This window comes from Medicago truncatula, chromosome 4 (genome assembly GCF_003473485.1).
Source record: "Medicago truncatula cultivar Jemalong A17 chromosome 4, MtrunA17r5.0-ANR, whole genome shotgun sequence".
NCBI classification, from domain to species: Eukaryota; Viridiplantae; Streptophyta; class Magnoliopsida; order Fabales; family Fabaceae; genus Medicago; species Medicago truncatula.
The window spans coordinates 33820744-33935464 of record NC_053045.1 but is presented as its reverse complement, the minus strand read 5'-3'; the positions used below and the strand labels follow the sequence as shown (position 1 = coordinate 33935464).

Below are 114721 nucleotides of genomic sequence, written 5' to 3'. Positions count from 1 at the left end.
AGTTTAGTGCACTTCAAACTATTATTTTAAACAAAAAATTGGGAAATATCAAGTTTGTTATTTTGTTTTTATGAAATTATATCTTTCCCAATACAATATATGTTGAAGGAGTTGGTTTTGTAACCAAAAAAAGACTAATGTAACCATAAAATAAATTGAAGGTGTTGGTTGATTAGAAATTTATTTCTCATTGTAAGATAATAAATATATTTTCTAACTATAAAATAATTTCTTAAATTTTGATTTCATGACATAGTGGAAATTAATTAAGGTTGTAGTTATCAATGGAATCAATGAAATGAGAGATGGAAGAGATGCAATGATAGTATCATTTTCATGTACGGATGAAAGAGCAAGGATGAAGCTTAGAAAAATTAAGGAAGAGAAGAGGAATCAATGAAATAAAACTCAAGCATCATTATATTTTTTAATACAAAAAGTAACTTATACTATTTCATTCATCAAAAATAGTAGTAATACAAGATAAAATTAAATCAAAGACTATGAGCGACATAATTTGCTTGACTACATATGAAGCTTATCTTAAAATTTGGATAGTGTTATAACAAAACTGTACAAGTACCTATAATGTTGCCAAATTCATATTGGTTATTAGTTCTATCAAAAATGATTTCTATCACTAGCTTACACTCTAGCTCAAATTATGCACTTTTGTCAAACCTGATTGACCAAGTCAAGAAATAGCATCTCTTAATCCCAACGCTTCTCCTTCTGATGGAGGAGGAGTACCTTCATACCACTTTGTTAATACTTTAATAAAATGATCTAAAAAAATGCATGAGACACATACCAATTTCAAAGCACCTTTAGTCACCAAATAGTGCTACATCAATATTACACTTGACACAATACTAACTATTAAATAAAAATAATAATTTTGGTGCCCCTAAAAAATGGTGCTATGGGCGGTGGTCCCTTTCGCTCATGCTCAAAGCCACCCCTAAGTGTACTTTTGTACAAGGGGTAAATTTGTTTGGGGAGTTTCTTTTCCCACCTTTCAAGCTTCTCGCAAGTCCTACAACATTTTAGATTATATAATCTGAAAGGTGTAAAAATGTTCAAAAACCCTCCATAAACCCTCCATTTTTTGGATATTAAAATCTAAAATAGGGTGCGTGAGAAACTTAGAAGGTGAGAAAAGAACTTCCATTTGTTAAATACTAGTGCCAGCCCAATGATAAACGAGGCCTACAACAAATTGTGTGAAGAGATTTTCTTTTCCCACTCTCCGCACATCTCCCGCGCCCTCCAAAATTCTCTCAGTACCTTCGTTTCTCGTTCGGATTATATAATCAAAATGAAGACCACAACCCAAGGAACAATACATAAGCCCTTCAACAACTTCATCCTTGTCTTCACTCATCTTCAATTTTATGTGACTCAAACGCCTTATTATTCACGTCATTAATTTTCTTTAGCAAATGTAATATAACTTCTTTTGCTCGGATGTTCATTTCTCCATCAAACCAAACAAAATGGCTACGCTTTTTTTCCCTGCGACTTAAATCATAATGCATATTTTAGAGAAATGTTTTTTTTTTAAGAAACTAAATTAGCCCACCCAAATTGATACCGATGAGAATCGAACCTGGAACCTCGAGTAGGAACACACTTCTAGGTTCCAAGTCAATAACATCGGACCAACCCAATTGACCCTTTTTAGAGAAATGTTTGAATCAACGAGGAAGAAGAAATGAGAGATGAAAAAAGGTGTGACGGCTTGAACTTGAGTAATGCGACATGTTGGATATTTCGAAAGGGAGAATCGAAGTGAGGCAAACACGATTAGGTCGGACCACGTGATGAATATTATTGATCGAGGAAGAATGGCGACGGATTTGGGAGGAATCGGTTTGAGGATTTTGTAAGAAGGGTTCTTCATTTTTAGAGACATTTGTTGTTCAGGTTTCTAAAATAGTTATAATAGTTAATATTCATTTAAATATTAATAGATTTTGAATAATTAATATAAATTAGATGGAAATTAATAAAATTACATGGAAATGGTTATTCAAAATCACTTATCAATGTTGTATATTTTACAATGCAGTTAATCTATCTATACAAACTAAATGGAAAATGACTTAGTATTGCAACACAATACCATCTTCTTTCCTTCTCCTACCCTTACTACTAACCACCAAAATTATTACAGTAAGCATTTAAAACTCACAATCTATAAAATAGATAATGACATATATGTCTTACATCTATCATGTCACTAGCTCTAACTAAAACAAGAAATAAAAGGTTCTTGATAGCCTTTAATTTTCTAACCAATAGGTCATTTTCCTGATCACCAATATAGTCTCAAATATTTCCATTATGTGGTATACCATGTGCAGCTGCCACCTACCATATACATCAGAAAAGAAGTAAAAAAGAAGCTACTTAAAATTGTGTTTGAGTTAAGAGATGCATTTGCTTCTTTCTGCTTGATGCATATGATGATGTATGAAGTAATGCATTTTAGGTGGGAGCCTCATGATTAAGTATCACATTGTACATTTTTATCTACTTAATGTTGGACTCCTAAGTACACAATTCCTTTCTCAAAACACAGCTCAAAGGTTTCAAAATGTTTTTGATCTGCATTTTAGGCTTTTGGGGTCTCATCATGATTTAAAGATGTACCAGAACCCTAGCTTTTTTTAGCTGATCAATTAAGATATCAACCATATATTTAATTAGTTCAGTAAGGACGTTATTTCATGATACAATGAACTTCTGAGTGGTAAAATATACTTGATGTAAGTGTAATAAGTTCCTTCCTTCAAAACCAAAATCCAGATATAAATTCAGGTTTAAATTCATAATATGCTTGTTTAACAATTAACAGTAATGCATGACTCTAGTACCAGTAATTAGATTGAGATTTATTGTTACATTGGGAAAATCAAACCATGACCTATAATATTATGCTTTTAGGTTGCAGCTAATTGAAAGCTAGGTGGAATCTTACCCAAAAGGACAAATTAAAGAGAGTGAAGTTGAAACTGATACAACTACAACAACCAGATATGATATCATATAGTATTGATTTATGAAGATATGGTGGTTCATGTGCTAGTATTTCTTGTCAGAAACCTGCATATCATGAGTCATGACAATGATGACATCAATTCATTATCCATATATGTGAGATTCTTCCAAGGAAAATCAAGTTCAATGTAAAAATTGATTCACATGATTGTCTCATGATGCATAGCATATATATAAAGGAATGGTCCAAATTTCAAATCGAAAGGAAAAAGGTTGCAGTACTCATATATATACTAGCAAGATATATGAGGAAACTAAGTACATTGAGATATTGGGAATCTACCATGACTTCAGCAATGGAATTGTTATTTTGTCCCATTTTCAGATTCATTCTTCCTCAAATCAATCTATAAGTAGATGCAACTCACCTTGTAATATGAACAACAATCTTCAATTATTTAATTATTTATTTGAAGCTAGTAATTAATATTGATATCATGCTAGACTAGTACATGTATAAATATAATGTAATTAAGTCAATTAAGCTAATAATCTCAAAATGTCATGGGAAAACTGTATGAAGTACAAGATATGACTCTATTCTCTCTCAATCTCTTAATAATTCCTGATTAATTTTAGATCTTTGAAAAAAATAAAAGAGGAAAGAAAGGACCTTAAAACTTAAAAGAGTTCATGTGAATCTTAAAAAATCAAGACATCATGAACAACCCTATAGTTTCTTAACTATTATCATCTCACCACAAAGAAATAGAAAGGGCTAGAAAAAAATAAAAATCCCCATTTGACATATAAATTTAATGCAAATATCATAAAAAAGAAGCACTGCAAGAATCAGATTTAGTTGTTCTGGAATTAATGCATTGCACCGTGCAACAAACATTCAATTTCTTCATCTACTAGAAGCTGCCACTCCAATTTCTTCATCTACTTTACAAACTTTTCAATTTCACTCACATAATATTTTCTGATTTCTTGCAGTGAATAAATAAATAATCATAAAATCTTAATTATATCCTTGTTAAAAGCTAAAGAAACATAATCAACTTTTTTAAGAGCAATAAAGGCTGAAGAAAAATAATGAATCGATATTACTCATCTTCTGGTATATATTTCCCACACAGGGAAAGAATTATCAAGAAAAATCTATAAAAAGATAGGGCATAGAATTAAACAAAAACAGAAAACAAAAAAGAAGGGTATATGCATGCAGCCAACAACTAGGTGAAACTGCCACCATGATCTGATCTTTAACCTACAAAGGAGGCCAGTTAAGATCATGCTGGCAGCTTCAACTTGGTATGGTGCATGATGGAAAACAATAACTAAAAAGAAATTAAGCTTCTGAAGATGAGATTTGAATATTAAGTGATGCTAGCTGCTTCTACTAGTTGGCTAGGGTTTGGAATTTGGATGAAGAAGAGATTAACAAGAGAAGCTATTATATATAGCAGAGTTGAGGAAAAGAAAACACTATGGAAAAAAAAAATGAGTTAATAATTTCTTTTTGGTTTATTTCTCTTCAAATTTCTCCTCCTCTTTTTTTTTTTTACTTTTAATATTTTTATTAACTTTTAATACTTGTTTTCTATAAGTGATGGAATATTAAGCCAGTGTATAAAGCCATGAGATAAATTATTAAAAAGAAAACAAATCAAAAGTAGTAAAGTGGTCCCTATATTGAGATGTAAATTGAATATTGTCACGCCAACACCATAACCATGCAGTTTAGAGACAAGGATAGCAAGGATTTTTCTATATATATTACAAAGACCATTAATAGCTTTTGAGATAGATACAAAGGAAGTGGGGAACCTTTTTTTTTTCATTATGTCTCTTTATGTGTAGTTTTCAAAAATATTTTAAATTTTAGGGTTAATATATGTTTATCTTTGCAATATTAGTGATTTTCGGTTTACTTCTTGTAAAAAAAATTGTTTGGATATCAAATCTTTAATTTGAAGATTCTTTGATTTTGAACCTTCATGGCATCAAATTACAAATTTTAAGGTACTTTGTATAGTCCTTCTGCCGTATAATCTATTTTGTATAGTCAAAACTCAAGGTCCAAAACCAAATAATCTTTAAATTACAGGGTTGGAATCTAAACAAATTTTTTTACGTAAGAGTAAACTGAAAATCGCTAATATTACATAGATAAACATGTATTAACCCTAAATTTTATTTAAGACAGGTTAACCTATAAAAATTATGGTAACTCTATCACTAATGCAATTTTGACTGTATTAGTGCCATTTTTACGCATTTTCCACTTTTTAGATCTGCAAGTTAATTGCAATAAGCAAAAATAAATATATGATATATAAGAGAAACAATAGCCTATTTTCTCTCCCTCCCTCAAAACAAACCAACTCTTAGAAATGATTTTAATGTGCTCTAAAATATATATGATATGATATATATGAGCCAAATTTAAAGGAAAAGAGTGCATGTGTAAACGAGGGGACCGTTTGCATGGCTACAGAGGAAGTGCATTACTTCATACATCATCAAGCATCAAGAAGAAAGAAGAAAAAGCATCTCTTAACTCAACAACAATTTTTAAGTAGCTTTTTTTTTTACTCTTGCGAATTTTCCATTTGTCGAATACTTGCTTCTGATGTATAAGGTAGGTGCCAGTTGCACATGTATACCACATAATGGAAATATTTGATGCTATTGGTGATTAGGAAAATGACTTATTAGTTAGAAAATTAAATGCTATATGGAACCCTTTTTACTTGTTTTAGTTAGAGCTAGTGACATGATAGATGTAAAGCATGTATGTCACTATCTATTTTATAGATTGTGTTTTAAATGCTTACTATAATTATTTTAGTGGGTAGTAGTAATGGTTGGAGAAAGAAGATGGTATTGCAGTTTGTACTAAGTCATTTTTCATTTGGCTTGTATAGACTAACTGTATGATAAAATATATCACATTGATTCTCACAAATTTGTGAAATAATTGAATATGTTGGGCTACTACTAGATAGATGAACATGGATTAGGATTAAGTAATTTTAATGTGGAAAAGTCACGATGACTTTATATTTATCTCTCTTATACTATTCTGATTCTCGTCTTGTTCATTATTTCTTTTTCGTTTTTTTCTCTCTCATAAAACACACAATTATATTAAAGTTACTATGACTTTTCCACCTTAATTAAGCCATTGAATCCCAATGCAAGAAAGTGATGAAATAAAACCATACATTTGATCTCTCCATGGTATTGTTAAAAAAAAAAAACAATTTTTATGTTGTTTTTCTTTTTGAAACTTGACATTCAGTTTAAGGATCGATTAATTCGGAAGACCAATATCATCATATCTTATTCAACTGAAATATGATATTCGGTTTAAGATCAATTAATTCATGAGATCAATTTCATCATGTATAAACTTATCTATGGAAGATTTGAAGGTGAGACCGAAATATACATTCCTAAATCTCAAGCTTTGCTCCACGAATCTAATCCCTAAGACCTAGTTGTAAGAATAATTTTAATTAATTTAAAATTATGATAACTCATGTGAAAGAAGGAGTATACATTTACAATGATACATAGTTCATATTTATAGAACATAAGTTTTGAAACTTACAAGCGTATTAAGGATCTAACGTAATGCATCATCAAACATAAGAAATAAGATCATGTCTCCAATTATTGACTCATGAAAAGACTTAGGAAGTAAACATCCACCAAAATATTCATAAACGATATGATGCGCTAAAATCTTACTATAAAAAATAAAAATAAAAAAATCAGTGGTGGGAAAAATAGTCCAATATTTTGTGTGTTTGAATTGCCTCGTTTAAAAGAAAATCTTTGAATTTAGTTTGAAAAAGCTTTTCGAAAACTATATAGTCTACAAGAATGCTTTGAACAAAAACGAAGGAAAAATAGAAATTTCTTTTGACGTTAGGAAAAAAAAAGAGAGTATTGGTAAAACTCTAACGTCATGAGAGTTGTATTACCCAGTCAGTAATCAGTATTATACATTTGTGACACACTTAAGATCTTAGTAAATTCAAAACTGATTCGTTGAGCATGATTTTTTTGCTCCAAATACCTAATACATGAATTATTGGGTTAATGCATTGTCGTTGCTATAACATTTTCTTGAAGAAAAATCATGATCTCGTATGTGTGTTTAATGACGCTAACCAAAACACATTCTCGACTTCCATCACGCACTACTGAAATTCCATTTTGAAGATCACACAAATAACATGCATGTTTAATGTAAGAGTAGTGATACATAGATCATCTTAGGTGGCATGTACCACTTGTACATCCACACATAATTGTGACATGTATTCATGTAGTCCCCACATACACAAAAAACTCACTTTTATTGTTTCACACACACTCTCACATAGGATGGTACAACGTGTGTATAGAAAAAAAGATGTTCATGAAACATTATCCTCATGTAATGTATCAAACTATGCGTAACATGCGCAGGTAAAGAGCGACAACAAATCATATATCAAACTATGTACAATTAGCAAGGTACATTGTCTTCAATTGAATTAAACTAGGTGCTCTGTAACCAATTAGTTCTTCATCTTTTCTCAATTTCTAAACCAAACGGTCTAATAGTTAATGCTAGCTAAAAAAAATCTAATAAGATTTTTTTTCAATTAATAAATAAGATCAATTTAAAAACCAATAATTAGTCTAATAATTAATGTTAGCTAAAAACAATCAAATAATTAATAAGGATTCTTTAGTTGTTACAATATACTATCGAATAAGTAGTATCCAAGAGCACTTACATGGGATAACACTGATCTCTTCTAACTTAATCAAGGTCTCGGTTGAATACGGTTTTTTTTTTGTTGGTAGGGACAATGCATAATATATGCAAGGTCCGGGGTTCAAACTCCGGTCACTATACAAAAAAAAAAAAAAAAAAAAAAAAAAAAAAACGTATTCAATTGGGAAGGCTAATCTTTGAGTCTTAATAGAGTCAAATAGACAAAAAAAAATCCTAAGTTAGAACCCCAAGACTTTGATTAAGTTAGAAGAGATGATTGCTATTCCATGTAAGTGCTCTTGGGTACGTACTACTTATTTGATGGTATATTGTAACAACTAAAGAATTTTTTTTTTGTGGTGGTCGGAATTTGAACTTCGGACCTTGCATATACTATGTATTATCCCTACCAACTGAGTTAAACTCACGAGAACTTCCAATTGAATACGTTTGATTTGCAACAAAAAGTACTAACGAATAAGTATTATTCAGGATTTGATTTGGATTAAGCTTTTTATACGAGTGCTTTAAAATGTGGGGGTGCCGGCTGTAATTTGTGTCAAATATGTGTTGCAATGGGGACTAAAGGTGAGAAGCCAAATCGTTAACAAGAGAATATTTATATTTATAAAAAAAGGGAATCGTATTTACAAATGGTTTTTCGATGATTATTAGCTTTTGTAATTCTATATTACAACAAACACTTTTTCCATTATTTTTTTTAGAGAATACTTTTTTCCATTATTTAAAAATTTATAAAGGAATGACACTTTTTCAAAAGAAATTCATGTGATTGCAATATGTCGAGTTCCATTCCATCATTTTCATCGTTTTTTTTATGTAAATTGGATATTTTCGTGCATGCAAGTGATTCCTTAAGTCTTTTAGGATCTAAATGGACAGCAAACTCTTCCTTAAACTTAATTTGTTGCAACGTATCGTGTATATTATTGAGATTGAGACGAAATGTTAAAATGTTTCTTCAAGATCAAGTAAGGGATATACCATTGAATTGATTAAATATGTGTAGGGTGTGTAGGTGTAATTCAGCATCATGGGAAAAAGTCACATAAATCATGTACAAAAGCCTTTTGATTCTTTTGAGAAAGGAGAAGTGAATTAATTAGAAGCTAAATATATGTAGGCCGGTTGTAACAAATATTTTAAATGTTTGCATGTATAGTTTAATGGTTAAACAAACGGTTAATCAAGTTGATAAATGTTGCATCATGCAATTTTATAATCAAAGTCATTGATAGGCTTCTAGCTAGGTACAGGACCTAATCAGTTTATAGTTATACAAATGCATGGATCGTATTCTAATTTGTTCACCACCTATTGGTCCACTGCATATATAAAACATATTCCTACTTGTCAATGTTTCAATGAGCAATTCACCTAACCTAACTTTTGGCCAGCATGCATATTAATGCACTGATGATGAAATCACTAATAAACATCGAACATATGAGTTGTCGAATTGAAGTTAATTCAGTGGTTTATCTATTGATTTTTTTTTCCTTTAAATGATTATTCTAAGGAATGAACTTTACTATCCTTCTGTCTTGATTGTTTTTAACAATTCTAAAAAGTGTTAAGATTGATGATTGATCGTACCTGAACAGAAGATGACTATCGGTGTATTTTGTACGGTGGTTGAGTGGTGGTTGAATGCCTTAGTTGTTGACTAGAACGGCAGAGGGTGTGTACCTGCAGACACTCCGACGCTCAAGCCAGTATGAGATCAGAATGGGGGTTTAGAAACGGAGTAGATTCTAACCTTAAGGACTGTTGAGAGTCCCTTTTATATAAATGTGGATGTTTGCAGAACAGTTGTAAGGCACACGTAAGGCTCGGCGGTTACGAATTCGTGGAAATTGTAACTGTCGAGGAGTGATTCACGGGAGCCATAATGGTGACCGTTATAGTTTAGTTTGAACAGGTCTCGGTTGCTCAAGCACCCCCCCTCTCAGGGAAGGGTGTGTTGCAAATAATTTATCAAATGCTGGATTTGGCTTTATTTTGTATTCGGCCTAAATAAATAGGCCTAAAACTGTTTGCTCAGTCCATAACAATGATTGATGTATAGAACTAATTAACTGGTAAAATAAATATATGTAAAAAAAAAATTGAAAGCAAATAACATACGAGTAAAATATGTTTGTATTGATTTATGTGTATAGTTGTATTGTGAATTCGAACTCTTTGTCAAAACCAACAAGAATAAAGATGTAGAGCAAATAGCAATGGCAATCAGTAACCATATAATTCAAGCAAACAACAAGCAATGATGTGTAAAGTAAATTCGCAATCAAATCAAAGAGTAAAGGAATAAACAAACCAAAATTTTATTGCTCAGTTAGGCCTAAAAATGGCCTACATCTGAAGAAGGGAGCAGCCATTTCACTATTCACGACTCTTTACATGAGGTATAAAGAAGTTACAAGAAATTAGCTTTAAAAGCTCTCCATGAACAAGGGAGCAGCCATTTCACTATTCACGACTTTTTACATGAGGTATAAAGAAGTTACAAGAAATTAGCTTTAAAAGCTCTCCATGAACAAACGCTAACCTTTATACCTTTTCCCAACTCTCAACCCAAAAGAAGATCTAAAGAGAAATCAAAAGAGAGAGATTAGATCTTCTCTTTAATGAGATTTCACTACCCAAAGTATTTAGAAAGTGTTTTTTAACCCAAGAATCTTAACCAAAAACACTCAACGTTTAACCTTTAAAAGTTGCATCTTTTGATATCACAAGATTACACAACAAATGAAAGAAAAAAATGTTTGAATATGGTTCAAAAAATTAGACACCCGCCTCGCGGTCCTGAGCACCTCGCGCCCTAAGTCCATGCAAAGTTGTCCACGTTGCGGCCATATATGTTTGCCTTGCGGACAAGGTAATAAGGAAAGGCTCGAAAATTTCCAATTCATACCCGCCTTGCGGCCTTTGTTGGGTGTCTTGTGGATGGGGCAATAGCTGACTGATCATTCAAAGTTTCAAACCATTATTTTAATGAGATTTTTTTTTGTCAAGTAGCATAGTGACTAGAAATTTTCCTTTTCAAGGCGAATAAGTGAGGATGTCCGGCGTTCGAACCACGACCCCTGCATATATTATGCAATGTCCTTGCCAATTGAGTTAAGCTCATGGAAACATTTTAATGAGATTTTAAGTCACACACAACATATTGAATAATATTTTCGGAAAAAATATATATTTCATTTGTACTTCTATTAAGTTCTTCACCTAGCACACTAACCGATAAGCATCACCATTGTAAACCTTGTTAATAATAAAAGGGCCTTAGCAATTTGGTGACCATTTTTCAAATTTAAGATATTTTTAATTTTGATAAGTAAAATGGTTTTCCAAACTTAAGTCATCTTCTACGAATATTTTCAACTTGACTCATTTATTGTAGACTTTATCCATTTTTTATTTGGACATTTCGATTTCGGTCAAGATCATTAGTGGATATTCATCCCCGTAAAAAAATTCAATTGGTATTCATCTAAACATAGCATATTAATTTAGGTTGACTACTCTTAATGAGGTTAATCTCTCTAATGGCAAAACAACATAATGCCCATATGTCAACCGATATAGTAAATCAAATTGCAGTAGATCTAAAATTCTTTACGGCCTACAATACCTCATGTAGTGTTTCACGTCATTTTCTAGGTTTATCCTCAAGGTTTTCTTTATCAAAGTTGTGATGTTTCTGTTAATTGCTTCTACCTGTCCATTAGCATGGGCATAATATGGGAATGAGTGGATCAACTTAATCCCAAATTGTTGTACAAAGGCCACCGTTTTGTCCACAATGAAATAGGGTTGCCATGAGCATGGGCAGGGGAGGCGGCCAGGGCTCATTTTTTTTAGGTACACCAAAATTATTATTTTTACTTATTAGTTAGTACGATGCACATATATTTCTTTTTACCTTTTTTTGATTAATTTTGTTAAAAATATATTTGTAGAAAACTTTGATTATGAATGAATCTTCTGCAACAAAGAATGCAAAAAGGAAGATATTCAAATAATTAGAATGACGCAACTTTATTGATTCGTCCAGGACTTCAAAAATCTTAGGATCGGCCCTAAGTGAACATAGTGCCCTAAATAGCTGGTATGATTTTCTGAGTGACATGACAAAATAATAATTTTTAATTGAATGTAAGTATAAAACTAATTTTCTCGGTTCATATCTTTTATTTTTATTTTTGAGCAATTATATAGTATACAAATGTATTATTAGCATTTAGCATAGATGACAGGATGAGGATCTATTTCATTTTGTCCTAGTAAATAATTAAGGTACGATGTTAGATTGTTGTGCCAAAATTGTAATTGTTGCCTATAATGGAAAAACTACTGTTAACAGTAACACTCAGCATGATGGTCCACCATGTACAAGAGCCCCACGCTTTGCTTTGCAACAAAACAGCTAGGCTGGCTCAAACCCAGAGGCCAGAAGTGGTCCACTTGTGAGAAAAGAAGCATGCTTGGTTTGGTTAATTAGAGGGTCACAATCTCTAGTTACACTTTTGTAGTAAAATCTGTTGAGCAAGTCAGAAGAGAGAAAAATAGAGACAAGAGAAGGAAAAGGAATAGGCACCATCACAACCCTATGTTAAGAAAACATTGATTTTATTGCACCATCTAAAGCCAAAAAGATTTTTCCATTCTTCAGTTACATTATACATGTAAGTGATTTTTTTAATGTAAAGGAGAGATTCTGGTCCCTGTTAAGGATATATCAGATATTGGGAGGAGGAGAGAAATAAGTAGAAGTATCATGTGAGTAGAGTGGTCCAAAGTTGCAGCTACTAAATGCACTCTAGTGTAAAGATGCCAAGACGACATATCAACTTCCAAATTCCATTAGCAGCTAGGAGATTAAGTATCTGCATTTAAATAATTAAGAGTACAAGCTGTCTGAAGATTGTGTCATTCTACAATGCTGTCTCCAATAAAAATCTCTAATTAATTGTTAATAGTTAGATTAGATGAAAAGGACACCAACTTTTTCTTTTGGTAAAAGATTAAAGAAGTGTCATTATGACATATACCAAATGCTGCATGTGAAAGCAAGTAAAAAATTAGATAGGTTGAAATATAGAGCTTGATGGGTCATAATTATTTCATAACAATTAATATTAGACTTGCTCCAATCTAGGAGTCTGAAGCAAGGTAAAACAAATTCATTTGAAATGCTCTCAGCATTTCAAAAATCAACCTGTGATAAGTGCATCCTTCCTTTCCTGCCAATGAAATAATAGTAGTATGTCTAATCCAAATTTTGTACTAAATTTTAAAACTATACAAGGTCTGTCAAAAATATTTACAGCTGATTCTTCGACACGAGAAGGCAAACATTGCATATTTGCATCTGATGCGCGTCAAAATATTTCAACAAAATTGAGCATAAATCATGCATCCGAGAAAACAATCATGCATACTTATCAAATTTATTTCTAGAAGAAGGAAAGGATATACTGCTTGACTGTACAATTGTGAAAAAGAAAAGGATATACTGCTTTGAACCAGCTTACAATTCAAGTCAATAAATTAATCAGTCCCACTTGCAGAATGTTTGTACTACATAAATAATTGTCTCAATACTTGCAACCTGAAAAGAGACCTAGCAACAACAATTAATAATTGTCTCAACACTTACAACCTGAAAAGAGACCTAGCTACAAATAAAGATCTCAATCAGATGATATTAGAGCCGCATGGATCTAAGTCTTAAAACTTTTACAAAAAATACAACACAACTCACTGAAGACTAAAACCTAGAAAGAAGAATTATTCTTGTGTAAGATGCAACACACTATAAAGAATGAAAAACTTTTATTCTGATAAATATAATCCACCGGGACAGGGACACTCCAATAATAGCTTGCCTAAATCTCACTAACATTTTGAACTTGTATGCGACTTGTGTGTCCAAGCAGCATTTCATGGATTTCTTCAGCGGTAAGTCGTTCATTTGGATTTTCTTCGACGCACCTATGAAACAAATCAACAAGGAACTTCAATGTATCTGTCTCAGCATCTGATTTTTCCAGCTCTTCACCAGATTGAATCATTGTGGGTTCATTCATTGAGCTCAATGCCTCCAGCTCATCAGTTAGTTGTGGTCGTTTACCCATCTGTATCAATCATTAGTAGAAATATTAAGTAAAACAGGGGTTGCAATGAACGAGCATGCCCATAGAGTTCAAAAAACAACATCCATCTAGAAGAAAATACAACCATACCTGCAGACTATCATGGACGTGTGAATCAGGTACTCCAAAATATGGAATTTGCAAAGTTAGCATCTCCAGAAGTAAACATCCAAATGACCAAATATCAGCTTCCTGTTGCAAAATAACGTAAATTAAGATCAAAGATAAATACTATGTCTGTTGACGGCAAAACGAATCATTTTCATGATACAACTATGCTTATTTGAGGACAAGAACAAGAGACAGATCAAATTAGTCCTTTTCTAGACATATAATAAAATCAATGCCAATAAGCAACATGAGCACTTACGCTTCTAACCAAAAAAATAAAAAAGGAACAGAATTTATATTGGTTAGGTATATATGACAAAATGACAATGGGCGCAATAAAATTCCTTCAATGTCACAATAAAACAATCTTTGGCCTGTTTACAATTCAAACTGTTGTTCTTTTCAACATCAGAATTCAGGTAATTATATAAAATTCCTAATATTAACTAATATTTCAGACCAAAAACCAAAACAACACTTGATGCCATGTAAAATGATCAAATAAATGGCTGATAAGTTGAAGGATCTTACCAATCCATAATTGTTTTTCTTGTACATAGTTCGCATGACCTCTGGAGCCATCCACCGAGGTGTTCCCACACACAAAGAAGGAGGAGGTGTTCCTACATGAGCAATACAGCATGCATGTAGAGGTGATCTTAGTGGCACTGCACTATCAAAATCACAGAGCTTCACAGTGGGAGTTCCATCATCTCTCTTCCTATCGCAATCGAACAGAATGTTTTCACTTTTTATGTCACGGTGAATTATGTGCTTTGAATGCAGCTCCAATAAAGCGCATGAGACATCTTTGGCAATATACAACGCCAACTCCACAGGAACATGCTTTTCACCAGCTTCCGACAACTTTTCTAGATAGGTCTATAAGAAAATGTAGTATTGATTTAATAAAACAACCAAAAATACCTTAGCAATAACATAGAAATGATATAGAAAATCTTACTCTTAAGGAGCCCCCTTTCACATATTCCATAAAAATTGCAGATCTCAACACTCGATGCTTCGGATTACCATCAGCTGAGATAGTCCATATGCACGATATTTGGTGTCCATATATTTCCACTATACAGGGGTGTTTAAAAGCACCAAGAATTCTGATTTCTCCCAAAGAATTATATTCAAAGTTTTTTATTTTGTCTGCTGAATTTTCCTGTACTTCCAAAGTACGCACCTACAACACCATAAAAAATATTGTATAAAATTGCATTAAATTGCAGGATATCCAAAAAATCAGAAAATCCGGAATAACAATCAAAATAAAATAAAACATTAAGGGAACCATGTTACTATCATTCATGGATGGATAATTAAATACCTTCACAGCAGCCTCGACTGATCCATATTTGCACCGAACTAATGTAGTTAAAGCTTTTTTCTCAAGTTCATCACAATTAGAGAGAGATGGAAAGGAATTATCAGGACTGGGAAGAATGCTAGTTGAAAGAGGAATTTGGGTTCGACGAAGAGGAATGTACCTGGAAATACCAAGACATCAGACCCTGAATAATCCCATATAATACTACAAAAATAGATGAGTTTAAAAAGCTTTCCGGGCAGCGAAAAAAATCTCATGCAATTATTGTTTCAGATAAAAATTAAAAGAAAACAGGAGATATAAACGAAAAATATCATTTTTACTCATTTAGTTGAAGAGAGAAAATAGAGAAAAGAGTGGGAAAACTGTCAAGACATAGATAAAACATTATCTCCATTGCAAGAAAGAAAACTGGGTAGGGAGAAATTTTCTGATGAAATGAAAATATATTCATCCACACATTCATAGCATGGCCATGGACTCATTTTCTTTCCTCTCATTCCATCTAGCCAAACAAGAGGAGTGAAGCTTTCACACTTCTTTCTTTCAATTTTCTGTTCATCCAATGAAATATATAAATTCATCCGTTCTTCAATTCCTTTTTCTTCTAAACACTTTCTTTCAAACTATTTTTTCTATCAAACCATTTTTCCTCCCCGTCCAAACAAAGCATTATTGTTACTGACGAAATTTAACTTAACACCAAGAATTCTTTTGAACATCTTAGATGCACTGACAGTTTGGAGACAACAACACAGTATTTAAAGTCACTAAGATCTTTTTAACTTTAAATGAGGTTAGATTTCAAAATACTTTTGACTAATTGGAGCCAGATTTGCCGTTATTGGTTTAGCATAAGCAATATTCTTTACATGCTACAATATGATATGAGATCCAATATTCAAAAACAAACCCGGGTTCTAAATTTCGAAACGAATTTTGATTACTTATAAATAATAGGAGCAAAACTAATAACAATCTATATTTGAACAGGAAATCGAGCATAATTAAAGGGAACTTCATCAACTACAAAATCAGTATCCAATAATTAAGCAATACTCTTTGTATACTACAATATGATATCAGATCCAATATTCAAAACCGAATCCAAGTGCTAAACCACCAAATGATTGTTGATTAATAATAAGGGAAACAGAACTAATAACGAAATCTATATTTCAACACATCAACATATAAAATAAATATTAAATATGAAAGCAATATTGTATAATATAACCAATTCAAATGATAGAAATGTTATAGAATGTAGCAAGCCAAGCTGCTTATTTATAATAAGAAAGGGACTAGCACATCCACTTTTACTCAGCGGCAGTAAATACCTGCAGAAATATTCGGTGTCTTTCTCTTCTCTAATATCATAAGGTCGGCAAGCATCAACAAGCATTCGAACCCATGTATCACTCCTCTTTATCAAAATGATATTCCAGGCATGTGGTGAAAAATCCAGGTAACCCCTAACTAGCTCGCAAGGTACAGGTGGCTCCATGTGATCACATAAATACTGTAAACAAAATAACTTGGATTAGATCCTTGCAATAAGAGGTAAGAAAAGAAAAAGTTACACTAAGATATGTATATAAACAAAATGGTATGATGAATATAACAACACTTCTCACCTTAAAAAGAAGAGCTCTGTGCCTACAGACCCCGTACTGAACAGAGCCAATTGGAACAATGATTGAATTTCGCCTTTTTTTTATAGAATCAAGAGATTTTTCAGAGATCATAGAAAGATTGATATCTTCTATGGCATTGACAACTGGTTCAGTTGCAGCATTTATACTCGTGCTGCTTCCGGTCGAACATGTACAGACAAAAGGCTTACTATAGTTTGAGCCAGAAACAGATTTGCGTGCCCTTTCTATAATAGCACCTCTATCACTTCCGCCAAAATGATCAGATACAAAGAGTGCAAGCAGTGATGCTGTCTGCAAGTTATATACTTCATCCTGGCTCCCAGATTTGTTTAAACCATTTAACTGCTTCAAATTAGAGACCAGTCCCTGAGCAGATAGCAGAATGGCATCCAATTCTTCATCCCTTTGTCTGAAACACAACAAAATAATCCAATCCAATCGTATTATATAAAAATGAATCGCAAAAAAGATACCAATATATATTACTATGACTACTACTGTTACTAATTTACTTGTACCCCCAAAAAGAATCACAAATATATACTAGTAGTAGTAGTAGTAGTAGTAGCAGTAGGAATAATGTACCTGTCTAAGAGGATGACTTCACGAGAAGCAAGACACTGATTTTGCTCGTAATTCTCAAGAGGCATAAACGGACGATCACGCCCCGCATCATAAAAGCCATCTGATAGATGGTCCTCAGTGCCACAAAATGAAATTTTACTGTACTTGGAAGACAATAATGAGCCATCACCAATCGGTTTTCTAGACTTGCAGGGTTTAGGATTATCAAGATCCCGATCTGAATGCCTCTTTGTTTTAAAACTACACTTCGAAAAATCTGAACAAGATGCTCCATCCTGTTCACTTTGCCCATTGTCTAAGGAGCATGAGGATGCATCTCGTTCATCTTTACTTTCTGCAGTGCAGCAATCTTCTTGAGAAAACTGCTTTTCAATGATTACCTCATCATTGTCGATATTATCAATTAAATTGTTCTGAGCTGCTTCTTCCGAGAATATTTTTTTATGATTGTCATCCAGGCTTCCATTGTCTGAGACAGTTTCTGTGCAGTTTTCAGAGACAAGAGTATCCAGATTTTCTGGTTCAGAAATTCTGTGGATCTTCTTGCTTAACAGCTGATCATGATCTACACCTTTCCACTTCCTGCTGTTATTCAACCGCTCTTGACGAGCTTTCTGCTCTTGACGAGTTTTATGCTGTTTACTGTGTCGCCGCTTCCACCGTTTACCTGACGACTTCCAGGCTGCAAAACATCTACTGTTAGATGAGGAGTTTGTTAATACGCTTGAAGAGATGGTATCAGGTCCTGCAAAAGAATGCATAGAAAAGTGAAACTCCAATTTAAACACGTGAATTTAATCATCCACAATTCAGAAGGGAAGAGCGTACACAAAAAAGGAGGGGGGGCAAATATGGAAAGGCGCCTCACCATGAGAAAAGGTTTCCTCACTTTCCAGCAAATTGGTTTCATAGACATCCATTTCAACAGAAGAACTGCTATAACTATCTTTGCATCCATCACCATCATTTCCTTCCATATTACAGCATATCCATGAAGGAATTTGAAAAATGCTGGGCAGCTTGTTGTGCTAAATGTAAAAACAAATATGTTAAAAACAACTTTACCATATGAAAATCATAGGAAATTTTCAAAAAATCCTGATCAATAAATTACAGTTAGAACCTAATAACACACAGAAGAGAAGTTACGTAGAATAGAGATATATGTGCACTACTGCAAGCAACCAAAATCATAATAGTTTGACCTACTCACACAGGCAAGCTACATCTACTAAATCAATACCTTGGATGCACAGAGGCACCTCCAATGCGGTCCCTCCATGAGAAACACTGTCAGATGTCACCAAATTAAATACATATTAAACGTACATTCAGGTAAAGGAAACAGAATATAGGTTGCACATCAGATTCTAGCAAACAAAATCAGCCATTTGGGAATGCACTCTTAAGGACTTTATGGATCCTTGAGGTATTTGATCAGACGAGTATCAAGCCTTTGTCTTTTCTGGTGAGCTTCGTGCACTCAAATCCCAAATTGGTTGCGGTCTGTTTGGTCTACTCTTGATTTGTTTCCGTTCCTATTTGTATATATAGAAAAGAATGTGTTCTCATCTCATTAGCATGTTCAACTACTTAACCAACAAAACACTTGTTGAATCAATTTACGGATCTCTCAACCATTGCTATCGTGAACTCAGTCTATCATTTGCAATCAGCTACAACCCTGTGATCTATGTCTGTTTGGTCTACTATTGATTTGTTTCCTATCCTATTTGTATATATATAGAAAAGGATGTGTTCTCATGTCATTAGCATGTTCAACTACTTAACCAGCAAAGCACTCTTGTTGGATCAATTTACGGATCTCTCAACCATTGCTACCGTGAACTCAAGTCTATCATTTGCAATCAGCTACAACCCTGTGATCTATGTCTGTTTGGTCTACAATTGATTTGTTTCCTATCCTATTTGTATATATATAGAAAAGGATGTGTTCTCATGTCATTAGCATGTTCAACTACTAAACCAGCAAAGCACTCTTGTTGGATCAATTTACTGATCTCTCAACCATTGCTGTCCTGAGCTCAGTTTATATAGCAATCAGCTCAACCATATTGCCTTCTCTTTGCCTGTGTGGGTAGGCATGATCAACCCAAGAATCTGGCTTTTGTCATATTTTTTTAATGTTTGATTAGTTCACCCTTTTAATTTGATATTTTCCCCTACAACACAGATTTTACAGGCATCAATTTCCTTTAATGTTGCTATATAAACAGCTTATGAACTTAATTCATCTAGGATTCTCTGTGTTTATGGGATTCTCTATACCACAGTACTTCAAGAAATACATAGCACTTAATGGCTATGGTCCTTGGCACACCAAATCTAGATTGGTGTGCAGTTTCTCATTCTTTCGCTCTTAATATTATTCTTCTATAAATGGTTATTGAACTTAATCAAGTTATATTTTCCCGTTTTACATTTCAACAACGTTGTAAATGTCTCTCTCTCTCACAACAGAAGCATTAGTTGCTGGCTTGATGGTGTTGTTATAGGATGACACGTTGCACAAGAAAGGCAGAAAGTTTCATAAAGGGGAGGAAGATTGATACAAAAGGAGAGAACCAAGAAAGAAGAAGCAGCAAAAAGATCCTTGTAAACCAGCAGCAAACGGACATTAGATCTAGGGGATAAAGTGCCACGTCATTACAAGAACAAGGGTGGTGAGTGTTCATTTCAAGTGGAATTGCACTTTAGTCCTCTCTTTATTACTCCCTCCGTCCCAAATTGTATGTCACTTTAGAAAAAATATTTGTCCCAAATTGTATGTCACTTTAGAATACCAATGAAACATCAATGTTACTTTTCCTATTATATCCTTAACTATTTATTACTCTTTCTTTTTTCAATTCTTTCATTTATCTTTCACATATCATTTATTAAGGATAATTTTGTAAAACAACTCATAATATTTCTTTCCCACACAATATTAATTACATTTCTTAATATGTGTGAAATGCCCAAAACGTCGTACAATTTGGGACAGAGGGAGTAATTTTTAAACAACCTGAACTGATGGGCATTAATGTTATTGAATTTTTTCTGTAAAACTTTCAGTTTCTCTCTCTTCTCTCCCAAGTCCTACTCCTACACCATACTCTAGTCCACTCTAATCCCCCTCCCTCTTCACAACGATTTTGTAAAAGGGTACAGGGTTTTAATATATATTCTTCATCCCATGATAGAAGCGGGAATATGTAAGCAAAACCAGTATATGTATCTGTATATATAGGCATAAAAACCCACACACAGAGCAAAGTCAGAAGCAGCAAAAGCACCATCTAAGAACGCAGATACTTAAAAAACCTATTTTTGCAGAATTAGCACAATTTTACAAATCAAAGCAAGGTACCTGAAGACTTAAATTCTGAAGTCTATGCATTGAGCTAAGTTCAAGTGATCCTAACGAAGTCAGCCTATTATTTGACAGGTCCAAATTCTCCAACCTTGATAGTGAGGTCAAAGCCGGCGGTAACTCTACCAACTTATTATTCGCAACTTTCATTGATATCAATGCTTTCAAAGAACTAATCTCTGGGGGCAATGTCTTCATTTTATTGAATGAAAGATCAAGATATTCCAGATTCGTTAAGCATCCAATTTCCGGAGGAAGATATCTACAGTCAAAAACAGAAGACAATCACAATGTAAGACACTACCAACATGCTACTTCTCCATGATAAACACATTTTTACAACAATATTTATAACATCAATAACAAACATTAACTGGTAAACTAAAACCCTTCAAAAAAAAGTGAGACAAGTTAAACATAACATCAAGGTGACAAATGCAAGGTTCATTCTCTTCAAAAACACATTATTTGCAACAAAATTTAAGACACTACTCACAGGCTAATTCTCCTCAAAAAACAAATTTTTTGCAACAAAATTTAAGACACTACACACAACCTAATTCTCCATAAAAAACACATTTTTTGCAACAATACTTACAACATCAATAACAATTGTTAACTTGTAAACTAAATCCCTCAAAAAAAAGTGAAAGCAACAAACACAGTTTAGTTGAAACAAGTTAAAAGCATAACATCATAAGAGGTAAAAAACACAAACCTTATACAAAAACAGAGAACAATGTAAGACACTACACACTAACTACCTTCCAAAAAAACAGTGAACAATCAAAATGTAAGACACTACACAAAAACTAATCCTCCATAAAAAACACATTTTTCCCAACAAATTAACAACATCAATAACAATTATTAACTTGTAACCTAAAACCCTCCAAAAAAAAACACAAACCTTATATTGAAATGACAAATACAAAGCTTGGTCAAGCACGTGAGAGCAGCAATCTCAGTCAAAATAGGAAAAGCAGAAGGTCTAGAAGGACCCTTAGAAAGCTCAAGTTCTTTCAAACCCTTCAATTTATGCAACGGCAACCCACCAATTCCCGGCGAAGATACCTTCATCTGCAACCTCTCTAACCTCGTCATGTTCCCAAACTCCGGCGCAAATAAGTTAATCTCATTTCCAAAGAATTTCAGCGTTTTCAACCGCATTAAACCACCAACCGACTTCGGAATCAAACTGTAAACGTTCTTGTACATATACAAACTCTCCACTGCATCGTCTGAAGAATTCTCCGGTACCGGAAGTTCCAGATTTTTTCCCGATACGTCGAGGGTTACACCTTCTTCGATTCCGGTAGGGTTTGGGGAATTGTCGATCGGAGTTGTGGGGTTTTCGGGAATAGCGGGGGTTTCCGGTGGGGTTTCGTCGGAGGGGAGAATTTCCATGGCTCCGGCGATAGGATTCCGATGAAAGTTTGATAGATTGAAGAGAATTGGGGAAGTAAGGGGAAAAGAGAAACCCTAGAATTTAGAGGTTGGAGGAGTGAGGGGGGTTTAGAAAGACGAAAATAGCCCTGGATTTGGCCGTTATTTACTACACTAGAGTTAAGGTTTTGCAAACAGAAACTTGCGTGTTCTTTACACCTGTTATCTTAACTAGGTTTTGCTTTTTATAAATAATAAACTTTTGATTTAAATTTTGATTTGGTCATAAAGTATCTCTCCAATTAAGAAGAAGAAGAATAATAATAATAATAATATAATAGATAATTTTTAATCTTTTTTTTGTTGAAGATAATTTTTAATCCTTAAAGGTGGTCATAACTATCATTCTCTTTACCCAAGAGCGCTTAGATGAGATGGAACGGGTCTCTTCTAGTTTAATCAATGTACTGAAACTCTTACAGAGATTTGCCGCCCATTTGGGTGCCACAATGCTTGAAGGATTAGTCTCCACAATTGCGCGCGAAGCATAGTTTTGAAAACCGGCTCGAACCGGTCGGTCGGACCGATCCAACCGTGAACCGGTGGGGTATCTGGTTCGGTCTGCACAATGGATCGGATATGCAGTTAAACCGGTGTGAACCAGTGGAAACTGGCCAAACCCGAAAAAAACCGATGAACCGACGGATTTGTGAAAACCGGCCGAGTCAACGCCCTGCCTTTGACCGCGCTTCCATTATTTTTTTTTAAATTTCGAAAATTGACATTAGTGAGAACTGAGAGTTGATGAACACATGACCATTAACAAGGCAAGGGAATTTAACCAATTCACCACCGGTAGTTTTGTGTTTTATTCTACTTATTATTTATCATAAGGTCAATTATCCCTATAAATATCTGCATTTTTGCTTTTAGTCCCTATAAAAATAAATCACACTTTTTAGTTCCTATAAAAATTTTCGTTAGTGTTTTTAGTCCCTGTTAAATTAAAATTTGTTTAATTATGCTTAAAATTTTAAATTTTTTAATGATTTTTTACATACTTGTTTAAAACATTATAAAAGGTTCCGCCACAATAAATTAGCTCAAAATTTTATTTTTAGGTCCAAATTTTCTTTAGTTTTATCTTGAATTTTTGGCGTATTAAAAAAATTATATTTAATTCGTTACATGTTAAAAAATTCTAATTTTTTATAAAAGAGATTATTATAATTTTCTTAACATGTCTGTTAAAAATCATTTAAAAATATAAAAAGTTTAAGTATAATTAAACAAATTTCAATTTAATAGGGACCAACGCATACTTTTAGTCCTTGTAAAATTAAAATTTGCTTAATTGTGCTTAAGCTTTTAAATTTGTAACATATTTTTCACATACTTACTTAGAATATTATACAAAGTTCCTCCGCAAAAAAAGTAACTAAAAATTTTATTATTAGGTCCAAATTTTCATTAATATAATCTTGAAAATTTGGCTTTTAGAAAAATTCATATTTAATTCATTACATGTTAAAAAACTAAAAAAAATTATAAAAAAGTATCTTACAATGTTATGAACATATATGTAAAAAATCTTTCAAAATGGACTGTTTATGTTTCTTAGATTACTTCTATGCACGGTGGCGATGGTTGTACATCAAGTATGATAGTGTGGAATGGTGAGCTTTTGGGGTGAAAGTTTATTGTTTTTAGCCATGAATTAGATGGAATGGTGAAAAATTTGGGCAAATTGTATAAATTATCGAATGAATCTTAGATTTTGGAGATTTATTTCTTTTGTTTAGCCTGGATTTGGTTTTGAACTTATGTGTACAACCTAGATTCAGCAACCATGCAATTGTATGAACGTTGAAAGATGGTTGCAGATGAGAGAACAGAGAGAGAGAGAGAGAGAGAGAGAGAGAGAAGGATTGAGACAGAGTCAAAGGAAATAATTGAGTGTTTGGCGGTGCATGATAAGGATTATATCCAATGGTTGGTCAGAACTTGCGTACCGTGTGAGGTATAACTCACTCACACAACCTGGATCTGGTTTTGAACATATATGTACAACCTGAATTCAGCAACCATGCAATTGTATGAACGTTGAAAGATGGTTACAGATGAGAGAATCGAGAGAGAGAGAGAGAGAGAGAGAGAAGGATTGAGACAGAGTCAAAGGAAATAATTGAGTGTTTAAAGGTGCATGATAAGGATTATATCCAATGGTTGGTCATAACATGTGTACCGTGCGAGATATAACTTACTCACGCACCCTAGACTCCCCCTTGTTACGGAGGCCAAACCCAATTCAAGCCAAAGTGGCTTTTGTTACGGATACATACCTAACCTAAACCAAAAGTGATTTTTTTGTTGGAGTATCATTGATGGAGCCATAATTGTTTTGTTGGAGTGTCATTGATGGAGCTATAATTGATTTGCTCTTTAGCTTTGGTGGCCTATCTACAAACACATGGGCAATACCCATGTAACCTAACACCAATAAAAAGCAGCCACATGTACTCCATTGTATTTGAAATACTCATTATTTAATTTTATTTTATAGATTATTACCATATAGTATTTGAAATACTTATTATTTAATTTTATTTTATAGATTATTACCATATATTTTTGTTATTTTGCATATTGACCTATGCATTAATTAACCATCTATATATACATTTGAGAATCTTTAAAATGAACAATACACGTGACATATCATAATCAAATGTAAAGGAGAAGTTACATGTGGCAATGTAAGGTTGAATCATACAAATCATAATCCAATCACACCATTTAAGACAAATTTTTATGAGTAAGAACAACCCCGACATAACTAGTACAAGTCTTTTTCCCTTTATCTAAACCATTCCTACGAACAGTGATCTATTTAATTAACGTACATTTAGGCGTTTCTTTACGAAACACTTTTTCTTGATTCACTTTTACATTAAGCTTACGAGAGGATAAATTATGACTAATGCTATGAAAACGTGAACAAAGAAAAGGCAAACTCTCATATGCAATTTGCCTTTCAACCCAAACTTTGTTTCTAATCTTAGTAGACAAGTCAAAATCTACTAAAACTATAGTAAAATGTCCAAAATATCTATCAAAGGAACCTTTACATGTAATAACATTCATAACTTATTAGAGTTCCAAATCTATTAGCAATCCCAAAGAGAATTTTCGAATGTTAGTATTCTTGAGAAGCTAAGGCAAATCTGCACGTGCCCTTGGTGCGTCGAATCTTATGATCGTGACAGTTTTTTTGTATAATGAAATATGTGTGGGAGTTATTCCCTAAAAATGAAGAACTACAAAAATGTTGTATTTATTGTTCTCGCGGTGTCAACTTTATCACTTACTATCATCTCATATTTTGTTATGAATGTGCTTACAAAAGTTCGACGACGAATACTCATGATTTGTCTTTCTACTAGATTTTCATCGTTTCTTAGATTTGCCTTGCAGTATTATTATTTTATTAAACACTCATGATTTTCCTTTCTACTGGGGATCCATTGTTACTCAGATTTGCCCTACAGTATTATCTTTAACATATAATCTAAGACTACTCTGCTCACCGGTTAGGATAATCAACTACCCGGATATACTTCACAATTATTATTATAAACATTTTTATTTATCATAGATTGCCTAGAAGTATTATATAACTCTTGTAAATAACTTTGTAATTTTTTATGTAAGATTGCACTTACAATTCTATTATCATAATATCATATTAAGGATGCATAAGTACCTTACCAACTTTTCATAATTAGCTTTAAGTCTTCCCATAGATTTTCTAATAATTGGATAGCAAAAGTTCATATAATTTAGCCATAACCACACATAAGAGGACGTCATAGACAAATATTGGTATCATTGTTACACGATCCATATGAATATCGCTACCAGCCAGAGTGCGCAATTTAGTTACACTCATTATTATGTCATAGGACTCACAATTTATACATACATACCATGAAAACACTCACTCGTAAACTACTTCATAGCAATAAGAGTAAATATGTAATCAATTGTTGAAAGGTTGCTTTAAAGTTACAAAGCAATTAAAATTATTATTTTTATGGAATTTTATTTCTATTGCCTATATACTCAAATTTTCTTAAAGTTGAATAATGTTGAAAGTAAATACATCAAACACCTAGAATGCATTTAATTTCATAAAATAAAAATAGACATAATCATATGAGAACATAACCTTACCCAAACATGCAATTAATTCAAGAATCCTAAGATATCCTAGAGAAGTTTTGAGTTTGGGATAAGAACATGGTTTTAAAAACCGGACTGGATCAACCGGTTGACCCGATCGAACCATAAACCGATGGGGTAACCGATCCGATCTGGTTATTGGATCGGTCATGTTAATGAACCGGTGAGAACCGGCAGAAATCGGTTAAAACCGGCGACCCAGGGGTTTCTCCCAACCGATCGGTTCAATGTTTGAACTCTAATTTTTTCTTGAAAAAAATAGTAGATCTGGATTTGAGGAAAAATGAAGGAACTAAAAAGAAGAAGTAAGAAACAAAGAACAAAAATTTAGATAGATTGAACATCTTATCACCCTTCAATTTTTTTATTGCATGTTGTACAAAAAAAAAAGTACTTAATCCATATACATAATTATATTTAGGTTTAATTACTCTTTTGGTTCCTTAACTTATTTTTTGGTTTCGTTTTGTTTCTTTAACTATTAAAAGTTTCATTTCGGTCCCATAACTTATTTTTGGGTTTTCTTTTGGTCCCTTAACTATTAAAAGTTTCGTTTTGGTCCCTTAACTTATTTTTTGGTTTCGTTTTGGTCCCTTAACTTATTTTTTTTGTTTCATTTTGGTTCCTTAACTCTAATACATTCATCCTAACATAAAGGACCAAAGTGGTTGACGGAGGAAGAGTTAAGGGACCAAAACGAAACTAAAAAGTAAGTTAAAGGACCAAAAAGAAACTTTTAATAGTTAAGGGACCAAAATGAAACCAAAAAGTAAGTTAAGGGACCAAAACGAAACTTTTAATAGTTAAGGGACCAAAACGAAACCAAAAAATAAGTTAAGGGACCAAAAGAGTAATTAAGCCTTATATTTATCTTATGTTGTTTTATTTTATTTAGTAGTACTATGACACTTGAATATTTTACAAACCGGAACATCAGATTCAATAATAAAGATAAATCATAGAACAAGTTTTTCATAGATATCGAGTCGTACTATCGAGTCAACCAGTTTAATACGGTTCAGTCATACGGTTCGACTAGTGATCCAATGGTTCGACCAATGATTTAGTGATTCCGTACCTTGACCGAGTCGATTCCGGTCCAATTTTTAAAACTATGGATAAGACTATGTTACCTCAAGAGATCTAGACCCAAATCTTGAATTTTCCTCTTTTTCCAATTTGAAACCATAGCCTCAATTCCAACAGAATCACTTCTTCATTATTTAATTATTCTTCTCAATACACATGGGTTCTTATACCATATGCATGCAATATAAATAAAAGATTTGTAGGTTTTGCAAAGAAGTGTTTGGTAAATAGAAAAACTATGATAGGTTTTAAAGTTTATTTCCTCTCCTCTTGTATATCTTTTGTGTCATTTAGCCCTCTCTCCTTCTCATTATTCTTTCTCGTTCTCCCCCTCGGTCCCTCTCTTTTTCTTTCACGTTTTTTTTTTTCTTTTCTTCTTTCCCTATTTTACAAATACCTATTTCCCTTCTCTCTCTCTCTCTCTCTCTCTCTCTCTCTCTCTCTCTCTCTCTCTCTCTCTCTCTCTCTCTCTCTCTCTCTCTCTCTCTCTCTCTCTCTCTCTCTCTCTCTCTCTCTCTCTCTCTCTCTCTCTCTCTCTCTCTCTCCTCTCTCTCTCTCTCTCTCTCTCTCTCTCTCTCTCTCTCTCTCTCTCTCTCTCTCTCTCTCTCTCTCTCTCTCTCTCTCTCTCTCTCTCTCTCTCTCTCTCTCTCTCTCTCTCTCTCTCTCTCTCTCTCTCTCTCTCTCTCTCTCTCTCTCTCTCTCTCTCTCTCGTTTACTATCTCGTCTCTATTTCCTTTTCTTTTCCTTTCCCCAAATACGAGTTATAAAGGGGAATTGGATGATGGTTTTTACACAAATTTTACCTAAACCCCATTATTGGAATAATTTTAATTAAAGTTGCGTTTCAAATAATTGCGTATTCGAATAAAAATAATTAAATTTAATGTGAATTCAACTAATTAAAATTGCGTAATGAATAAATAAATTCGAAAAGTAAATAAATAAGATAATTATTGTTCCATTCAAAACAAAATGTATTATGCATATTCAACTATATATGTTATCACATTACATTGCATTACATTACATTCCGGAATGTAACTTCCAACTGCAACAATTATCTTACCACTGAATGAGGCAAATTCAAACTTGCTAAGCAGCATGACTCCAGCATTCGGTAAGCGTCTTGAACGCTCGTATTCAAGTGCTTGAATACGAGCGTTCAAGACGCTTATCGAATGCTGGAGTCATGCCGATTAACAAGTTTGAATTGCCCAATCCAGAGTAGGATAATTGTTGCAGTTGGGATGTGCATTCCAACTCCAACAATTGTCTTACCTTCGAATGGGGTAAAGTCAAACTTGTCAAACAACAAGACTCAAGCATTTCGCCCCGCATTCATGTTTTTCCTTTGAAAAGAATAATTTTTTGTTAGACTTGCTTTAGATGATGATATTCAAGTGCCAACGAAATGAGGTTTATTTCTTGACACTTAATACCTTCATCTAAACCAGCATAATAAGAATTTAATATTTTCAAAGGAAAAACATGAATGCTTGGCGAAATGCTTGAGTCATGGCCGTTTGACAAGTTTGAATTACCCCATTTTAGAGGTAAGACAATTGTTGCAGTTGGAATGCACCTTACCCTAACTAATGACGATCTTCTGGCGGAATCAAGTTGTTGATGATATCTTCAGTTGATCTCAGCAACGTTACCCGCATATCGATCCACCAGAACATGTTGTGCTCCCAAAACATGTTCGTCACGTTTTCGTCGTTCGTTAATTCCACCCAAGTGAATGATACTCTCCCCTCGTCGAGCGTTGGACGTTTATACCGAATGTGTTCCACCCTCCTTGTGTCTCCGGGGTTGACTCCTTGGTTGAATTCAGCCAGTTCATCATTAAGACCTCTTAACGTTACACCAAAACATCGAACCTTCAACCTCTGAGGTTCTCCGCCGTTGAATTGTGCATGAACGTTGATCCACCCGACCATTGTTTCAAATCTACATAATTAGAAATTAAAAATAATCAATGAAAAACTCATTCAAACACTTGTAGTGAAAATTTGACATAAACTCTACAAATCCTAAACAAACCCTAAAAAATTTATAAAATTCGAAAAAAAACATAAATTTAAGCAATATAACTTCATTATAACATGTATTCATAATATATATTAATAGCATTTCAGATCTACAACATAACTATATTAAAAACAAAAATTCAAAATTTAATAATTAAACAAAAACTAAAATTATAAACATATAAACACATATACTAACTAAAATGTATGACAATAGCATAAGTGATAACTTACTTGTGATTGAAAGAAATTTTGGATGATTTGGTAGAGTTTTTTTAGAGAGAGTGAGTGAAAATTTGAGAGAAAGATGGTGAATATATCACGAACACAACGCATAGCTTAACGACATTAACTGCCGCTGAGGTAAAAACGTCATTTACTTGTGTCAATAGCAATTCTATGTCAGAAAAGCAATTTTCTAAAACGAAAACAATTGAATGGGCCGAAATCGCTATGGCCCATTTTTGCAGTCCTTAAAATCAAAAGAGAAATCACAATCACAGCTGAAGCGTCGTGGAATTGAAAAACCCTAAAAAAGAGAAGAACAAGGTTTTACGATCGGAGAAGAAGGTAGCGATCATGTTTCCAGGAATGTTCATGCGAAAACCAGACAAGGCCGTGGCACTGAAGCAGCTCAAATCTCATGTCGCCATGTTTGGAACATGGGTTCTTGTTATTCGTATTACCCCTTACATTCTTCATTTTCTCAACCGCGAGAACGAGGAACTCAAGCTTGAGCTTTAGATTCTCGTATTCATGGTAATCTATCATCTAACTACGATTTAAAGTTTTGATTTTTGTTGAATTATTTTGTTTGGTTGAATATTCTATGCGGTTTAAAACTTGTCAATAAAATTTAAGCTGTTAACCAAATATGTACTGCTTAACTTGATTGTATCACTATCTATGATTATATGAAGCATGGACACAGGACATGACAACGACCATACCGATCAAATTTTGAACCTGAAGAAATGAATTTATTGATGCAATCACATTTGTCGGTCTTGGACAACACCAGATACGCGTTGGCGTCGGTGCTACATATGTTACTAGCAGTAGTGTTTTGCGGGTCATTTGTGTTTGGGTTTTGATATTGGTATTTGTGTAGAAGGTATTAGGTGGTAAGAGTTAACATAGCAGTGTGTTTGTTTTGCTGAGTTGATGGAAAATTATATTAGCCATTGGAAATTCACATCGTCTGTGGAAGTTTCTTGGTTGTAGCCTTTTTTTTACATCAAAATTGGTCAAATTTGCTAGATTGATAAGTATTTATAAGAACTTGTGGAGACTTCCCTTTAAAACCTAGCTATCAAGCCACTAAAATATTCCGCTGAGCGTCTCATACTACTTGATGTGGGATTTTAGGCAACTCATAACATCCAAATGCCTATCAGGTTTTAGTATAGATTGTACTTGCTCCATGGAGCTTGCCGTCTTTTCTTTGTGATGTACATAATTTATGACAAACCTTGCACCTACCTTTGCCAGACTACCTTGTTGGAAAGGAAGAATCTGAACCCATTCCCATTCCTGTAGGCTTAGTCATTGATTGAGTCCAAAATCAAGGCAGTAGCCGTCCTGTCTCAGTGCTGGTCTATCGATGACGTTGGACACTGGGCACTGTTGCCATCCTTATAGAGGTAGAGTTTGGAAACTGAGGTAAGACTTTCCCTCAAAATAGAGTGTTACTCCCTAATTTCCCCCCGATACTGAATGGCATCCAGTGTTGTCGATGGTGGAATATGGTGGAAGGCCAAAAATCCACCATACAAACACACCATTGTGGCCTATGGTGCATTCCTTCACAAATTTCCTACAGCGGTTGTCTAAAAATCCGCCGGCCATGGTGGCTCCATTTAACTACACTGATGACTCCAAATATATTGAGAAGGTTGATAGTATCCCTATCTTATGCTTTTTGGGGTAACTTTATTTTCAGTGACAAATGTTAGTTAATTAGTTGTTACGTAAATGTTAGTAAGGGGAGTTGAACTTGCAACCCTTATTTCTCCAACTCTTATGTTCCTCCCCCAAAACTCCAAATCATTTCCGGGGTAACCATTGAAGATCTCTCTGGCTTGTTCTTTTAGCCACCTTTTGTCTCATGAGTTCACCCTGGTTAATGAGTTTTATTGTCTGCTGCTTCCACAACTTGTATTAGAGACCTTGGGTCAGTTCATTGCACTCGCTGTTTAAAGCCGTTTATTGGATTACCCATTCCGATTGTCATTGGCATGGTCCACACACTCATATGTGAAGTTTCAAAAGTTTCCCCTTGACCCACACAGTGCATTTCAGTTTTGTTTTTGCATCTCTGTTGGTCTTATTCTGCTCATTAGTGCCCTCAATTCATGTTTTGCATCAATATGACTATTTGTTGCAAGAATTTCATGGCTCTAGTTTGGTTTTGTTTTTTATCTCAGTTATGATTTGGCATTTGTTTTCATAGTTGCAGGCTGGCCTCAACTTTACCCCAAGTGCAGTCTAGAGCCCCAGTTTTTGTGCTATTTAGGTCCGACTCCTTTGTTTTGCCCTACATGCAATCTGGCCCAAACATTTGTGTCGATTACCATTTGGGTGTCTCAGATGTGGTTTAGCCTCAATATTTGTTCCAAATCCGCATGCTTTGCTGGTTTTCTATATGTTATTATGTTATTTGATTTTTTATTCTCTGTGAAAGATTACACTCATAACAAGCTTAAAGCTTAGGAAGCTTTGACTTGAGGTGGGGTATTAGATGATACAAAAATATTTTGATCTTATCTTAGAGTATGTTGAGTATCTTAGGGTTCTAGTATATTAAAGTAAATGAGGGTTGGTTCTTTGTCTTTCTTTTGTCATCAATTTATAAAACTACAATCATAGTTCAAGGTCTTTATCCCCTTCTCTTCTCTTTATTTAAATCCATAAAATTTCAACACTTGTAACTAATATTTAGTACTATATTTGTAGTCTCAATGTTGTAAATTGTAATACAGTATTTTCTATTTTGTCCTCACTTTTCTGTATACTCCATCATTCCTGCCAATTAGACCTTGTTTACCTCCAACCTGTGGCTAACAAAAAATGTCATGTTTTTTATTTTTAACCGGTTTTGTAAACTTATGTCACTTATTCTTTGATAGTTTCTATATATTCTTACACTTTTTTTTCCTCTTATTGTTGCAGTGTTCTTGAGGATATGTGCATGGGTCATGGAGAGATTTCATCTAATAATGCTTTTATGTAACCCTGAAAGTTGTGATGATAGTACCGTTTATATGTTGTTTCATTGACAAGCTTATGAGATTTTTTTTACTATGTTTGGTTCAGTTTGTTGTTGTACAATGATAAGCTGATAACCCCAATTGCGAAACATAGATGATTGTTTACTTCTTTATTTTTGTTTTTTTGTGATGAGTGCAAAGACCTACAAAATGGAAGTTTTAAAAGGAATGGTGTTAATGGGATTCTAGAGTTATACAAAATGGAAGTTTTAAAAGGAATGGTGTTAATGGGATTCTAGAGTTATATCTTGTTTATCAAACAAAGCAAACCAAAAAGACATTAGCTTGGAAATTTGGGACAATAAGATTCTATTTGGGGGTTAGAGGGGAAGTGAATGAAGGATTTTGAGAGAAAGCGAAGGGTAATAATCATCTATTTTGTATTAATTTTTTTTCTTTCTTTATAGAACCAAAACTCCTTCAAGTCTTGGTTGGGAGAGGTACCTCCCATTTGCATCGAATAAGATTACTTCAAGTTGAAGGGAACTTGTAAGAGATGAATACTACTTCCCAATATCGGAAACTTTAACTTTCCTTTTTATTTAATAATAATGCTCTTGTATCAAAACAAAAGAATAATAGTCATAACCATTCTCCTTATCTTTCCTTGTAAAAGACAAATGAAAATCTTTTGTTGATTTTGTTTAGGTGTCAATCCTTGTAGTTTTATGACAACAAAAGATGACCATAACATGAAATTCGAGTGACATCAAATACGAAATTCTTCTAAACATGAATTCTCACCCCTAAAGTTTCTTTTTCTCTTATCTCCCAAATACAACCTAAACCTTGCACAGGTGAAGATATTGCAGTGTTGTGTGATTATTTTAATAACTGAATGAAGTATATAGATTAACTTTGGAAGCCGATACTTTGACACTGCACTAAAGCAAAGCCCAGAGAATCTTGTAAAACAAATTTGTGGTTTTTGTCACATTTAACTTAAGCCATTTCAGTTCATCATATGCCAATATATTTTCAGAACATTTCACCAATAAAAAACGAATGTTGACTTAAATTGAGGCTTTAGTTACAACAAATTACACACCAATAATTCACTAGTTCAATCCATTCATGAATTCACTTCTCAAAAAGATAATAAACAATTATTTTACACACAATCCTTTGCCTTGTAACCATTCTCTGAAGAGGTATTCCATGAATAATTGATATGCACAAGCAGGTGAAGTATAATATATCACACAGAGGATAGACAGATCTTAAAAAACTAAGACTCTTCTTCAACCGAGAGGGCGAGACAAGATCCTTTGGCTTGTACCATTATTCTGATGGAAGTGAAGTTAAGGAATCAGATACTCCTGGTAGTCTTTGGGAAGGATCTCTGGCCGGTGTTATAGGTACAGAGGAATCAAATTGGCCCACTCTAAGTTTTTGAAGTGCTGCAAATGACTCTCTTTTGGCTGACATGGCCTCAAAGTACCGAGTGCAAGATGCCAATGCTACAGGAATTGGTCGAAGCATCTCCTGGAAAAAAGAATGGATTTTCAGTTCAAATGCAAGCAGAAAACACAAAGTTATTGTCTATTATTCTTCATAGAGATGTCCTCAATGTAGTGCCTCTATGCACTTTGTTGCCTTTAAAAACACTGAAATGTGGTACAAATACAATGCATATGGTTCTAAACAAGCAAGGAATACCAAGTTTAGTTTCTAATATAATATAATTAAAAAATAAAAATAAAAACTACAAGGTCACAGGATTATCTTTCACATGTCAAACTTTCCCTCATAACTATTTTCAAAATTCATTCGTGGTAGGTATTTGCAGGTTAACCGATGACGTAGAGCAATTTTGGTATGTCAAGTATACTTAAATAAAGAAACACAGTATAAAAACTAAATCCACTGTCACTAAGTTATGTTATTGGTGCATCCAAGCAACCACAGACATTAAGGGTAGGCAACATACGATAGTAAGTGAAAACTAGGTTCCAGTAACGCAAACAAGTTTGAGTTATTATAATGGAAACAGAAAGTCCTAATATCAATATCAAGAAACAATGTAATGATCGTAGAAGCATACCCCCCAAACCGAAGGAGGTTCCTTAAAATTCTGACTCCATTGGAAATCTGCCACTGATGCTGTCAAGGCACCATAATCACTAGCTGCCTTCATCAGTAGTTCAGAGAATTGTTTCTGCATAAATAAAAAAACATATGACACAAGCATTACAATCTATCCTACATTGACTGAAAATTACACTCAATAATATTATACTCCCTCCGGTCCTTATTATAAGAAACAATTGACTTTTTATGTTCATTGGATAATTAATGTATCTCGTTATAAATAGAGACTAGATACATCACTTACACAGTGAACCTAAAAAGTCAATTATTTCTTATAATAAGGACCGGAGGGAGTAATAGTTTATCATTTACACCAAGATTAAATTTATATCCATTGGGGAAAATAGGTAAAGTAACGGGGACAAAAAAGACTTCAACAGGCAAATATTATTAGATTTAAGATATAAATTTAAACATAATCCCTGTATTAAACTTTGTTGTACAAAACATTTGCACGTGTAAACTTCAGTTCAACAGCTTAAGTTTTTTGAGAACGATTGAATGAAATCATGTAGATCACTATCAGATACTGCATAGCTCATAAAAATATTTAAGCCTGTTTACAAACTACATATGTATTATTTATAACAGATGCCCCAATTAAACATTGTTGATATACAAAGTGGCTAACTATATTCATGATTTCCAATGTCTAATAAAAATGGTAAAGCAAATAGATAAAGTCCTTCAATTTACAATTTTTAATGCAGAACGTAATCTTTTATCATCTTATTTCTAAGTCTAAAAGTTTCAATTGAAGTCATGTTATCAAGTTTTATCTTGAACGCCACATTTTACGGTTAACATACTTTATTCAAACAGCAAAGTAATACAACTATCACACTATAGACTAAATCTAGTAAAATCAAGAACTAAATACAACAAAGAAAAATGTTTACCCATGTGTAATGCTACTAACACAACCAAAATATTATTACATGTCCAAGTGTTCATCAATTCAACAAATTTGTGTGCCTTTTCTAGTTTAAGTAGCTTATTTCAATAACAAACTATGTTCACCAACCTGATATTCTGCTTCAACAGGAATGCAATCCAGGGAATATGGCTGCTGCAGACGAGCAATTATGCGATCCTGCCAAATTTTAGAAAAAAATTATGTCTGAAAGCACATAGGAATATCTTAATGACACGCCAAAATAGGAATTAGGAACTAATTAAACAAAACAAAAAACAAGAGAAGAAAACATAAAATGAGACAATACTTTCTAGTCTAAGTAGCTTATTTTAATCACAAACTATATCAAACAACCTAATAATCTTCTTATTATTGTTTGACTATTAATACGTAATACTAGTCGGAATTCAATGTTGTCAACCGTGAATCGCGAAAAATAGGAATTTGTTCAAATTCCACTTTGCTACAGTGATATAGCTGCTATTTGACAATACAAAAACAACCAAGCCTTATCCCATTAAATGGGATCGACTTCATGGATCAAATGACACTATAATGTTCTATGATATATCATATCCCTATCCAACTCATTAATCCCCAAGTCTTACTTAATAGTTTCTCTTATGGTTTTCTACGTCTTCCTTTGCCTCTAACGATTTGATCACCCTCCATTTGATCTACTCTACTTACAACATAATCTATAGGTCTTCGCTCTACGTGTCCAAACCATCTATGCCGATTTTCCACCTTTCTTTTCTAAGATAGGTGCTACCCCAACTCTTTTCTATTGTTTTCATTTCCAATCATATCATGTCTAGTCTTACCACACATCTAACACAACATTCTCATCTCTGTTACGTCATATAACAATACTTGTACTAAATCACATATCACATAATAACTGCTAAGAAAATTAACCAACAACTGAAAAATGAGAACAATAATAGGAGCAAATTACCTTATTATGAATAACATCTTTAAGAATAGTAGTAATCCTATCCAAAGTCTCAATCTTTTTCTCCATTTCACTCACATGTGTCAAATGTGCAACATTTTTATCATCCTAAAAATCACAAAAAAATATACAATTCAGCAAAAAAAAAAACCCATTTACATAAAAATCAATTCAGATCCAATCCAACCCATACAAATAAAAAAGGCTTACCTTTCTCCCTTGAAGTTCAACTTGCAAATCAGCAATTTTTCTTTGAACAGAAGTTAATTCTCTCAAAACCCTGATCAAGTCTTCACCTTTTTCACCCGTTGATGTTGTGGGTGGATTATGAAGTGATTCGTGGGTTGAAGATGAAGGTGAGGAGACGGAGAAGCCGAGATCGGCGGCGATTGACAGTGCATCGGACATTCCACCAATGCGTTTGACGGCTTTTCTACCAACCCAACTTGATTCGTTTGTCATTGACATTTTTGAATTTTGTATAGAAATTCTAACACCACTGTGAGAGAACGAAGGAGAAGAAAGCGAACCAGTTTCAAATGTTTTATTTTTATTTTTTTGACGCAGTCCTAATTTGTTTTAGATAAATAAATAAACTTTTTTTAATGCATATACCTTGTAAAACATTTTACAGTGTTAATCGAAATGATAATATTTCTTAAAAAAAAAAAAAAACGGAAATGATAATATACCTGAACTTAACTTAGTTGGTAAGAACAATGCATATAATATATAAAGTTTAGATTCAAACTCCGGACACCACAAAAAGTAGGAAGGATAATATGTTTCAAACTACTTTTTTTTTTAACGGCAAATTTTGTTAAACAACATAATCCATGTTCAAGACGAACAAAGACCAGTATAACTGAGAATACAAATAAAAAGCGCCGTATATAGACGGAACATCTGAAAATAAACACCATAAAAACACCTCTGAACAGGGGCGGAGCCACTCTCATCTGTGTGGGGCTCCTGTCTGCACCACTATTTTCAATCCAATATATATACCAGCCACTTTGGGGTGCTTTATTTTTAAGGGAACTTTGGGGTAGTTTTAATTGGTTAAAATTTTAATCAGTTTCCTTACCAGCAATCCAACACATGAGAAAAATTTCCACCTCATTAATTTTTGTCCCTCACAATAATTTGATGATAAGTATAATTCAATTTATTTTTTAAAAACACAAGTATACTTAAATTTATATTTCATATTTTGTATCTAAATACTTTTATAATGGCAATTTTAATTTATTTTAACAATCAATATATAACATGATTGTGTATTTGTGTTAGATTTTTTTTAAGGAAGTGTTAGAAATAATTTTTATTCTTATTAAAAAAAATGAAATAATTGTTATTCTTCATTTTTATAAAACAATCATGTATTTTCATAGTTTAGATAGTTGTAGAGAATATTATATTGGGAAAAACCCAAGTCCCACATCGGATAGACAAGACTCTTGATAAGAGTTTATAAAGAGGAGGCAATCCTCACCTTACAAGCCGGTTTTGTAAGGATGAGTTAGGTCCCAAATTTCAACATATTATGATGTACACCTTCATTCTTAACTATTATATTACATATACGTAGAATATTGCCCCCACTACATACAATTCCTAGCTCCGCCACTGCCCCTGAGGACAACACCCACCAAAATACAAGTCATCACCTAAAACAAACTCCTTCACGAAAAGGGCCACTGTAAAATCGGTATCCAACATCATTCATCGTCACTACTCACCCCCAAAGAAAAACACCCCTCAAAATTAAACTTTCAGTCCTGAACATCAAAGTTGAACCACATCCAAAAAGCTTCTCTCCGAAAGATCATTCAGCTTCCACTGCCTATCGACCTCCGATCCACCGAAAGAAACAATAAAAAGCCCAAAATCAAACTTGAGCCAAAGAACTGACTCCCGATCTCGAATCAAAAGTGATCGCCCCACCAGACTTTAGGACCAAATAAGACGGGCACTCCTCACCTCCGGTACACCAGAGAAACACCACATCACGCCAAACAAGATTGCAGCTAGACACCGACTCCCGATCTCGAAGCAAAATTAAGCTGCCCATCGGAAACCAGCAAACAAAAAGTAAGGCAAACGACATAATATGTGGTTGTGCAAACAACAAATATATCAAAAGGAAAAGGTTCAACTCCAACATGACCCGCTTCTTCCAAACACCCTAAACCGCCCAAAAAAAACTAATTTAAAGTATATGTCTTAAACTTTTTTTAAAGGAATTCAAAATTATATTTTTGGAGGTATGCATTGATTATTGGTCGTGACATGATTGGCCTGTTACAATTTTAAGAGGTGAATTGACAATTCACACGTTAGGAGCTAGACTTGATTTGATTTGACACAACCAAAAATCTTTTGGGATTTACTTTTCTTACCCTATAGGTTTCCTCGCGCGCCCCATCTTTTTCAAAAATATCATTGAGTTTCCGGATTTTATAATCCGGAATGATGTTTTTTTTTTTGTTAAAAGGTGAAAAAAATGAGTAATGGATTTTTCCGGATTTTGTAATCCGGAAATTTCAAAAAATAGGGCGCATTACATGATGTTTCCAGATTACATAATCCGAAAACCCCATAAACACCCTTTTTCAAGGTAAAACAGTTCGGATTATATGATCCGAAATGTATTAGCACAAATTCTAAACATGTTTGTAACATGGATAGTCATTTTAAGGACAATATCAATCTTCCTAGCTCTCATCTTTATGTTTTTGGGTGATTGTTACCTGTTCTTAGTCAAAAATCGGGTTTTCGGGCTACTTGATCAGATTGCTCCGAAACTTCCCCAGAAAATCAGAAAAGATTCAAGGACCATGACTCCCTTAGAAGAGACTTCTTACGGGACTCCGCCCCTCAAAATCCAAAATTCCATCGTTTAGACCCATTTTTAATTTTTATATTCTCAGAAAAATCTGAAAAAATTTGCATTAGTTTTATTTGATTTTTAGAATTTTTTGGTACTATTTTTATATTTATATGATTTTATTTGACAGGTTTTTAGCATTTTTTACTTAGTTTTTTTGTTGTTTTTAAAAGCAAAACTCAAAACTGTTGAAATGTGAGAGAGTCTGATGGCTGATTATACATAAGAATTGTTCGGATTATAAAATCCAAAATTGTAAACATGAATCCGGATTTTAAAATCCGGAATGCACAAAAGCATTTTTGAAAATTTTACAGGGCGCGGGAGAAGGCCATAGGGTGGAAAAGTAATACACAAATCTTTTATAGTTAGCCACACACTTCGATAGTAAAAGGTAAAAACGAAAATATCTTACTAACGAGTGTCTAAACGACATTTTTTAAGGATTTCTAATAAAGAAATTATTCTTTAAAAAAGTCAAAAAATTTAATTTTCAATGCATTAATTGCATAAGCTTTAATAAAAACTTACTATTTAAAGTTATTAAACAATGTCTTAAGAGTACCCATTAATATTTTCCAAAACAGAAATATTTTCATTTTATTGAAATAAATAAATGAATGATATGATTGTTATTGTGTTCACTTTATTTCAATATTTGAATGAGTTTATTTTATTGTAAAAGAAAAAACTCATGGTTCTTACTGGGCCAAAACAAAAAACAATTTTAGGTCTATTTTTATCTAATTTACAATTTTGGCCTCCCCATTTTTAGATAATTGTGGATTTTTGAAGAAATTCATTGGAAATAAAAGACAATTACAAGTTTCTAAATCATTAATTTAACTAAATATTTTACTTATTATTTATTTGTTGATCCAACAACACTTAAATGAGTAGTTTAGATTGTTTCATTCTTGATTTGAAGTTTTGAGTTAAATTTAACTAAAAAATACAACGCAAATAAAACTTTTGAAGAAGAGATGTAGTTGCGCGTAAAGAATACATGATTTATAATAGATCGTTATAAATACACCCTTATGAATTTGTTTCTTGATTTGTCCATGTGATGGGATATACAAAGTTATGTAAGCTTGTTTCAAAAATAAAATAAAACATAAAGGTACGTAAGGTTCACCAAACTTCCCCAGCCAAAATAAATGCATAATGTGAATGGCTTACTCAAAACAGGCAAAGTCACAAAACAACAGAAAAGAGGTTAATAATAAAAACAGGTCTGAGAAAAATAGTTATATTCATTTCCAAAACGTAATGTTGGAATTTAATGCTTTAATTCACCTCAACCAACTCTGCCAACACCATCCCTTGTTAAATTCACTAATATATCTATCTACTACTTCCCCCACAGAGATAGACTTTAAGGTAACAAAAAACCTCATTTGTTGTTCATCATAGCTGGGAATCACAACAATGGTGGATGTATACACAGTGAAAGTGGAAGAAGCAAGACCAGCAAGTCATGAAAAACCATCAGCAGGTCCTGTGTATAGATGCATCTATGCTAAAGATGGTTTGTTGGAGTTACCTTCTCATTTTCAATCTCCATGGGATTTTTTCAGGTTTTTTCTTTCTCATAAAATACAAAATTAGCATGCAAAGTTTCATGATCTATATTGTGTACTTCAAAAAAGCTCCAGTGAAATCCGTTTTCTATAAAGAACAAAATATGTAAAAAAAATGATAAAAAGTGGCCCATGCAGGTTTCGAACCTGCGACCTTCGCGTTATTAGCACGACGCTCTAACCAACTGAGCTAATGGGCCATTTGATAATCTTTCGATTAGTCTTGATATTATTCGGTGCACATCTGAGAACTTTGATTTTGATGGTTCTTTGTGCAGGGACTCTGCAGCAAGGTGCCCTAGCAAACCAATGCTGGGCAGGCGTCAAAAAACGGATTCAAAGGTAACTTTCATTCATGTTTTTTTTTTTTTTTTATGTGTATAATTTATTACTAAATTACTTAGATTAGAGTAGTTTTTTTTGTTTTATTATGTTTTTTTTTTAATATATAAAAAGATTAGAGTAGCTTTAGCTCAGCTATTGTTGTTTAGTAGTGTATTAAATTTGCTTATTTTGTGTTATGTTCCAACATTTCATTTACTTAATGTTTTAGGTAAACAATGACACCAAAAAATAGTAAATTAATTTATTTTGTGATCAAATTGTCAATTAATTAATTAATTATACCTTTTTGTGAAATAATAACTAATGGATCTATTAATTAATGGACTTATATATATTGTGATAATACATATTTGTTTGTATCAAAATAGGTTTATAAGTAGGGACACATAATATTACAATATAATAGAAGAGTAATTTTTGACCAAAAAAAAAAAAGAAGAGTAATTGAAAATTGTGTTGATTATGTTTCTTGATTCAATATTTTTTTTTACACAAGCAAGCTCAAGGCATTTGATTGCCAGTAATAGAAGAAATACAATCAAAGAAAGCAAAGTAAAGTAGTGCAAGTAGTACTCTAGCTAGTGACTAACATTTGTTTTTGGACAGATTTTACTGTTGTGTTACATTTGATGGATATATATTTTTTTGAAAGAACATTTGTTGGATATATTGAATAGGCACATGCTGATTGCTGACATATTAATTATTCTAATTGATTAACACATTAATAATGGACCCATATAGAATTTATGACAAATAGCCCCTCATACCCCCCACCCCACCACCACCACCAAAATCAGTTTTGTGTTGAATTAGATAAATTATGAGAGAATTCAATTGAATTTTCAGGCTGGTACCTATGAATGGGTCACATATGAAGAGGCTTATGATGCTGCCGTCCGAATTGGTTCCGCCATGAGGAGCCGTGGTGTCAATCCTGTAACTGTTCTTCCTATATTTACAGACTATACTATGTATTATAAAATTTATGTAGTTAATCTAACTGGTGTTTCTTGTATCACAAGGGTGACCGTTGTGGCATATATGGATCCAATTGTCCTGAATGGATAATTGCAATGGAGGTATGTCACTTTATCTTTGTAGGGAAAATTACAATTAAGCAACTGTTTAGTATGTTAAACATGTTATAATATGATATGATTTGCCTTATTAAGTATTGCAATAGCACTTTGCTGAATCATTGAAATTTGGTGTTTGCAGGCTTGTAACAGCTATGCAGTAACATATGCCCCATTATATGACACCCTAGGTTTGTGTTTTCGTACCTTCACCTTGTGAATTTAAGAACTTAAGAGTTTGGTAAGTGTCTCATGTATTTATGCATAAACAGGACCTAATGCTGTGGAGTTTATCATAAATCATGCTGAAGTTTCTATAGCCTTTGTGCAGCAAAGCAAAATTCCTTCTGTAAGTTTCATTCTATTTCTTGGAGCACAATCTTTTACATTCTGGTTCTTCATTATTGTTTCCTTGGAGCACAAAATTCCTTCTATAATTAGCTTACCATTTTAGACATCTTTCAGCATCTTTTGTTTAATTGTTATTTTTCCTTTTTTGTTTCCACAGATTTTGTCATGTCTTGAGCGGTGTACAAATCTTAAAAGTAGGACTAACCTTTCTATGTTCTTTTGTTACTAAGGTTCTTTTATTCCATCTTGTAAATGGTAACTAACCAATTAACTTCTGTAACTTAATGGATTAGCTATTGTGAGTTTTGGGAATGTTTCAACCACACAAAAGAAAGAAGTTGAGGAACTTGGTGCATCCTGCTTCTCATGGGAAGAGTTTCTTCAGTTGGTAGGAACTCTAATTTTCAGTTGGTTATTGATGTTAATACTTTATAATTGACAAGACGGACCATTGTGATCAAATAGGCGATTTTTCTATTTTGATTTAATTTTTTCTTGTATCTGAATTTCTCCAGGGAAGTCTGGATTTGGATCTACCATTGAAAAATAAGACTAACATCTGCACAATCATGTACACAAGTGGAACTACTGGTGAACCAAAAGGTGTCGTTATTAAGAACGAAGCTTTCATGTCTGAAGTGTTGTCCGTTGACCAAATGCTTTCTCTAACAGACAAAGGGGTAAGATATTTCATTTCCTCTATGATTCACTTGTTTCATCTAATAATACTTTTACAAGTCCTTCATTAATTATTTCATTTGTTTTTCTTTATCTATAAGTGTGTGAATCACGCCAAGCGACGATAATCTTTATGTTTCAATTTCTATTATAGAAGTTTCTCTATACATCTAACATGTCATTCTCAATGTTGACACCAATACATGTTATGTACTACTTGTAGGCAACCGAAGACGACGTGTACTTCTCTTTTCTTCCTCTTGCTCATGTATATGACCAGATAATGGTGACCTATTCGATCTTCAAGGGCGCCTCAATTGGGTTTTGGCAAGGCGTAAGCTTTCGATTCAGATTCATTCTTAATAGTAATTCCTGGCTCAATCTCTAAAAGTATTTTCTTCATGGAATTTTTGTGTTGATTCTTCCAGGATATTAGATTCTTAATGGAAGATATTCAAGCACTGAAACCAACTATTTTTTGTGGCGTTCCTCGAGTTTACGATCGTGTTTACGCTGGTAAGGCTATAATGCTTCTTGTGCTGATGCCTACTGCTATAATCTTGTTGTATATACCTTATTTAATAATGTCCTAAGCATTGAATTTATCCTAAATCTGATTGTGTGACTACATTGTCATATGAAAATTGACTATAAGCTTAACTTGCACTTGAAGGTATCAATAACAAAATTTCATCAGAAGGATCAATAAAAAAGGCGTTGTTTCAGTATGCATATAACTAGTATGTTTTGCCATTGAACTCTCTTCTGTGACACTTACCTTTATAATTTCTATCGAATTGTTTAACTAATCTAGAATGCTTCGACAGCAAGTTGGGATATCTAAATAATGGTCTTCCACAAGACAAAGCAGCGCCTTTCTTTGATAGGCTTGTGTTTGACAAGGTACTCCACTTTATAACTGTGATTTCGACTTTTAGTTCATAAATTTTGTTTGAAACTTGAAATGCTGACTTTACTGATAGATAAAACAAACATTGGGTGGACGAGTTCGAATGTTGTTATCAGGGGCTGCTCCTTTGTCTAGGCACGTAGAAGAGTTTCTGAGGGTCACTTTTGGATCTCCATTGGCACAAGGATATGGTATACTATAGTATTTGAATCTTTGGTTAAAAATAGAGGTGGATTGTTTTATATCAATGTGATGAAAACACTCAACACAGAACAACTGTTGTAGCGTGATGATTTGATTTCACTTTTTTATTCTCGAGGAGTGTATTCCATTGAAGTGCTTACATGGTAATCCATTATTATCATTTTGGTGCTACAGGTCTCACTGAAAGTTGTTCGGGGTGTTTCAGTGCAATATCTAATGTGTTTTCTATGATGGGAACGGTTGGAGTTCCCATGACAGCCATTGAAGCAAGGCTTGAATCCGTGCCAGAGATGGGATATGATGCACTCTCCAGTCAACCGCGTGGAGAAATTTGCCTGAGAGGGAACACCTTGTTCTCCGGTTACCACAAGCGTCAAGATCTTACTGAAGAGGTTATGGTTGATGGTTGGTTTCATACAGGTAAGTCCTCATGCTGTCTTAGTAGATGTTTGAATTAACGGTGGGTCTGTCATGACCTTATAACTTTCCGCCTTTTTGTTTTCCCTCTAATAAACGCCGCATTAGAATCATAGATTGTTAAAGTTTGTAGTTTGCCTATAAATATTGTGTGTTTTAGAAGGCTTTGAAAAATCATTACAGGTGACATTGGAGAATGGCTGCCAAATGGAGCCATGAAAATTATCGACAGAAAAAAGAACATCTTCAAATTGTCTCAAGGAGAATATGTTGCTGTTGAGAATATCGAAAACAAGTACTTGCAGTGCCCTCTTATAGCTTCGGTATGTTTCTGCTTTATTAATCATATAATATATTGTTTGATTTCAAGTTTTTTATGAGAAAAGTTTAAGTAAGATTTAAGAATGGTCAAATTCACGCAATTCCATTAATGTATGAAGTTTTTATTTTGCGCGCAGATTTGGGTGTATGGAAATAGTTTTGAATCTTTCTTGGTGGCAGTTGTGATCCCTGAAAGACAGGCCCTTGAGGATTGGGCAGCGAAGCATGAATTGTCTGATGATTTTAAATCTTTATGTGGAAATCCAAAGGCAAGAAAATATATTTTGGATGAGCTCAACATCACTGGTCAGAAACATCAAGTATGTAAATACAATGTCCACCATGTGCTTAATTTCTGATGTTATGCTACCTTTTTATCTTAGTGATTACATTTGACATGATTGATTTTCTCAGCTTAGAGGTTTTGAGCTGGTAAAAGCAGTTCATCTGGAACCAGTTCCCTTTGATGTGGAGAGAGATCTAATAACTCCAACATTCAAATTGAAGAGACCACAGTTGCTAAAGCACTATAAGGTTTGTCCCTTATTCTCTGGTCAATATTGTATAGCTACTAACTTTCTATTTCATCATAGTTCAAATTTATCTTCATTTTTTGCTACTAGCTAATTATATAAATTGTTACTCATGTACACAAATTAATAAAATGTTTTTCGTTGCCAACAATTTCAGGATTGTATTGATCAACTATACAAGGAAGCAAAGGGAGCAATGGTGTGAGTCAGGTGGCATGCAGGAATTCTATAAATTATACTGATTTCTGGCAGTTTTTCAGAATCCATTTTAATTTGTATCAAGTGAAGTGAAAAAGCTATAAGCAAAACATGCAGTGTATTATAGGAACTGCATAAAATGCTCATTCAGTCATTCCTAAAAGATTACAAAATAAGATTATCTGAAAAAATTGAAAAGCTATATATTTGTGGACCTTGCAACTACTGTTTTTTTTTACTTCTTTTGTTCTTGTGAAGTTATTTTTGCCATGAGAATATATATGACAGAGTGTGGTACTACAGAACCAAAACTTAATTGCTTGAGCCTACGCTTGATAAAAATTCTTTGATTTTATTAGGAATACAAGGAAGAGAAATGGAAACTAATTGTCTTAAGTTAGAAGTTCGGTAGAAATTAAAATTTTAAATTGATCTAGATTGTAGTACATTTACTAGAAACAAAATGTTGAATAATGCGCAACAGCAGAAAATACAAGGATCAACACGAATCATCTATATTGCGCGAACACACAAGAAGCTATGAAGATACTAGGTCAATCCTCTTCATCATTCTTACTTTCATAACATTTAATGAAGCCAAAAAGTGTCTCAATAAGACTTGATTCCATATTTTTACACATGCAAACTAAATAACAAATGTGATACATCAAACAATGACCGAGTATTTGACATCAACATCTAACAAATGAATGATTACAGAACACAACAGATTTCATTCACACTTAACAATCAAATTCAATCACCGGCACCTAAAAAAGTATGGTGAGGAGTGCCCAGATGGGGTAGACTAACAGAAGAATTATGCCAATGGAATTTGATACGCCATTTGCTCTAGTGAAGGAGTTTCTGAAACCACCAGATGCACGAATATGCTCTTGTAGCAAATAACATGCAATGACAAGGCACACAATTACTCCAACAAGGTCGTTTCTAAAGGTGCTTGCAACTAGATCAGGAGATACAACAATCAAAAGTATCAAAGCACCCGGCAACTCCAACCAATCTGCAGAAACAATCATGAAGGGTTGTTAAGTGTATAGAATATTTCCTCGCACACATTTTTTTTTTTTATGAAGAATGAATTGAATCAACAGTGGATGAATCTAGTGGATCGTGGCAGCAAGGTCACTCTACCACTTACAATACTATGTCACTCGTCTGATAATATTTCCTTGTACTTGGTTTTAGTACATAACCAACGGGTGTTATATGGCGCAAGGGCAATGTAAGTGCAAATTATTCTGAGAAGGACTATACAGTTAAGTTCAAGTAAAAGTGTAACATACCCGGGAAATGCTTTGGAATAAAAAGCCTTAAAACAACAGCAACTAAAGCAATCCATTTTCCAATCTCTCCTCTGCGTAGTCATGCAAATAAGTAGAATAATATTAGACAAAAATGAAGGTACAAATTTGATAACATCAAAGCGTGAAAGATAAATCACCTGAATACAGCGAAAACAAAAGAAGGCAAGCTGAAGAAAATGTATGGAATGAGTAGTGATGTAAGAATGTTTGTCTTCCAGTTTGTGCGATCCAAAACCAACAAATATCTGCAGAGAACATATTAACATAATCAGTGAAGTCATAGAAGGACTATAGTTTTCATTCATTTTTAGTTTCTTACACAACAAAACATGATGAAACTTTGACACTGGTTAGTAAAATTACAATATCATTTTATTATATTTTTCTTTTAAATACAAAAATGACACTATTTTTAATTTATTTCATTCATTCTCATACAACAACACAAAATAAAAGACAAGTCAGTTATCCTAGAATCACTTGATTGAAAATCTACCTTTCAACGCTAGGGGCATAGGTTCGTTACTCTTGCACACCGGAAAAAGACAGTACTCTTACTGCCGTTGTCAATTCAGTACATTACTTTTTTTACAGTGATAACTTCTTCTTTTTGGGACAAAGATGGTGATGACAACAATTCAAGACTAACTAATAAAAAAACAACATGATAACTACCAACTTTGTCATGAGAATAAGCTGGCTCTCCTACCCTACCATTAATATTAATATCTTGCTGTCAAGAAATGGATCTTCTCCACATACTAAGATCTATTGTCCATTTGTTTCTTTTAAAGAAAAATATATACTATAGGAGTATATACTTTTTCTATGATATCAATGATGTGAAGGTGGAACTTGTTTTTGTATTTTATACATATTCGGACGAACTTCAAATTACCAACACCATATTTTATTTATCTCCTCACCAGACTAACAATAATTTGTTCCTTTTCAAATTTAATCTGACTTAATCTACAAAAAGATTATTGAAAAAAAATCCAAAAAAACACCAAGTACTTCAAATTTCTCAATAATAAAATGAAAATTTCTAAGGTAAGACAGACAGAAGAGAAAACAATTTGATCAAAGTCTGAAATAAAAGTTTAGAAGCAAAAACAAATATCTTAAACATTTTAACTGAGTGAGACATGAACTTGAACACACAAACAACAACCTTAAACATACCTAAGATGTTGGACAAGCAAATAACACAATCCATATATAACATCAATTGACAAAATAAACTCATATACATAGTTTCGAAAAATGAAAGAATTCATACACACTTGAATAAAATTAAAATTGCAAATGATGATAAATTAATAGATAGAGTCTATGAAGCACAGACAGAAGTACGTATAATTCAATGTAATTATATGTGTCGGTATCGGATAGAGTTAAAGGAACGTACATAGCAGCAACAGCAGCAAAGAATCCGAAGAAAGAAGCTCCAAAGCCGCCTACACCAGCTAATTTGATGGCATGATTAGCGAGTTTACTAGCAGCTTCACTCAGGTCTTTGAAATCTGAGTTCATAATCTGAACTGCTTCTTCTTGAAAATTCATTCTGTTCCACATTTTCTACTGATCAAGAAAAACAAAATAAACAACGATGAAATATCTAGGACTGTGCAGTGTATGAGCTGGTATATTGATTGCTTCCGTTGCAATTTATGTTATAATTTTCAATGTATTATTGTATAAGTCCTGGTTGACCCATGGAAAACTATCTTTTATTTTAATATTTAAATTAAATTATTGATTAAAAAGATAATAAAAATTATTTATAATATATTAAATCCTATAAGAAAATTAATAATATTAAGCATTTTCTTAAATCAGATTGAGTATCCGTAGCAAAAATTGATCTTACTTATGTAACAAAAAAATTGATTTAAATGCTATAAAATTAATTTTGATTCATTTTAAAAAACAAATCAATGCTGATTAAAATTGAATTGAGTAAAAAGTAACTAAGCATATATTTTAGAAAATATAAGTTTAAAACTGTCTTCTTAAAAAAGAGTTTAAAATTGTCAGAAGAAAAGGCTAAAATTAATTTCAAAGACAAATTTAGTACTAATTAATATGTGAAAAAACACTAAAATATATTAAAATTAATTTTATGGACTTTTATAAGCTATTTTATGGTTCCCTCAAAAAATTATAAGCTATTTTGACTAATTGAATTAGTGATATGATTCACAATTTTTACCAAAATATGTTTTTCTTTTTTTTTGCTATTAGCTAATTAAATAAATTGTTACTGATTTCTGGCAGTTTTTCAGAATCCATTTTAACTTGTATCAAGTGAAGTGAAAAAACTATAAGCAAAACATGCAGTATATTATAGGAACTGCATAATATGCTCCTTCAGTCATTCCTAAAAGATTACAAAATAAGATTATCTGAAAAAATTGAAAAGCTATATATTTTGTGGACCTTGCAACTACTGTTTTTTTTTACTTCTTTTGTTCTTGTGAAGTTATTTTTGCCCTAATTGTTTGTTCTGTCATCTGATTCATAATTTTAGCCATGAGAATACGACAGATTGTGGTACTGCAGTGCAGAACAAAAACTTCATTGTATTTTCACGGCTCTCTTGAGCCTATGCCTGTTAATATTGCTTTGATTCTATTAGGAATTCAAGGAAGAGAAATGGAAACTAATTATCTTAAGTTAGAAGTTCCGCAGAAAATACAAGGATCGATGCGAATCATCTACATCGCGCGAATACACAAGAAGCTATGAAGATACTATGTCAATCCCCTTCATCATTCTTATTTCATAACATTCAATGAAGCCAAAAAGTGTCTCAATGAGACTTGATTCCATATTTTTACACATGCAAATGAAATAACAAAGGTGATACATCAAACAATGACAGAGTATTTGACATCAACATCCAAAGAATGAATGATTACAGAACACACCAGGTTTAATTCACACTTAACAATCAAATTCAAACGCCGGCGCCTAAAAAAAGTAGGTGAGAAGTGCCCAGACGGGGTAGACTAATAGAAGAATTATGCCAACGGAATTTGATACGCCATTTGCTTTAGTGAAGGAGTTTCTGAAACCACCAGATGCACGAATATGCTCTTGTAGCAAATAACATGCAATGACAAGGCACACGATTATTCCAACTAGGTCGTTTCTAAAGGTGCTTGCAACTAGATCAGGAGATACAACAATCAAGAGTATCAAAGCACCCGGCAACTCCAACCAATCTGCAGAAACAATCAGAAAGAGTAATTATGTATATTCAATATTTCCTCGTGCGTTTTTTTATAAAGGACGAACTGAACCAACAACGGATGAATCTTAGTGGATCGTGACAACAAGGTCACTCTGTCACTTGCATACTCTGCCGAGTATCTAAGTGGATCGTGACAACAAGGTCACCGTGTTACTTACTTACTCTGCTGTGTATATGCTTAGTTTTAGTACATACTAGCATATAGGACTGCCTAACACGAATGTGAGAAACAAAGGGTGTTAAGCGGCGCAATGCAAGTGAATATTTCTTTATTAATAGTGTGACAATCAAACATTAGAGTTTAATTAGTATGCACATTCAGTGCAAAAAAGTTTTCCACATGCATTTAGGTGCTAATATAACTTTTAATAGACTATGAAACGGATTATACTGTTAAGTTTAAGTAAAAGTGTAACATACCAGGGAAATGCTTTGGAATAAAAAGCCTTAAAACAACAGCAACTAAAGCAATCCATTTTCCAATCTCTCCTCTGCGTAGTCATGCAAATAAGTAGAATAATATTAGACAAAAATGAAGGTACAAATTTGATAACATCAAAGCGTGAAAGTTAAATCACCTGAGGACATAGAAAACAAAAGAAGGCAAGCTGAAGAAAATGTATGGAATGAGTAGTGATGTAAGAATGTTTGTCTTCCAGTTTGTGCGATCCAAAACCAACAAATAACTGCAGACAACATGTTAACATAATCAGTCACAGTAAAAACACCGCGACAAGTTATCTTACTAGTTGAAAATCTACCCTTCAGCTTTAGTGGCCTAGGTTCGATACTCTTATACACCGGAAAAAAACATCGTGACAAATGTATTATTCGAAGATATAAGTCATAAAACAGTGGCAATTCAACACGGTTTTTTACAGTGATAAATTAACCTTTTTGTTGGGACAAAGACAAAGACAAAGACAGTGACAAGAATTCAAGACTAACCACTAAAAAAACAACATGATAACAACCGACTTCGTCATGAGAATAAGCTGGCTCTCCTACCCTACCATTAATATTAATATCTTGTCAAGAAATGGATCTTCTCCACATACTAAGATCTATTGTCGACTTGTTTCTTTTAAAGGAAATATATACTATAGTCTATAGGAGTAAATACTTTTTCTATGATATCAAAGAGGAAATATACTTTAGACATGCCAGAGATGTGATATAACTTAATATATATTTTAAATTATTAAACTTGTGCCGCATGAAGGTTGAACGTATGTCAACTCCAGATTACTATGCCCATACTTTATTTACCTTCCGACCAAAATAACTTGTTTTATTTTTTTAAAAATTAATATAACTTAATCTACAAAAAGATTACTAAAAAATATCCACAAAAACACCAAGTACTTCAAATTTCTCAATAATAAAGGGAAAATTTCTAAGGAAAGACAGACAGACGAGAAAACAATTTGATCAATGTATGAAACAAAGGTTTAGAAGCAAAAACAAAATATCCTAAACATTTTAACTGAGAGACATGGACTTTAACACACAAACAACAACCTTAAACATACCTACGATGTTGGACATATATAACATCAATTTACAAAAATATAGTTGTAAAAAATGAAAGAATTAATACAGACATGAATAAAATGGTAAATGATGATAAATTAATAGATAGAGCCTATGAAGCACGACTCAGGACACGATGTAATTATATATGTCGGTGTCGGATAGAGTTAAAGGTAACGTACATAGCAGCAACAGCAGCAAAGAATCCAAAGAAAGAACCTCCCCAGCCTATACCAGCGAATTTGATGGCATGATTAGCGAGTCTGCTAGCAACTTCACTCAGGTCTTTGAAATCTGAGTTCATAACCTGAACTGCTTCTTCTTGAAAATTCATTTTGTTCCACATTTTCTATTGATCAAGAAAGAACAAAATAAATAAATGATGAAATTGAAATATCTAGCGGGAGGACTCAAAAACTATAGGACTGTGTAGTGGATGAGCTGGTTAATTGATTCGTTACGTTGCAATTTATGTTATTTTCAATGTATTGTATAAGTCCTGGTTGACCCAATGAAAACGATGTTTTATTTTCATAATTTAAAGTAAATTAAATTGTTGATTAAAAAGATAATAAAAATGATTTATAATATGAAATAAAGTAAAAAAATTGAATTAAATAAAAAGTAATATAATACATATTTTAGAAAATATAAGTTTAAAATTGTCAAAAGAAAAAGCTAAAATTTAGTACTAATACAGTAATAATGCAAACAATTAAACTGTGCAAAAATACTAAAATTATATTTTATGGACTTTTTATAAGCTATTTTATGGACTTTAAATTACTTAAAGCAGCATGTCGGCCATGAAAAGCATATAACTAGTTTTTTGTTTTGTTCGAATCATCATTGAATTAGACACCACGTGGAGGTTTATGGATCGGCAAGTAATAGATGTGGTCATGTGGATGTGCTGGCGTGTGAGCCATGTCGGCTGGTTTAATTATCCATATATTATTTTTTGGGAAGAGAATTCCTACAAGCAAGAAAACTCATAATCTATTCTCCATATTTCTTATATGTAGGAACCCAAAAATAAATCATATTTGTCCACCTACGTGGATAGATTTAAGAGGGCATTTATTTATCTACAAGACTAAGTTCAAAAGAGAAGCTTAGTTTTCAAGTGAATGATATTTTTTTTTTTGAATTGACGAAATAACTATTGAAAGTATATACATAAATGGAGAGTTCTCAAGTTTAAACTTTGATTACAACATTCGATTAACAATTTTGATATTTTACTAGTTGAATTAGAATTTGTAGATAATAGTTTTGTTGTTATTACTCTCTCAAAGAAAAAGTATTGTGGTTATTACTTCTTCGGTTTTGCTAAATCTCCATGCTCTCTATTGTATTTGATTTGGTTTGCTTGTTCATGGACAATATGGAAGGAAAGAAATGACATGTTATTTTGTAACAAATAAAAAACTCCGACTCAGCTATTGGAGAATGTTAAACTTCTATCATTTTGATGGTTTAAAGCTAAATTTGTATCATTTCATTATAGCTTTGTGTCATTTCATTATAGCTTTCATATGTGGTGCAAAAATCCATTTTTATATGCGGGTATTGGCTAATTTGTTTTGCTTTTTGTTGAACATTTGGTGTAAATTTCAGATGTCTTTTGTGGTACACTTGTGCCGTGAAGATAGTCCGACATTAATAGCAATATATCATTTTAATTTCTTAAAAAAAATGGTTTAGACTATTCCTACATATCTCATCTCATGAGATGTTTTCTAATTTGGAAAGGATTTTTTGATAAATTGATAACGAAATTAATGATTTATGATGGGCAATAAGGATGGTAATAGGAAAATCTATTGAGAAGCTTGAAAGAGTCTTTACAAAAGAGATAGTAATATTGGTTTCAAAAACTTCTCATATTTTAATGTCAGCTCTTCTTGTAAAACAGAGGATGGAGACTTATCAGTTTTTATTTTGAGGATACTTTGTGTAATGATACGAGTTCAAAAGGTGCAACCCAATTATCCTTTGATTTTGCCGAAACTTTTGCCCGTTACCTCAAAGACCATATATTATCCCAAACTTGGTGTTTGAGTTGCAAAACCTATATACTTATCTCAAGTTAGCATCAATCATAGATGACTCTTTAGCTTCCATAACTTCTATGAGGTGTCTGTCTTTTCCCAATTACATGATTTGTAGCATCAGAGATTCAAAACACCCATGACCTTGTCTATTAAGAAAAAAAGTGAATTAGAATGAATCAAATCAAAATTACAAAGCCTTCTTCAAACCATGAACAACTCACTCTAAAACCTCTAGAATATTCTCAAATGAGAAGATAAAGACTCCAATAAGTATAATATTTTTAGACATCTAGACTTACACTTTTAATTAAAATTAAAATTTTATAAAAATAAATATACGCATTAGCATAACAAAAAAGCAGACAGACGGATATAAAGTATTACGCTAATGTGTGTGTGTGTTTATTTCATAAAAAAATACCGTTTATAATTTTTAAACTTTAGCGCAATAAAAAGAGCGGAAAAACAGGCATGTAAGTGTCCAGTTTTACAATTCAAAACAGAAGCGCCCTCAACTAACCAAGAAGCAGCAACACTAACACCAACCGACATACTCTTATTGAAATTAACCTTAAGACAATAAATTGGCTAAAAAACGGCCATAAATTGTCTAAAAATAATGAGAACAACTACAAGGATCAAACATTCTCCAAACTCTTGAATCCCAAAAATAGAGTGCCACGAAAAATTGTATTTGAGAGATTGAGATGCTACATGAGCGGTCAACTGAGTATCGAGTGACAAGCCCAACCTTCATACTAACTTTCATAAGGACAATAATACCTTCAATTGCTATTAAGAATAGAAAAGGTGGCATAGGGTCGCCTTGTCGAAGACCTTTCTCAAATTTCAACTCATTGGTTGGACTTCCGTTAACTGGAACAGAAGTTGAAGGTGTAGTAACACATTCCATGATCCATTTTCGCCAAAGGATAGAGAAATTCATTTTTATCATCACTATTTAAAGATATTTCCAATTCACCAAATCAAAAGCTTTCTCAAAACCAACTTTGAATAACAACATCTCCTTTTTTTAACTTTTGGGCATGACTAACTCATTAGCTATAAGAATACCGTCCAAGTTTTGTCTTCCATGGATGAAAGCTCACTGAGAATCAAAAATTAAAATTCCTATAACTTTCCTTAACCTGTTAGACAAGACTTTTGATAAGACTTTGTACATGCTGCCTGATATATAGAACGACCTAAAATCCGCAAGCCGCTGAGGACTTTCAACTTTAGAAATAAGAGCTATAAAATAATCCTTGTGATGGAATTCTTACATAATCTTATAAAATAATCCTTGAAGTCAACCCCAAATTCATCGATGAGAGCGAAATTAACACCGTCTGCTTAACCTCCTCATGGTTGAAAGGTCTAATTAAATCTCCACCTTGATGAAAATTCAAAGAATTAAAAGTGAGATTATCGATACCCGAACGATTTGTAGAACCTAACTGAAAATGGGAAGCAAAATTATTGAAAATTGCTTCACATATGTCTTCCACCCCTCCTCTACTTGTTCGCCGTTAGCAGAAAGAGAAACAATAACATTCGAACGGTCCCTCAAAAAAAAAAAAAAAACATTCGAACGGTCCAAATTAACTTATGATTTGTTTATATTTTATTTGTTAAGTTTGATTTAATTATTTTGATTTAAAATTTAAAATGAGTATTAATTCAATTATTGGATTATGCTTTTTTTGACATATTATTAGATTAGGTAAAAATATGATAAATTTGTAATTATATTTTTTTCTTTTCTGAATAATCAGAAAATGTAAACAAAAAGTAAATTTTAAGGATTATATAATATTTGATTTAAAATAAAATTACGTAGTGGAAATTTTCTGCAGTTCCATGAAGTCGTGCATATTATTGGGCCCTTGATTAAAAGGTGTACATGGTTTCCTCCAAGTCCATGTCCATCTCATATATAAGAGAGAATAAAATTTCTTTTTAGGCCCCCTCAGATCTCTTTTGGCCCCCTAAAAATACGAAATTGTTCTTAATAACACATCATGTAGATAATTACCGGATGTTCATTTAAAAAAATTATCATTTTGTACATCCGGTAGATAACTAGCAGATGATCATTTTTAAAAAATTTCATTTTCTACCTCTGTAAGATAACTACCGAATGTTGATTTTAAAAATTTCATTTTGTACTTCTGGTAGATAACTATTAATAATTAAAGATAATTTCTTAATTTTAGGAGACCATGGAGGGGTCTAATAAGAAATCTTCTAGAGAGAAAGCCGAGCAATGATTCTCTATTACTCTATTTGTCTTAAATTAAGTTTTCATTGAAATTTTAATTTCTATTTCTACATATTATCCTCTAATTAATATTAAGTGTATCACTCTCAAATTATTATACTCTCAATTTGTATTTATGATCATTGGGTGGATAAACATAGTTTGTAAAATATATTTTTTAATCCGTGTAAAATGATCAAATAAGACACTTATTTTGACATGAATGAAGCAGGAATTAATAATTGAACACAAAAACTTATTTATATTCAATTTAAGATGGATCATGGCAAACAACATGTGAATTTTACGACTTTAATTTGCAACATGTAAAATGGTACTCTTTCCGTCTCATTTTAATTATCACTTTATCATTTCTTCTCTATCTTAAAATAATTGTCACTTTAAAATACTGATACAACATTTTTTTCCTACTAATATACATTTATTTATTGAATTTCACTTCAATTAATAAGAGTGTTTTTTTTTTTATAAATAATACTAATTTTACGATTAAAATCATCCAAACTAATCGCCATTTGGTTAAGAACCACGTAAAACTCTACGGAAACAATTATAATGGCACGGATGAATTACTGGTGATGCAATAATTACACGACAATTGGTCGGATCATAATTTAATTTTGGTCAAATGCATCTAAAGGTCCTTTAAGTTTTTCGTTTTTCCCAAAGTCGTCATTTAAGTTTCAAAAGTCCCAAAGTGGTCCTTTAAGTTTTAAAAGTCTCAAACAAGTCCTTTTAGTTTTTGAATCGTTTCAAACAAGTCATTTTAGAGGATGATGGTGATGATTCAGATGATAGCAACAAATAACATTATCCACCGTTTGTCATGCCTAAAAAGATGACTAATTTTAAGTGGGTGTTAGGAGGCAGATTTGGTACGAAAGATGAGTTCAATTAAGCAATTACCAACTATGTTATCTACAATAGGACTTGTTTGAAATGATTCAAAAACTAACTAGAGTTGTTTGAGACTTTTAAAACTTAAAGACCACTTTAAAAAAAATGAAAAACTTAAAGGACCTTTAGATACATCCGAGCTTTAATTTTTTTTCCTTTTGATTCAACAACTCTTTAGTACTAGTGTGCCGTGTTCCAGGAAAAGCATAACAATGACATAAATGGAGTTCTACAAACTTGGCCCCATTGCTTGTCAGTAATAGTACTATCTAGTCTAGTGCAGCAAGTGAGCAGCAAGTGAAATGTCTACTGAAATTACAGGGTCTAATATTTTCACTCTAAAATTTGCATAAACAAAAAAAAAATGTTGTGAGTAACTTGGCAATAGTAACCTGAAATATTAGTTGAGATGATAATTTCGTCCAAAAATCTTGAGTGAAATGCTCGTTTTTCTGATAAAAAAAGTTTCAGGAAAACAATTTAGTAACCATAATGTAAACATGTCACTCTGCAAAATATAAATAAATAGCAGTCACACACAAAGCAATAAATAAATTAAACAAACCCAGCGATCCTTCCAATACCAATAAGTGCAGTTCCCACCCAGAAAAAGAACTTTATTTAATGTAACTACATGATTAACATTAACATAACATAAAAAAACATTACTCAATCCATAGAAATGCAGGTAGGTCTTGTAAGGATCAATGATGATCACTGATCAGACGGTGGATGAAGCCTTAACAAGTGACTTGATGGTAATAGTGGGACCCAAAACAGATGGTTTAAAATCAAAGGTAAAAGTATCATAATTCAAGAAGAATTCCACCAAATACAACCTACACAAGAGCACCACCAGATTCTTAGCAGGACAGATTTTATTATCAGGTGTAGCCTCATCAGTCTCACGTCCATTGGACCAAAACACATGTTTCAACAGCTTCTCTCCATCGCCAATAAACCTCTCAGCAATAAAATCCTCAGGTTTGTCAAAGATCTTAGCATCTTTTGTAGCGAACGGTTGATATCCAAAGATCATTTCACCTTTCTTGATCTCAAAAGATGCATCATGGCTCTGCACCACTAGATCCTCCCTAGCTTTAGCATATTGATATGGAACAGCAGGTTCAATTCTTAAAGCTTCATACACCGTTGATTTAGTCAAAGTCATCTTATCCAACGCATATAAATTCACCCCACCTTCTTCTCTAACAATAGCCCTGATTTCATCAGCAAGTTTTTTGTGTAGATCAGCACCAGCTAATCCAACCCACTTGATCAAGATCGGAAACTGGTTTGTTAAACCACCAAAAGCGTTGAACCCTAACGTGAAGACAAGGTTGTGACAAGCTTCTTCTCTTTTTATGCCCATTTTTTCAGCTTCATCAAGTACAGTTGTTCCAGCTTCCATTAAACCTTCGTAGAGTTTATTGTAGCTAGACTTCACTGTCCATGCCGGGATCGGAATAGTTCTGATGAGAACATCTTCAAGGTAGTTGAAGATTTTTGGTAAACCAGCTGTAGCTAAAGGAGCTAGCTGAGCTGCAAGCCATGTTTGAACTAGGGTTGGACCAGAGTCACCAATTTTAGTTTCGCTAGGGTTTTTGTCAGTGATGAGTTTGAAGAGGAAGTTGAAGGTTATGCCTCCAATGGAAGTGTTGAAGCTAGCTTTTTGATGTTTTCCAGCGAGTTCTTTTTCAAGATCGGTGAAATGTTCAGTTAGGTTAGTTTGAAAGAGTGGAATGAAAGTGTCGTGTTTTGATGAAAGGATGTGGAAGATGAAGCGTTTGAGGAGGCTATGGGAAGGTTCAGCTGTATCTTGAAAAGCACAGGTACGGTAACCACCGAAGAAATCAGTGGAAGGCATGAAAGTACCGTCGAGGACGTCACGTTTTTCGACTTTGGCGTTGTCGAAGAGGATGGGGAAGGAAGCACCGTCGAGAAGAGCGATGACTTTTGGGTCTGGAGCGATGAAACCACCTGGTGGCATGTTGAGTTTGAGGACAGTGGAGTTGTATTTTTCGATTCTGGTTTGGAAGTATTTGTCACGTCCTTGGTTGTAGAAGTAGTCATGTCTGTCATGGAGGGGTCCGATGATGGGAAGACCGTAGCTTCCTGGGATTGGTTTCAAGGGGAGGTTGGTTGAGGAGGTTTCTGATGAGGAAGCCATTGTTGGAGTGGTTTGTGTTTGGTCAAAAGATGGCTGAACTTGCTTGTAATAACTATAGGTTGTTTTCAAAAGTGAGAATGAGACTTCATTTGATCGGATTTTAAAGGATTTGGATTGTGTCAAATAGAAACATGAGTTATCTCGCCATTAAACATTATAATTTATTCGGCCCCACCTATAATTTTATAAATGAAATGCTAAAGAATGACTTTGAAACATTGAATAAGAGAATAAAAATTGTAATATAGTGTTAAATAGTGGTAAAAGTTGTTAAATCAACTTGTAAAAAATTTACAAAGTGCAATTTTTAACTTAAATCTATTAACAAGTGCCTTTTAAAGTATTTGTTAGCATAAACCTTTTTATAAATTGTGAGAAGATTAATGTAATTTTAGTGGTTTTTTTTTTGCATATGAGATGATTTAAATCCGATTTTAAAAGAGAATTTCTATGGTATAGTTATCAATAAAATTGATACATTTGTTTTCTAAATCAATATATTAACAACCATTTTCATAAAATAGAAAGTCATGTCTTGATTTCTATATTTAAAAAATATTATTTTATAAGAAAAAACATCATTTTATTGTTCATAAAAATCATACCAAATTTTTTATATTTTATCCAAAAAACATATTAAATTTTCACTATTATACACGTAATAATATTTCACTCCCTAAAAAAAGTAATAATATTCATAAAAACTGTAATTTAATGTGTCGACACTTATTGATAGATAATTTTTTATAAAAGGGAATTAATATTTAATTATTGTAATATAAAAAAAAAAATCTTTAAAAAAACTCATCTATCTATCGTCTTCTAAAGGGGATAAATAATAGAGATGGAGAATTGTTTGGAGCGTGGCTTTGGCATGCAGAACATGTATACAATATAATATTCAATTAATAATCAATGGCGGGCTCCATGCATGATGGATGTTAGTGTGTGTTTCACATGGAGCTTTCTTTTGACATAAAAAATGTGATTTGTTTATATAAAAAAAGGAAAAAGATGAAGGATCTATGACACCTATACCGTATGATTTACAACGCGACAAAGTTAAGATGCGACATAAACTTCGACCTTGTTTTAGAGAAGGAGACTGAGTTTTGGAGTGGGGAGATATAGGAAAATACGAAGAAATTATTTACATTTTTAAAATAATTTTTTTTAATGAATAATTGTTTAATGTTTGTGATTAATATATTTTTAATTTTAAAAATATTATAACAACTTAATTCTTTTTTGGTGGTGATGGGTTCCTACTGCTACCATGAAACAAGATTTGGGGTTAGCCTTTATAGATTCTTTTTTTTTGTCATGTAGTCTAGTAGCTAGAATTTACTTTATAAGGTGAATAAATGGGGTGCCTAAGATTCGAACCCCGAACCCTCCATATAATAATGTCTTGTCCTATGCTCACGGGACAACCTTTATAGATTCTTCTTGGGTTCTTATTAATTTTTGTTTCCTCTAACATGGTGGCTACAAGCGAACAACTCCGACGTCGTGAGCAGGATTGATAACTACAAACACTCTAGTGCACATTATGGTTTAAAAAGGAGACCCAAATAGAAACGGTCATACATGTTTTCTGCATAGGTAAGCTAATGAAAAAGGCAAGGTCAAATGTATCTAAATGTCCTTTTAAGTTTTTCATTTTTTCCAAAGTCGTCCTTTAAGTTTCAAAAGTCTCAAACAAGTCCTTTTAGTTTTTGAATCGTTTCAAACAAGTCATATTGTAGATAGCATAGTTGGTAATTGATTCCTTGAACTCATCTTTGGCACTAAATCCGACTCCTAACATCCACTTAAAATTAGTCATCTTTTTAGGCATAGCAAATAGTGGATAATGTTCTTTGTTGCTATTATCTAAATCATCACCATCATCCTCTAAAAGGGCTTGTTTGAAACGATTCAAAAACTAAAATGACTTGTTTGAGACTTTTGAAACTTAAAGGACTTGTTTGAGACTTTTGAAACTTAGAGGATGACTTTGAAAAAAACGAAAAACTTAAAGGACCTCCATATGCAATTGACCAAAAGGCAATGGATACATCACATCAATAGTATAGTTAACAAAATAAATTACTATTTTAAGTGACTCACACAAATGTATTAACGCAATTCATAAAATTTTAAGCACTCATAAAAATGAAAAACTACTCTTTCCGTCCTTAACTTGATATTTATTGGGAAATTGACATCGACAACCCATCAAGAAGAAGGATATATGGTTAGTTTATGGCATGTGACCTCATGGTCAATGCATGGCATGTTACTAGCGGACCAAGCGAAAAGGTGCATTTTCCTTTTGGCATGCAATTAGTTGCTTTTGGATGAGCTTGGGGAGATTGATTCCAATCTTGATATTTTTTCTTGGATCTACTCCTAGTGCAACAATGATGAATTCTCTCATTGGTACGAGTCTTAAGATTTCAACTTCGACTACCATTCTCTTCTCCTTCTTGCATAGTCTCGGTTCGTCGACTCGTGCATTATTTCTACGATATCAGTGTTGTCAAATTCTTCCTTCTTCCTTGCCTATTTGGATTCTCTGACTTTGCCTTCTATCTGGTTTTGTATAATAGATTCTTGCCGCTTCAAGGCATCCAAGGATATCTTTTGGTTGACTCGACATCGACATGGATGGGTTGCTCAAGGATATCAGTGTGGGTTGCTCTATGATACTATTATATATTAGCTTGCAATTGACAACGAAGAAATGAGCTTTAACGTCAGTAGAAATGAACTCAAGGATGTCTAATATTAATGCAATTTTTGCGGGAATCGGTAGAAATCAGTAGAAATCTAATCTTTATTTCATATTTATTGTATTTCGTAAGTTTTTTATTTTATAAATATTATGATTATTATTATAATTATTTTTTTATTAATGCCTACATTAATATTATTAATATAAGTTGAAATGGTGTGATAAATTGAAAAATGAAATGAAGTATTTATAGTAGATGAAATAATACATGTTTCATAATAATTGTAGATTTTATGGTGTTTTATATGTTGTATAATTTTAATTAGTTTTTTTAAATTAAGTTATTATTATTATTTTTTATGCATGCAATTAACGTAAATGATGCTTCAATTTTTTTTTTGTCCTTATTATACTACTCTACTCCAAGTAGAGGGGTATTTAAAAATAAAAAATAAAAAACTACAAAATACCCCGCAAGTCAAGATGGAGGGGTAATTAAAAAAATCGAAAAAAAAAGGAAAAATACCCACAACTCCAAATGGAGGGGTACGATAAAGACAAAATTTTCATCACTTTTTAGGGTACCAAGCAAATCCAAGTGGAGTGGTACCAGAGACCCCTGAAAAAGTAGGATATTTCTGCAATTTTTCGAAAAAATGGGACATTTTTGTGTTTTTTGGCATAAAGTAGGGCCAAAAAAAATAAAATTCGTTCAATGTAACTATGCAAAATCAATTATTTTTCTTTAGAGTTTTGAGACTTTATCTAATTCTAGCGAGTCACCAAAATTCAATTCCCTCAAATAAATTGTATACAAAAATACTTGGCAAAGTCAATTAGCTTCTCCCGATCACTTAAAAAATTAGGATTTGGATGTTATTCTATTGTAATTGGACGGTGCACATGCCTTGCTGGGTTATACAAAATTAGAGAGAGAGCCATTTTTGATTTATACAAAATAAAATCAATTATTTAGATGTAATGATTCCACACGTGGTGTACCTTATAATTAGATTATTCCTACACCAAAAATTGTACGATGTTGTGACTTGAAAACGCGTAACTTTGAACATGAAGAAACTCCGTGCAGTGGCCACGTGTTGCGATTAAATGTAAACGTACACTGTCAAACTGGCCCGATAAAGGAACGTATTTAAATATCTGCTCTTATGATCAATCCACAATACAGATGAATGATGATCTTATAGTTGAAAAGTTCATTGAGTTTAGAAACGAGAGTCACACCATTGACGAGGAGGAATTATTTAGAGAGTTAAAACCAGATTATTATTTTTTAGTTTAAATTGTAACTCATAATCAACTCATAGGCGGGTAGAAGTATCAAATATATGTAAAGAAGGATGCGTTGTGAACTTCTTAACCGACTAACAAGAATGAATATCGCAACTTAGGCCAATAGATGTTCTCATGTATCAATGGGTCGGAGGAAAACATACATGTGCGAACTTGATCAGGGTCTTTTCTCTTGCGGGATTAGGGACTGAGGTTTTTACTGTGGGACAAGCAGTTTTAAAGTTGCTTCTAACAAAGTGATCAAACATAAGAAAACATGTTTTGACAATTATACCATTTATCTTTGACACTTTTGACACCTTAGCGGCAAAAACTATTGATCTTCTACAAAAAGTTCAAAGGGTCATGCCAGGGCTGTTCCTTGCCATGCGCAAGGAGCTTTACGGAGCCGAGCCTCCAATTTATGAGGGCCTCAATTATTTATAAGGGTATGAATATAATTGTTGGGATGTATGATAATATTTTCTTTTGTTATGTAGGTCTAAATCAAATACTTATTATTTGACAAAAGTAAAGAGTAAATGGACAAGTTAGGCTAAATCCACACATCTATCAACAACAAAAATTCAACAAAAACAAATTAAAATCAAAATAATGCTTATTGTTAATTTGTAATTATTTAAATTATCATTAATTATTTTTATTAAGGCCATTTTTAAAATATTAGAGCCGAGCTTCCAATTTTATTGGAACGGTCTGGGTCATGCATAAGTTTATGAACGTTGTATTTAAGATGATTGATTTGTTATAAAAAAAATTAGACTTGCAATTTGTTAGTCATTTGTATAAGTTATATTTATCTAAAGAATATTATATGAAATACAGTTATTATTTAGAAAGTTCAACAACTTAAGAGACCTACTAGGACAATGTTTCTTAGACAACTAGAGTCTATAGCAACTAAAACACTCCACACTAATGTGCACTTACAAGCTAGGTCCGTACCTAGATAGGGACTAAAATGACATTGATCATTACTATTTATGGTTTCCCCTCTCTTCACACATCATCTCCTAAATCTTAGACGCCAACAAGTTACAAATATATAAATTCCTCAAAAAAATCAAGTTACAAATATAGCTAAACATCACCAATAGAGTTGGAAGAAATGCAGCAAAAAGAAATGGCAATGTGAAACTTCTTTTATCAATATTAAGAATGTCGTGCAAGATACAATGAATAAAAACGTATAAGTCTTGGCAAAACTAGCACAACTTAAAGAGGAAGAAAGTCATTGTGACAAACTAGTAGTTTTTTTTTCAGGGTTTGAACTCAGAACCTTACATATATTAGCTTGTCCTTACCATCTAATAAATAAATTTTCTATAATATTGTTTTTTTTTTTGTAGATAGACGAAACGGCAAAGTCATCATAAACTCACACACACAAGTGGAGGTACTTAAGTTCGAACCCCGATCATGGCATTCTGCCTAACAATTTCGTCATTTTACCGGTTAAGCTAGGACTTGTGGATTAAATTTTCTATAATATTGTTACTTCAATTATTTTCCACTTTAAGTATATTAAAATATGTTAAATGTCTTAAAAATATAGCTAATGAAAAAATAAATGAATCTCATCATATCATAATACGTAATTAATTACAAGCATTTTTTTTGGGATATACATATAAGCAAATTTGACCACATATACATCTAAAGATAGTATAAGAAAGTAACAATTAAATCTCCGTGGGCTTAGCTCAGTTGGTAGGGATATTGCATATTATATACAAGGGGCAAGGTTCGAACCTTAGACACTCCACTTCTCCACAATTTAATTGTGCGAGCTCTAACCACTAGGCTATTTAACAAACTCTAGCCACTAGGCTACTTGACAAAAAAAAAAAAGTAACAAATAAAAATATTGATATAATTATAACTTTATATAAGTATAGAAATTTGACTTCTACAAACATGCATAAGCCAATGTTTTGGATGCATCCACTTTAAATCAAATCTTACAACCACTTCAAATCAAATCTTAAAAGAGAAAGGCAAGATTTAGAAAACGGATTATCATATCATGATATGGAAATGTTGATGTTAAGTTGAATAATTCAGTTGATAATAATCTTAAGGATAATGTGAATGACAATGGTGATGATATACTTGATCCAAGAAATTGAGATGCTCTTGATTCTAATTTTTTTTTTTTTATGTTATTGATTTTATTTATATGTTTTTGATGTTATTTATAACTTAAATAAAGGGTGGAGTCTAGGGTGAGGGAGCAATTAAGTCCCTCACCGGTGGACCATTCAATTTCGCCGTTAGATTAAAAGCAACCACCTTATCTAATTGAGAAATGATATTTGTACAACCACTTTCTAACAACTTTTTGACAACTTTCTCTTTCATACTCACATTATGTTTTTATTCTCTCTCTTTCTTTTTCTCTCTCTATTATTTTTGACCAACCAAATGATAGAAAAACAAAGTTGTCATAAAGGTTGTACAAAAGAGTTGTACAAATTCGCTATCTAATTATCCATCACTTCACCTGATCCAATTTCTCTCTCTCTCTCTACTTATCCTATTTGAATCTTTTATCCAGCGTCTGCACTCTTTTATGTTATTTTCCATCATCTTCTCTATTCTAATTGTCATTTGATAAAAACACAAAAGTGAACCAGAAAAGAGGCTTAACGACATAGATCCATATGTAAAGTTTGACTCAGAATTTTCACATCACTTTCCACCAGATATTCATATTTTAATCTATTAACTTTTATTGGAATTAAAAACTAACAAAATTGAATGAGATATCGTAAGCTTGATTAGGGAGTGAGGGAGGAAGATGGAGCTGCATTTGATTCTTTTTTAGAGCGGTTTGATTTACTATAAGGGAGATTATCAATGCTGAGAGAGAAGAAAACAAAGAAGTGTGATATTGTGTAAAAAGTGTATGGTAGGATACAAGCAATTAGATTAATCAAATGGCTATTAATGTTTTTCACAATGATCCATCGGTGAGGGATTTGTTAGAACCCTCACCTTAAAATCCACCTAAATAAAGTGTGACTCTTTTATGTACCAAAAAAAAAAAAAAGAGTGACTCTTTTTTAGTTTCTTGTACTTCTTTTTCTTAAGGACCTAATTTTTAAAATTAGAGCAAAACCACCCAATTGTTTAAGACGAACTATTGTTATTCTTATCAAATTTAGTAATTTAATGTCCCGAGCTTAGCTTAATTGGTAAATATAATGCAGTTTATCTTTATTTATTTATTTGTATATTTTAGAAATAGTTATGCATTTTATTCTCAATATTCACTCAATCATCTAATAAATCTAAACATTTTTTTGGGAGTTAATAGAATATCAATCTGTGGACACTGTGAAATAGATTAAAAAATGCAATTAAACATATACTTAGTTTTTATGCACCACGCAAACATTTGACCCATTTTCAGTTTACGTATTTAAAAAATAAAGACAAAATTTGGAAAAATATTTCTAAGTTAGGAAAAACATTTGCATATCAAAAAGACAAAATTAGGAAATATAATTAGGAGTAAGTAATTTCTGAAGTACAATCAGGGCATAACGTCTTATCCAAGTTACTCCTAAGTTAGGAAAAATAATTAGGAGTAATTTCTTAAATTAGGAAGTCTTCAGCAAAGTATACTTATCTGTCTCAGTTATTTCACTTCCTAAGTTTATTCGTTGTTTCTACCATTACATATTTACATGTGTTTGTGCTGGGGTATCTTTGGTCCCACAGGAACCACCTAAGACAATGTCGATAAGTGTTGTGGTGGCAATGCAAAAACTGTGATATTGACAGAAAGTGACGGTCTGGCGGAAGTGTCCAAAGCTTACAGCCTTACTTACAACAAAGATAACTATAGGGTCGTGTTTGAATGTCCCATTTAATATGGTTTCTTTAGAGCAAGATGTTTGTTTTTTAAACAACATCAATGTGGGGGTCTTTCACACTCCAATTAGTTGATGGTTGCTCCATAGGTCCCCGCTAGGTTGTTCAACATTTGAAAAAGGTCGATCGAAAGATAATATTTGATGTAAAAAAATTCTTTTAAAAAAAATAATCTTATGTTAGGTTTGTGTCTTCGAAAACTATCTGGTGAATTGAAGTTTGATCAAGTGGTAAGTAAAGTATGTTAAAAAATTGTTGAGATTGACTCAAAATTTGATGTTTGTGTTTCAACAAAATCGTGACACGATTTGAAGAATATTGTGGCCCGGAGGGAAGAAATTGTGACACAATTTTGGATAATGTTCAATATTGTATTGTGTACTAACGTGAAATCGTGACACAATTTGACAGGATCTGAAACACTATTTAAGACTCATTGACCTATTTGTTAAGTAAGCTTGGTGAATTTCATGGAAACCAAATGAGTGAACTCTTAGGGTACTTCAATACTAAATGTTGAGTCTTTGGAGGGAGGTTCAAAGCTTCAAAATGTGAATCTTGGAGAACCAAAAGAGGGAGCTCTTGGATAATGGTTAATGCCTTTTGGAGAGAGCTTCGTGGGGTTGGGAAACACATCAAAAGAGAGTCTTTGTGAACAACTTAAGTGAGTTTTGGTAGACCGAAAGAGAAGACCCTTAAGTAATCAAAGACTGAGGGTTCTCTTTTGGGTGTTAGATTCTAGAGATGGAAAACAATTACAAAACATTTTTTTTGTGCGTTTGACTCAAGTTCCCATAAACAATTTGTCCTTTGCAGAACTCATTAACTATTTGAGCATAATTGCTTAGTTATATTTTCAAAATTAAGGGTCTTGCTAACTAGTGTCCTAAGGGGCACTAGTTCTGGAAACCAAAAATAGTAAGTTTGCATCACTTTTAACAATTTTTCAATACAACATTTTTAAGTTTTTCTTCTTAACAAATGACCTAAGGACACTTTTTAGCATTTTCCAATACTTAATAGTATATATTGATACAACTATATAGTTATATTTATATTGCATCAAATAACACATTAGTACAAACTTAATAAAATTAAATATATTTAAATACATTTTTGATCCTCTATTTTCGTTAATTCATGATTTTGTTCTTCAATTTCTAAATTCGAAAACATAGTCCGCCAAATTTTATGATTTTAGAAAACAATCCACCACAAAACTTGAGGTTGACTTTGTTTATGTTGATTTTCCATGTTGATAAGGAGCCTAACAAGCCACTCGATGATGTGTTAATGCATATTTTTTGAAAAATCTGTTTATTTTAGAGCTTTACATTTTCCCAGCTAAAGTTTTATTTTTTTAACAACACTTTGAAGATAAGGAGGGAAAAAAAGATTTAATGTACATGCTTCTTTTTTTAAATGGTTCGTGATTTGCCAACTCATTATTTAAAGTTTAAACTCGACACATCCACAGAAATAAGCTCAAAGTCTATTGGTGGAGAAAATTGCTAAAATTTTAAAACGTGAGAGACTATATATATATATATATATAGACTTATAAATAAAAAATTGTGAATAAAACAAAAATAGAGAGATTGAAAGAGGAGATATTATTAAAGAGTTCAAATGAGCCTTAGGTACCATTAATTTTTAAATCTTCAATTTAGTTTTTAAAGTTTAAAGTATCAATATCTTTTCAATTTGGTCTACGAACTTGAAAATATAATATACATATTCTCTAAATTATTTATAATCCATAAAAGATAGTAGTCCATAAACTGTCACATGTTCTCTTATTTTAAAAGAAATTGAGACTACTTAATAATAGTTTAGGGACTATACTTCTTAATAATAGTTTTTTTTTTTTTTTGAGTAAAAGGGCTAAGCTCCAAGAAAAACAATAGTTTAGAATTTAGAAACATAACATAATTGATGGTTAATTTAATTTAATCATTAAAGCTCTGGATGGATGGCCACAATGATGAAAACCCAAACTAAAATAAGACTCATGAGATGAAGCTTAGAAAATGCTGGCAACTTTGAGAGAGGGTAACAACGTGGGGAGGAATGGTCATATGAGTTGACAGGACAACCATAGTAAACTCTCCACTCATCCGCATGAATCAAAATCCAACCTGTACCTGCTTGCCTTGCCTGTTTATAGCATCTACCTTTTGGATTTTACATTGATTTCAGATGTACTCGTAGATATATGTTGCAATGTAACAAATTAAAATAAACATAGTGATAAACTTTGAAAACAAAATACAACATTTACATATTAAACAAGTATTTATGGGAAACAAGTATTCATCTTTACACTAGATAAATATTCATTAAACAAAATTCAAAGATATTTTTACAATATTTATTTTCTTAACTAATGTTTCAGAGGCGCATATTAGCATTTTCATTATAAATAAAGTTATAATAATAGCACAATACTATTTAATAAACAACAAAGTGATAGTACAATAGTATGACTTTTTTTTATTTGTTTTTTTGCATTGTGTAAGGCATATTTAAGTAAATAAACATAGAGAATATCCATGATCCGGATTCATGGGTGCTCAAGTGTACATGCTATGTCACTAACCCATTAATAATGTATAGATTAAAAATATCTATTAATTTGTTAGGAACTTTCTATGCCTCCAACATCACTTTGAATATACACTTGGTACCCTTAGTAAGTACCTAATGTATGTCTTTCAATTAGTTCTGTGGATTGAAGAAAGGAGGTTTTATAAAGGGAGGCTAGGTACTGCTCAAAGTAAAGTGGTTGCTCTTTTTATGTTGTTTTCCATTTTGGTCTGCATTCTTGATGAATATCCATTTTAATTTTAATGTTTCACAAAATCTTGATCTTGCCCTAGTGGATACAATGGTCGTTCTTTTTGTTGTTGATAGAAAATGGCAAGATCAGTTTTAAGGAGATGGACTCTAGATTTAGTGTGAAAATGCAGCACCGAGTAGACATTGAACATATATGTTGTTATCAACTTTGCTAACTTAAAACAGAACCATTGCAAATGATAAAACAAAACTTAGGGATTTATAGGATGTTTGGAAATCAATTGAAGAGACTTCAAACATATGTTTGAGCCAATTCATATCTTTAAAGTCTCAAGCGAATTTCCTTGTTGATTTTCGAGACACAAACTATGCATCAGATTCCGCGTTACAAGTAAAAAAAAAAAAAAAAACTAACACTGCTAACATGCTTTTGGAGCCACAAAAGATGGACAGTAATATCCATTTTCGGCCATAATTTAACTACACGAATTACAACAACCTAATCTTAGAAAATGGACACATCTGGAGGCGGTCCATATACAGACATCCAAGAAAGCGGAATTCGCCACTTGCCACCTTCAATTCCTGAAAAATGCGATTATCAGAAAAATTATCAACAAATTTGAATGATTTTTTGCTGACAAAGTGCAAACATGACAATTCACAAGTTAATAACATTTAAATCTGTAACTTGTGACAAAGGAGAGACAGGGACATGGATACGAGATAAGACAACTAGCATTGTAATATGAAACATCATCAACTTCAAGGGGAATTTATTCAAATGAATGCTTTGCTTGTTTTGAACTTAATAACAAACAATAGATAAAAATCAATACTGAAAGAAACAAAGATCTATAAAGCTCACCAGAATTGGGGTGACTCAGCCTTAGAAGTTTGCATGCTGCATCAGCTAATTGAAAAGCATCAGACGTGTTATCTCCTTCTGAGCAATAACATAATAAGCAGGTAACCTTCAAACCTTTAGCCTGATACATTAAACCAGAACTTTTTAATCAATCCATATTTCTGCAATTTCACAAAACAAGGTAAGCTACTACCAATCTTGTTCCTCTAATTTTCTTATTTTTTTCAACCAAACCATTATATCCATCATTCCCTTACACACTAGTCTTTCTATATATGGCACTCACAACCCCTCTAGTTCTCAAAAATAAAATAAAAACTCACATCCCCTCTTCATTAACGGCGCGTAATCTTTTAACATGAACAAAAAAATCTACAGCCCACTACCTTCGTCACTTTAATCCCTCATATCCATTCACCTAAATGCTTTGTTGGATATGTTTGTTTAGTCCCTCTTGCCTCTCGCTCATTGTTCTCTCTGTTTCATTTATCGAGGCATGTTGTAATTGTTCCATCTGACATCCAAGAAAGCGGAATTGTGTTTGGCCGCGAGACATACTGATTCTGCAACATCAGGGGAGAACTTATTTCTGGTATTGTGTTTGGCCGCGAGAGTCGTTTTTTACATACTTTATTTATCAAACAGAGTTATTAGTAAAATTACATCTTATGCTGCAGTAAATTTTGAATATCTCAAGTTTGCTATATTGCACATTTGCCACCACAGTCCACAATAAATGAAGTAGCCTAAACAAGAAATTCTTTTCACTTGGCTTTGCAATTATTACGAAACTTCTTACTGAGAAAAGATTTTGGAGGGTATCCTGGCAACAGAGAATTGTTGGGCTTTTTCTTTTTGCCTTTTTCTACCGTGTTTGCATAGTACTCTCATGACTGCGTGAATTGGGGGTCTCTTAATTTCTTATTTTAACAGAAAAGGAATGGTGTTAACAAGTAAGGGAGGTCTTTCAGTTAGAGAAATAAATGAGTTGATGTCTCTTAATTTCTTATGGGAGGTGAATGTAATTTCCTCATAAGGTATGTTGAATAGCTTGAGAGGTGGCCACTCAGCATTTTGTATTGTTATAGTGAAAAACCATAAAAAGAAAATCCCACAATTACAGGGATTAAATCTATCCTAATTAAATTAGAGATACACACAACAAAATCGGGAATATTTACATAGAAGAAAGTAATGAAGAAAACATCTCAATCAATTATTCTATTTAGAGAAACACTAGCAACACTCTTTTTTACACTCTCTCAAACACTCACTCTCTTATTGGTTGAAATCAATGTATGTCCCACCACTTTATGTGGGTTTCATTTCCAAAATGTAGGACCCACAATGATTTAACCCAATCAGAGAGTGAGTATTAGAGAAATTGTTCAAAAGAGAGTATTAGAGGGGTTTCATTTATTGCGTATATCTCAACATTCAGAATATCAAAACCAAATCCAATTGCACACACTTACCTAACTTTCAGTAGGGCGTACAATGAAGGTACAGAGCCCCGTATTATTAACATGTGATGTAAAGAAAATCACTTCAATTTGTAAGTTTTAAAGCAAACTTGAGTACATGACAACAGCCACTATATATCAAATGTACCACGTGATGAATTTTTTTTTTTTGTTCCTTCCATGTTCCTACGTTTAAATATGACATCATCAAATGTAAAAGCAAATGCATTACCTTGAGAAAAGAAAAAAGCGCAGCGAAAGGTAAGCTAGCATAATAATTTTCTTCTTCAAGTTCATCTTCAATAGATGTAGTATCTTCAGGCGTTGCATTTCCTTCAGCTAAATCATTAAGATATTTCCAATGCTTTTGAGAAGGGTCATACTCCTGAAGTTTCTTCCACCCAAGCTGTTCACAGTTTTCATCTGCTCCGTTGCTGTTGGCACTAGATAGGTAATAAATCTGCAAACCACTAATATGGAAGCCCACAGACGTATTAGAATGGAAAATATTCCAAAAGAATTGAATTCTTGCATTTTACAAGATTGTCAAGTTGAGATATTTTCATGCATTATATTTGAACAAAAGTGACAATCAAAGAAAAAAAATGAAATAAATATCTTAATCATAAAGAAGTTTTGTGTGACTATAAGGTCATGGCTTCAAGTAACAGAACTAGGCTCTTGAAAATGCAAATGTTATATATATAAAAGTTAATGCGGCCTATAATAGATCCAGAATGGCTCTGAGCCTACCATAGCAAGAGCTTTGAATCATCAGAACTATTTAAAAATATCACTCCCTCACCTTGACATGTCGACCTTTTGCCACTTTCCAAAATCTAAGCTGGAGAGAATAATGATATGCTTCTTTCCACTTCCAGCAATAAAATCAGCCATGTTTTTTGCAAACTCGAGCATCATACCCTATCAAATGTTATTGTATTAGTTTCAATTTATTTATCCTAATTCAAAAATTAATAGTGCCAATTTAAGCATAGAAAGTAATAGAAACAAAAATATACACTTCTAAAAGAACACTTAAAACAGGAATAGAGGGATTATTTTATATTTAAACTATAATAATCTATTGATTACTTCCAAAGGTGAAAGTGATATGCATCGAAACAGGGACAAAAATTAGGAGACAAGAAGCAGAGAAACTCAAGAATAGAAACTGCAATGACAGAAGAAGCGGGGACCTAAGTTAATGTGCATGCTTTTTTTTTTTGATGAATGGAAGGGGGTTAATGCGCATGCTATGCACACAAGAAAAAGCTAGTAAGGTTTAAGCTTTTACTACCAACAACCTAGGGCTTGTTTGGATTGTCTTATTTGAGCTTATGTACCGACATAAGCACTTGTGAAATTGTTTGGAAGAGCTTATGGAAACAACTTATGACTTGTCCACATTGTTATCGAATGTGGAATGTGGACCACGGTGGTTGTCAAAAATTTACCACCGCAATCCGCCATAGCTGATATTTGACAACATTCCATGTTCACAAGTCGTTTTCAATTTATTTTCATAAGCTCTCCAGGATTGTTTATGAAAACAACTCATTCCTAACAAACAATTTGTCTTTATTTTATCTTTCATTCTAGAAATAACTTATACATAAGCACTTAATAAAGTTGTTTATTCAAATAACATTTCAGAGATCATAAAACTCTAATAACAGCCTAAATCACCTATGTCAGATTAACGAAATCAAGAGAGCAAATACTGCCACAATGGATACCTTAATTACAGGGGACCTCTGCTGGATAACAGTAAGACCATTAGAAGGAGAATCATAAGCTGAAAAGAAGTAAAAACCATTTAAAAATCCAAACAAAAATAATGCATACAAAACAAATCAAAATTAAGAAACCAAATAAGCACCTTCAAGAGGAAGGGCAAGGTCTCCTTGAGGAAAAGGTCCATAAGCATCATTGCCAACACAAGGAAGAACATAAGGATCATCCAAGTAACCAACTTTCTCAGAACCCATTGATGAAACCAAAAGGTCTGCTGTTAACTGCCCAACATTCCCAATTGACACAGCAGGCTGAAAAACACACAAAAATCACAAAATTGAGATAACCCCATTATTTCTGATACAGCATTGAACTATAAAGTTAATTTTTTTTTTTTTTTTTTTTTTATGAATAAAGATACCTAGAATCTAAGATATATGAATGAATTGGGAAAATAAAAAGGGGGTGAAACCCTAGAAAATGATACGAACCAAAATCAAAGTGGAGCAATCTTCGTGAAGGTGCTTTCCTTCTTCGGGGATGAACTTCATGTTTTAACGTGAATAGGTGAAATTTGTTTTGTAAACCCTGCTTCAGATTTTTCCTGCTTTTGCTTATTGCTTAAATTCTTCTCTTTTCTTGAGGAAGAAGAAGCAGAAAATCGCTTATTTGGGCTTTTGGATGCGGGTTACAATTGGGCTTGTAAGCGGGTCATTTTTGACCCAAGTTCAAACTTTGGATAAATCTTCGGCAGTTTCTTTTCTCACCATACTCTCTTCACACGCCCTCCTTTATTTCGAAAATCCTCTCCTTTAATTATATAATATGAATTCTTATTCGAAGATTTTTAGATTATACAATCTAAAAACTACTAAAACCATAATTTTAATTTTAATTGATACAAATATCTTTGTTGATCACCGTCTTATCTCCATAAACTGCATAGTAATTTTGGAATAGTACGAGTGTTCAACTACCATTGTTAATAAAGTCTACTTAGACAAAAATATATATTTAACCTTTATTTTAAATTTCAATGTTTGAGTATTATTTATATTGTTAATAAAGTCTAAGTATTATTTGTTCGTAAATTTAGCTAAATTGGTTCTGAAATTTTTATATTAATTTTAACTCATTTTTACAAAATCGACTTGTAAGGCGACGACTACTTTATAAACTCTTATTTAGAGTCATGTCTATTAAATATGAGAATGAGAATTTTCGAATACATCCTCTCACGCGCAATACTATTGAACTTGATGCGTGAATATAAATGGTGGGTGACTCGATTGCGGAAATTTGATAGCAGGTGGCTGAACAGATCTTATAGGAAGTTCTAATACCATCATAATAATCGAGTTAGGCGTAACCAAACCCCACAAAACCGACTTGTGAGGTGATGATTGACCCTACATATAAACATTTGTTCAAAGTCTCCCCCATGGTTTGTTGGGCCACATGCTATCAGGTTTTCACCATCAGGTCATACATCATCTATATCCAAACACCAAGTCCAATATTATTAGACGTGGGGGGTGTGTTAAAGGGGTGCGGTTATGGTGCATAAGAAAATCCTTATGCACCCTGCATAAATCCAGAAATGGTTTTGAAATACAACTCACAGAAACCATTTTTGGATTTATGCAGGGTGCATAAGGATTTCCTTATGCACCATAACCACGCCCGTGTTAAAGAGTCCCACATATGTTGGGAGATGGCATGAACTCAAGACAACTCTCACTTCACAAACCGATTTTATAGGATTGTATTAGGACCAAGTACGATTTTTAAGTTTGACAAATGCTAATATTTTTAAACTAAAAATCTTTACTTGGATTTAAACCCGGAACCACAATTGTGCGTGAACTTTTTGTGATTTTTGTCACTTCATCTACAATTCATAGAAAAAGTCCAATTATCATTTCTTACGGAGTTTCGGCAAAATTTCTCTGGTCATTCTTCTGTCATATCTCTATCAATATTTCACGAAATTTTCTTCACCGTGAATCCCACATTACTTTCATTTTCTCATCTCCACTTGACATAATTTCAACTCATAATTTGGATTGCAACCGCAATTAGCATCCTTTATTATATCAAGTATATATTGATGGCTCTAGACATCTCAATCATTGGTTTAATCAATCTATTTCCACTATGTATGTAGTTTTGTAAAGAACCATAACGGAACCAGCTAATACAGTGACACGTATTCTAACACCTGTCATACTAGTAAGAATTTCATGAATGAAATTAATCCATAATCCTATCATAGAAAGATGATTATATAGGAAGTCAAGTAAGAAATGGTCAGTAAATATCTCATAAGTCATAATTATCCTTTAATCTTAAAGATTATTCACAATAAATTATGATTAATTGATCAAATATTTGAGATATTTGTATGAGGATGAAAGAGTAGGAAGTTGACTGGGACTATCTATCAGAGACACTCTTTATAGGATATTTGTTTGTTTGAGGTGTAGTGTCCTGAACCAAGCCATGTGTATAGCACTAACAATGGTTGGTAACTACCATATTTTGGTTTGATCATGTTAGACTATTGTTGTCTGTTCTAGACAATAGTGTCCCTCATATTTGGGCATTCTCAATGCCAATAATATGATTCGATGTTATTGTAATACATGCCAAGTGTACACCATTTATATAGTTTATAATGTTCATGATTGGCCTTCTAGAAATGAAATTCTAGACGATCTCTTTTCTCATACTTTTGATTTGTGACATAATGATAGCAATAAAGACAAGTTCATGTGAGTATAACTTAGTTGGCAGGAATATGCATTGTTATATGCAGAGATCGATGTTCAAATCTCAGATACCTCACTTCTTCATCTTGAAAAATGTGAATTCCAGCCATTAAATTATTTGACAATAAACTCTTCCTATGAACTCCATAATTTGACAATTTTGAGAAGTATGGAGTTCATAGGAAGAGTTTATACATCTAATTAGTTAATATACAATATGCATTTCATAAGGTGATGGTTTGAGCCAAGACTGAACAACCCCAGATAAAACCAAAACATAAAAAAGTGGTACACTTGTATAATTATTTTTATATGTATACTACTATTACTCTTTCAAAAATGTATACTACTATTACAACTTCATATCAACAAATAATAACAATATTATTACTTACTATTCAGTTCTAATAAACAGAACTATGTACACAAAAGGAAAAGTGTGATAATGCCAAGAGAGACATGACACATGATGGAAATCAATAATTGTGTTGGGGGCAAACAAGAAGAAGAAAAGAAACAACCACTTTATAATCATCGGTTATAAAGAATTTCATGCAAAGGAAAATAGTGAGTGCCACCACATTGTCAACATTAACATCATTTTCCAATCATTCAAAGCAAATTGATGCAGCACTATTTTTTTAAAGAAGGCATTAATGTACTTGATACATGCACATCAACTTTTAAAATTGGCTAGATATTATAAAAGACATAAAGTCAATATTTCAAAATATCTCCTTTTAAAAGATGGATCAAAGAAGCACAAAAGATAAGATGATGAGGTGCATATGAGGGGGGATCAACAGTGGAAAATAAGGGATAACAAAGGTTGATAGTGAGGCAGAGGGGCAAACAAAGAGGAGCAGGTGGAAATAAGTGAAATATAAGAACACTATAAGTGTTGCTTAATGACGAAGAACAGATTTAGATATGAAAACCCTCATTCTGAATTGACAAACTATAAACTTTGTTTTGAACTCAAGTCGCATTTATGAGGTATTGTCTGCTTTAAATTTTGTGCAAAGTTTTCACGATTGTCATTGTAAAACATGTCTTAGTGAAACCATAAATTAGCTTTGATTTTCGAGTAATGTAAGATTATTTCGGTGTAGTGGAACCATAGCGATCGATTGAGGCTTAGGGACAAAAGGGTCTACCAAACCTCGTAGGTGGGTTAGAACATCCATATATAATGTCAGTGTTCTAACTTAATGCCATACTAAATTAAAATTTTACTCTTAAAAGAAACTAAATTAAAATTTAATGAGATATTTTCTAGGGTCCCAAATTTTAAGGTATAAAACTCTAACTTGGAACGCTTGGCCCTTGGGTTGAATCTGAATTTTCCGTCGAAAATTAAACACCATTAGAATGATGATGAAAACTTCATACATATGATTAAAAAAAGATTAATTTTAATATATTTGATGAAAAAGGTTAGGTTCTTTCAAATATGACGACTTATTTCGTTGTTCCTAATATTAACTCTATGATAATAGTGTCATCTTTCATGTTGCTAATAGGTTATTAAAAAATGGAGATAATTTTTTGTTATTAAAATGGAGATAATTTTTGTTATTAAATTAATATATAAAATTGAAGATTAAGAAAACAAATAAATAGAACAGACAAGCAATTTTTGTTGTTAAATTAAGGACTAACTAAGTAAATGGTCCTTATAAATATCCAAAATTTTATTTTTAATCTCTACAAAATGAAATCGCACTTTTTACTCCCTGTAAAATTTTCCGTCGTCATTTTTAGTCTCTCTAAAATTTTCCATCAGCATTTTTAGTCCCAGCAAAAAATGTCACAAGGACTAAAAAGTGTGATTTTAGGTAGGGACTAAAAACAAAATTCTAAATATTTATAGGGATCATTTACTTAATTAACCCTTAAATTAATATATCTAGCATACTATTTATTAAGGGATGAACATAATGGTATATCGCTAAGTGGATGGAATTGTAATAACCCTAAAGCGCTTAGATGAGATGATACAAGTCTCCTCTAGCTTAAACAAGGTCATGAATTCGAATCCAGTCTTGGAAATGCCACAACCTTAAAACTCTTAGAGAGAGTTTATGTAGATTTTACAAGGTTCGAAAGAATAATCTTTGCAACTGTGTGCATGGAGGATGCTCAATTTACACCAAACAAATATCGCTAAGTTTAGTCGATCATTTAACTATTGAATCACATGTAATTTTTTTTGTCTTAGTTTATTTAAAAATTAAATTTTAAGTAAATTTGACCTTTGGAATACTGGTAGCCTACCAAACTTGGGGCATCAAGAATTTATCTTTACTAAGACGTTTAACTAAGAATTATAAATTGAATGAGTGATTTTTATTTTTTATTTTTTTAAGTTCTTATAGCTACACTGACCGTTTAAAATATCACCAATTAAAATAATTGATTTGAATATGCGAAAAAGGTCATCGAATTTAATTTAAATTATCATATTTGTATAGCTAGATACATCATGCCCTCTCCAAAGAAAACAAAAAGCTAGATACATCATGCAATGAATCTATATGTTTGATTCTACTCCAATTGGCTTATTTAATTAGGTACTATTTAACAGGTGGCAAATATAAGAGTATTATCTTACAACATCTGGCTATATAGAGAAATTTAGATTAGTCAATCTCCCATAAAAAGAAAACACCAAACTTTGTTTATGTAAATAAATTGATCCGGCCAAATATCCATAACACTTTTTGGAGTATGCTTATGTAATCTTTGGTATATTTGAGATTTTTCTGATTATGTTTCAAGATTATGAGACAAATTAAAAAAATTATTGTATAATACTCGTACTATCTTAATATAATTTCGAAGCACTGTGACACCTGCCCTTGTTTAATTGCAATACTGAGAGCTCAAATCTTTTGCTAAAACATTTATAATTCTCATTGTTTTTTTAATTCTCCTTTTAGCAAAAGTATCTTTGATTAAAAAATATTACTGATAGATTGCATGTTACGTAAGAATTAGGAAGGATAACGTGTTTCAAGATTAGCAGACACGAAGAAAAGAAAAGAGTAAAGGTAAGTCATTAATTTAAAAAAGTATTTGCCCAAAAGTTTAAAATTAATTAATGTATTTGTTTCTGGTATTATTTTTATCTTGTAGCCCTAGATACGGTAAGTTCAGTTGCATATTACACATGTTGAATATTGGCATGGCAGTTGAGTGCAACTACGAGTAGTAATTGGTAAGATAAGAAAGTGCCCATGCAAGAAAGGAACTACTAGGCTAGTAGGCAGTTTTAGCCAAATGAAATTTGTTTTGGCCTTGCCAAGTGTCCCTATGACAAATTCTTTGCTACAGTTAGGTGAGACTTTGAGTTGGTGTGACCTAGTTCTGACACGTATGTTTGTCTATATATAAACTACTCCTACTATGATTTTTATAAGTTTAATTACCTATTTATCAAATTTATGAACCTCAAATCAATAGTTGTATTGGTTAAAAAAAATCACTCCTGACAAATATCGAAATCGTTTGACCGAATATTGTGACCCGAATTCGAGATCTTTTATTCATGCGTGTGAGTTTTCAATTGATTATTATTTTTTAGAAATTTTTTAATAAGTTTGAAAAAATAATTAATATTTTGTTTTATTTTGAATTCTATGTTTCACATAGTTGATGGATCATGATTGATTTTTTTATTTTTTATCCAACCTCTAATTAATTCATCAAACGACCAATGATCACAAACACAATCCAACACACCCGCGTACGGGAGCGAAACCAAGTTGCAAAAAAACATTATGCATGTACATTTGAAACACCCAATAGAGGTCCAAAAAACTGGTGCATGGACTGACCGTCAACACGGACCGATTCCAAGGACCAACAACTCGCTGCAACTAACGACTACAAGTTTCACAACTCTTTCGAGTCCAACTATACTGCTTCAAACTAATAGAATTTTGAGGGTATGTAACCAATCTGAAATCATTCAAGAGACTGATGCAGATATTGAGGGCGGCACCGTTCGCGGAATTGGAACTATTGAAACCTGCAAACTTCAACAAATCTGGACAACAATCAAAGATCCAATAAACAGTAACACAGACAAGTACCTATTCATTATGTCGGAAAAAATCGGCAGATTCAGTTGCATAACAAACCTGCCCGAACAGATTTGGAAAAACCCAAACTCGAACGGGTTTAGATGGCAAGCGATGGATAGCAACCAGATCTGTAAACCAGACCCAACCGCGCTCCAACCAAAATCAACCGACCCGGCTTCAGAGACGTGGGTTGAACTTGAAGCTCACCATCGGACACCGTTGTGCAAGTTTCTTTAACAAAACCAAAACAACGAACCAAACAGAGACTCAGATCGTGAAAAACAACATCGATATGAGTTTCAAATAATTGAACGAGTCTAAAGTAAATAACGATAACAGAGCAGTCTGCGGCGGCAACGACACACCAACCTATATATTTTTTTAAATGTAATCTCCTCTCGTCAATTAGGATTTCGAGTGCATCAATCAAGTGTGATGTAATTCATTGAGCTCAATGATAAATGAATCTAATCAAATTGAATCTTTATTGAGTTTAATCGCCAGTTATTAGTTTCAGATCAACTGTAAATGAGTTTTAAATTAGATATACAGAATTAATGATTAACGCCTTAAAATTTTAGATGAAGATGTCGGTCTAAAACTAACACTAAATCATTATTGTTATCTACGTGGATCCACCAACAATTTCACAAAGTAAGTTGCTGTGGAGATATAGCTAGAGTGATGTACAAGTTCGGCCATTGATTACTTTTGGAGTTGATGCCAACTTGTTGATATGATATAGCCTCTTCAGTTGATTGTATGCACACAAAGGCTCCCGATCCCTAACGCAGTTAATTATAGTAATATATATGTATTTAAGTCAAAGTATAGGTAAAAAGGTTTGGTCACATTTTGAAGAAAGCTGCAGCAAGAAAATTGTCTTTACCTACCAGCAATAAAATAATATGATCTCTAAACATATATTTAATAAAGTCTGCAAACAAAATTTTTCTCGACCACGTCTACACTCTAAACCCTAAATATTTCAATGTATCTATTAGAAAGTGCATTATCATATTAGATACTGTAGATTCTGGATAACGCCTGTAGATTTTGAGAGAGACATGTTGAGAAATATTATTGTTAATTTTGTCAATATAGCTAATTCCTTGCTTATAAACATATTTTTTTTAACATACCATTGTATTAATATTTGAATGTGATAATACTTGGAATCCTCACAACCTCACATGTCAACTCATACAGATACCTATATACTATATACAATTGAGAAGATTTAATTAAAAATTATCAACTTAATTACGATTTAGAAATTTTAAAATCATAGAATATTCATTTAATTATTAATTACTTTTTCACCATTACTCACAAGAGTGGTAAAGAATCTATATATCAGATTTGTAAGATGATATCTATATTTGGCTCATGCTATATAAATTTCTATATATGCAATTCTAAATTGAAGAGCTAATTAAAAAAGTTGTAATGATTGATTATGATCCGTGTCTCCTTAGCGGCCACGTGTCATTCAAATTGACCAAAAACTGATAACGCAATCTTTGTGTGGTCACTCTTCCTACATACGTCATGCTTATGAATTGTGATCTATACAAAAACCTCTATATATATTGCTATTGTTAACTCCTCGAGCACTTGTTTATCACATGTGATAATTTAATTTACCAGTGGCTATGATATCTTGGCTAATTGATAAAGTAAATATCATTAGCTGCATAAACACCTTGGTTTTAAAACTATTTTTCTTAAGAGATAAAAATATATATTACTCCCTCCGTCCCTAATTATAAGACCTTTTTGAGAATTTTTTTGTCCCTTTTTATAAGACCCCTTTGTTATTTTCAACTACATTGATTTTTTGTTTACATACATGCCCCTATTTATTATACATCTTTTTCTTCAATCAGCAATAAGTAGCATATGGAAAACATAAACTAACTCTCTCTCTTAAGGATAAAATTGTAAAAACAATAGTGATTACAAACAACTTTAATACAAATATCCGCTTTCTTAATTCCCGTGATTTTAGCAAAGGGTCTTATAATTAGGGACGGAGGGAGTACTATCAACGGACTATCCTCCCAGCACAAGACGTACCGTAAAGAAAGCCAAAAAATACAGTAAAGGTTCAGTAATAACAAAGAAACATTATGACACCAATTATGAAATTGATACAGAAAAAACAACTAATTTAACTTTAAACCACCAAAATGAAAGAAGTTTAATTTTCTCCAAATGCCGAAGAGGAGAGTTTTGTTGCCACGAAACAACATGTCATTTCTTTTCTTTCCAAATCACCCAAGAACTAGCAAACTAGATCTAAAACATGAAAGAACTTCTTGATTTTGCGTAACTTGAAGAGCCGTCAAACGGTAAAAAAATGATCCGCAAGAATAGATGGATTCGCCGAATGAATCTCTTTTTAAAACTAATTAGATTAAAGATGTCATTTAAAATTTCATAAGTCTTAACTCAATTGACAAAAATGTAGAAATTGTTAGATCAGACGTTATGATCGGGATTCAACCTTCAATCGACACCCCTATTTTGTTTGTGTGAGTTTATGTTATCTTTGTCATTATGTGATTTACATAAGCTATATATCCATCTAACTAAGTCACCATAAAAAATGCATTCAACTAAGTTTGTAAGATCAATGGTTACGTACTCAACCAAATTAGCTAAACTATTTGCATCAATTGAAGATCTTTAGTCAGGAAATCTAGACAAGACCGGTTTTTTAATGAAGAGTACTTAAGGTGGTCCTGAAGAAAATTAAGTTTGAACTTTGATTGCAATTATTAATGACGCAGATAGCTAGTTAGCCAGGTGCCATTATATGAAGAGCCGCAGACCTTATGCCAAAGAAGGATATGAAACCGCGCGCGGCTGAACGGTTTGCGTAGTTTTGTATAGTTGATTTTTTTATTTTTTTATTTTTTTTATTTTTTTTATTTTTTATTTTTATGAAAGATAGTTTTGTATAGTTGATGGTAAGTCTAGAAGACCATATATATGGTTCAACAAACTTTATGACTTTGTTAGCCAACATTTTTGGCTTTTTTTCATGTGAACTTTCTCAATGTGTAAATTCATCCGTACTATTTTGTCTTGGCTAGCAAGTAATAGAATCAAGTATGCATTGTCTTGCCTAGCAAGTAGTAGAATTGGGCATCTACTTAGAAATTTTCTTAGAATATTTTGATAAGCTTTTATAATAAAATTACTATTATTATAATAACCGTAATTTTTTTTCACATGCAATGGTGAAAATAGTACGGTTTTCCTCCTAATCTAAAAATTGTAAATATTTTAGCGAATGATCTTTTTAGTAAAAGTGTTTAAAATATGGAAGTTAAGTTTGACATAATTACTAGACAGAAGGAAGTTTTAGGATGTTTGCAAGCAGCACATGCTGAGGATTTTCTTCTAGCTACACCCGATTGATGGGTTAGGTCAGCATATGTCACTTGTAGAGTACCAAACTAAGATATTGTCTTATGATTCTATTATTACCTACTGATAGAGTGTACCCTATTTGTCGTAAGGTGTGCATGGATACTTTTGGGGAGCTATTGTTCATCGTAAGGAGCTTATCGACTTTAAGTACATGCATGACTTTGTTAGGGATTTTTTTTTTATACATTCAGGCGGTCAGAAGTATAAGTGAAGAAGGAGGCGCATGTGAACTTTCTGACTGACCCACTAGATAGAAGATCGACACTTAAGCCTACGTATGTTATGGTGTACAGATGGGTAGGAGAAAAACATGCATGTGTGGACTTGATTTGGGTTTCACTACCTGTCGGATTAAGGGTCAGGGCTTTTACAACATGACAAACAACTCATACTATTTATTATAAAAGCTTCCTCCACGCAGCTCTTTATCAAACAACATAGCCGTCTCCTCCATGTGAATCGGTTGGCACGTTCTTAGACCAAAGAAAATTTTGGTGATAGCTCACTCTGAGGATCTCGTAATTAACTATGGAAGAAAATGCATTATCTCAGCAACCCTACAAACTCTCTCCGTGGTCAACCTTCAATAAAACCTTTATATTTGCTAACTAGTTGGCCTCTCAATTTTACCCCTAAAGTTGGCCTCCCGATATTCAAAGGAAACAGCTCACATAATGCTTATTTCCAAGAAAGTTATGAAAATAAAAGATTTCCACGTAGATAGGAATACATTTAAAGTGATTGTCCACACACCCACACTTTTGTAAATAATAAAACCAAACACATTTTTATTTTTGAGAAAATAGACAATTATCCCTCTGAAATTGTAAGTTTCGTCAATTATCCCTCTGAAATTAACAAAACTTCAATTACTCCCTGAAATTAACAAAACTTCAATTACCCTATGAAATTACACAATGTTAATCAATTTACCCCCTCTGTCAATTTCTTCTATTAATCACCATAACGTTTTGCAAATACCCCCTTGAAGTTTTGCACTTATGTGCAAAATGTCTCCCGAACTTGAAAATTTATATGTTGTTTTCTTATCCTTGACTCAAAAGATATTAAAGCAAACAATTAACATTTGGATCGTTTATTACAATCCAATATTTTATATAACAAAAAACAAAATAATATACTAGCCCATAACCACTTTGTAATACTTTATTAGATATGGAAATCCAAACTCAACAATACTTCGTTTGTGAATACAATGAGCACGTGACAATCAACATAATCCTATGGAGCCTAACACTATTTAGCAATATTACACATACATTGGGAGTCATAAGTTAGAATTCCAAAAAAAAAAATCAATTCAGCATTGTTTTTATAGAAAAAGAAGCGGTTCAAAATACTGGATAGAGCTATTCCTGTTATTCCTATTGTATCATCAATAAAAATAAGTTATTTATGTTATATTTCTATGTTTGATACTAGTTTCTATCATGATAATTCAGAGAATGCGTCTTAAATAACTTAAATATTAAAGTTAACTGTTAATTGTCTGTCTTTGATATCTTTTGAGTCAAGTATAAGAAAAAAATATAAATTTTCAAGTTCGGGAGACTTTTTGCACATAAGTGCAAAACTTCACGGGGGTATTTGCAAAACGTCATATTGACTAACAGAAGAATTTGACAGATGAGGTAAATTGATTAACGTTATATAATTTTAGGGGGTAATTGACGAAACTTACAATTTCGGATAATTGTCTATTTACTATTTTTTTTTTTTTAAGATATTCGAGAATAAGATGTTCATTACTAATTAGTCCCTAAAATGTTATTCCTAGGGTGGAATTCTCAATTGGAAACGCCACCTAAGTATTTAACAATCTACGGAGTAATTGTATTAAACCTTTTTCATATTAAACCTTTTCATCAACACTAACTTGAATGAAGATCGAGCATATATGTAGATTTAGGTGATCTTTTGTTTGAATTTAACACAAGGTCGTAGGAAAAGCTGTCTGTGTACGATGCACTTGAAATTTTGCATGACAATTAATGATACAATAAAAAGTCAAGCGCTGAAACGTTACCAATAGAAACAAGTTAAATAACTGGGTGTGGATATGGAGGAGTCAAATACTCCCTCCGTTTCATAATACTTGTCCATTTTAGAGAATAATTTTGTTTCACAATACTTGTCACTTTCAAGTTTCAGTGCAACATTAATTATTGTCTTGTCAATAATACCCTTGCATATTTATTGTAGAGAGAAAAAAAAATAAAATGAAATAATAAATGATTAAGGGTATTATAGAAAACACACACATATTTTCATCAAAAATAACAAAATTTATTTGGTTTCTTGGTTAGTGCAATTTCTCCAAAATGGACATGTATTTTGAAACGGAGGGAGTATCTACAAAAATGAACTTCAAATTTTAGATTGTCAATTGTCCAGCAATCCTTAGGTAAATGTGGTTAATTAGGATATAGGATATACTTCTATTGTTGAAAAATATTCTAGTAGCATGCACGTTCATTTTTCCAAATAAAGAAACAGTATTCAGATAGAACGTTTGTAACGTTGAGTTATTAAATACAATATAGTGAAGAAATACATACTACACATGCATTTATTTATTAAGAAGAATTCAAAGTCTCTAAAATATATGTTTAATTCGGATTATTCTCCTTTAAACTACTCAATGATTCCTTCCAAACGATTCAACATTCCAAATTACAAAACCGATGAAAGAATTACCCCATAGAATAGAATCAAACCGTCCACACCATAGGACCACAATAAGTTACAAGGCGCGTTAATTAACATCGTTATGAATAAGCTGAAAAGTGCAATTTTGACGATGTTATAGAAGGTCAAATACATTACACAACCCTTTCCTTTCCTTAACTTCATTGTATATAGAAAATTCATAGAAGTCAAACATAACAATCCCAATTCACAAATCGCATTCTCACTTTCGAGAATACAAAAAAACACGCACTCTACTCAAAACATTACGTGACTCATATACTATTCTATTCTATTTTCAGTTTCAACAATTACCGGTTCAACCGGTTCACGGTCCCCCCACCACGTGTCCTCTCTAATAACTCTTCCATTCCTCCACCTCTCACTATATATATACACATCCCCTAAAATTGTCTCCTAATTTTTCATTCCATTCTCTTCAACCACACAACACAAACCCTCAAAATATTACCTTCTCTCCGAAAAACCTTTGCACCTTTGAGTTTTGTTTACGTTTTTCATTGAATGACAAACACAAAAGGTGTAACCATGTTAGTAGAGAGAAACACCAATAATAACAATAGCACCAATAAAATACATAGACCAAAATTTGGTGCTTTTCTACACTCCGAACCCTCGTTATTTCACACCACCAACAACGACGATGATCAAGGCCGTATCAGCAGTGCCTCGGCCGCGAGTCCCCGAACATACTTCGGCGACAGCAGCAGCAGTAATAATGCTTCTCCTAATTACATGTTATCTCCATTGAACCAACAAACTTCTTCTCCTCTCAACAAATCACCATGGTTAATGCCATCATCAGAAGCAATCAACCTCTTCCAATACCACCACAGCCACCGCCACGACAACAATTACAACGACAGCTATTTCCCGGAAAATGGCCTCATCGGGTCACTAGCTCGCGAAGAAGGTCACATCTACTCCTTAGCCGTTTCCGGTGACATGTTATACACCGGTACCGATAGCAAAAACATAAGGGTGTGGAAAGAACTTAAAGATTATACCGGTTTTAAATCAAGTAGTGGTTTGGTCAAATCCATTGTTATATCCGAAGGAAACATCTTCACCGGTCATCAAGATGGAAAAATCAGGGTTTGGAAAATTTCTTCAAAAAATTCTAGAAATCATAAGCGTATTGGAAGCTTACCAACTTTCAAAGACTATGTCAAAAGCTCGATGAATCCAAAGAACTACGTAGAAGTCCGGCGACGGAGAAACACCGTGAAGGTGAAGCATTTCGACGCTGTTTCGAGTCTGAGTTTGGATCAAGAAGAAGGGTTGTTGTATTCAGGTTCGTGGGATAAAACTCTCAAAGTTTGGCGCGTTACGGATTTCAAGTGTATGGAATCGATTATAGCTCATGATGATGCAGTGAACGCTGTGGTTGCAGCATTTCAAACCTATGTTTTCACCGGCTCAGCCGATGGAACGGTGAAGATGTGGAGGAGAGACACCGACGGAAAAGGGAAGAAAACGAAGCATGTTTTGGAGAGGATTTTGTTGAAACAAGAAAACGCTGTGACGGCTTTGACGGTTAACGATTCATCAACGATTATTTATTGCGGTTCTTCTGATGGATTGGTTAACTTTTGGGAGCATCAACAGAAGAATAACCTCACTCACGGTGGCGTTTTAAAGGGACACAAACTCGCAGTCCTATGTCTAGCCGCTGCAGGGAACCTTGTTTTCAGTGGTTCCGCCGATAAGAATGTTTGCGTGTGGAGGCGCGACGAGAGAGGGGCTCACATTTGTCTTTCCGTTTTGACGGGACACACTGGTCCCGTCAAATGCATTGCCGTTGAAGAACACGAGGAGGAGGAGGACGATCGCGATGATCAACGGTGGATAGTTTATACCGGTAGTTTGGATAAGTCTGTTAAGGTCTGGCGCGTGTCTGAACACGCGCCAGAGTTGAGATTGATGCAAGGTTGGAATTCTCCAATTGCACCGGGATTGAATTATTCTTCCCCAGGAACAATCAATGTCAGCAACAATAGTAATAGAAGGCAGTTGCAAAAATGAAATATTTAGATTTTTTTATTTTATTTTTAGATTCATGCATACACATGATTAATTAATTTTTATGTGTATTAATTTGTTTGTGTATGATGATGACAATTAAGGTTGAGAAAGATGGATGTGTGGATATACTAGTATTGAATGTACATACAAAAAAGAAAACTGATAATTAAAGAGTAAAGTTGAAATTAATTGAATGAATTGGTGGTGCCTACTTGCATGGGCCCCTGGAAAATGGACGGTTGAGATTAATAGTGACAGGAGGGTGTGGTTGTACCTGAAGAAATTGAAGGGACCAATTGGTTTCCCTTGTTGCAAGAAATAAGATGTGTTTGATTGAAATTGAAGATTGCTTGTTTGGGTGTGCTATTGAGGGAGATGGGAGTGGACAGTTACTTATAGCAGCCAGCATACCCTCAATGGGAGGGAGTAATGGTGGCCTTGACTCATTACAGGACATTTTACACATAATTGGTATTGGACAAGGTTTCACTTTCTGTTATGCTTGGAGAGCAAGAGGACATTCAATCTTTTTGTTGCTATTGTTAAAATGAATATTCAAAGGTTACCTTAAATTTGTAATTTTATTGCGGTTTTAAGGTGTACCAAGATCATGTCAGCAATCAAGGTTCCCGTTTCTTTGGGGTACTTACTTGGGAGGGAGGGATCAATTAGATTCTCTAGTTTTTTTTTTTTTTGGCTTGTATATATTTATATACTTTTTGTAGTTGTGACTGTGTTTTATATTTCAAGCTGTTTAACCTTGCTCAAGATAGATGTATTTTTCCCTTTTTAAGGTTGAGAAAGATGGATGTGTGGATAAAAAGAAGTATCAGTTTCTTTTTGTTACAATATATGATACAATGTAGTTTACAGGCCGAACACAATGTTCTTTTTTGTATTAGAGGCTGAAAATGATAATTATATATATATATTTGCACTATTTTTTCTAAAAAAGGTAAATGGAATCTGTTTTTGTGACAAAAGTAGTATAAAATAAAGGAAAATTTTATGGTGAAGTCATGATAATGACTTTTTTGGTAAAGTTAACATTATAACATCAAAAGTGTAGTGAGTAACACCCTACTGTTTGTACAGTGACATCAAAAGTTCAGTCCTCATAGTATCATCAATTCATCAGATTAACAGGACTACACTAAATCTAATTTTATCCTACCTTGTTTTAAGTGTAACATCCCCACAAAGTGTAACACTTAAGATTATCACATAACATCATCAACTTTGTTTGCATGTTAAAGAAGTCAACGATAAAATAGTATCCGTAAATCTAAGATTTTGCAAGCATTGTTAGATGAATTACTATTGATCATTAATCAATAATGTACAATTTAAAAATGAATCAAACATTAAGATCAAAATTAACTTTTTCAAAAAAGTCAATTTCCTAACTGCACCGTAGAAACTCCCATAAAGGAAATGCAAGAACAAAAGATGAATGATCAAGGAGACTCTAATACATTCATAATCAAACAATTGGTCGACGAATTTGCTTAAATTCAGTTTAACTCTACCTTTTCTTTTTAAAACCAAGCGATCGATATGACACCCAAAACCAATGACTTGTGTGATTTAGACCATGGGACTCATCACAATAGGTCTCATGGCACATTAAACTATGAAATATACTCCTTCTAGTTATTATTATAAACGAATTCTTACTTTTTAGATTCATTCAATAACTTTTTTTAGATTCATTCAATAAATGATGTATGTGGTCTATATTGTAGATCACATACATCATTTACTGAATGAATCTAAAAAGTAAAAATTTATTTATAAATGAGACCGGAGGAGTAGTCTTTAACGACTGTGATAATAACGGTAATAACAAATAATTAAGCATAATTGATTTTGAAAGTAGACTAACTTTTTAAAATTTTTAGTCAAAAAAAAAATTAATTTAAACATCTTTTAAATAAACAAAATAATTAATTGTCAATTAATTGATTTCAATATTTAATCATATAAGAATTTTTCTATAAACTATCTGCAAATATAAGGAGGGAATGAGTGTAAAAACTATGTGGGAGTTGATGAAAATAAATTAACAATATTGGTCTTATATTTTTTTTGAGGAATCAATATTGGTTTTATAAAAGACTTTTCCGAAATTAATACTTAACGTAAATATTTATATCATAAAGTGACATTATTAGATATGATTTTTCGTTAAATGAAGAATAAATTAGAGAATTTCTTTGGCACAGGCTATGAAGCCTAGATACATGATATGATACAGATACGTTTCAACACTGATATGTCGATACGAAAAAATTTTAAAATTTAAGATACAATAAGGCTGGAATACTTCAATAAAAAATTAAATTTTAACTACATATTAAAACTCAAAATACAAAATATGAACTAAAACTCAAAAGCAGAAAAATTGGCCAAGAGAAATTCTACCCAAAACTCAAAATACAAGAATCAGTCTTCAAACCTAATTCTACCAAAGTCCCAGTCTCTTCCCGTGACCAAGAGACTCAATCCTAATAGTGCTTTGTTCAAGGTGAATCAAAACAATCCCAACCCTAGTGTTGTTGCCAAGAGAAATTCTCTATAAACCCTAGTTTGTATGTTGGCTTTTAAACCCTGTTTTCTACACACTTTATCATATGATACAAGACTTATATTTATAGTGGAAAGTAACCCTTAAAATATGGAACAAATCTTCACAGAAAATACGTTTATGTTATTTCCTTCAGCGTACCATCGTGCCACGTTACAATTCCATCGTGTCACGAATTTTCCAGTGACTTGCTTCAGGATCTTGTTTCAACAATCGTGGCACGTTGCTTCTCCATCGTGGCACATTTCTTCTGATTCCTGATTTTAAGTTAACTCTCACATGTGTTTATCTACCGGAGGTTTCGGTATTTAACTACCAGACGTCTTGTAAAGGTTATTTTCGTATTTTTAGGGGGCCTAAAGAGATATTGAGGGAGGGGTCTAAAAAGCAATCATCAGGCTCATATATTGGACATACAACATATCGATTTTCAAATATACACGAGCCTAGGGCATCAAATTAGATCAACAGCCAAAATACAATATGCTCTCCTCATCCCGGCAGTAATTTATAATTGGAATAACAGCCAAAAAAACCACCTTCGATTGAAATTTAAAAATACAAAACCATTTTACTAATATTGCAAAGCCCTCAATAAAGAGGATTCTTCCATCCAGAAGTCCTAGCTCAAGAGGCAAAATGTCGAAATTATTAGGCCGGATGCCATGATCGGAGTTCGAACAGCGGTACCTCCACTTGTGTGTGTGTGAGTTTATAATGGCTTTGCCATTTCGTCTATCTAACAAAAAAAAAAAAAAAGATAAGAGGATTCTTCCAAAAACTAGCGTATGCCGCTAATTATGACGCTCACACGGTATTCTTTAATAAAAGGCGAAAGAATAGTCCACTATGTGATCATCACACAGCTCCGTGCTTTGACAACAAGATGCTAACAAATGAGTATTGCGACATTACAGAGTCTACATTATTTTGTATGTATAGGTACAATATATGTATAACCCCGCACAAAATATAAAAAAACAAATCATAGAAAAATATCTTAATATTAGAGACCCTGGTTTTTTTAAGAATGGACAAATATCTTCCAGAGACCAAAGATCACTTTTTGAGCAATACTATTTTGTAGCATCTGAACTTTTATGCACATTAAAAATCAAAACCCTATGATAGGAAAATCCTTAGTGCTGCTGGGTGTATCCATTTTAATTAATTTTCACTGCCATTGAATTGGACTAGCAAAATAAAAAAAATAAAAAAAAAAATTCAGCTTTTATGCATCATGTGAAATTGTGCATGTCAAGAATCATTTCACTTGCAAGTAAGAAATGGATTCAATACCATTCATCCATACAATTTTTAATATTGGCACAAGCAAGAGAAATGAATTTGCATATTAAGTCTCACGGACTATGAAAATTAAAATGCATAGATCGATCGAGTATATATACAATAAAAACCATGCATCTTAATTAATCTTGTTAGAAAAGAACACAAGCTACAAAATATATATCATCACCAAGGGACAAATCGATCCATAAGCAAAAACACAGTTTTCTCTGACATAGAGTGTGAGGCAGAGGTGTCTCTAAGGGGAACACCAACGTTGTCCTTGTTGTTTTGATCTATTGCTTGCTTGGATTTTGAGAACAAAGGATTGCTGCTGATAGGAAGAACTTTTTCTCTGAGCTTTGAAAGTTTACCAACCCATGCCTCTACAATTGCACCCATTTTTCTTAGCACTAATCTGGATTTGTGTGTTTTTTTTTAATATATATGAATAATTAATGGGGCATATATATGGGGGCTGTTGTGATTTATGTGAGAAACTAAACTAGGGGCATTACATTTACATTGGGTGCACCCTGGAATGCGGTGGCACACAGTAAGTAAAGAAACATGATTTCGTGTATTGGATTGGGAAATAGTATAAAGTTTGGGAGGAATATTCTGTGGAACATTTCTTTTGTGGTTTTGCCTTTTACCGTTACTATTTGCTATGAAATTTATTAAGGGTGTGTTTGGTAAAAAGAAGCTATAAGCTAGTTGATAGTTGATGGCTGATAAGCTAGCTGATAGCTGAAAAGCTAGTTGGTAGCTGATGGCTGATAGCTGATAGCTTATAGCTGAAAAGTTAGTTTATTAAAATAAAAAGTGTTTGGTAAAATTAGCTGTTTAAGTGGCTGATAAATATAAAATGACGTAAAATGACAATCTTTTTTATAAATCATATATACTCTTATAAATATTAATAGTGGATATCCAAATAGCAAATGTGTTAGTGGGCCATACTACTAGTTTATTGGACTTAATTCATAAGCTACTCTATTTCCCTATAAATAGAGCTCATTTGTAACATTGATATATAGATCAGTGAATAAGAATACTGCTCCTATTTTCTCTTCTTCTCCTTCTCTCTATTATTATCATCTCTATTTCTTGTATTCATAACACGTTATCAGCACGCTCTAAGGTATTAATATAATCTATTTAACTGATTCATGGTTTGTATGCTATTCAACGTGATTGCATAGAATTATTAAAATTGGTTTCTTTATTTTCTCTTGGCATTCGATTATGATATTCATGGTATCTATGTGCCCTGTTTAATTGTTCTTATGAATTCATATATGTTTGTGTTTTTGAATCCGTAGTAAATAATTTATTATGAAGGTACATGACTCTTCTTTATCAATAATATAAATAATATATAGATATATGCTTAATTTTGTATCGATGATTTTAGGTCACTGTTACAATTCCATCAATTGGAATCAGGACCTAATAGATACACATCATTGTTATTTTACAAATTATACAGTGTTTATTTATTTTAATTCAACATACATGCATCCTTGAAGCCGCTTCAAAGTAAATAAAGCAACTCTAATGAATTCTTGAAGAATTCAATACTAATGCATCCCGGAAGGTTTGCACATACAAAATTTTCTTAATGAATTCCTGAAGAATTCAACAGTAGTATTAATGAATCCCTGAAGGATTGCACATACAAAATTTTCTTCATGAATTTCTGAAGAATTCAACACTATACTAATGCATCTTTGAAGGATTGCACATACAAATTAATTTTTTTTAATGAATTCATGAAGAATTCAATACTAGTGCATCTATGAAGGATCAGTTAAAAATCATTTTTTTATTTTATTTTATGAATTCTTGATGAATTCAACGTTGATTAATCCCTAAAGGATGGGGCAAATGATTTATCAAACTTAGTATATAGTTCTTATAGAACTCAAATATTTAATAAATATACATCCCTGAAGGATTGCAAAAGTATTGCATAAAAGATTGATCACATGTATAATATATTTCTCGAACAACTATATTCAAAAAGGAACGCATCCCCAAAGAATTGCTTAAAAACTCAACTTTATTTTCTGTGAATTCCGAAAGAATTCAAATTTGTTGCATCCATGGAGGATTTCTTAGAGAATTGATTTTATTGTTTAAATTGGTTACATGGTTCCTGGAGAACTTATAAATATTGATTTTATTATCTGTGTTTTCTTGAAGAATTTGGTACTGATTAGATCAATTATTTAGTTCTTGTAGAACTTACAAAAATAATTTTTTTCTCCATGAATTCTTAAAGAATTCAGTACTGAAGGATCCTAAATCCTTTTTCCATGAATTCTTGAAAACTTGTGATGAATCCCTAAATGATTACACAATAAATGATTGATTGTGAATAGAAATTGGATTTTTATCTATGAATTCCAGAAGAATTCAATAGCAATGCATCTATGTTGAATAGTTCATGAATAACTTCAAAACTCGGTTTCTATAAATTCTTGAAGAATTTGGTGATGATACATACTAAAGTATCATATGGTTATATAGTTCTTGAAGGATTCCACGTAATTGGTTTGATCGTGAATAATATTAGCCTTGAATTCTTGAAGAATTCAATACAATATTAAGACCAAATATCAGTTGGTTTGGACTTGAATCTAAATATGATAATTGGTTTATTCTCAACAAATCTCTCATTAAAATGATCAGCACATGGTTCATAAGGTTTGAATCAAATACATACATATTTCTAAAATATGTACGATATTATTTTACTTTTAAACTGCAGTATTGGATCCTGCTTCATCATTGAATTTACTGTTATTTAATGAGATTAATTTTTGAATATTATGATTATGTTTTTAGAGAAACATTATGATTCATTATTGCCTTCAATTACCATGAGTTTAATTTGATTAAATGACATGTTTGGCCGAAGATGAATACAAAAGGAAATACATTTTGCTAAGGAAAATCTGTTATTTTAAAATAACTATGATTAACTTAATGTTATATTTCGATTGTATCTTAAGTCTTTTTAATGTGTTAAAAGAATTTTGAAAGGATTTGTTAGACAATTTTGTTTTATTTTGAAAACTGTAAGTTATTTTTTGCTAAAATTATGGATTCAGTTTGGCACGTCAGTGTATATCTAAAAAGTGGTTGTTTCCTTAATCTTGGTAGCTAATTTTTTTTTGCATAACAAATCTGATTTTTTTTATATTGATGTATAAATTTGATTGTATGTTTCCGAAGAACTACACATATACATCCATGAATATATGAGTTCTTGAAGAACTATACATTTAGATCTTGATAAAAGTTTAAAAGATCTATTTGATCTTCGCATTGATGCGGAAAAAAAAAGGAAAAGAGAAAGAAAAAAAAAGACAATATGTTAATTTAAACACCACTCAAATATGCTCCTGAAGTAACACAGTTGAGAAAACATCTTCAAGAATATTTATGAAATATTAGTTACATTTATAATTAAGAAAAGAGTGGTTATTGATTAAAATAGTGAAAGATCACATGCTATTTGTTTTATATAACCAACATTGTGGTTATGGTAGTTGATTTATTAAATATTACTATTGATATATTACATGTCAAAGTCATAAAGTTCTGCTAGTATGATGAACTTAGACGAGTTTAAAATTTAGTATTTGATCAACAATATTTTTTTTTTCATATTTGACCAAGAATTTTCTATGAGGTAATGTTTTAAACTCCTTTCTTTTAGAATATTTGATTATGATTTTATTCTTTCTTATTCCACAAGATTATAATCTCATAAATATTATATGGAAGATATGCATACTTTCTTATGAAATAAACTTATTTTGATTTTGATCTTACAGATAATATAAATTTTGAAGATGGCAAACTTTGAAAATATATCTCATTGAAAATATGTGTTGCCTAACTAATCACTTGATGTTTATCCTTTTTTTTTTTTTTTTTCTATCTATGGTAATGTAAAAGATAAATCAAGGCTTTAGAATATTTATTATACAGATTCACTTGGATATATTATTTTCTTGTTCATTGTTGTTTTCAAATAGATTAGAACAAATGAATCATATGTTATTGTAAATCAGAAGTTTACAAATCATGTTTTAAATGCTCATTCTTGAGTGTATCAAACAACCCCGAAAGGGCTGCTCAAATAATGATTTATCTTCATCATTTTTGATATTGTTCCCGAAGAACTGCATGACTAATGAAGGCTCGTGAAGAGCAATTGTACTGTTAAAAGGAACAAAATTACACATTGATGTTGCATTCTAATATAATTTTATTGAGTTTTAAGATGTCCATCTAAATGGATATCATATTGAAAAAATATATGGTAAATATCTCTATATTACGAGATATGCTATGGAGAAAATAAGTGTTGTGGAAAAGTTTATTTTTCTCTTATTTGTACTACACTAATATTAGTGCAACGATAACACATATTATTGTAAACCAGAAGTTTACATATTATATTAAGTTTGTTGTTGGCAAGACCGGTTGGGTTATCCCGGATTCATTATGATGCGAAAATAGTTAATTTTAATGGATTTGTGTTAAAGAGCCATAAGATTCTTCAATCAAATAAGTATAAGGTGATATTAGTTCAATCAAAATAGTTAATTTCATTATGATGTAGAAAATTTGAGGATTTTAATTTCTCAATATATGTAAATGCGTATAAGGTGATATTTTTGAATCAATACACAGAAAATATGGATCAACTAAATGACATGTATGGTTATTGTTAACTCACAAACCAGAAGTTTGTGAGATTATTATGTCAACGAATTTGACAAAGAATTTATTTTCTGAATTTTTCAGAAAGCATTTGATAAGTATCATTTGTCAATTGAAACTGATATTGAATAGCTGCTAGCATATGCTTAAAAAAATGGACTTGAAGATTCATTCTTTAGACGTCTAAAGTATATTGTATGATTGATACTTATGAAACCATACATAATAAACTCTACTTTGGAAATCAACAATCATGAATGTTGATATATTGATCCGCATCAAGCCAACAAATTACCATATGTAAGTTGTCCCCTTATAATTTATTTTAGGTTAACAACTTAATATTTCTTGTCTAAGTAAATTTTTGGATGTGTTGTGTCTATTACAATTGCTCAAATATAATGCACTTAGATAGATCTTGAAAGAATATTGGTAAAATCTATTTGATATAAATCTTCATCTATTATAAATTGTATTGAGCCAACTTGTTTACAGCCTAGTAGGCTGATTAGTTTTCCCAATATTAGGGGAAGAGAATAAGCAGCTGAAAATGTGAACCTGAAGTTCAAATGAATTATTTGAAAGAAAATATTATTGTCTCATCTTGATCCTCAAAATATAACTCGTTTGCAAAGTTAAACAAATAAAATAAGCAGCTGCTAATTCTCCAATCAAAATAGATGTCCCTGTCGATTATTGCAAATGAGTCTCAACTGCGCATGAAGCGTGGTAGACCAATCAGTTCCACATATAAAATCCTCAAACAATAAAAGGAGCTAAAAATAAAGATAACCCAAATAAGGATGTGTAAACTCTAAAAGAGTCATATGACATATTTGATTTTAAGTTCCAGAAGAACCGACCAGGTACCTGAGATGTATGAAAAATAAAGAGATCTCGATAAATTATGTCATGAATGGAATGAGGTGGAACAAAAAAATAAAAGTCAACGTTGACAATGTTTTTGCTTATAACATGGCGCTATATGTAATGAGTGTTAATGAGGATCATGGATTAAAAAATAAAATCAAACTCGCTTTGTAAAGTCGAACTTTTTGGACTTGTAGTCCGCATACTTGAAGATGTGAAGTTAATTAGATATATAAGATTTTTCGCGCGAAAGAGAATTATATTGATTAAATACATATGTAAAGAGTTTGATATGTTCACCGGAAGTGAGCTGATATATGTCTAACGTTTATGTTTAAGAGACATATTCACCTGAAGTGATTTCAAGAACTTTTTCTTGCTTGATTAAGTTTAGTATTACATGAAAGGCTCAATTTATATGAAAGATGTGTTGCAATATAGTTGTATGACTCACGTGATAGTGACGAGTATATGAAAATTTTCGTGAGATATTGAAGAAATGACATCATACGTCCATTCTAAATATTTGAAAATGAATTTGTTATAATCATTTTAATGATGATGGTATAAATATTATTGAATTCCTGAAGAGATTCTAACATCTATTAATTATAGAAATATTTGAAATTAAATATGTTGCATGCACGAAGTTTGTTTGGATTTGCTGATTTATCATTTAAATGAGATTTTGTGCATCAAGAAACTTATATAACAAATGTATTTGATATGAACACATCTAGTTTATTGTGTACTAGAATGATTGTGATGTCACTCGATGTTAGTATAGAAAATGTCCTCTAGAAAACGATAAATAACTTGAATTGGTCTCGAAGTACCATATCTTAGTTCAAACGAGAACATTAATGTATTGTGTTAATTATATGTATTGTGGTATTTTGTTTTTGTCAATATTAGTAAATACAGGTATCATAACAAAGTCAAGCATATGTTTTGCATCTTAAAGAAACAACATAATCAAGAAAGTGGAGAATGCTCTTTTATTAAGGATAATGATTTTACAAATACAATAAAATTGTGGATTTATTAAAGCAACAACTCAATATGAAGAAACTTCTCAAGCACTACTAATTTGAAGAAGACTATGAAGATAAACCAGATATTTCAACAAAGTCGCTGCAAGTAAACTTTTGAGTAACTAGAACAAATATTATTTGACTTTCTTCGTCTCATATATGATTGTCTTTATGAGGGGGAGACATAAATGTGTTCTGCACTCTTTTTCCCTTAACCAAGGTTTTGTCCCATTGTGTTTTCCTAGTAAGGTTTTTAACGAGGCAGATTATCATACACAAAAGGGATATTGTACGCTTTTTCCTTCACTAGAATTTTTCTCCTATTAGGTTTTTCTCTAGTAAGGTTTTAATGAGGCATGTAACGCCCTCTCTAATTATTTGAATATTTTTAATGAGTTTAGAATACACTTATATGATTTGTATAATTTATATGATTTATTTTGATGAGTGATATTTTGTTATGATATATGTTGGTATTTATTAGTATAACATATATGTTATTTGGTTTAGAAATATAAATGTTATTTGATTTAGAAATATATATGTTATTTGATTTAGAAATATATATATGTTATTTGGTTTAAAAATATAAATGTTATTTGTTATAGAAATACATATGATTTGTTGCAGAAATAAATGTGATTTGTTATAGAAATAAATGTTATTTGTTGTAGAAATACACATGATTTGTTATAGAAATAAATGTTATGTGGTGTAGAAATACACATGATTTGTTGTAGAAATATATGTTAATTTGTGTAGAGATATATGTTATTTTGTGTAGAAATATATGTTATCTGGTGTAGAAATATATTTCTTATTTGGTGTAGAAATATATATATGTTATAGAAATATATTTGTTATAGAGATATAATTGTTATTTGTTGTATAAATATTTTATATATATATTAGAATAGAATATTGAGATTTTGGTAGGCAATCTAATATATTTTTGTACTGAATAATATATTTTTGTACTTAATATGATATATTTTGGTACTCAATTGATATATTTAATTACTAGATCTAATAGGTGCATTACTTGTTTCTCACTTATTAGTTATAAATTATCTCTATAAATAGAGAACTCACACAGTGCATTCTACACACCGAAATTCACAGTTGATACTTCCTGTGCTTTTCTTCTCTTCTCCCTCTTTTGACTTGTGTTGACGAGTCTTTCTTCTTTTTCTACTCCTTTCTGTCCCTTCGGAATTAAAAGTGTTCTTAAGACTATAATCCCTCTTCGGTTTAATATCCTTTTAGATAAGAGAAAGCAGTAGAGTCCTTCGTTGATCAATCCAAAGGTAAGGGTGAGACTAACTTTGCAATTCTATTAAGTATGTGAATCAATGGTTAGGTTTAACATGATGTAGGATGAGTTTTTGAGGAATTGAAAAGTAGGTTAAAATTGTAGAATTAATGAATAAACGGTGGAAACTTGTTAAAAAGATGTAGAAACTGTCCTTAGACCTTAGATAATGATTAAGATGATTTGATGATATTTATAATGTTATATAATTAGATATATATTGCATGAATTATGTTTGATGATTGAGATGTTGATGACGTGCATTTGTAATTGTTATATATGATGATTGAGATGTTGATGACGTGCATTTGTAATTGTTGTAATTATCATTATTGATTGATGCTATTTTGTTGTTGTGATGGATATGATTTACTTTGATGATATGATTAATGAGAGAATATTATATACTGTGAATTAATGATTAAATGCATTACTTGAAATATTATTGAATGATCAAGATGTTGAAATAAATTGTTATTAAGCTTGATATGAATTGATTATGCTGCAATTGTTGTTAAACTAAGTTGCATGAGTTGTTGTTGATTATCATTTGATATTGTTATATCTTGAGATGTTTACGTGTCGCCTATGTTGTTGTTGTTGGTTATGTGAAATATTTATATAACTTATGTGGAAGATGTATGATGTTTAAGTTGTTGATACTTTATATTAATATTGTTATGTTGTGAATTGCTTGTGCTGTTTCTGTTGCTTTTATGAACTGCTAAGTTGTTTATAATGTGATTTAATGATTAAATGCATTACTCGAAATATTATTGAATTATATTAGGAGCTTTGTCCTCCGCACGATTATTAGTATGAATAAGTTGATGATGAACTCCAAATTATTGGATGTATAAGTGATAAGTTGATTAAGGTGTCTTGTCGATAGAGTCCATGCATTAGCATTCATTGAGCTTTGTCCTCACCACGATTAGGAGCTTTGTCCTCCGCACGATTAAAGTATATTAATACTTATGATGACGATTGGTACCACATGCATATAAGTGTCTAAGTTGCATTGTCGCATTTGTCGAGTCAAGGTCGTTGTTGATGAATTATCATCTATGAGTTGTCGAGTTGTCTTCTACCCATGTGTTGTTAAAGAAGTACCTACGAAGATTATACGATGTAAATTATATGATGTTGACTAAAATATTGCTATGTTGTTTAACATGTTGATTATGATATTGTTATGTTGCTACGTTGTTTAAGATATTGATTATGATATTGTTATGTTGCTATGTTGTTTAACATGTTGATTATGATACTGTTATGTTGCTACGTTGTTTAAGATATTGATTATGATATTGTTATGTTGCTATGTTGTTTAAGATAATGATTATGATATTGTTAAGTTGTTATGATGTTGTATATAATTGTTACTATTAAGTGATGAATATGTTGTTCTATATATGATTAATATTATTAAGTGAATATTATGTTATGTTATTGATGATGATCGAATGTTGTGATTACTTGGTAATTGTTTATCAAAGATGCTATGATGTTTAAGATGATATTGTTTAAGATGATTATGTTTAAGATTTATGATGTTGATTAGGGTGTTAGTATGTGTTGATTATATTTTCATAAGATGATGAATACGTTGTTGTTATATTAATACAAGAAGATGAATATGTTGTTGTTATATTATTATATTATGAAGAGATGATGTATATATAATTATTATTATTATTAAGTGAATATCATGCTATGTTGTTGTTATATTATTATATAATGACGAGATGATGTATATATAATTATTATTATTATTAAGTGAATATCATGTTACGTTGTTGTTATATTATTATAAGAAGATGTTTATGTTATGATGTATATAATTATTACTATTAATAAGAGATGATTATATTGTGTTGTTTTAAAGTTATTAGTGATGATGATATCTATGAGTTGTTAAGTGTACTTGATGATGTTTATGTTAAATTGATAAGTTGTCTTTTATTAGTGAATTGATAATGAGATGTTTGATGAATAATTATTATTATGAATTAATGATGTTGTTATGTTGTATATGAATTAGGATTAAGATGTTGTCATGCTATATATGAACTATGACTATGATGTGATGATCTATGTTTGTTACGATTTGGATAATATGTGTTAAATGATAATTAGAAGTTGGTTGAACTATTAAGAATTATTACATGAAGAATTATTATTACTAATAGATGAAGTTATTTATGTTGTTAAATATAATTATTGAATTATATGCTTGATATTATTGTTTTGTGAAATCTCACCCCTTCTGCTTGAAAATGTTGCTCTTCGTATGAGTAACTTGCAGGTATTAATGATTAGTAGGAGTGGTGGCTCAAGTGTCTCTAGGTGCTCTGATACGTAACGGGATGAGAACTTTGTTATTTCTTTCTATTCCTTACGTATTGTTTTTGAAGAATTATGACTATCTTTTTAGAATGGATTTTTATGACATAATTGTAAAGAGGCCTTAGTGCCAAAGACTGGTTTTAGTTATTGAATAAATTCCGCTGCGAAGTATTAAAGATTTTGTTATTAAATTTTAAAGGATAAATAGTTATTTATTCAGTTTATGATTTTATGAAAAGAAGTGTAGCATTCCGTTTACGTGAATAACTTTGATTATTAAATGAAATTTTTATGTTGGGAAAACGGGGTGTTACAAGGCATATCCTCAATGAACATCCAAGGGGGAGTGTTATAAATATTAATAGTGGATGTCCAAATAGCAAATGTGTTAGTGGGCCATACTACTAGTTTATTGGGCTTAATTCATAAGCTACTCTATTTCCCTATAAACAGAGCTCATTTGTAACATTGATATATAGATCAGTGAATAAGAATACTGCTCCTATTTTCTCTTCTTCTCCTTCTCTCTATTATTATCATCTCTATTTACTTGTATTCATAACATATACAATTTTTATTAATTATTGTATTTCTTTTTAAATGTTTAAATTTATTTCAAAATATTTTCATCTCCTAAATGATAAATGTATTTATGAATTCAATTGACATTTTTTATTTAACAAAACTTTCTTTTAACTCAACTAAACTTTCTTCACTCTTTATTGTAAATTTTATATAAAATTATTTATTATTGAATTAAGAGTATGTAAAAAAGAAAGTGAACAAGAAAATTTGAAAAAGATTGTGGGTAATTTTTTTTTTAAACGTGGGCAATTGAATAGGAATGTGGGTAGGTTTTTTAATTAAAATTAAATTAAACTATATTAATAAAAGGTTAAAATTGGAAGAAAATATAAAAAGCTATCAGCTATAAGTTCAAAAGCTACTTGAAATAGCTTTTCAAAAAACGCTATAAGCTCATGAGAAAAGCTTGTTACCAAACACATCACGTTTTCATACAACAAGCTTATAAGCTAATCCAAAAAACTATAAATTAGCTTTTTTGTGTTACCAAACACAGCCTAAGAGTTGAAATCATTTGTCTTTATAATCACTATTTTAATCACCAATTTTATTTTTCCTTTCAAAAACTATTTGTTGTTAGCGTCAAGATGAGCACTAATGTGTTTGTCTTTCCGTTTTTATTGACAAGAAACAATGTTATATCAAAATAATTTTTTTTATATATTAAAGTCATAAGGTTATTTTTTTGAAAAAGCTAAAATGAATTATATTAATCAAAGCTTAGTCTCTCAAGCACAATAAATGCAAGAGAAGAACTAAGATAAAAGAAATATATGTTACATTAGATTATCAAAGGGAAAAAAGCGATAAAGCCATAATGCAGGCACGCTTAAAATACATAAGCTAATATAAATTAAGTGATAACTCCCAAACATAAAAGACACTTTTATTGTGTAGATTAATTCTATTTTAATGAGATTTAAATGTTTTTAATTGATAACTAAAATAATATTAAAAAATGATAAAATAGTTTAGATGAAGGATAAAAAATCCATCCCAAAAGAGTGTTCACCCTAACGGTGTCCGCGGTGCGGTTTGGTTCAATTTTGAGTATAAAAGTCATCCTAATAAATGCGAGATAAAAAGGCATGTGATTTGGAATGGTTCATTTGATGCGGTTTTCAACAATATTTTATATTCATCGAACATTACAGTTTCATTTTCACACAACAACATAGACCAAATAAAAAACGTGGCAAAAAATTAATTCTATTTTATAACAAATGTAAAAGACTAAAATTTTATCATTCTTTAAAAGTTCAAGTAGCACTAAATACATTTTTAAAATAAAAAGCGAAAAAGAAACTTAACCTGAGAAATTTATAAAAGTTTCCATTGAATTTTTATGAGTATGTGGCATATGTTTAATTAGTGTTTTTCTTATGTTGCAACTTGGTTTGGTTTGGTTGTAAAATAAAAACCGCAAACCAAACCAAACCATGTGGTTGAGTAAAAAAAAAAATGATCCGAATACTTTTGAATCAAATACCGTTTTTTGCGGTTTCGGTTTGGGTTAGTTCGGTTTTGAACACACCTAGTTTCCCCTTATATATTATTAGGCTAAAGTGCACTTTTCCCCCTCTAACTTTCAAAAACTTGCAATTTTGGCCCCCTAAGTACCAAAACCACAATTTAGACCCCCTAAGATTTAGCCCCATTGCAACTTTGGTCCTTTTGACCAATTTTGACCTAGTCAACGCTGATATGGCATGCCACATGTGTATTTTTTAATTTTCTTTTTTTTTAAAAGCCACATAATCATTTATTAAATTAAAAAAATTAAAAAAGAAATTGAAAAATAAAAAAAAAAAATCAGAAATTGAAGAATTTTTTTAAATCAGAATTTTTTTTTAATTTTCTTTTCTACTTTTTTTAAAAGCCACATAATCATTTATTAAATTAAAAAAATAAAATAAATAAAAATCAGAAATTGAAGAATTTTTTTAATTTTCTTTTCTACTTTTTTTTAATTTCTGATTTTTTAAAAGCCACATAATCATTTATTAAATTAAAAAAATTAAAAAAGAAATTGAAAAATTAAAAAAAAATCAGAAATTGAAGAATTTTTTTTAAATCAGAATTTTTTTTATTTCTGATAATTAGATAAATGAAAAATTAAAAAAAAAATAGAAAAGAAAATTAAAAAAGTTCTTCAATTTCTGATTTTTTTTAAAAATTCTGATTTTTTTTTTTTTTTTCAATTTATTTTTTCATTTTTCTAATTTAATAAATGATTATGTGGCTTTTAAAAAAAAGAAAATTAAAAAATCAGAAATTAAAAAAAATTCTTCAATTTTTGATTTTTTTTAAAAATTCTGATTTTTTTTTTTAATTTAATAAATGATTATGTGGCTTTTAAAAAAAAAAAGAAAATTAAAAAATACACATGTGGCATGCCAAATCAGCGTTGACTTGGTCAAAATTGATCAAAAGGACCAAAGTTGCAATGGGGCTAAATCTTAGGGGGGCTAAATTGTGGTTTTGGTACTTAGAGGGTCAAAATTGCAAGTTTTTGAAAGTTAGGGGGGAAAAGTGCACTTTAGCCATATTATTATAGAAGAGATAAATTCTAATATGTAGATATCTCCCCTATATATAATGTTTTTTTTAATTCCATTTTTCTCTTTTTCAACTAGTGTTACTAGCCAAGCAATTTGACTCAAGTGGTTAATAAACATCACCAAGAACGAATTATTCAGAAGAGTCTGAATCAATTGTTAGATGGAACAATTTTTTGTCAGACTTTACTTAATTCTTGGCTGAACTCCGGATTATCAGATCCTCTTACCCTTAAAACTTGGGTTTAAGACCAACAAAAAAAAACCACTGAAACTAAAAACAACTCAATCAATTTTTTTACTTCGACATTGCAACTCTAAAGAACTTATATTAGGTCCACAACTTACCTCGTTTATAAATCATATTTTTTTATCCTTATTTTATTTTAGTGCTAAAAGGATTTTCAAAGTTATAAATAAGGCAAATTCTATGATACATCCAACATTTTGAGTGTACCGGTACACCAAACATTAAATTAATAATTAAATTGATTGTTTTTTGAAGAAAAAATAATTAGTTTCTATCATTGACAATTATAATAATTAAATCTTATTTACCAAAAGCGTCGATGAAATAAAATTTATTTTTTTTGAATTTTTATTGCTCATAATGAAGAATATTGATTATTTTTTATGAGAAAATGTTAAAAATTTAATATAATTCATATAAACAATGAAATGATGTTTTTTTTTCTCATGAGATGATGTTTTCTAAAATATAAATAATGACAAATAATAACTTATTTCATAAAATGATCATTAATTTATAAATTTATGAAGCAGAGTATCGATACATCTCAATTTATGAGGTGTACCGTAGAAGCTCCTAATAAATAATGGTAAAATAAATGAATATATGTTGCATGTTCACTCATGTAACATAAGTATATACTATAATATTTCAAGTAAAGTAAAAAAGGGTAACAATGATATTAATTCTCTAATGGTTAAATTATACTATTGATCTTTTGGGTTAGTTTTATTCTAGCCCTTTAAATTATAAACATTAGACAAATGATCTTTTTAAGTTTATTTTTTTTTTTTGTCACTTAACTTATATAAAATATTTTGATCTTTTAAGTTATAAACTTTGAACATTATAGTCATTTTTATCATTGACCAAAATATCTTAATTGATTGTAATTTAAGGGATCAAAATATTCCACATCATAACTTAATTGATCCATATGAAACGAAGAAAAAAAAGCGTAAAAGACCAAATTATATAAAGTTTAAGAGACTAAAATAAAATTTTAAATAACTTAAAAGGATTAAAAATGTATTTAACATTCTTTAATCAAAGTTATCCACATTCTTTAATCAAAGTTATCCATGTCGACAGACCCGAATGGTTATACTTGCAAAATAACCCACCTTTTCAAACTCTATGCTGGCGGACAGTCTCAAAATAATGTCGTTGGAATTGCTCTAAATTTTTATTTTTAAAAAAGAGTATCTTTGATTTTTCATTTGACAGAGATTGGAAAGAATCTAAAAAGATATTTGAAATCAACTCATTTAAATATAATTGGAGTTATCCCCAACATGACTAAGACACTTGTAACCAGACACTGTCACTGATGGTCCATACTCCATCTAAAGGGAAAAAGGGGAGATGGAGGAGTCTCAATCTCAAGCATTTGAAATTTATATCACTTATGGAGCTGGACCCGTTCATAATGATCGTTATACTATAGTGCTTTGAAATTTATCAAGGGCAAAAGGGGAAGATGGAAGAGTTTCAAGCACTCCATGATTGCTTTTCTTGATCATCTTTTACTCCCACCGTCAGAAAATGAGTGATATATTTATTTCCTCTAGTATTATTTATAAAAAAAAAAAAATAATTAGGTCAACAATAGTGATATACCTAATTAAATATTGAACAAAATACATCGATTTTTTTGAGACTACGTTTTAGTATCATGATATATTTTATATTTATCTTCCTCAAGAGACACTAATGGAGCTCGAACTTAAAACCTCTTGCACTCAAGATTCGACTTTTTACTACTAGACCAGACCTTTGGAATTTTACCTAATCAATCAATAATAATTTCTTTAAGTAAATCACTCTCATTGCACTATTACTATTTCAAACTAATTCATTCTTTATCAAAAATATAAAATCGATTAGGTTCCTTGTTATGGGGGAAAAAGTAAAAACATAAACCTAATTGAAATTTTTTTATAAAGACAAAGACTAATTTAAAATATGGATAAGTCACTAATTAATTTGAAAATAACTTATAAAACAGAGGTCGATTGGTCCTTTAAGCTCAAAAAAAAAAAAAATACTTAAAAGACTTACTTGTTACAATTAATTAACTTAAAGTTTTTAAGTTCTATGTGGCACGAAAAAACTTAAAAATCAATTTATAACAATTAAATAACTTACAGGACATCTGATGTAATTTAGCCCAAATAACTAAAAATCAATTTATAGTTGGAAAATATTTTTAACTATTTCAACTATTTTTTTAAACAAGTAAGCTATTTCAACTAATATTCAAACACTTTGTCAAAACAAAAAACTGTTGTTCCACCATTAGGCACAAAACAATGCCTAAAAACTGCAAATACCTAACACTATCATATGTACAAACAGTCTAGAAATTGATGTATGAAAAAGAGAGAAAAGGAAGAGGACTCTAATTGAATATTTGATCATAGATTCATGAAGTTGGAATTATAATAGAAGTTCTTCCTTTTCACAGTCCCACCAATTGTTGTATAGGTGCAATATACGTATACAAATTATATAAAAGGCAGATCATAGAAAATAATTTTTTTCCAAATATCTTAGGATTTGTTTGGATTGTTGAAGTTGGATGGAATTGAGACCTATGAAACATATCTTAAGAGAGATTTTTTATCAAAATAAATATCTCAAGAGACCCTGATGTTTTTTGTTTTTTTGTTGAGAAATATCTTCAAGAGACCAAAGAGCACTTTTTCAACAATAATATTTTGTAACTTCTGAACTTTTATGCACATCAAAAATAAAAAACTTCTGATAGGGAAACTCTTGCAGAGTGTGTATCACTAAATTTGATCATCACACTGAACTAAAAACAACCACATAAATAAATTGAACATCACATTTTCACGCAAAACTGCAAGCTATTAGGTTTATGAATCTAAACAAGCACAAACAATTAGCAAGAGAAGTAAATTTCCATTACTATGAAAAGTAACATACATAGATCGATCAAGTATATATACAATACAAACCATGCATCTCAATTAATCTTGCAACAAAAAACACAAGAAGCTAGAATATATACACATGTTACTGGACTAGGAATAAATATTATCACCAAGGAACAAATCGATCCATAAGCAAACACACGGTTGCCTCTGACATAGTTGAAGAGTCAGAGGCAACAGAGGTGTCTCTTGGTGGAACACCAACGTTCTTCTTGTTGTTTTGATCTGCTCCATGTTTGGCTTTTGAAAGCAAAGGCTTGCTCTTGTTGGGAAGAACTTTTTCTCTGAGCTTTGTTAGCTCCCCAACCCATCCCTCTACAATGGCAGCCATTAATTTTCTTAATTCTTTGTCTGGATTTGTGTTTTGTTTTCAATATATTAGGAACTTATTATGAGAATAGGGTTATTTATAATATAAGGTTTTGTTGAGGCAACTAAACTAGGGGCAATGCATTGGGACCTTTGGCGCACTTTGGGATGCGGTGGCACACAGTACAACAAGGAACGTGACTTACTGTAGGTTGGTTTGGATATACTAAAAAGTTTAGAATATTCTGGGGCCATTTCTTTTGTTGTTTTTGCCCTTTTTTCTGTTGGTGATGTAAATGGTTTTGTCTCATAGTAATTATTGTAGGACATAATTTGGTGATAAGGATAAGATGGAATTGTGATGGAATACACTAGAATTGAATAATATGATGAGAAATGACATGTTGCTATTTTTATCCAAAAAAATATATTTTTTTAATATTTTTTGAACGACTATCTCTCTTATTTATATTATGCTTTTTCTTCTAAATATTGTTTTTGTCGAATATAAAAAGAAAATAAATGTTGTTTTTTTAATATGATATAAAGTATAAAAAAGGTAATCACTTTTTTTTTTTATTTTTTTATTTTTTTTATTTTTATGTTTGGTGTTCACATATAGTGATGGATCTTGAGTTATTTTTTAGGGGTGTCAAAAGTTTATGGAACGTATATTAAGCTGTTTCAAAAAATTATCAGAAATATTAACTAGTCTGGTGGTTTACTTTTGCTTGTTTAAAAAAAAAGTGGGTTACTTTTGCTTGAATCCGGTGCAGGAATGCGGGTTCAATTCCCGCATACTCACTACCCACTGTGGCAGAGGAAAACTTGTGTAACTTTTATGCCATATATGGTATATATAGAAAAAGTGGGGATGTCATGGCTCGCATGGAACTAAGAGAAGATCCAAACTGGGGTATGTCATGACTTCCATAAGTTTAAGAGAAGATCTGCCACTGCTTACTTAAATTTTTTGGATTGAGCTAATGTTCAATCTTAGATAACAATAAATCAGCTACTAATTATATTGAAAGGTTCAGGAAAAATGGATGGAAAATGTTTGTAAATTTTGTGAGGCTAAATATGCATCAATGGTAAATAATGACATACACCTCAACTAAAAGGTAAGTTGGTTGGAAAAGACTATCATGGTTTGAATGAACGACCCTCCCGAAGATAATACATAGAGTAGTTTATAAAATACACAAAAGAGGTATACTAGCCTACGAAAAGGTTCACACCTTGTTTCCATATAGACATGGAAGAATCCAATGATGATATGTCAGTCGGTCAAACGACATACAATTTAACGACTTAGGTCTTGAAATGGGAAAGTTATATGTTTTCGGCTTTGAGATCAGCTAAAAGGAAGGACACCACTACATTAGAATACTGAACTAAGTACATCTTTGACATAACCAAATATTTGATTATATGCTGAAAGATAAGTAGATTTGGCTACTTGATGATCATAAAATTCCTCTATAATTGAGAAAACTAAAGGCAAAATAAATGGCACAATTCCTACAACCACGCAATAACTAACTGTATTAACTTTTGAATATACCAATCGTTTCTCAAACATGGAGATAACCATGGTTTCTTTCTCTAAACCCACATGCTTTAGAACAAATGGAAAGTGGAAGAAAGTGATGAAGCAAGTTCAGCAGCCCAAACCTAGATCAATTGAGTCCTTCCAAGGAGTCGAGCTACACGTAAGACATCGATATTTGACAGGCTAGTCACCTCAAAGATCCCAATCTTTAGTGACTTCAAAGCTGGGAAACCCCATAAGGTGGGACGGATCTCCCAACAAAGAAGTTGGGGCCTCTGATGAGCCGTTGATAATTGGCCCAACAATAGTAGAATTCTTAAGGAAAAAACTACTAATATACTAGGGCTAGATGTTCATGAACCAAAACCATTAGGCAAAGATGTCATTCATTTGCCAACTTCTCCATAGATAGCCGTGAACAGAAGGTTGCATCAACTGACTTTCTAAAGTGGGATAATGAAAAGTTAGATGACTACCTAGAATACAAGGAGGATTTCATACTAGATATTATGTTCAATGGTGATACCGACAACATCATTGACAAAAGTTGACACAATATGATAATCCTTTTTGAATCATGGGACAATATAATCAGCAGTCAAAGAAACTAGAAGATGATGTGTTAAGGTCATCTTATCCTAAACATGAACAAGACACTTACGATCTGTTTGAGAGTTTCCAGGGGAAGTAAGGAGAGAGGTTTGAAAAAAAAAAAAAGAAGGATGGAGTGGAAATAATGAGAAATTTTAGGTAGGAAGGAAGGACTTTAGGGATTTATTTTTATTCATGATACAAAATTTTGTTGATTTAAAAGAATTATACGAAAGAAGGATTTTGGAAGGATTGAGTAAATTCTCCAAATCTATTTTTTTTTTTTTTAGGATCCAAATCTAATCTATGTTGTTACAATACACTAATGGTTAAAAATATATCAAAATATTTATTCTCTTATCATCCTATAATAAATCATTTCTCAAAAATTTAAATATGTCACTATTTTTCCCCTACTCTCATCATCCCAAAAACTCTTCTCTCTTCGATCTTCACTTCACCTCCAAATGTAACCCAGTAGTTCTAGTCCATTTAACTAATAATGTCATGTGTCTTTATTTTCCAAGTATACTATTCCAAGCTAATGGTTAAATAATATTCTCTAGATTCTTAGCGCATCTAAATAATGAAACAACAATATTATTAAGAATTAAAGTAAAATAATATATAAGGATGACTTTTTTTAAGGAGAATGCTAAATAGTCTTTAAAGCATATATAAGTATTCATTTCATTCCATATTAGATGATATGTTTGACAATATGCACTTTGATCCGACATATTTTGATCATATTTTTCTATTAATATTCAAAGATAAATAATAATTATATAAGATGTTGGATTCGTCTAGGTCAATATTTTCAAAATGTTAAATTTTCATAATTTTATTAAATAGATAATTAAAGATGTTAAAGATAAAAGATATGTATAGGTATGTGTGTCAGAGTCAATTAGGCTAAAAAGAGTACAAATACATTAACAACCCAACACAGACCACTTGAATACAAATGGTACCGAAGTTCGTCCGTCAGAGATTAAGAGTACAATGAATTACAAAGGCTGTATAAGGATGAACTTATGTTGAGTGAAGTTGGTCGAGATAGCAGAGTGAATTTGACACTTTTCCTTTTCTTTTTCTCTCAGTTTGGACATCTCGTTTGTCCATATATCAACAAGTCCAGACATCACTACAAAAAGACCAAAAGCACTAAAATGATCGGTAAGCTCAAAATTAGTACTAGTATAGTAGAGTGGATGTTTAATTTGCTTTGGATTTTGTTTGAGATATATATAAGGATAAGGAAGTCAGTCGGTTAAGAAATAAATAACTTCATGCTCGAGCTGAAATGAAATACTGGAAAGTTATTTTTTATATAAACAACTACAGAAGCTTTTGTGCTAAGATAATAAAACTTTTGTATGCAAAACCGCTAGCGATACCGTTGTATTAGATTAGTATTATTATTGACCAACTATGCTATAGTAGTATAAACTATAAACTATGAAGTAAAATACTAGCAAATAGCAATCCCGTGCTACGGTACTATCAAGTGTATAAATAAACAACTTGCACCACCCACATAAAAGTTGAGTTGTATTATTGCACCGTAGAAATAGCCACTGTTTTTACCTTTGCAATGTATCTATCTGTTGGCTTGGCTCAAATCTCAATCAGATTCAGTTACAACGTACGAGGTTTGCATTAACAACGGCCGAGAGAAGATCCCCGTATTATGTCTCATATATTGCCACGTGCTCCCATCCCTCCCTAGTGGCGCATCTGCTGTATGCAAGGATAACTATGATGAACCCATATATCCTTATCTTTAGGATATTATTTCTTATTTAATTAAAAACATGAAAATTTCATGCACATCAAGAAATTTTAGTC

General features: G+C 32.0%; 8 protein-coding genes, 1 long non-coding RNA gene and 2 other non-coding genes across 13 annotated transcripts; 3 read left to right on the top strand and 8 right to left on the bottom strand.

Annotated features, from left to right (window-relative positions):
• Nucleotides 1-2005: 2005 nt before the first annotated feature.
• On the bottom strand, nt 2006-4487 carry LOC120579987 (uncharacterized). Its single transcript, XR_005645606.1, has 2 exons — nt 2984-4487; nt 2006-2373 (listed from the first exon to the last, which is right to left on the bottom strand). It is a non-coding gene; the product is annotated as an uncharacterized lncRNA (long non-coding RNA).
• An 8819-nt stretch (nt 4488-13306) lies between these two features.
• Nucleotides 13307-22515, bottom strand: LOC25492688 (uncharacterized). Its single transcript, XM_013600880.3, has 11 exons — nt 21945-22515; nt 21032-21296; nt 18527-18686; nt 17659-18403; nt 17053-17482; nt 16756-16937; nt 15416-15575; nt 15044-15271; nt 14611-14961; nt 14059-14160; nt 13307-13950 (listed from the first exon to the last, which is right to left on the bottom strand). Exons 1-11 carry the CDS (start codon nt 22439-22441, stop codon nt 13702-13704), a joined length of 3369 nt encoding a protein of 1122 aa, XP_013456334.1. The 5' UTR covers nt 22442-22515; the 3' UTR covers nt 13307-13701.
• Nucleotides 22516-30265: 7750 nt separating this feature from the next.
• Nucleotides 30266-33163, top strand: LOC25492686 (mitochondrial import receptor subunit TOM6 homolog). Its single transcript, XM_024782541.2, has 2 exons — nt 30266-30540; nt 32953-33163. The coding sequence occupies exon 1, from the start codon at nt 30361-30363 to the stop codon at nt 30523-30525; it is 165 nt and encodes a 54-aa protein (XP_024638309.1). The 5' UTR covers nt 30266-30360; the 3' UTR covers nt 30526-30540; nt 32953-33163.
• Nucleotides 33164-34006: 843 nt separating this feature from the next.
• On the bottom strand, nt 34007-37577 carry LOC25492685 (AUGMIN subunit 2). Its single transcript, XM_013600876.3, has 5 exons — nt 37223-37577; nt 37016-37120; nt 36166-36234; nt 35095-35208; nt 34007-34535 (listed from the first exon to the last, which is right to left on the bottom strand). Exons 1-5 carry the CDS (start codon nt 37478-37480, stop codon nt 34332-34334), a joined length of 750 nt encoding a protein of 249 aa, XP_013456330.1. The 5' UTR covers nt 37481-37577; the 3' UTR covers nt 34007-34331.
• Nucleotides 37578-41141: 3564 nt separating this feature from the next.
• Nucleotides 41142-46759, top strand: LOC25492683 (long chain acyl-CoA synthetase 2). The gene is made up of 19 exons (XM_013600875.3): nt 41142-41482; nt 41764-41827; nt 42680-42769; nt 42856-42912; nt 43052-43100; nt 43182-43258; nt 43418-43454; nt 43554-43648; nt 43776-43940; nt 44162-44272; nt 44367-44454; nt 44612-44678; nt 44766-44841; nt 44922-45039; nt 45227-45472; nt 45653-45792; nt 45928-46110; nt 46205-46324; nt 46481-46759. Exons 1-19 carry the CDS (start codon nt 41334-41336, stop codon nt 46526-46528), a joined length of 1980 nt encoding a protein of 659 aa, XP_013456329.1. The 5' UTR covers nt 41142-41333; the 3' UTR covers nt 46529-46759.
• On the bottom strand, nt 41612-41685 carry TRNAI-AAU (transfer RNA isoleucine (anticodon AAU)). The gene has a single exon. It is a non-coding gene; the product is annotated as a tRNA-Ile (tRNA).
• A 301-nt stretch (nt 46760-47060) lies between the features above and the next one.
• Nucleotides 47061-53111, bottom strand: LOC11414899 (cold-regulated 413 plasma membrane protein 1). 3 transcript variants are annotated; one of them, XM_024782082.2, is made up of 4 exons: nt 52824-53111; nt 47987-48094; nt 47829-47899; nt 47061-47545 (listed from the first exon to the last, which is right to left on the bottom strand). In XM_024782082.2, exons 1-4 carry the CDS (start codon nt 52985-52987, stop codon nt 47292-47294), a joined length of 597 nt encoding a protein of 198 aa, XP_024637850.2. In that variant the 5' UTR covers nt 52988-53111; the 3' UTR covers nt 47061-47291. The 3 variants fall into 3 exon arrangements, with proteins under 3 accessions (XP_024637850.2, XP_003606858.3, XP_003606859.3); XM_003606810.4 differs by lacking the exon at nt 52824-53111 and adding an exon at nt 49261-49521; XM_003606811.4 differs by lacking the exons at nt 47061-47545; nt 47829-47899; nt 47987-48094 and adding exons at nt 50600-51079; nt 51529-51599; nt 51687-51794 and having other exon boundaries at nt 52824-53107.
• Nucleotides 53112-58307: 5196 nt separating this feature from the next.
• Nucleotides 58308-60158, bottom strand: LOC11407666 (allene oxide synthase 1, chloroplastic). The gene has a single exon (XM_003606812.4). The coding sequence runs from the start codon at nt 60044-60046 to the stop codon at nt 58598-58600; it is 1449 nt and encodes a 482-aa protein (XP_003606860.1). The 5' UTR covers nt 60047-60158; the 3' UTR covers nt 58308-58597.
• A 10839-nt stretch (nt 60159-70997) lies between these two features.
• LOC25492682 (proteasome assembly chaperone 2) lies at nt 70998-75528 on the bottom strand. The gene is made up of 7 exons (XM_013600873.3): nt 75317-75528; nt 74971-75136; nt 74828-74886; nt 73894-74012; nt 73321-73558; nt 71626-71746; nt 70998-71342 (listed from the first exon to the last, which is right to left on the bottom strand). The coding sequence occupies exons 1-7, from the start codon at nt 75374-75376 to the stop codon at nt 71263-71265; spliced, it is 843 nt and encodes a 280-aa protein (XP_013456327.1). The 5' UTR covers nt 75377-75528; the 3' UTR covers nt 70998-71262.
• Nucleotides 75529-88251: 12723 nt separating this feature from the next.
• LOC25492681 (protein JINGUBANG) lies at nt 88252-90643 on the top strand. Its single transcript, XM_013600871.3, has one exon. It carries the CDS (start codon nt 88360-88362, stop codon nt 89878-89880), a length of 1521 nt encoding a protein of 506 aa, XP_013456325.2. The 5' UTR covers nt 88252-88359; the 3' UTR covers nt 89881-90643.
• A 2577-nt stretch (nt 90644-93220) lies between these two features.
• On the bottom strand, nt 93221-93335 carry LOC112421456 (U5 spliceosomal RNA). The gene has a single exon (XR_003011786.1). It is a non-coding gene; the product is annotated as a U5 spliceosomal RNA (small nuclear RNA).
• Nucleotides 93336-114721: the final 21386 nt, after the last annotated feature.

What these genes read in the sequence shown, in the direction of transcription:
- LOC25492685 (XM_013600876.3), bottom strand. Translation starts at nt 37,480, where the DNA reads ATGTCAATGACAAACGAATCAAGTTGGGTTGGTAGAAAAGCCGTCAAA. An exon ending in AAGATGTTATTCATAATAAG is followed by an intron (nt 36,235 to 37,015) that starts GTAATTTGCTCC and finishes AAAATTTGGCAG; the next exon opens with GATCGCATAATTGCTCGTCT. An exon ending in AACCTCCTTCGGTTTGGGGG is followed by an intron (nt 34,536 to 35,094) that starts GTATGCTTCTAC and finishes TCTTTTTTCCAG; the next exon opens with GAGATGCTTCGACCAATTCC.
- LOC25492682 (XM_013600873.3), bottom strand. Translation starts at nt 75,376, where the DNA reads ATGAAGTTCATCCCCGAAGAAGGAAAGCACCTTCACGAAGATTGCTCC. An exon ending in CCTTGCCCTTCCTCTTGAAG is followed by an intron (nt 74,887 to 74,970) that starts GTGCTTATTTGG and finishes ACTTCTTTTCAG; the next exon opens with CTTATGATTCTCCTTCTAAT. An exon ending in CAAAAGGTCGACATGTCAAG is followed by an intron (nt 73,559 to 73,893) that starts GTGAGGGAGTGA and finishes CTTCCATATTAG; the next exon opens with TGGTTTGCAGATTTATTACC.
- LOC11407666 (XM_003606812.4), bottom strand. Translation starts at nt 60,046, where the DNA reads ATGGCTTCCTCATCAGAAACCTCCTCAACCAACCTCCCCTTGAAACCA.
- LOC25492686 (XM_024782541.2), top strand. Translation starts at nt 30,361, where the DNA reads ATGTTTCCAGGAATGTTCATGCGAAAACCAGACAAGGCCGTGGCACTG.
- LOC25492683 (XM_013600875.3), top strand. Translation starts at nt 41,334, where the DNA reads ATGGTGGATGTATACACAGTGAAAGTGGAAGAAGCAAGACCAGCAAGT. An exon ending in GGAGCCGTGGTGTCAATCCT is followed by an intron (nt 42,770 to 42,855) that starts GTAACTGTTCTT and finishes TTGTATCACAAG; the next exon opens with GGTGACCGTTGTGGCATATA. An exon ending in TTACGATCGTGTTTACGCTG is followed by an intron (nt 44,455 to 44,611) that starts GTAAGGCTATAA and finishes TTGCACTTGAAG; the next exon opens with GTATCAATAACAAAATTTCA.
- LOC25492681 (XM_013600871.3), top strand. Translation starts at nt 88,360, where the DNA reads ATGACAAACACAAAAGGTGTAACCATGTTAGTAGAGAGAAACACCAAT.
- LOC25492688 (XM_013600880.3), bottom strand. Translation starts at nt 22,441, where the DNA reads ATGGAAATTCTCCCCTCCGACGAAACCCCACCGGAAACCCCCGCTATT. An exon ending in GAAGTCATCCTCTTAGACAG is followed by an intron (nt 17,483 to 17,658) that starts GTACATTATTCC and finishes GTTGTGTTTCAG; the next exon opens with ACAAAGGGATGAAGAATTGG. An exon ending in AGAAAAACAATTATGGATTG is followed by an intron (nt 14,161 to 14,610) that starts GTAAGATCCTTC and finishes ATTTTGCAACAG; the next exon opens with GAAGCTGATATTTGGTCATT.
- LOC11414899 (XM_003606810.4), bottom strand. Translation starts at nt 49,427, where the DNA reads ATGTGGAACAGAATGAATTTTCAAGAAGAAGCAGTTCAGATTATGAAC. An exon ending in TTTGTTTTCGCTGTATTCAG is followed by an intron (nt 47,900 to 47,986) that starts GTGATTTATCTT and finishes ATGACTACGCAG; the next exon opens with AGGAGAGATTGGAAAATGGA. An exon ending in TATTCCAAAGCATTTCCCGG is followed by an intron (nt 47,546 to 47,828) that starts GTATGTTACACT and finishes TTGTTTCTGCAG; the next exon opens with ATTGGTTGGAGTTGCCGGGT.